Raw genomic sequence first — 133,993 nt, 5'->3', positions numbered from 1 at the left:
CAGCATATAGTTGCATTATAGGGAACTAACACCTGACCCTATGTTGTTGGATTTTCGTTGGTTTATTGATATCTGATTTGATGTTACATTGTTGAGGTTATTATTATCTGAGTCCGATTTATGTTTAAGTTGTTGATTATGAGTTGAGTTATGTTGCTAGTTATTTACCATGCCAGGTAATTAAATTCGAACAGCATGATTTTCTCTTTTATACATGGTAATTGCATGGAGTTAACCCTTTCTATTTGCTACTTGTTGTTGGGCGCTTAACGCTATTAGGCGATGGAGATCCTTCCGCCGAGGCATAGCTACTCGAGTTGGAGATCGAGTTGTAAGCGGTGGAGTAGAGGTATGAGAAGCAGCTTTGCTTCTCTTCTTGTGGATTATGTTGGAGTCTCTTTTACTTTATGAGAACTCTGTTATTAAAGTCTTGCTTCCGCCACTGTTAAAGTGCGCATGTTCATTCTGAACCTTACTTATGGTATTGTAAACTATTATTACTGTATATCGGGAAACAAGTTATCTAAATAAAGTTATGGTATGTTTCCAACCTTTTAGCCGAAGTGTTAGTTGTTTTACAGAAAAAAAATTCCCTTGGTTTTAGGGATTGCAGATTGGTCCTTAGACTTTGTTAGGTTACTAATGTGACTCCTCAGTTGAGAAATTGGGGTGTTACAATTGTGGTATCAGAGCTTTGGTCTAGAAAACCAGAGCTTTTGGGTAGAGTGCCTGCTTAAGATGTTTGAACTCTGAGACCGATTGATGGGGTGTCAATCGGAGGAAGAGTGTGCTTGATTACTGTTTATATAGATTATTTTTGAAGGTTATTCGTAAGTGAATAACCTTATGCTAGTTATTGTTAATTATACATTTGATATAAGTATATACATAGTTAGTTATTATAGAACTTTGTGTTGTTCTGGCATGAGTATCTGTTGTGGTCTTTGACTGTTCATGAGAACAGGAACAGGAGGTTTCCACAACCGATCGAGACTCCAAGGTTCAGACAGCATGAATCCGATGGAGCAAGCTATTGCTAATCTGACTGCCCTTATGGCACAACAAGTTACTAACACTGCTGCAAGGGAGGAAGCTGAAGCTCAACGTGCTGCTACTGCTGCTTTGGTGGCTGCACAAAACCAAGCTGAAGAGAATGCTCGCCGTGTTTCAGCGGGAGGAACGTGAATTAGCTGCTGCTCAGACCAGGGGTCTGAATGATTTCAAGCGTCAGGATCCGCCGAAGTTCTCTGGGGCCTTCGATCCGGAAGAAGCTGACTTATGGCTCCAAGAGTTGGAGAAGATCTTTACCTTCTTGCGTACAACTGCAGAGATGAAAGTTGATTATGCAACCTACCTGCTAACGGGTGAAGCTGAGTATTGGTGGCGTGGGGCTAGGGCTATGATGGAGGCTGACCATCAAGCCATCACTTGGGAGTGTTTCCGTGGAGCTTTCTTGGACAAGTACTTTCCTAGAAGTGCTAGAGCCGCTAAGGAAGCACAATTTCTGAGACTCCGTCAAGGAGGCATGACCGTTGCTGAGTATGCTGCAAAGTTGGAGTCGTTGGCTAAACACTTCCGTTACTTTAGAGGACAGATTGATGAAGGCTACATGTGTGAGCGATTCATTGAGGGGCTGTGTTATGAGCTGCAGAGGGCGGTGCAACCGCTAGGACTGAATCGCTACCAAGTGCTGGTGGAGAAGACCAAGGGGATTGAGGCCATTGATAATGCAAGGGGAAAATTCCAAGGTCTGAACAAGCCTTACCAAGGAAGTGGAGGTCCGGCTAGGACTAACCAAGGAAGAGGTGACAAGGGTAGGCATTTCCAGAAGAAGCCGTATGTTCGTCCTCAGGGTAGGGGGACAACTTCTGGGTCCTTTTATCCTACTGGTGGAAATGCAATTGCACTAAGAACCCCATCTGGGAATCGGGAGGATGTGACTTGCTTCAGGTGCAACAAAAAGGGGCACTATGCCAACCACTGTTCTGAGAGTCTTGCGGCGTGTTGGAACTGCAACAAGCCAGGCCACACTGCTGCAGAGTGCAGGATTCCTAAAGTTGAGGCTGCTGCAAATGTTGCTGGGGCTAGGAGGCCTACTGCTGGTGGAAGGGTCTACTCGATCAGTGGAACTGAAGCTGAGGAAGACGATGGTCTGATCCGCAGTACCTGCGAGATTGCGGGTAATTCCCTTATCGCGCTATTTGATTCTGGTGCTACGCATTCATTTATAGATATAGCTTGTGCGGCAAGGTTAAAGCTAGAAGTGTCAAAGCTACCGTTTGACTTGACAGTGTCTACCCCTGCATCTAAGAGTCTAGTAACTAACACTGCATGTCTGGAATGTCCTTGGATGTACCTAGATAAGAAGTTTGTAGCAAACTTAATCTGTTTACCTCTCTAGGGATTGGATGTGATCATAGGCATGGATTGGTTGTCCCACCATCATGTTCTTCTTGATTGCGCCAATAAGGTAGTTATCTTTCCCGATGCTGGACTCGCTGAGTTCCTGAACTCGTACTTTTCAAAGCTTTCTTTGAGGAAAGGAGCTTTGAGTTCTTTCATGTCTACAACCGTGGTGGAAGCTAAGGAGAATGGAGTACACGGAATTGCTGTTGTGCAAGATTTCGAGGATGTGTTCCCCGAAGACGTACCTGGAATACCTCCGGTCAGAGATATGGAGTTCACAATTGATATAGTCCCAGGCACTGGACCTATATCAATCGCACCGTATCGTATGGCACCGGCAGACTTGACTGAGCTGAAGAGTCAACTCGAAGATTTAACCAAGAAGGGGTTTATCCGACCTAGCGTTTCTCCGTGGGGAGCGCCAGTGCTGCTTGTGAAGAAGAAAGACGGAAGATCGCGACTTTGTGTGGATTATCGACAGTTGAACAAAGTCACGATAAAGAACCGTTATCCGTTGCCAAGGATTGACGATTTGATGGATCAGTTGAAGGGTGCTGCTATTTTCTCGAAGATTGACCTGAGATCGGGATATCACCAGATTAGAGTCAAGGATGAGGATATTCAAAAGACGGCGTTTAGGACACGCTATGGGCACTATGAGTACTTAGTGATGCCGTTTGGAGTTACGAATGCACCAGCTGTATTCATGGACTACATGAATGGGATCTTTCATCCATTCTTGGATCGCTTCGTTGTGGTGTTCATCGACGACATCTTGATCTACTCGAGGAATCGTGAAGAACACGAGGAACATCTACGTCAAGTATTACAAGTTCTTCGGGATAAGGTACTGTATGCTAACGCGGCAAAGTGTGAATTTTGGCTCGAAGAAGTAAAGTTTCTAGGCCATGTCATCTCAAAGGAGGGCATTGCTGTGGATCCCAGTAAAGTGGAAGCGGTACTTGCATGGGAGCGTCCTAAGACTGTGATAGATATAAGGAGTTTCATCGGTTTAGCTGGATATTACCGACGATTCATCGAAGGTTTTGCTAAGATTGCAGGACCATTGACGAAACTCACCCGGAAGAACCAACCTTTTGCTTGGACAGAGGATTGTGAACAGAGTTTCCAAGATATGAAGAAGCGTTTGATGACCGCGCCAGTTCTGACATTACCACAAGAGAAGGAACCCTACGAGGTTTACTGCGATGCTTCGTACCAAGGTTTGGGTTGTGTGTTGATGCAACACCGAAAGGCTGTGGCTTATTCTTCAAGGCAATTTAAGATACATGAACGGAACTATCCTACGCACGATTTGGAGTTAGCGGCTGTGGTATTTGCGCTCAAGATTTGGAGGCACTATCTTTATGGGAGCACTTTCACTGTTTTTAGTGATCATAAGAGCTTGAAGTACCTGTTCGATCAGAAGGATCTGAATATGAGACAAAGGCGTTGGGTGGAATTCATCAAGGACTATGATTTCACTTTGTTGTACCACCCAGGAAAAGCAAATGTTGTAGCAGACGCACTGAGTCGCCAGACAATTCATGTTTCATCGTTGATGATTAAGGAATTGGAACTTCTCGAGACTTTTCGCGACCTCAGTTTGGGTATGCAAGTGACACCTGGAAAATTGAGCTTTGGGATGGTGACGATCACTAGTGATTTTCTGAACGAGATCAAGGTGAAACAACTGTTAGATGAGGAGCTGATCGAGAAACGGAACTTGATCATTTTGGGAAAAGCGCCGGATTTTGAGGTAGGAACCGACAACATTCTGCGTTGCAAAGGACGTGTCTGCGTACCATTGGACATGGAGTTGAGAAGGATGATTCTTGACGAAGGTCACAAGAGCAGATTGAGTATTCATCCGGGATCGACAAAGATGTATCAAGATCTAAAGTTGAATTTTTGGTGGCCAGGAATGAAGAAGAATGTAGCAGAGTTTGTGGCGGCATGTCTGACATGTCAGAAGGCGAAGATAGAACATCAAAAGCCTGCGGGTATGTTACAGTCACTTGATGTGCCGGAGTGGAAGTGGGACAGTATCTCTATGGATTTCGTGGTAGCTTTGCCAGCTACTAGGAAGAGATTTGATTCCATTTGGGTCATTGTGGACCGTCTGACGAAGTCAGCACATTTCATACCGGTGAAGACCACGTTCAATGTGGAGGCACTTGCAAAAGTGTATGTCGCTGAGATTGTACGACTTCATGGAGTACCATCGAGTATTGTTTCTGACAGAGATCCGAAGTTTACTTCGCATTTCTGGAAGGCGTTGCACGAGGCGCTTGGGACGAAGTTGAGGTTGAGCTCTGCCTATCACCCTCAGACGGATGGACAGACAGAGAGGACAATACAGTCATTGGAAGACTTGCTGCGAGCCTGTGTTCTGGATAGTCAAGAAAGCTGGGATGAGCTGTTGCCGTTGATCGAGTTTACTTATAACAACAGTTTTCATGCTAGTATTGGAATGGCACCTTATGAGGCTTTGTATGGGAGGAGATGTAGAACTCCTTTATGTTGGTTTCAAGATGGCGAACATCTTCTCGTTGGACCTGAATTAGTACAACAAACTACTGAGAAAGTGAAGCAAATACAAGAGAAGATGAGGACGTCACATAGTCGACAGAAGAGTTATGCTGACACACGACGGAGAGAGTTAGAGTTTGAGGCGGGAGACCATGTGTTTCTTCGCGTGACACCAACTACCGGAGTGGGAAGAGCGATAAAGTCGAGGAAGCTGACACCGAAGTTCATTGGACCGTATCAGATTATCGAGCGAGTCGGTAAAGTAGCTTATCGGATTGCGTTGCCACCTTTTCTTTCCAAGATTCATGATGTGCTACACGTGTCACAATTGAGGAAGTATATTCCTGATCCCTCTCACATCATCAAGGAAGATGATATTCAGCTTAGAGACAACTTGTCTTTTGAAGTGGCACCAATGAGGATTGAGGAACGTAGGATCAAGCAGTTGAGGAACAAGCAGGTTCCTCTGGTAAAAGTGATTTGGAACCAAGTCACGGGCGATGCTACTTGGGAACTAGAAGAGAGGATGAAGGAACAGTATCCGGAACTCTTCACTGAGCCTTAAGTTTCGAGGACGAAACTTTCTTTTTGGGGGGTAGTATTGTAAGACCTGGATTTTCAGAACAAGCTAATTTCCGACTCACGCGTAGAATCAGTGTAAGCGTGACAGGAGTTTGATATTTGAGAAAGATTAATGAAGAAGAAAGTTCAGGAATTGCTTGAGGAATGTTGCGTAGTCATTTTAGGAATTAGAGCGAGTCGTCTGCACACCCGCCTTATGGCAAGCGTGTCCAGAATAGGCTAATTTCGCTTTAGAGCAACGTTTTAAGTGAGATTTCGAATCCTTGGAAAATTTAAAGATTTTCTTTATTTTTCCTTCGACCAGCGTTTCATTTCGGAACTCTAGACTGTACGCACGATAGTATTCACTTTTCGGAAGTCCGACGACGCTAATTTCCTTGCTTCGAAACCCTAGATTCGAGCGATGGATGAAGACTTTTTCTATTCGGGACTTCTAACGAAGTTTCCGTCTGCGTTGCCAGATTTGTTTCGACATTTCCAATTTTTCTTCAGAAGGAAGTTTTGTCGTCTGAGCATCATAGCAAAAAGTAGTTTAACGGGACAGATTAACTTACACCGCCTTTGGGATTTTAGATATCGTTTTTCCCAAATCATAGATAATTGTTTTGAGTTCTGGAATTCTGACGCCAGAATCTCTCTTAGAATTCCTCGGTGGACGTGCTGCAAAAATCGGAATCGCGAAATTTTCATTTTCCCGCGATTTCACCTGCCTATAAATAGCTCGAAAAAGCAAAATCTCTTCATTCTCACCCATTCAAGGCCGCGAGCAAGGAGAGAGGAGGAGAGGAGAAATTTTCGCGAAAACTTGACCAATCTTCGTGCAGTTCGTCCCTACTTCTAGGTATTGAGGTAACTAGCATGAATCCTACCTCTGTTTACTGTTTCTGTTGCGTTTCTGAAGTCGTTTCTGTGCTCACAGTTTTGAGCTTTTTCTAAAATTGTCCGATTTCTTTGATTTCTTGGTTGGGTTATGTTCCTTATGTTCCCATGAGTCTAAAACCTCTGTCAGTAATCGCCGATTGCGATTCAGTTGTCCAAGATCTGAAAAATTGATTCAAAACCCCATTAGTCGCACATTTCGAAACTTTATTGTCGAAAAGCTGTAATCTGACTTAGTGCCTTTAGGATTTGTTGTCACGGATGTCATGAGGATCAATGCTGTCAAATTTGTTTTCCGAACTGATAACTTTGAAGTTTTGAGCCTTTATTTTGGACCAAAATGCCCCTGGATAGTCGTATTTCGACCCGATTGTCCGAAAATTGTTCCGACAATTTCTTTGCCTTAGTTTTACCCTAAAACTACCTTGTGAATTGATTTAGATCGAAGAAAAAGTTCGAAAACCCTATTTTCCATAGTGGCCGAAACCTAATTGCTTGGGTACCGTGTCCAAAAATAATTTTTGGGTCTCTATGACCTGAGCCATTGCGTAGCTCTTTCAATTGTCGAAATTTTTGCGCCGGTTTCGTGTCATTCTGAGTTCTGTAGCTCGAGTTATGCTCGTTTTAGCGAACGAAGTCTCCGTTGTCAATTTGTGCCTAAATAGGAACTCTGAAGCTTTAGAGGCTTTCTTTACGATTTCGATTAGTATTAGTAGATCGTGTTGCTCATAGTGAAGCTTGTGTTGATGATTGTGTTTTCTTTGTTCTAGGTTCGCAATTTCCATGCCCAACTTCTACTCACGAAGGTAAGGGTAACTCGGTTTTAGAGCGTCTTTGAGTCTTGCATGCGTTTATCGCACTGCCTGTGTTTGAGATGAAGATGTTTATATTGATTGGCAGATGATTATGATTATTATGCTGAATTTGGAAAATGTTTTCTGAGAGGCTTCGGCCGTTTACTGGTTTCTGTCGTTACTGCTTCCTAGTGGATGGAACATGTGGTTACTTTGGATTGGTCCTTGGGTGGGCTTTGTTATTGTCTGACTTGGCATATAGGGCTTGAGTCAAGTGGCGATGAGGAGGTGTGTCCTATCATTGTCCCATCTTGCGAGGTGCTAAGTGGCGATCAGGAGGTGTGTCCTATGATTGTCCCGTCTTGTGTGACGTTAAGTGGCGATTAGGAGGTGTGTCCTATGATTGTCCCGTCATGTATGACGTTATAAGTGGCGATGAGGAGGTGTGTCCTATCATTGTCCCGTCTTGAGAGACGATATTGATCGATCCATTTTGTTAGCAGCATATAGTTGCATTATAGGGAACTAACACCTGACCCTATGTTGTTGGATTTTCGTATTGGTTTATTGATATCTGATTTGATGTTACATTGTTGAGGTTATTATTATCTGAGTCCGATTTATGTTTAAGTTGTTGATATATGAGTTGAGTTATGTTGCTAGTTATTTACCATGCCAGGTAATTAAATTCGAACAACATGATTTTTCTCTTTTATACATGGTAATTGCATGGAGTTAACCCTTTCTATTTGCTACTTGTTGTTTGGGCGCTTAACGCTATTAGGCGATGGAGATCCTTCCGCCGAGGCATAGCTACTCGAGTTGGAGATTGAGTTGTAAGCGGTGGAGTAGAGGTATGAGAAGCAGCTTTGCTTCTCTTCTTGTGGATTATGTTGGAGTCTCTTTTACTTTATGAGAACTCTGTTATTAAAGTCTTGCTTCCGCCACTGTTAAAGTGCGCATGTTCATTCTGAACCTTACTTATGGTATTGTAAACTATTATTACTGTATATCGGGAAACAAGTTATCTAAATAAAGTTATGGTATGTTTCCAACCTTTTAGCCGAAGTGTTTAGTTGTTTTACAGAAAAAAAATTCCCTTGGTTTTTAGGGATTGCAGATTGGTCCTTAGACTTTGTTAGGTTACTAATGTGACTCCTCAGTTGAGAAATTGGGGTGTTACAAAAAACATTCAGTAGATGCATCATCTACATTGTCAGCCGAAGCCTCAGAAAACGTTTTTCCAATCAAACACAAACAATTGCATAAACAGTAAACAATGTCGAAAGCATCGACCCTAATCATTAACTAAAGATTCAGTGAGAAGCCCTCACCTGGAGATTCTCCAGGATGATCCTCTAACACTTCTTCACAATCAAAGCCTTGCTCCTCTGGGAATTCCTCAAAATCACCTTTAGAGCAAAACCACAGAAATACTATCAGAATCTATCGGAAACTAAGCTATCAATGCTCACTAAGGTTACCCGAAGTAGTACATACTCCGAGGTACGATAATCTAGCGCGAAAGGACAAGTTTTCGGAAAAGGAAATTTTCCTCCTCCCCCCTTAAAGGGCTCAGCCACTTTTGGTAATTGTGGGGCTCGATTTTTCTTCGATCAAACTTGGTTCCTATGCTATCATTAGCCGTAACTAAGGGTATTCTGAACTCGGAAAAATTATCGGATCAAAAACTGTCGCAGGGGTATTTTGGTCATGATTTTTAACTTAGAATTTCAAAACTGAAATCCCAAAAAGCAAATTTGACAGGGACGTCACTAACGACGTTTATGACAACTAATCCTACTAGCACTAAGCTAAGGCGATAGTTTTCAGCCCAAAGGTTGAAGCTTTACTCCAAAAATGGGTATTTAAGGCATAAATTGATTCCGGCGGAAATCCGGCGACATAACGGAAAATCTAATCCGGCAGAAGTGATCTTGGGCATATAAGGAAGAGGTTTAGAATCAGAAATGAAATATTCAGGATAGTTTTGCAAAAACCTCAAAACTATCAGCTCAGAAAAGTCTATAGAAAAGCTATGGAAAAAGCGATTAGAGGTAAGGATTAGCGACTATACCTCGAAACCTTGAAGCAGCAACTGATTAATCAACGATCAAGCAAGAAATGAAGAAAATCTCTTCTCCTCCTCCTCCTCCAAAGCTCGTGGCCTCCTTGAGAGAAATGGGTAGTTTTTGTGTTTTTTTCTCATTTCTTGGCTATATATAGAGGTTGGCAAAACGCGGTAAAATGAAAGTTTCGCGAATCTGATTTTTCCGGCGTCATTCTCCGTGAATTCTAAGATATGTTTTGGCAAAAGAATTCCAAAACTAAAATGAGGTCTCCTTGTATTTTTAGCGACTAATGCAAAGTCGGTGTAAAACTATTTTACCCGATAAGTTGCTTTTTGCATCAGATGTCGGAATAGAAAACTTCCTTTCTGAAGAAAGATTGAAATCATCAAGAGAAATGGGTGGACGCGTGTAGAATCTTCATTTGATGCTCTGAATAGAAAAAGTCTTCATTGTCGGGTGATTCTAGGGTTTTGAAATACCAGGGTTTCGGTTTCGGCAAACTTCCGATGATTGGAATCGGACGTTCGTAGATCCTAGAGTTTCGCCTCGAAATGATTGTGGTATATGGAAAAAGAGAAGTTCTAACATTTCTCTGAAGATTTTTGGAATTAACTTCCATCGTGCCTAAAAGTGAAAACTAGCTATATACTAGGGTTTCTGACCTAGGTTTAAGCGTATAACGATCGTGCTATAACTTTTATCGACTTCGGTACGATCCTCAGACTTTTCCTGAACTTTCTCCTTCATATATTTATTTCGTTTGGTAAACTCTAGTTCAGGTTTCCCTTCACGATACATCAACCCTAATCGTGAATAGGATTTTTATTGCTCAAAATTGGAAGTGAAGTATATAACATAATTTTTATTGCTCAAAAAAAAATTTGAAATTTTTAAGTGGTAAATATATTTGTATCCCTACAAAATTTTGTAATTATTAGTTTTATTCCCTGTTAAAATTTTATTTGTTATTAATCATTATATGATAGTGATTGCGAGGAACTAAAATCACATGACATTTATCGTCAATCAAAGGTTGAGATGCAACAGTTGTGTTAGGATTATCAGACGTGTGAGTGAAGAAAAGCTAGTAGCATTATTCATGAAAATTTCACAAAATCAAATAAAAAAAGAAGATAAACTTTTAAGAAATTACAAAAGCAACTGAAGAAGATGAACTTCTAATAATTTATGAAGTCGAAGAATATATCAAGTAGAAGAAGTTGAAGAAAAGTGTTTGGAAAATAATATAATCCCATAAGATAGGAAATGATAGAATCTATCAAAATTGAATTGATCTGAATACAAATTTGACATAGTTTAAAAACAATGCTCTAATTAAGCATGTGCAATCAAAACAGAAAACGGTAAAACTAACTAACTCAAGCCTATCAAGTAACTAGCTTATGAAAACTACCTTCTACAGTATAATTGAACTGCAAACATCAGAGATTACAATAATAAAGAAGTAATCTATTAGCATCACTAACAGATTGCATTAAAGAAGTAATCTATATATCACTTTAAGTTAGGACTAAGATTATTTAAGAACATGTTGTATAAATTAGTTTAGTTTTTGTACAATTAAGACAAGGGACAGAGAAATAGCCGGACATCCGTACATGTACAATTTTGACTACAAGACAACCTTTGACTACTTTTAGGCCTACTTTTATTCAATTATTCAATTGCTGCAGTGCCGTGCTATGCCTGCAACTTTTGTTTTGCACTCATGCTGCTTCATCTAACGGTTAGGATTTGAAGATATAAAGATAATTAAAACATATCCGCAGGATATGATGCTGATTGCCGAATGGTGCTGGGTGATACCACTAATATGACAAATTATGTCACTATTATTTATTATTTTGAGTCGACTACTTTTTCTTTTATTTCTTTATGCCCATGTTTCTTCTTATCTTTTCCTTTTTCATTTTTCTCATTACATCACGCTCTCATTAGTCACATTTTCTTTCCTTTTTCAAAAGTTAAAGACTTAACCTCGTTTGGTTGGAGGGAGGGGAAAGAAAAGAGAAAGAAAAGTTAAAGACTAAACCTTAGTCAAAATTCACTCCTCGATTTTCGTGTTTTCTTTCCCTTTCTTTTCCCTCCCTCCAACCAAACATAGTTAGGTGATAGACATCCTTATAATTGTTCATTATCTATGTATTATTAGATTCATTTAAGCCCGTTGAGGGCACCAACCAAAAGGAAAATCCAAAAGAAAAACGTGTGCACACTAAAAACATCAACGATTAGCATGTTTGTATATTAGCATCTATTTGATCAAAATTAGTTCCAAAATCCATCGCTCACATGAGCTTCATTTTAGCTCCAAAAAAAATTGTATAGAAGGATGTGTAATGTGTATTGACTGTGTTCAAAAAAATATTCACTCACATCTCAATAAGTTTCACTTAGAGAAATATGAAAATAATGACAAGTCAAATGTGATATGTGACTTGATAAAAAAGAAAAAAATATAAAAAAAGTGAAATTATATGGAAAGTAAGTAGAATATATGAATGAATCATAGTTGATGAATCACGTTTTCACTTAGAAAAATTTCTAGGTTAAACCTTTTCTCATAGCTCGTGATCAAATTTAGTTAAGGATGTGTGCTTAAAATATGTGTCACAAATTAATTAGGCAAAGGGTCGCATGATTTAAACTCTCACATGATCAATATACGTTCAACATATGAGATTGTGACGGCTTTTGACCGCCTCAAATCAAGAAATTATAATAAAAAATGGAAGGAAAATGCATTTTGGGCGCTTGAGTTGGAGTTCTCAAGTTCCTCCTGGAAATATGTATATATTTTTTTTATAATTTTATAAATTGATGGGTCAAAAATAGTGATGTCCAAAGCACTAATCCAGTATTCAAAATCATTTTGGTTAGGCAAATGTAACCGGAGTTGGGTTTCCAATTTGCCCACACCCCATCTGGCTCAAAAGTTCATCCATCCAACGAAATCTGCTATAATGCATGGTGTCCACTCTAGCCCCCACCACTATCTATTATCTTTTATTTTCTTTGATATATTCCGTATCACGTTTATTTTTCATCACAAGAAAATCAACTAATCAAGGCAGAACAGAACCGGCCTCTATATAATTGTGTCTAAACAAGTGAGACAACCAACCAACCAATATTAAACTTTGAAGAAACAAGAAGAAGATGAAGGTTAAGAAGGGATGGCTAGCAGTTCAAGTAGGTTTGGAGGAAGAAGATCAGTGTTCTCCTCAAAGGTTGGAGATTCCAATTTGGTATCTTTATCATTCTCTTTTCAATTGTCTTTTGGACAGAGCTCGTGAGGTTTATGGCTACCACACCGAGGGACCCCTCAAGCTGCCATGTTCCCTTGATGACTTTCTTCATCTCCGCTGGCAAATTGAGAAAGAGTCCTCCAATTCCCATCACAACAACCACCATCAATTACTTCCTCACGCCTTGAATTTCCACTCTTGTTGACAAGAATCGTCTTCTCTTTTGTTGGTCTTTTTATAGAGGTCCTCTGCTTCTGTACCTTAGTATCTTTATGAAGTTGATAAATATATATTCCTGCTCTGCTTAGAGGAACAAATCTTCAAAGCAGAGTCAGAGAAGCTTAATTTTATGAAATCTAGTGTTGTGTGATTATGTGTTTTTATTCTGGCAAATGGGACGATTGGGATATGTTAGTCTATATCTACTTATGGTTAATACTACAATTTTGAATCTAATTGCATAAAGAGAAGATATTTTCTAAGGCAAGAGATAAAAGGTCGGGAGAGCCATTTAGTAGATAAAGTAAAATCGAAAATCAAATTCGTAGCATGTTTATACAGAAGTGATTGGAAGAAGAGTGAAGGAAACAACTTGGTTCAAATTGTATTAGGCCAATTCAAAATCACGTTCATAAAATTCAAAATCACACATACGAAATTCATAAGTTAAGGTTAAAATGATTATTGCTCAAACATTGTGATAATTTCAAAGATTGAGGCTAAGTTACTTTTGCATCAAGCCAATACAACGGTGTCTAGAATTAGGCAATTAGCCAAAGGAATACCCCATTTGAGGCAAGTTGCGCTCAAGGGCACTTCCTCACGACTCGGCAACACTCCCCACGATTATGGACAGTTAGTTACATGCGATGAGAATCATTAGCTATGTCCATAGTAGTTTCAAAAACACGACGAGCCGAATCAAGATTTTCTTGAAGATTTCGAAACTTCGTGCTCAATTCAGAGCTTCAAAGTTAAGCTAAGTGGATGACATATATGAGACCGTTATTTCAAGTTATTTCTATCCGTAGAATTATGATAGTAGTTATTTTGTGAATACTATACCATGAGTATGAAACTTTGAAAAAGGGTTGAACATCTACTGCTAACACTCTAAAATGCCTACGTTTATTGTGTTTACGACACACATCCACAAGGTCTCATTCCATTTTTTCAACTTATGTTTAACGAGAGCGTCTTGACTCCTATCTACTCCTACCACCAGAACTCCATCACCTTGAGCCAGAGCCCTATCCACTCAATATTACTCAACTTAGCCACCACCACCAGCTATGCAAGCTCAAATTCTATTGGTCCACCTAAGATGAGGTTAAATCACCTTGAGTGATTTGCACAATGATAAAACTTAGGTATTTTAGGTATTGTTTATGTTATTGACTAACATAATCGTGATAATTTAATTTTCTAAACTGCCATTCTTTCAATTCATGTGCCATATTTTAATTGGACTACAATAAAAACTGCAATATAGATCTCTACCTTAGTTTTGTTATTAGGCAACCCCTATTTTGACCTTAATGAAACTTTTTTAACTGCCTTGTTTTATGTGATTTTGCTAGTCCTATGTTGACACATTATAATGATAAATTTCCGTCTCAATAAAAATTATGTATTGTTAACAGGCCAATGGGCCATGAAACATTTCCCTTAACCCATTGCAAAACAGATCTGTAACATTCAGCCCACAATTCAAAAGCGGGTAAACCCACACTATCCCACGCGATGAACCGCCATTTCCCGAAGTCGATGATGCGAGTGAGAGCCTTCGTTTGCTTGGCTTTTTCTCTCTTCAACCTCTCAATCTCTTCATAACCTAACCTTACCGAAATTAGGTTTCAAAATCCCCTTTAGCTCTTGATAATTCATGGTTAACTGCTATTTTTTTCTAATTTATTCTATATGTTGTCCATATAATTAGCAATTTAGCAGGACTTATAGATGATGGGTTTGGGTTGTATGACTGTATATTAGTTCAAGAAAATAGATTGTAGAAACAATGATAAATTGAGCATCTATTCTGCACTCAAAATTTGCTTATAAGTTCTTAAATAAGCATTAGGCTATAAGAAAAATAACTAAGCAATAGCATGGTATCTGTATTTGATGTATTGATAGACTTTTTTGTACCATGGAGTGAGTGCACTCCAAGGGTTCCAGAGGATCTTGAGAGTCAAGATATGTAGGGTGGATCTATTGGCTTCAAGCTTCTGATTTGTGGTATTTGAATTCATTTATTTGTCTTCTGATTCTCTCTCTGCTCATTTCTTGGTTGTACCCTCTAGTGGGAGTTCTGCTTGTGTTGTTTCTTCAATAAAATTATTCAGAGCTTGTGGGAGATTAAAAAATGCAACAAACTATCCTTGATTAGTAAACTTTTGTACTCAGAAGTTGCATGTGGTGCCTTTTACACCTGTGTCCTGAAAATTAATTCATCAATCATCAGTTTCGGAACTTAATTTTGTACTGAATTTGTGATTATTATATTTTCATCCTAGTTAGTGTTTCCATTTAGATCCTAATGAGCTTTATACATTAATTTCAATTGAAAGTGGTGTGCTGCTTTGGTGTTGGGTATCAAGGTATTATCCTATAGGCTATGCTTCTAACTTGGTTACTTTTTCAATATGTCATATTTTTTTAGTGCATCTTCTTGCTGGTTTTTTTCTTTAAATCACTTTTTTCAGTTCATTAAATGTCACTCGTCTACCTGGAAAGCTTCATAGACCATTTCTTGAAGTCATATGTTTGTCAGGTCCTTTGCAGTTGAATTGTTGCAGACATGAATGTTAAGTAAATAAGTTTATAGAAAAAATGCTTTTGGATTGTTTATCAAGCTAATGGCTGAACATGCGTTGACGTAGAACTTACAGCCTGGGTGGAGCCTTGCATATTCAAACCATAGAAAGCTAAAAGCTGTCCTATAAAAAAGCACAAAAAATAAGACAGAAAGCTAGTATAAAGATAAGGTTTTGCATTATCAATTCATGGACCCTAGTTGCTTTAATATTTGTATTTGACTTTTCATTTCATGTAGCTTAAAGTTGAAGCAAATGAAGCTACATCCTCATAATGCCTAGCAAACAGTGAAAATTTGCATCTGAGTAAAGCCTGGGATACTTTGGTTCTATTTGTTGACTATTTAGCTACTGTGAATGATTGATTAAGTAGGGTAGCATAGTGCATTGCCTTGGAAATTTGCTCTACATTTTCGTCACCTGTACTATGTATCCAGTCTACAATTATGCCTGCAATTTTGTTTGTAATCCAGTTGTAATTTCAAAATGTCGATGGGACTGATGGCAGAGGTGAAAAACTTTTCTTGTTCCTGAATGATTTGTATTTTTTTGACCTTGTTCCTCGAGAAAAGTTAACCAGGTGGTTCTAGTAAATCATTGTAGGTGCAATTATGTGAAGTTATGAGCCTACACCTTGTTAATTGTCACCCTATTTGCTGATGTATCCTCTTATTTTATTTTATTTTCATTTACATGTTTGTGTAGGAATGAATATTCTCCTTGATGTTTGGTTTTGCAATAGGCAACAGAAGACCCTATCCATCAAGATGAAGCATGTAGATGTAGGAATGAATACCAAGTATTCAATGTGAAATTCCAGTTCATCTTTATGGTTTGACTAGCTAGAAGAAGGAGAGAAAAATTAATATGCATGACAGATTGACAGTGGCCAGTCAGAAATTAAACACATTTCGATCTTTGCCACTGGTATTTTTTCCGACAAGTCCTACTCGTCATTTAATTTTGTTTTCTCTTTAAAATAATCTGATCCCATCAATATCAAAATGACATTGCAGTGGTCCTGTAATTCTGCTTTTAGGACACATTAGTTAACCTCCTTTGTGAGTGTGTGCAATCACCAATTAATTGTCATTTAAAACATAAAGCTTGTATATGATGATTTGTATGTGAAATTGTTAAAGAAGTTTCACATTAAGTACTAGAGTTATGGCTGATAAAACAACAACACAATCTTCAATCCTAAACTAACTTTTGATGTAGAGTTAGGTCTTACATAAATTCTAATATGGTGTTATAGCTTATTCTAGATTTGTTTATTGGAGATCATTCATAAGTTATTCACATGTGTTCATTCTTGCTAATCCACGCATCATATCAGCTCTCGGTGTAAGAGTGTTTGTTAAGAAATCTCACATCAACTAGATATATGTCTGAATACACCTCTAAGCTAGCTTTTGATAGTTAAAATATTGCAAGTTCTGAGAGAAATAAACTCCTTTTGAAGCGCAAACATCTTTGGATTCCAGCGGTTGACATGCACAGATCTTGATATCAGTATATATAAAGTGGAAGGTAATAAATATCTGCGCTGATAAGTCAAAACATTGGGACATAACTTTCCTGTTGAGCTTATGTCTTGAGAATTGAGAGTTGAGACCCGACACACCCTCATTCAATCACTCACCCCCACCGTTTTAAAATCAACATGTTCGTTCCTTTTAGCTAACTTGAGCTTGTTTGGATCACATGTTAAAAACTCTGGAATCACTTTTTCACCTAACATCAAAACTTACTTGACTAGTTGACTTCCTAATGGTGTTTGGTCATGTGATAAGAAACTTCATAATCATTTTTAGAGCCACTAATACAAAGCCACTTAATTATATTTGTTTATTTACATGTAGTGTTAGGATTCTTTTCAGTAATTTAATTATAATTAGGAGTTATATGAATGTGTGTGCTGCTAGCGTAGGGACATGCAGGTGATACATATATTAGAGAAGGACCCGAGAAATGCGCAAACAGGGTGTTGTTGAAGATTACAGATACTACTACTGATAAGCATTATGATGACCCCATAATTGAAAAAAGGTGGTCCCTACTTAAACAAGAACCACAAATGGGGGTCCCACACGTGACCCTAGTCTTGAATTCAAACCACGTGCCCATGTCCCCTCAAGATGGGACCCCCACTCCGCCGTACCAATGAGCATTTAATGTTACCACATGCCGATGCCTGCAGCGTACCATGCTCGGAGAATCTCAGCCGTCGATTCCGCGCGCAGGGTTTGACTCTCTTCTCTTTTTAATATGACATTTTAATATGTCCCTTTTGGTTCTTAACACATTTTAAAAGCAATGGTTTATACATAAGGAGATAGTCATGATATTGTTACACTTTTGATATATTCGAACTAATTTTCTCTTCAATACTATTTTGATTTCACCAAATTTTTTTTATACTTCTTCATTTCTGATCACATTTAGCATTATATCTCTTTTTTTTTTTGATAGGCAGCATTATATCTCTTATAGATAACCTGAGATATAATGGAGCATGGGCTCCACGGCCCATTGTGAGAAAAGAATTAAAGTGAGACAAGAGATATAATATGCATGTGATATAATGAGAAAAAAAGAGATAGAAAAATAATAACGAAAGTGGAATATATAATAGAGAAAATTGGTATGCAACACTCTTTTTTGACATTTTCCTTTTTAACTTTCTATTTCATACCCTCTTTAAAATCTTCAATAATTATGTATGTTTTGATAGATGAGAGCTAGCAACACTCTTTTTGACACTCTTTTTTTAATATTCTCTTTTTTATTGATTAAAATTTATATAGGTTTAATCAAATTGGGAGTAATGGTTATGTAATTCAATGGGCCCTATTTAAATTGAGTGATAACAAATAAAGTGTTACTAATATTTTTTATTTTAATATTTAAATTGCACACTTTGATTTGATTGCAAAGAATAGTGTTTATTACCAAGAAAGAGCATCTTGTAGCACAAACAAATTGCTTCTTATAATTTACTTCCACCAATGAATTCAAGTAAGAGAACTTTGACACCACAATTTTTATTTAAAATTTCAAGACATTGGTATATGAGTTTGTCTCATTATATTATCACTTTTTAATTATTTGTAGCTTCAAAGTCACACTAAAATTCCTAGTAGATAACAATTCATGTATGAAAAATAAAAGAATAAAATGTTCAATAATAACCTCAGGTGTGCTTGTGAGCTGAATTTTATAAGAATAAAAGAGAAATAAGAGGTTTATGAGAAGCCGTCGCCTTATTTGAGAGTTTTTTAAGAATATTGTAATGGTTTGAAACTCCTCAAAATCCCTCCAAGACTCTTTTCTAGTTATTTTATAGAGTTGTCCTAAATTAGAAGTCTTGGTGTAATTTTAAGCTTTCAAATAAGGAGCTAGAAGACTTATCCTCCATTCCCCTCTACTTCCCTTACCCACCTTCTCATTCCCCTCTTAATCTTAAGCTATATATATATATATATATATATATATATATATATATATATATATTAGCTGGGAGGACAAAAGAAAAAAGAAGAAGAAAAGGGTTTCTTGTATATATTGTGTTGGTTCGAGTTGTCCATGTCAAGAGGAGTAAATGCGGGTGCTGCTATGTATGTCTGTACAGTTGTATCGATCATATTTATATGTTATTATAGGGTGAGGTGATGAGTGAGAGTGAGATGGTAGTAATGTGTTTGTTTGATGGTAGTAATGGTTTGTTTGTTATTGTGTATATATATATATATATATATGTTCCTCGTCAGTCGGGCTGTTTACAACACTCCCTTCTCCCGATCCTACGCTCCCGCTGACACAGACATGTCTGTTCTGTTCTGTTCTCCCTGCGTTCACTTCTGACCCTCCGATGCTTCCCTTCAACGGCCAGGATTCACTCATTCCCTATTCGCCGTCTTTCTCATGACGTCTTTCACGCAACACCCTCTTCACGCTCCCACCCTTACCCTATGCTGCACTCTAATTATTACCATATCATTTACCTTCCTTTCTTCTAATTATTGGTACCCAGTAGTGAGATATAACACACCAATCATGATCAAATGGTTTTAATTACTTTTTTTAATTAGTCACAAAAGATTTATGATACAAGTTTGCACAGCTTCAATTATATTTTCTCTTGTCATGTTTTGTTATCAACACCTTTTGCTAATTAATGATTGTCTTTTTCTAATATAACAACAGTCAAATCACTGTACATATATATGCTTGGTCTTTCTACGTAATTGAGATGTTATATATGAATTCTCAAAACCGTAGTCATGGCCAATCAGATTAATTAAGCACAAGATAATGGCCAGTACATACCTCTGTGAGAATTGAATGAGTTACCTGGACAGTTGGTGTACATAGTTACACTGATATAGTGATAGAGCATGGTGCGTTGGAATATGGTATGTTAATTTTTTAACCATATATAAAAAAAGAAAAATAATTTGTTCAACAATATTGGTTTGGTGGAGAGGATATGTGGAATTCAAATCCTCGCAGCATTTGTAGCTTCCGCAACCAATAAATCACTAATTTATTAATATTATTAATAACTAACATTTGCTTATAAAAAATTACCATAAATTTTTTAGTATAATAAATTATTTTATTTAAATTAATCATAACTATTCATTCATCTATAGTTGTGCAAGAATAAGTTGTGAACTTCTGTTGCACTACAGAGGATCATGATATATTTTTATTGGTTAAAGTTTAAGTACTTATAACTCTTTCTAAACCCTTTCCGCCACATAATTTTTATTGTTTAAAGTTTATGTGAATGTTGTTAAATTTCAAGTGGGATCCATCAAATTATGCAAGAACCATATAATGTGGGAGTGAGTTCAAAAGATTGCATGTGTTGATAGCAGTCATCTAGTAATTCCATATAGATCGATTTAAACCAATAATAAAGAAAGTGCTAAAAAATAATGTGAGTAAAAGTGTTCCTAATCTTTCTCTAAATTTCATACCCATTAATTAATTCCAATAATTGAAGCGCCAGGTGTAACAAAAGTCTGAGACTATTATGTGCAGCTCATGTAGGCTATCTAGGTAGGGAGGAAGAACTCTTTTGTATGTACACTAGCTATGGATACAGATGTTTACAGAAGTTTTTTTTATTGTCTCATGTGATATTTCATTTTTACAGTTATAAAATGAAATTAATGTATTAAAAACTGATCCTAATTAGTGTAGAAAATAAATGTACACTGGGTCTCTTGATAAGAAATTCTGAGGTTGAGGGGAAGTTGAAAATGAGAAAGAAAGGAAATGAGAGAATGTGATGGTGATATTGATATGATGCGGCCGTGCGGGTAAAGAGTATAGTACAGTAGAGAGAGGTAGGGGACGATGGATGATAACATAATAACATAACAAAAGGCTAAAAATAATAAGGCAATGATGAAAGAGAATCACATTAAAGGCAAACTTGTCTCGTGTCTTTCAACTTAATAGTCTTGTTCTTGTCTTATTCTGTGTCTTTGACTGGAGGCAATTCTTCGTAGCAGGTAACGGGTCGGTTGGTTCACCCACACCATCAAACCCATTAGCTGCACTGCATTCATCAACTATCAAATTAAATTCAAAAATAAAATAAACAACTCTTTTGGTAATTGGTAGTATATTTTATATTTTTATTATATATTCTTTTGTTAACTTGATGTGTTGTTTCTGAAATAAGTTTATAGCATAATTGGATTGGTAGTGGGAACAAAATTTAAATGAGGACAATACCATAAACAACTTTTTTTAAGTGTATGTTTATTTTGATGTTAGAGCTGCACAAACATGATTTCTTGCATGTTTATTTTGGCATTGTAATTAATATAAGCGTGATTTAACATATCTCAATGCATCAAATGAGAAGTTGGAATATCTCACATTAGTTGAACATGATCAGAAAATCACGATTTTAATGCATTAGTTTTTAACTTGATTTTTATCTTGAATTCACGTTGAATTCAACAAAAATTCAAATTAACACATTTATTTTAAGGTGCACTAATGAAAAAGATATAGTTTGTCAAATATTTGTACACATTAACTTTAACGAAAATTCAAACCTACATTAAATTACTTTTCATAAGTACTGCTCCAAGTGCAAAACCAAACATGATAGACTAAACCACTTATATCATATTTTGTCCTAGTAAGGTTTTAATGAGGCTTGTTCTCTAAGATTTTTCTTCAAGGAGAGGTGGGGGTATCTTAGTAGTAGATGGATCTTTGTCTACTATACTGTTAGTCATCGATTATTCCTCTTTTCTTTTGTCTCTCTCTTTGTATTGGGTTGAAGTACCCCTTGTACTTCATCTTAATATATTCTTTTTTGCCTTTCAAAAAAAAACTTATTGAAAAAGCTGTAAAACCTAGCTACTGTAATTTATCTTGTGCGCCCAGGCCTAATCTAAACAAATAACTACGCATTCAAAATGTTGAAAGATTTCCATATCTTTTAGTTTATATTAAATTGCTGTTGCTGTTGTTATCTTACAGCTCAGGTGTTTGCTTAAATGCCGTTTTGCAAAAGCTAATTTTGGAACATCTGAATGGGTACCTAAAAGCATCATTAACTAGTGTAGTGTGAGTGAGTCAGTGCTTACTTACTCTCTCTTTCTCTTTCTTTCTCTCTCTTTCTCTATTATATAAGAAGCTATGTGTGGGTTAGGGTTTGGAGAGGGAGGGGGCAAAGAGAGGGGTTTGGTATTGAGGGGAATGTTGGCTGGCTCGAGGCTTTTCAGTTTCACAAAGAAAGAAGCTAAGGTTCCTTCATTCCTTCACACTTGGAAGAACTATAAGGCTTCGGACCAGGCTTCATTCCCCTCAAAATTCCACAACTTGTTTGCCTCTTGTGCCTATGATGAAATCATCCTTGTCTTTCTCTGTAGTTAACTTCAAACAGATGGTGCTAGCTATTGTGTTGAGTCTTCTGCCTTTGCAAAAGTTAGGCTGAGAGGAACGTTGTCTGGCTCGAGGTGTCAATTCTTTTTCTTCTAGCCTTTCACTGAGAGAAGAATTGATTCATCCTCGGACCAGGCTTCATTCCCCCTAGCCAACTTTTGCTACTTCATTTCAATTTGCCTCTCATGGTCATCATCATCTTAACTTTTTGCTGGTAAGGCTTTCTGCTTCTTCATCTTTTTGTATGATCATAGCATGGAAGAAGGCTCCTTTTATGGTTTATTTTCAAGGTCAGAGTTTTCTGCTAAATATGATCACTAGCAATCTTGTTGTAGCTTAGTTTTTACTTTTTTATTACACATTGAACTTGTATGTGCTAACTAGCTTCTTCAAATTAGTTTCAAGCTATAAGAGTAGCAGTTAAATAAAATGATCTGTACTTGTTTGATGTTGAATCATCTTTTTAGCCTGTAAGTACCTGTTCAGATCATGTTAGTGTGCTCTTCAGTTTTTTTTTTGTTTTTTTCTCATTTGGAGCACTGGTTTAAGAATTAACATCCTCTGCATTTGCTTCCTTTTTTCCTCCTCTCTCTCTCACACAATACTCAGAGAGAAAGAGATAGACTCACACACAGAAAGACATTGCTTTCTGTTTCTCTTTCTCTCTCACACAGACATACAAACAATCATGAACTACCCATCTTCAAATCTCTCAAGTTTTCTGGTATATCAATTTTGGATTAATTGTACACAGAGGAGATACTATGAACATATCACTACTAATTTGAATCAATTCTGACATTAATAAGCCACTTACAAATGCTTATCCTCAAAATTATTTTCATTTTTAAATTAATTGTAAAAGTATTTTCAAATTTCAAATATGTTATTAGGCCATGAATCTCTCACCTTCACTAGTAATGTTTATTTCATGATGTGGACAAGAAAGCTGAAAGCATCAACAGTGAAAATCTATCATATCAGATTCTTATCTGCAGCTAGCTGCTATGCCTCACTCGTAGGTCTTTCTAGCGTTTCAAACTACAACATCCCTCATTCCTTTCAGCTTTTCTTCACAGTAACTAACCATGTTTCAAGCCGGTGAAATTTATTGGGAAGGAAAACTCACAAGTAACTGGAGAAAATAGGCATCATTTTCATGAATCTGAATCACTGTACTTCAGGTACATTAACAGTTACCCATTGAAGGAAGTAATAAATTTTGAACAGGTAATAAATCAGTTGTTATTATTATAATGTACATTCAGATTACATATATGTATACTATAATGCAGTGCTTTTACAATTGAATTGATTATATAGCTAAAATCAATTTTAGTAAGAAATTTGTGTAAGTAGGATGTTGTGCCAATCTTATTTCTGAGGAAAAAGAAACTGATTCTCACAATTAATTATGTTGAAAGCAGAAACTACTCTATTAAGGTTCTACCTGAATCGATTTTGTGTGTGAAATCTTCTCAAAAAAAGACTCAAGCATCAAGATTATCCATAATTGATTTTAAGGATTAATTTTGTGTTTTCCCAAGGAAACAAACACACTCTCAAATGTAGATGACGTGAGCTTTTGAAACATAAATGTACTGTTGAATTTATTAGTAGTAAGTTTGTTGTGTAGTGAAATGGCAGTGATGCATTACTTATTGGTAGCTAGTTGCTGAGGCATGCTGTATTGTGAAAGAAGATGAGATGACAGATAGAGATAAGAGATACTATTGTGCTGGAACAGTTAACGAGAAGAAGTGAGAATCAGGAGAAGCTATGGAAGGATTCTACATCTGTCTGTCACTACTCTTGTTCCTAGACAACAGATATGACCAGCAGCTTCCATAGCCATGACGAGCCAGATAGATAGATAGATAGATATTTATATCTGCTTCATGCACAAGCTGATGCAAACTAAACTTGGAAAAAAGCACTTCCCTTCTATTCTCTATATGAATGTTTAAGTGTAATGTATTTATGAAGCTTTTAAAGTTGTTGAAAATTCAGCAACCCTGTTTGGAAAAGCTGGGATCAGCAATGTTATCAGCTTCTTCCTCCTCCTGCTTTTCATGGGGAGAGAGAAAGAGAGAGTAAATGTAAGTATACAATACTAGTATCTGACGTTTCTTGGGAAATGAAGCTGAGAGAAAGACACAGCTACTAGGGGGATGGTTTCAATTTCATGACAAACTTGGTCTCTTTAAATTGATGACAGCTTCATCATGAATTTATTATCATTTCAGCTGCTCACTTCCACTGCCAGCCAACCAGGAATTAATTTCTCAAACCAATTATATATAGCATTTCCGCCAATTGCATGTCATCCATATCCATTTTTCAATTATTGTGAAATCACTTTAAGATGAAATGTTTAATGTTCGATTTCTTTATAAGAACATAGTAGTAATCATGTAGTGTAATTTCTTGCCATTAACCATAGCAGAATATCATGGTTACATAATGCTTAAAGGTAATGAAGATGATAATATGTGAACTACAGCAAAGTGTGCGCACACAATCAAGAAAAATGCAAATAAGGCAAAAGGTAATGCTATAATTAATTTAGCGTCGACATTAAGATTCACGTTAAATGACTTGAATCTCTCATAATAGAATAACCCCCCGCAACCTTATGACGTTTGATAATTGTTTCTCCCCATTATTTGTACATTTTTTTAAGTATTTTTCTCTCTTACTTTCACAAACTTCGTTCTTTCGACTATCTAATTTTCTCCCATTTAATTGGTTTTTCATAAACTCTTATTTAGTTACAAAATCACTAGTTACTCACTAACAAAACATGTAAATTGCGGCATTTTTTTTTGCAATTTACAGCGGGTTTAAAACCGTCCGCCATTATATACACACATTAATCAAAGTTTATGTTCACACTGCAATTGCTTTCGCCATTCACTATATAATGACGGTTTTTGGGAAACCGTTGTTACACCTACCATAATTAAGTATGTATAAAACTACAGGTTTAATCGCCGTAGTATGCAGTTTGTAATTTTCTCTGTTGTATAAAATTGCGGTTTAGCCGCTCTAATATCCAGTTTATAATTTCATGTCATATAATGACAGTTTTAGTCGCTGTATGCAGTTTTTAATTTGCAAGAGGTAGACAAGGACTAATAATGATTAAATAATTTTTTAAAGTCTAAAACTGGTAAGAAAATTACATTTTAATTTGGTGGATTTTTTAGTTGGCTAGCTACTTCAGCATGAATGAACAAACTTTGTTCTTAATGTTTGTATCTGATTGCGTCGTGGTAAAACTCTTTAGAATTTTATTTCCACCGATGTAAGTACCGTTAGACAACTCTTTTGGGTATAAATCCAAGTTCCATTGAAAAGAAAAAGTAAAAAAAGAAATGGGGTCATCCAATCCAATGGGTAAACTTGGGTTCATGTTTGTGTTGCAAACAAACCCTAAATATGTTTGGTCGTGCCAGTCGTGGTCAAATTAGTTGAAACCGCATGGCACAGATGGCTTAGATGCCATTGTTATCACTTATCAATTGCCTGATGTCTCAAACTAGGACAAGAAAAAAAAAGCCACCGTTGAAGAAATAAAAGGCATTGATATTGTTGACGAATTAATTATCTCCGAATAACCTAAACGCCAATAAATAAATCAAGATCATGGTTAGTGATTAATAATTTTAATTCTCTTCTACAAAGAAACAACGGCCTCCAATTTCAACATGCGTTGACAATAATCGTGACACAAACCTATCTAGAATGAATACTACTGGATAAAGAAACCTTGAAGGATTCTAGGGTATCATTGGACACCACGATTTGCCAAATGGAAAGGAATATACACTAATTAAGCAGATAAAAGTAAAGAATAAAGAGTGTTATACTAAAAACACAATAATTCACTAATACTACCTTTTCAAATTAGAAATTTGTTAACAAATACTAATGCTAATGAGTATTCTTTTCATCAATATCCTCTTTTTTTTTCTCCTAATCTTCTCGGTGAGGTGAAAGAACTAAAATTTCAAGAAAACATGTGGTACTGATCTTCCCACACTCCATATTTTATATCCACTTTTCACCTCTTTACTGTCCTCTCACATTTGGTTCTTCGTTTTATCTTCACACATTTATAAAGAATGTACATGGAGTTTCACCCACTCATCTACACACAGCAAAATGGAAACTTTGACTTGACCATGCCGCCTCGCAGCTTTCACTCTCTTACATTAGCTGCTTCGTGGAACTATATCCTTCTCTCTGATTTCTTTAGAATTACCACAAAAATGTCATATGAAAAAGGGTTAGAGGACAAAAACCCTAAGTAAGGGCAACTATTTATGCTGTGACTGAACTGAAAGATAGATCTCAAGAGAGTTGGATGGCCATGTCCTGTAGAAGAACTCTCTTCTGAGATGCGTTTATAATGCCCTTGCACTCGGCATCTAGTAATACCTCGGTCATTATAGCAGATGCTTGCCCTTTTGGTTCATCTTCAGAAGTCCTCCTCAACATGAATACCTGAAAACAGCAAAATAAGAACCCCTCCATAATATCGGCCACCATACAGAAGTGAAAGTTATTGTGTTTTCTTGTTGGATTCCCCTTTGAAAACCCTCCAAAAACATGGTTTTGGGGTTGTTCTCAGAATCCAACCTAGTGGATGTTTAATTTGATTTCACAATTTGCACATAATCAAAGACACATTTACTAAAAAGCTAAATTTATGTTTGGAAATTCTTCTACAATTGATTCTAAAGCAAGAATCAATTCTTGGGATAAGCTTTTGTGATAGCATGTTTGGATCAGAACAGCTTCACTTTCCTCATAATCAATTATGACGCGCAATAGCTACTCACTTAAGCTTTTCTCCCGTAATAAATGTCGGCTTCAAAATTAATTGTAGAAGTATTTCCAAACAAACACTAAGTAGCTTTCGGATTTCAGAATTGATTTGAAGAAATTAAAGTTGATCCAACCATAAATGATTCTAGAACATTTCACTGTGAAATTCAATCATGCTACAAATCAAGCCCCCCACCCGTGGAAGTTCATTATGGATCCGTAAGCATAAGGACATATGTGCGTAAAGATGTACCATGAGGAAATGCGGAATACAATTTACCACAAAAGTGTGGAAGCATGCCCTTACCTGCCCGCGATGAGTTATCTCTAAGTAGCCTGGTTGGAGGATAAATGGTTCCCCATCGATTTGAACTGGGAAAGGACTGGAAGAGTGTATCTTGATAATTTTACCTTGAGCTAGTCTTCTTGCTTGAGAAAGTCCAACCTATACGGTAAATCAAACATTACTATTTACTAATGTACCATGAACTTGCAAATTTATCTTTTACATTAACCCCTTCCAATACCTCTTGTACAATATCTGAAAAATAATTTCAACAGACAAAGGCATTAAATTTTAAAAAAGAAACTAGGTTGCCACTATAGTATGGAACTTTTTATTTACGTATATTAATAATAAATTAATTTTATACCAACATCAGTTCATATTTGAAATCATATACACTAAATGGACAAGTAAGACTTTCAAATGGAGAAAGATGCAAGACTAAAACATGTACCAGAACTTAAACTAATTACTTTATTGTTTTATTCATCGGTCATTGAGGCATGCTTATTCCAGAATGAAGAGAAATGGGCTGAATTATGCAGGTGTATAGGAGGAATGAGGGAGTTGGAGAAACTCAAGAGTCTGTCATCGAAACAGAGAAACATACAAAAGAAGAAATTGTTTCTTGTTAACAACCAAGACAGCAGTCGCCACATGAAAGGGGAATGAATTAGTGGAGCAATTTGTTCATTACCATGCGGAGGGAAAAATCTGAGGGAGAGGAGTGAGGAAGGTTTGGGCAAGATTCGAGTGAGGTAGAGATGTTTTGGGATCGGTGGGATATTCTAGGTGTTTGCAGAATTTCCACTGTTATTTCCTCTCTCTTCCAGCATTTTCTGTGATTTCAGTCTCTAATACAGGGCTTGGTCTCTAACACAGGGCTCGGTGGGATATTCTAAGGAGCTTAGTCTTGATTATTGCTACTTTAATTCCAAGTTCTATCAATTATCCATTTATCCAATGTAGAGTGAGCATATAAAAAGCTTGCACTGTTTTTACTTTTTAATGTTAAATGTTAAATTCAGTTTGGTGCTTTTGGTGTTCAAGTTACTTAGTTCAATGACTAATCTAAGTAAGTAATTATATCATTAAATATATAATGCATCATTCTAAGCTTAATGTAATCAGACCATTATTTTATAAACATATGATATATAATTTAGTTGATTTTGAGCCAGTAGAATAATTTAAATTAACAGTATCATTATGAAGACTTGATTCGATATTTCACAATTGTATAAGATTAAGTCTCATATACCTGAAGTTTTCCCAGATGCCATGCTCCACAAACACATACCACCTCAAGCATTTTATCATGCATGGATTGAAGACTAAAGTCGTCATCATGCTCATACTCGTTTTGCCAAAGATCTACACCACCCATATAGCTCCCAATATTAAGCACTATTAAGCCCTCTGAATCCTGAATGTGAAAGAAGAAATAATAAATAATGCTTTACACATAAAAAATTTAAGGTGATATTCATAACATATATTAGCAACTTGAATACAAAAACAATCATAAGTAATTAACCTTAGGAATCTCAATGTCTCTACCGTCAACTTCAAGCCATACTTGCCAAGGCAAGTCAGCACAAGCTCTGTCCATAATGTCTCTTGCTCCTTCTTTAGCATACCGTAATTTATTCAAAAACTGCCAATTAGAATAATCATCAGAGATAAATAAAGCCAAAAAAAAAATAAGAAGGCTTTTCACGGATTGCACAAGTTAAATTCCCTAGATAAGAGAACAACAAAAAATACATAAGGGCTCAAATGAGAAGTAGACACGTGTATACTTTATTAAAATGTCCAAAAACCATATTGCTGGTCATCCACTCATCATCACAGTGGTCTCTCTTGGTTGCCATTAAGAGGTATGATAAGAAACATTAAGAGAATCAGACTCAATAAGCTTCTTTCACAGTCAACTACAATCGGCACCTAATACCAATAAGGCCAATTTAGAATAAGCTTAGCCTTTTAGCATGTACCATCGGTATAATTTTTTATAAATATTGCCCTTCGTTTAAAATGGAAGTTTAAAGAATGTAAATTGAAAGACACCTAGACAATTGACACGGTTTAACATGAACAAATATCTTACAATAATAAAACATCAAAGAAGGGAGGATATCTACCTGACTATTGAACTTTTGAGGATTTATCTCTCTGGTAACATGAAATTCATATGCAACCTTTGCATCACATCCAATACCTGTTAAAGTAGGCTGCAGATGTAAATAATTCTTAAGAAACAATCCAATATAGTTTTTGTTTCAGGGAAAAGTACCTAGGTAGTTCATCATGGATTTAGTTTTCACTTCATAAGATTTTCCTTCAGAGTTTTCTTCTGCAATTTTAACTTCCCAGCGATCTAGCATAGTAACTGCTGCATTGCTAATGTCATGCAAAAGCATGGTCAACCCACCTTGTCCATCAAGGGCAGTGAAGCCTCTTCCCCAATTCAGTACCCTAGACAAATCATTTCCAGTGCCTAGAGGAAGGATTGCAACAGGCGGAGGTGACTCAAAATTGAATCTTTCTATAGCTTCAAGGACCCACGCAACGGTGCCATCCCCACCACATACCAACACTCTAAAATAGCGTACACTTTTGAACAATTCCAGCCCTACCTCAGGACCTTGAGAAGAACCCAATTCAAAGATCTACAGTAAATATCCAAAACCAGAAAATGTCTATTGAGACTACAATATGAAATGAAAATATTATCTATATCCAGACAAGTATAGCTAGTAGATAAAAAAAAGGAGAAATCATTTTTATCAACAATTATCTCTTAAAATAATTATTCAGTATAATTTAATAAAATATTGATACGTTGTATGATATATCATACAGATATCCACTAATAATAACAAAAGAATTTTAAGGGGGATTTTTTTTAAAGAAAGCACTATTTTGATGAGAACATTGAAAGATAACAGCAACAAAGCATATAGTGTTGAATTTATCATGTTGCATTGGTATTGAAAAAAGACAATTAGGCTTAATAATCTTAACTACAGTAGAAACTTGTGAACAGATTATGATAGCATACCCAACAAGTCTGTGAAAATCAGGAATTATATGGATCCAAGACATAGACACAAGGTAGTCAAGACTTCTTTATATCAATGCTTGTTGTATATTAAGCATTGACTTCTTTATATCATGCTTAATAATGCAATTAGAGCTTTTTTTTTCTTTCTCAAACACAAAGAAAAGGAAATTTCCACCTCATTAACCTATAGTGTAAAAAATTTATGCTTGAAGATCATGAATCCAGATTACATCATGTTCAGCTAACAGGTCAGAGGTCAAACATTATAGTAGAATAAAAATCTTATACTATAAGAAAGTTCACAAATAATAATAATTATTATGTTTGAAAATTTGAAGCAGGTAGACAAATATTAGCATGCTGTTCGATAACTTTTCGGCTTTACAGAATTTTAGTTGGAAATAAAAGAGTTAAAGTACAATTGTCTTCAACAAGAGTCATTATTCATCCGAAACAACTATTACACACAGATTTTTCATATTTCCCCATCTACAATAGATTCATGTCAGTATGAAGGATAGCAAAGGATAGAATCAAGTAACTTTTTATCTAATATCACAAAAATTAACTACTAATCAAACAAACTATTAAATCATATAATCCAATCTCACCCTGAATAAGATCTAAAAGATAAGTTCACAACATGGCTCATAATACATTCTATTACTGAGAAAATAGGCAAAAGCATTTTTATACAAGAGACAAAGTAATCACCTGAACAGGATTTAGTAGCATATTCAATCTCCTATGAAGTGAAGGCCCAAGCTGCCCACCACTCCGGGCATTGATGAAGACCAAAAGAGGCCTTGAATCTTGGGGCAAATCAACCAATGTGTATTTCTTGATTTCAGTAGGGGTAGAAGTTCCATTTCTTGACACTCCACCATTGTTGTTGTGGTCAGAGAGTTTCTCATCGCTGGATTTATTCCAATGGAGGCCATTCAACACCTGATCGAAAAATGTTGCATCAGTAACTGAGTTACGTCGCAACTTACCATTAGCATGGCAACTACCTCCATGTTTATTGCGATTACGCCGCTTTCTAATCTGACCACGAACAGAAGAGGTTATAATAGAACTCAGTCGCCCTCCTTTTAGATCTTCTTCAACTTCTTTGACACAAAGAGGAGAGAGGATAACTCGCCTCAAGGATCCCAAATCACAAAAATCACCAGACTCTGCAGTCAATTTGTTATGACATTTCACATGAATTAGCCGCTGACACCACCGACAATGCCATGTAGGAGAAGCTTTGACAAACGGGACACCACACGGCTCATCACAGTAAAAGCAAAAAGCAGACATCTCATGATTCTCATCCACATTAACCCATCTTTCCGACCAGTGATGTCGAACATGACTAAAACCAGCCTGAGCCACACATTTACAATCCTTCGACGCGAACTGCGAGCAAAGGAAATGAGCTGCAACACCACAAACCGAGCAACGATGGAGAGGAGTACGCGGTAACGCCGTCGTGCCTAAATTCTGAGACGGCCATAGCGAAGTCAAGCAGAAACAGCAAGTGGACGGCTGCTCCCTGTAAGTAAAATCCTCAACCCATAAATGCTCCGATAGAGGCACTCTAAACTTCTTCCAAACTTTCTTCTTCTCTCTGGCTGCAGCTTTAATCCAATTCAAATACGATCTCCGGTGCCACTTGAGAACAGCATATACAACCGCCACGAGTCCAAACGATCCGGTGATCAGCCATCCGAAAATCGACGCAACGGAAGCGTCAGGGCTGGTAACCCATCTCAGAATTGCAAACCCCAAATCCACCATCATGAAACTCATTCAATCAACCTGAGCATTTACAATTACAACGAAACATGAATCATTATCAATTTATCATCAAATACCACCATTGAACTGGCAAAGTAAAGCGAAAAATCAAAATGCATTTACTTCAATTCCATCAAATCAAATCAATTCGCTAATTCCTAATTCCTAAATCATATGATACCATATATAAATCAAAAAGCAAAAGGAAGAAGCGATTATTTCCGAAAAAACAAAGAATTGATAAAGTAGGTTGTTCCGAATTAGGAAATTGTGAAACCGAGAGAAACGCGTTAATTTGATAGTGATTTGAATGGAATCTGGAGATACGAGAGAGAGAGAGAGAGAGAGAGAGAGAGAGAAACATTGAATCTACGAATGACGATGAATGAGAATTTGAATCGATTGAGAAGAGAGGAAGAAGAAGAACCTGAATTGGGGGTTGCAGTGCAGAGAGGGAAAATTGGAATTGAAGCGCTTTAACAACAGAATCCAGTTAGATACAACCAAACCAAACCAAACATGAATACGATTCGTATACTATTTTATTTTATTATTATATTTTTACTTTTCATCGTTTGATTTTGATTTTGATTTTGATTTTTAATCAAAAAGTAACAGTACTATATGATATTAATACGTTATTATTATTATATAAATTTAAAAAGCGAAGAGATAGAATAGACAGAGTGGGAGACACGGAAGAAAGGCGGGATTTTCATTGCAGAGTACACGGCGTTTCTATTGGAATCACCGTAGGAATGGGAGTTGACGCATTTTCCGTCTCTTAATTACCGTTATATCCTTTCATTAATTTGTTATTTTTTTACATGAGAAAAAATAAATCAGAAACCAATTTTTTCATTTAATTACTTTTACTATTTTCATGAAATACTTTGTGTTTTAAAATTCATTTATTTAACAAAAATGGCATGTAGTAGAGAATTCTTTCGAGAGATAATCTACCCAATTATTTATACATTTTATTTGCTACCAAGTTTTTAGTTGTTCATCACAGCCACCGGTCAATTTGTGGCATCAAGGTCTACAACCAAGTTCTGCCGGTGTCGGGCCGCCACTAATGAATTTATTGCATCTTCCCCACTAATGAATTTGTTACGACTGCCGCAAGTCACTTTGTGGGGGTCATGCTTTTGACAAATTTCTGGCGGTTTAGGACCGCCACAAATAAATTTGTTGAATTTAACCGCCAGTATTTGCCATACATTTCTGGCGGTTTAGGATCGCCAGAAACGAATTATGTTTACCGCCGGTATTTGTATTCGATTTCTGGCGGCTTAGGACCGCCTGTATTGAATCACATTTAACTGCCAGTATATTTATACACTTTCTGGTGGCTTATAACCGCTAGTATTTATAATAAATTTCTAGCAGCTTAGGACCGCCACTAACTTATTTGCAACCCGTTTTTCGGGTTTTTCGGCCGCCATTACTGGTTTGTGGCATTCAAGAGTCAGTGTTTTCAAGCAATCAGAATTACCGGATATTAACTAAGAACTATGGAGATATGGTTACAGTCTTACAGATACAAAATCTTCACGACTTGAGAACTCTAGATCTTTCAAAACATGTCTTCTGCCTGTTTTAGTAAATTGCATATCAAAGTTTGCTTGATTCTCTGACTCTTGAATGGTGGCGGTCCCTTAACAAAAACTGAAAACATCTTCCACCACTGATGACTGATGTTTGCCTTGATTTAAGTTTTCAGTTTGTGTTAATCATTCTTTCACGAACCCTGGAGGCAATCTAACTCCCTCAGATGGCATGATTGTTTCTGTTTCTTCGTACAGAATTACAGAGGACTGAAATGTAGAGGATAGCAAGTTAAGGGACATACTGAAACTGCATATCCTATTCCCACTTATTATCATTAACAGCATACTGCATCACGTGAAGGGTAGTAGGATTTCTCGGGGATAAGATGTGGTAGCTTTGACTTTGTGATATGATTTCATTTTGTTTTATTAGTGATATTTGTCTTTCAAGAATCTATTGCGTCTTTGAACAGGTGGCAACAGTAGAGCTGCGAGACTGAGATGAGAATAAGATGTGGTAGCTTTGATCAAACCTTAACTCTAGCTCCAAGCTTCAAATTTGACATGAAGGCAGAGGAGACCTTGTGTAGTTGTGTTGTACAGTGCTAGAGGAGGAAGGTAAACTTGGGCACCAAAAGTTAACTTTTCACAAAAATGGGCAAGTCATTAACACTTCTACAAGGGTTGGTTGCCTATATTTCGTTTTGACAAGCACATCTACAATGTTCTGGAGATGAACAAAAATGACTGTGTGATAATTTGCCACATGGAACCAGGATTCACAATCTTCTTTTTTTTAACAAGATTCATAATCTTAAATGGTATCTGGAGAGGCCAACAAATGCTCACTCTCAAATAGGAAATCTTCCTAAAGAGAGTTGTTCACCATCTGAGATTTTACTGACGGAGGGAGATTCGAACCCTCAACTTATAATAGGGAGATGATAGTTGAACCCAAAACCTGAAAGACAGCTGTACGTATAAAACCATGTTGGCAAAGTTGCATTTGAGAATGTGTTGAAATGTCAAGAAATGAAGCTAGAGATGAAATAATTGTAGTGATGATGAATCTGAATCTGCGCGCAAATATCCCATATCCGGATTTGTTGTATTGAAATGAATTAAATATTAACAACATTTGAAAGTTCACTAAAATTGACAAAATAATCACTTATCATATATCTCATTATGTGAGATTAGCGTGTAATTATTGTGTGAATAAATTATTTTTTATTTATAAAACATGTTCATCATTAAATATGTGTCACAAATAGGAAAAAAATCAGGTTGTTGTAGCCTTGTAGGGAGTGAGCCGAGGAATTAGGTCAATTACCACAAAATTTGTATTAGGGTATCAGTAGATGAGAAGCAATTTGAGCTTACTCAAGCAGGGGTAGACCAACCTCATCCTCATGTGTTAGATTTATGCGCAGATTTAACCTGAGACTTAGCCACACTGCTGTAATATCCAAGAATAATTTAAGATAATTCAAGTACTTGAGTAGTATTGTGCTCAGATATGTTGTAGTTTTTCAAAGGACAATTTAGGATAATTCAAGTGCTCGAGTACTAATGTGCTCAAATATGTACACTACAACAAAAATGTCTTTTAACGACAATCAAATAGCGGCAATGACATTATTGCCGCTAATTTAATCACAAAATTAAAAAAAAAATTGTATTAAGAGGAAATTGGTCGGAAATAATTCGTCTATATCCGCAATTAGACATTAATGCCACTAAAGACCCACTCCCGCGACGACCCTGCACTCTTTCTTCTCCATCGTTTCTGTCTCGCACCCAAGTCACCAGCATCGCCTGAAACTCCTGAAGGTTCTCCGATGGACAAGGTGAGATCGCGTGAATGTAAACGACAAGATAGAGCGAGAGATCGCCACAGTCCGCCGATCACTGGTATTTCGTTCTTCGCCGGAGAACGACGAACACTCGCTCGGAGGAAACCACCACCGCCGACGAACGACAAGATCAGCGACTGCATCCGCAATTCCAGAGTCTTCTCCAAACCACCACCGCTGTCTCCACCTCTCCTCAAGGACACCACGACGTCGATCCGATGGCGCAACAACGAGTTGATCGGTTGCGGTGCCTTTGGTCAAGCCTTTGCTGACCCCCGATGCGTCGGCGAAGTGGTGTTCGCCGGAAAAAGCCATTGCGGCCATTTTTATTGCCGCTAAAAGAAATATTTATTGCCAGCAAAAAGCCTTTTTGTTGTAGTGGTAGTTGAATTCTCATAGGACAATTTTTTTTCTCCATCTCTCTGTAGTTGAAAAAAAAAGAACAATAACAGGTCCGTTATCCCACTCAAAAGTTACCCCCATTTCTAATTTTTATTCACCAATCTAAAAAATATATTGATCAATTTGAGAAAAAATGTCTTTCAAAACAAATTTGAGATGAAATCATCATATAATGATTTTTTTCACCATTAAATATAAGAGATAATAGTAGATACATTGTTACGTCTGTCAGTCTGTGTAATTCTTTTAATGAACTAGTGTTAATTACTTTAATGAATTGGTGCCGCAGACATTTAATATGAAAAATGTTAATTCTATGAAATAAGAATGAAAATAAAAGTTGCATAAGCAACTTCAAGCAACCATTTTTTTCCAAGAGTTTATGAATCTTCATGTCACGGCCATTTATATGGGAGAAGATATTATTTAGATAGTCAAAAGAAAGAAGTTTGTGAAACTGAGAGATAAAAATACTCGAAATAATGCAAAGATGATTATTTTAGATATGAGAAAAGGAAATGTGATTAAATAGAGGAAAATATTATTTCATATCCATTATTTCATATATTATCTAACACCGTTCAACAATCTTAAAACACCTTAAAGCTACCACCATGCATATTCCTTCCACCAGATATTTTTGAACTCATCATAAAAATAAACTCCATCTGGTCTAATACTCCGCAAGCATTTCGCTACACACTTTTGATTGTCCCTTTTGGCTTTAAAAATTTGAAAACTCTTGACTGAAGTGGTTGATCCAGAAATCCATCTTAAGTTGCACCAAAACAAAGTTGTGAGTGAAAAATTTTCTTTGAATGACCATTGCATGTAGTTCCCATTGGAAATCATACGGAGGCCAAGATCATCATTCTTTGAACGACAATGTATGAAGAGATTAACACCATCACCTAAATTATTTATAGCGCTCACAGTAGTTTTATGCCAAGGCCAAATATTACCTCCACCTTGTTGAGACTGAACAGGTACCGTGGACATATCTGTTGCTTGAACAAGTACTGTGGACACATCTACCGCGATAATCGCCAATACATAAAATATTGTAACCAGCACCTTCGACATAGTTTTAAGATACTTAGAAACTCACCTTTTCTATTTCACTATCCACACAAAAAGTTGCAATATATATAATAAAATTAGTTGAGTTTCAGATTAATAACAATATTAATGAGTCATTATAGACACTTTATATTATTATTTTATCATAAAAGAATTTAATTGTAACTTTTAATGTGTATAAATTAAAAATACTAATCTACTACATTAGTTACACTTTATATAATTAGTTATACTAACAATTAATTGCAAGGCATCAATATAAATATATAATAATTAATTATATAATATAGAAAGATTCATCAAAGATATTTTATATTAACAATTATATTAATTATTTATTATAAAACTTGTAATGTGTACAATACACTAATAAATCATATTAACTGCAATTTATTTTATTTCTTATATTAATAATTAATTGTATGACTTATAATAAATAAATATGTATATTAATGAGTCATTATAGATTAATTATTAATTTCCCATAAAAAAATTCAATTGTAAAACTTTTAATGCATATAACAGTACTAATCAAATATATTAATTAAAATTTTATAATTATTATGATAAACATTAATTGCATATTATGATATATTGTGATGTGTGTGTGTCAGTGTGTGTATGAAATTGGATTGAGTTTGAAATTATTAACAATATTAATGATTCATCAGAGAAGTTATATTATTAACTATATTGTAACAAAAAATAAATGTAACAACAAAAATATATTATTAACTATAAAGCTTTTAATGTGTATAATAATACTAATTAATTATATTGATTAATTTTTTTATTAGTTATATTAATTATTGGCTTGAGTTTTACATTAATAACAATATTATTGAGTCATTAAAGACACTCTATATTACTAATTATATTAAAAATTAATTGTAAAACTTTAAATATGTATAACAATACTAATTAACTATATTCGTTAACTATGAACAAGTGGATTAGTGGAGTGTGGTGATCGATATGATCATGGGTTTCAGCCTCATCCTTCAAAGGCCACAACAGCGGGATGACCGCGGTTTATGAACACCAGGATGAAAATGAAGAAAATGATGGGGTCAAAATAATTAATCATGTTTTTTTTTAATTAAAATAAATCAGAAGAAAATAGGTCCAACCATCAAAGTGGGTTGAACCGATCTTGTGCAAGGTTGCACAAGCAAAAACTTGTGCTTATTAGGCGTGCTTATTAGGCGAATCCTATTAGTTCATGTAAATTAGAAAGTCATAATGAGATTATCATGCTTCCATTGAAAATTTACACGAACTCCTTTTATAGAATACATATTATCTTGTGTAGTTCATCAATTATTATGATCATTAGGCTTCAAGAATCAAGACTGGTGTAAGTGATTTATGTTCGACCAGATACTTTCTTCGGTTTCCCTTCTCATTTTACAGGTTAATTTAAATTGAATTCAAGATAAATACAAAAATATTTAAAATCTGTGATGGAATGTGTCCTTTGCTAAATCTAGGGGAGGTCTCGGTTCATAATAAGGATCCATGTCATTGATAATCTGCTGAACCAGTAAAAGTTTTCATTTTTTTTTTGAACCTAGTAAAAGTTTTCATTTTAATTTAACTAAAATGTTATGAAATCAGGTTTATATCTTCAGTGCATAACACCTCAATCAAAACAGGGTAAATCAACTATATGCGAATTTGGCGGGTGAAGCCTCATCAGTCATCATCAAATCAAACAGGAAAAATGAAAAATCGCGAGTTTGAATGTAACTAACTACATATATATACGGCAAAAGGTTTTTGTTGAAAATATCAAAGGATGTATTAGTAATTTTCAATAACACAAGATTTCAGATGCTTGATATGCACACTACTTGACTGGGATTATAGCTGATTTTGGCTTAGGTTGTTGTTCTTCCTCACAGTGGAGGAAGAAGAAGATTCAGGAAGACACAATGGCAGAGACGGCGAGAGGGGTTCGGAGGAAAGTTATGGCAATGGGAGTGAAGAGTTGGATGGAAGTTTCGGATTCCGGCGACTCCGGCCTCCAGGACATTGACAAGCACTCGATCATGCGCCGGACTGGATTGCCGGCGCGCGATCTTAGGGTGCTTGATCCAATGCTCTCTCACCCTTCTTCTATTTTAGGGAGAGACAGAGCCATTGTTGTTAACTTGGAACACATCAAAGCCATCATCACTGCCAAACAAGCTCTCATGATCAACTCTTCTAACCCTTTTTTTCTTAGCTTCCTTCAAAATCTTCAAGGCCGCATTCTTTCTTCTACCAATGAAACTCCATCCCAGGTAAATCTGACTTTTTTTAGGATTCTTTTTCATACTGATTGCTCTAATCCCTCAGAATTAACCAATAAATAATTGCTTAGTGTAATGCACATGATATAGTGAATTTTGAAATTAACATTTAAGTGATTATCAAGTATATAGAGGGATCACTACAACTCTCTAAATTAGAGATTATTGAGGGCATGAAAGCTACGCATCATCACTCTCATGAATGCTACAAGCAAGGTCTAGCCCACTGCACACCTAGTAGATAGTCGGACTCCTTAAGCATCCCAAGGTTCGATCATTGAGCGGTGCGTGTGGAGAATGATTTGTTGGGAGATGTCTACCCACTTAATGTGATCTTAGAGTCGGGGGATTAGTCTCATGGCGGGTGGTGGTGAGAATATCTTGAGGAAACAAAAAAAAATCACTCTCATGAATGCTATTAGCTTACCATCTTAGCTTTGTAGAGAATCCTTTCATTTCATGCGGTTAGTGGCGACTGGCGAAACCATTAAGCCTAAAAGTTAAACTCTTAAATCTTAATCATGTCATTGATTCTTTAATGCTGATATGAGAAAACCCTCAAGCCTATATTTCATGAAAGAAAAGAACTTTAGCTTACAATTATCGTAAACTGATTTGCAATTATGGGAATGTATAAAAGCCTAGTGGGAATAGATCAATGCTCTCTTTATGTAAATCCAACTTTAATGGCTGACATTGTCAAGAGGAATTGCATGCTTTTTACTCTAAGCTTTGTTCTGCAGACTAGCAAAGACATGGATCCTTATTATGAAGGAAAACCTCCCATAGATGAGTCAGCATTGTTGAGCAGCCGTAATGATTCCCTGAACATTCCATTACAAGGGGTATTTGAGGATTCTGATACCTTCCAAGACATGCAAAAGATTGATGTAAAATGGAGTAAGGCTAAGACTGCAGAGGCTGGAAAATCAGTAGCATCAGCTCCAAAGCAACTACCTTTTGAGTTCAGAGCACTTGAGGCATGTATTGAATCTGCTTGCACGTGTCTTGAATTTGAGGTCTGTAATGTGATTTCTTTTGTTCATGTACCGAACTGCATTCATTGCATTTACTCTATATCAAATCAGGTTTATATCTTCAGTGTATAACACTTCAATCTAATTGTACAGCTGTTGCTGAATAAGACATTCCGATTAGTATTTACCAGTAACACTATAATAGTAGAATTTATTCCCATCATTCAAATAAAAACTATGCATGTTGACCAAAAAAAAAAAAAACTATGCATATCAAATTATTAACACAAAACATCATATTTACAATTTGAAGCAAATAGATATTGAGTCATGTCACCAAATTTGAATCATATTTGCTTCTTTTCTTTTAGCTTAAAGTTAGTGGAGGAATTTTTCTGAAGTTGCTAAGGAATTCATGCCCCATTTCCACTTAGTAATTTATGCTTAGAAGCTCTATGACTTCTCTCTATATCAGACTCGAACATTGGAGGAAGAAGCTTACCCAGCTTTGGATGAGTTGACCTCTCAAATTAGCTCACTCAATCTTGATCGAGTAAGACAGATAAAAAATCGTCTGGTTGCACTTTCTGGTCGTGTGCAGAAGGTAAATGTTTTTTCACTCAAACATTTGTCACTATGTGTGAAGATTCATGAATTTTACAACAAGAGTATTGGAAAGTTTATGAAGGGACTAAAGCTTATTGAACATGAAAATTTCTGCTAAACCCAGTTGCATGATTCAGGGGAAATAAACTATGTATGATTGTCTTTTTCGGTTTTTCCATGTTTTTAAAAGGTTCCATTTTCTGTTAGTTAATCTAGCACACTTGTGCATATTGGAATTAAGATTAAAAGCTTACAAAATTATCTCCAAGAAGTTGTTAGCTAATGGGATTTAAGGTGATTTGTTCCAAAAAATGACTAATACTAGTCTTGGACTCAACAGGTAGCAGATCAAATTGAACAATTGTTGGATGATGATAATGACATGGAAGAAATGTACTTGACACAAAAGCTTGATGCTCGTCAGCCATCATCAAAGGAAGACAATAGGTCACTTGAAGATGATGATGAAAGGTGCAAACTAGTAATGGTAGTATATTAACAGCTTTATTTTGAGAAGAAACAGTGAAATACTCCATTAAAAACAATAAAATGTTGTTGAATCAAATATATTGTTTCTTCTTAGAATTAACATTTTCCACACTAACATTTGCTTATTTTCCTGTAGTGATGATAGCAATTCCGCTAAAGACAAATATTATGGTTCTAAGCCAAATGTCGAGGAATTAGAGATGCTTCTTGAGGCTTATTTTGCACAGATAAATGGAGTCTCACAAAAATTATCCAGTGTATATTATTCAACTTTTAGAATAGAAATGTGACATTTTAATATTTATGATACTCATTTTTGTGTCTGTTTGTTTGTTACTTGTTTCAGTTGAGTGAGTACGTAGATGATACAGAGGACTATATCAACATAAACTTGGATGATAAGAGAAATCAACTTCTGCAGGTAGCAGTAATATTTAATACATTAAACATGATAATTAATGCTGGTATTGTGGTTGTAGGATTGTTTGGCATGAATATTCACATTGAACTCTTTGATGGTCAACCTCATCAATTTTGGTCAGCAACATTTGGTACATCTGGAGGTTGTATACTATTATTCCTTATTTCTGTTTGGTGGGGTAAGAAAAGATATTTGCTCTCTCAATAGAGGAATATCACTTGTAAATTTAGATGAATTTCATAATTTTTTCTATTAATTAGTTTGTTTTTTCTTTTACTTCTACAATTTATTTCCCCAAATGAGCAATCATCACAGTAAACAATAGGATTAAAATTGTAGCAATGGGGCACCTTTGATTTGTTACTGGAAATGTGGGGCATAATTGTGCTTGCGAAGATGTTGGTTACATGTTACACTTTGTTTGGTTGATGAGTGAAAGCGAGAAAAAAGTAAATGAGCAGGGAGAAAGAGAACTAGAACAATTATAGTGCATGCATAACAAAATCACTGCAACATCAGTCGAATCCTCTTTTATGTTAGGGGTGGTGTAGTACAGCAACACATGATAAAAAATGTGATTAAACATATATAAGAAAATGACATTTAATTAGGTAAACAGAAAAACCATTACATTTATTCATATAACATTGCAAGCAGTGCCTATAATTTATTTTTATTTTCTCTTTCGGCTAACAAATTAATAATGGTTTAAAGCTTTACCATGAGTATCTCTTCTCCCATGGATGACCACCTATGTACTGTAAGTAAAAATAGGCACCATCTGGTCTAATACTTCGCCGGCATTTCGATTTGCAGTCTACATCAATATCTTGGTGATAAACTTCAAAACTCTTTTTCACATCCTTTCATACAAAGTTGCACCAAAACAAAATAGTACCAATAAAGAGGGGAGAGAATGACCATTCTTGGTATTGTCCATTAGAAAGATAGTGCTCGCCAAGATCATCATCCTTTGAACGACAATAAACATAGAGAATAACACCATTGCCCAAATCATTTTGAACACGTATTGTTGTCTTAGGAAAGGACCAGTGCCTGTCACCACCATCTTGTTGACCCTGCACAGGTACTATCATCAACAAATTTGCTGTCAGGATCACCGACACGTAAAGTACTGTAACAAACAACTTCAACATGCTAGTAACTGATCTCCTAGCTATTTTCAGAATCTCCTGCACAGTGCACAGAGCCACATAAATGATAAATTTCAATTTATAAAAGCCTCCACCGAAAATGTTCCTTGAATGCATCCTTTGAATTTTGTGGCAAATCTACCCTATCTCCGATAACATTAAAATTTTCAAGAGTAATCCAAAATTCCACCTCTTGGGCAATAAATTAGAGCACCCCACCTTGCTGAACATGACTGTTGTTGTTTTCTTTGATATTTAATTAGTAACTCGTTCCTTTAGGCTAAGACATTTATAAAACATAAAATACACTTACCCCCTCAAGGTTTGCTAGAAAAACACTCCACCCCATTCTTATTCAAAATATACACTCCACCCCACTCATTTTATCATGTTAACTCCATCCAAAAGATGCTAACGGAATATTCCATTCAAATCAAAATTATTTAATGTAAACATATTTTTTCATTTCTTTTTTTTTTCTGGTTATTTTTTATTTTATTTTTTCCAAAAAAAAAAACCTCACTTTCAAATAAAAATCGTTTAACGTCAGTTCCATTTAAAAAAAAAACGTTAGTTTCAACAAAAAAGAATATCACATCACAGTTACTAGTAATACCCAGATTATAAAATTTTTTATAAATAGTGAATTATATAAAAATATTTCGAAATTAATTTCATACTAATTAAAATTTCACCAAATAAATACTAATTAAATTTCTTTTTCCTAGATTTATAAAAAAATGTTGCTTATGAATTCATTGAGTAATGTATGGATATTATTTAATAAAATTCTCTTATCATATATCAATAACATCCCTCATTTTCAATTACTAAAAGTAATATATACTTTAACATTTAACATGTTATAACCAACGCTATCCAAATTAATTAATTAATTAAAATAATAATATAACTTTATATTCTTTTATGGAGTGGAAGTTTAACGTACTTTTACCATAAGTTTTAATTTAAAACTATTTCATACATATTTATTCTTGAATTATTTTATAAAATGGTTACTTTATATACCAGCTCCAACAGTATGTAAGTATTGAGAATATTTGTTTGGTCAAATATTAGAAAGTGACGTTTTTTTCTAAAAAAAAAACAGAAAAAATAAGGAAAAATAAGTTTACATTAAATAATTTTGATTTGAATGGAATATTCCGTTAGCATCTTTTTGAATGAGGTTAACTTGATAAAATGAGTGGGGTGGAGTGTATATTTTGAATAAGAATGGGGTGAAGTGTTTTTCTAGCAAACCTTGAGGGGGGTAAGTGTATTTTACTCAACATAAAATTATACGTTAACGGTTTGAATTGACCCTATAATATAAAGCAAGCTAATGTAATTAGTTCGAATTATATGGTTAACTGGTTTACTCTTTATATTAAACACAAACTCACCAATTGCAATTAGCTAATTCAGTGCACGAATTTTTTTTCCAAACCTAACAAATAGGTAAGAGTAAACCAATATAATTATAGTTCTAATTACATTCTAATTCCCTTTTTTTCTAATTTGTTATGCTTTAAGTCAATATACCAAAACAATTTTAATATTCCACATGTATATGCAAAAACATAAAATACAAAAAAATTGAGCTAATTCCAAAATCAATCCTTTAAAATGATTTGATATCAATTTTTTATGACGTATTTGATATTATTTTGAACGTAAGATATTACTCCCTCCGTTCCTTTTTAAGTGTTGTCTTAGAATAATTTTTTTGTTCTTATTTAACTGTCATTTTAAATTTTTAAGGTTACAATTTGTCAATTATACTTACTTTTTCAATAACTCCACTTCACATTTTCTAAAAAATTCTCATTTTTCAATAACTATGAAGAGCTTTATGACTTTATGATTGAGAGAGAGTGGTAAATGGTTTAAATGTTTAATGATATGAGAGAGTGGAAAAAAAAAACTAACAATCTACTATCTTGATTGAAGTGTTTTATGATTGGGATGTGAGAGCATCTACATCCATCATACTCACTAAAATATCTACACATCATTTTTTCAATTTCCCATAATGCCACATCATCTACCCAATTTTACTAACTTTTTACTCCAACCCAACAACTCTTAAAAGTTTCAATAGTGGATCCCACCATCAACATCACATTTGTATATTTTATTATTTATCTCAATTTTAATTAATTGTAAGTGATTGTAATAAATACAAGCTCACCTTTCAAGTCTAGTGTGGAGTATCTATTCCCACATACTCATCTTTGCCATGTTGGAATTGAATATGTACTACAATGGTAATAGATACTCACTCATATGAGTATGTATTTAACATTAGATACTACCATTGGAGATGCTCTGAGAGGGTAGAATGAGAAAAGAACTCTAACAATCCACTATCTTGGTTTGAGAGCTTTATGCTAAAACGATACTTAAAAAGGAACGAAGGGAGTACATTATTTTTCTATGTTGTAATATAAAAAATAACCATAATCATTAAAAAAAAAGACTTTGTCAGCATACATCTTAATGGTAGAAAAGTCATAATTAACTGTTACTCCCTCCGTTCCAGAAAGTTTGCAGTTTAAGGTTGTGGCACAAAGAGTAAGAAAGCAATTATTGATAGCATAATTTGACTAGATTGCCCTTATTTAATTTTACTAGTATGATGTGCAACTATTAAATTATACTTAGATAGAGAAGAATGTAATTAATAGACAAGAGTTGTGGTTGGTTAATATGAAAAGTGATAAGTGAGATAAAATGTATTAAATGAGGATATAGAGGGAAAAAATTAGCAAAAAAATGCATTGGCTTTCTAAAACAACAAACATTTTGGAATATCGAAAGAACATCTAAAACAACAAATTTTCTGGAACAGAAGGAGTATTAATTATTCTAATGTCATTAAAACCATTAAATGTCAAATTAATACAGTAGTTAATTTTGAAAAAAGTCACAATTGACTTTTGTCAATTATTATAATTTCATTAATAACAATTAAATACAATATCAATAAATTAATTATTTTTGAAAATATGAAATTATTTTATATTAAAATATTAATATTTTATTTTATTTTATTATATAAAATTATTAATTTTAATATATTTATTAGAAAGTTATTAAGGATACATGCATATAGCACTTTAGGTGGAGGCTTTTAAATAGCAATTTACAATTGATGAAATTTAGTGTAGGGGTCGATGAAAATAGAAGAGTTTCACAAACATGTTGAAGGTGTTAATTACAGTTTTTTTGTTGGTGAGTATCATTGCACCAGATAAGTTTATAGTACCTGTGCAAAGTCAACAAAGTGATCGTGATAGTTGGCCCTGGAGAAAAACTGTGCGTGTTCAAAATGATTTAGGTAATGGTGTTACTCTCTATGTTCACTGTCGTTCAAAGGATGATGATCTTGGTGAACATTATCTTTCCAATGGACAATACCAAGAATGGTCCTTCGGTATTAGTTGGATTGGCTCTACTCTTTTTTGGTGCACCCTTGAATGGAATGGCGTGAGACATAATTTTGAGGCTTTTGATGTCGACAGAGATTATTTTATGTGTGGATCACAATGTTGGCGAAGTATTAAACCAGATGGAGCCTATTTTTACCTTGAGAGGAAAGGACATCGGTGGGTGAAGCAATACACATGGTGAAGCTCTGAGACATTATTAGCTTGAAGGAAAAATAATAGCAAAAACTAATAGCAATGCTATGGTATATCAATAAATGTATTACTTTATCTATTTACAAATAAGATGATATTTTCCAATGCCTGAACACATTTCTTTTTCCCACAATTATTCTCTCTTATGATTTTCATAAACTTCTTTCTGTCATTGTTAAATTTTTGAAATATATTATTTATTTTCTTAATTTACCCTTTGAAGTTTGAAGTATATCTCTATTTCTCCTTATTTATTGCTTTTATAAGGGCATTAGATGTAAAACATTAACCAGTTAATACTTCCTTAAAATTCTAAGTGGACAATTATTTTAAAACAAATGGAGCATAAATCTTAGTTTCACACAGTTTCTTTGTTATTGTGACTACTACAAATACTTCCTTTAGCGACGATAATATAGGGGCAACTGTGTTATTGCCTGCATTTTATGTCAAAAATTACGGATATCTTAGCAAGTGTTGATTTAATTAATAAGCTCATGTATATCGACCATTATTCTTCCTCTTCCTCCTCGCCCTCACTCTCTCTGCGACCTCTTTTCTTTTTTGGTTTCAGTTTTGCGTTTGATTATTCTTTCAGATTTAGTGTGGCATGCCTCTCTCAACTTCAGTGTTTTAGAAATCATTCACAATTGATATTGTCTGTCTCACTTTAAGAAATCCTCGGCTTTCTTGTTTGACAAAATGCTGAGATTTACATACCTTCCATGCTAATTTGTCAACTCTATGATCAAATCACTCATGATGGAATGAAAAACTTGTGTGCAGAAATCGTAGGGGAAGTATGGTTGTGCTGTGTAAGTTCTTATGAAACTGTTTCGTTTGTGGTTGTCTCTTCTTAACTGCATGATTTGTAACATACTTCATTTTATATGCTCAACAACTTACATGTAAATCTTCTGAGAAAAGAGATGAAATTTTTCATAAGCATATTATATAGTCCCATAACCATAAGCAAATCAAGTTATTGAAATATTGTTTTGATCTTGAGCTTTGCTAGTTCCTTGTGCTTCAAAACTTCAATAATTACAGTATTGGATAAAGTCCCCTGGTTTAATAACACCTAATTAAACCAAGTTCCTAAGTAGAAATATATAATGTAATTGATTTGTTGGATCAGTTAAGAGTAAGATAGTTTCCAACTTCCATATATTGTTCCTCAAACCAACTAACCAAGTTTCTAAATTTTTGTTATTTCTGATCATTGATCCTTAATTCCACCCTGGTATCAGCTATCTGCTCCCTGAGCATGTGGGATGTACACTCAGGATCACATATTGTGGACATTCTGATTTAAATGTTAAGCAGAAGCAGGGATTGTTTATTTCTTTTGTAGGTCTGGCTTATTATCAACCAAGTTTTAGCAGAACATTTTATTTTATGTACCTATTGGCTATAGTATATTCTTTCCTTTAATTTTCATGTTGGCTTTTGTTTTGTTCCTTGTTGTGCAAATGTGCATATTGGTTATATATCTCACCCTTCATATAATTTTTATTCCTTTTTCTTTTCATTGAAATGATTTTTTTGATTGATTACTTTATCTTGCTTCAGAGACAATACAAATCCTGACCTTCCTATTGCTCAATCAGCCGTGGATGGAAGCAAACAGGTTTTATTTTGACTATTAAGAGAATATCCAGGTTAGGTTCTTTGAAGAATTTTCCTCATTGCTTGGATACATTATGTTTGTACTGTTTAACGATATTTGTGCAAACTGGGTGGGTATCAATTGTTTTACATGTCTCTCAAACTTTAAACATTACATGTGGGGAAAGTTTTAAAATGTGCTTTTATGTGGCCTGGTTCTATGAAAATCAAGCACTTATGGTTTCAACTTCCAATTGGGTGAGGAAAATGGCAAGTGTTACTGCACAAATGTCCATTACTGAGATGGATGGATTTATATTTGATAGAAATATTGAAGAAAGATACTTCTAGCTGCATCTCTTGTTCTGTCGAATTTCCCTTTAGATTCTATAGATATGGTTGTTCTATGAAGGAATATGTGCTTGCTTCTTGCTGGGAGTCTCTTCAGTAGGGAATATACTTATATTTGATTGGTATAATAATGATAATTCCAGAGCAATATGCATGCACTTGTATGTCAGTGACCTAGCTTGTAAACATGGGGGATTTTTACTTTATCAATAGTTGGAACTTGTTTTGGTGTATACTATTAGTGTAAGCTTGAGAATTGAGATAATGACATCCCATGGCTTGCAGATACTCACACAGCTGTTGTGGCTAAGGAAGCCTTGGAAGGACACTGCATTTATGATGGAGGCTTTTGCAAGATTCACATCTCATATTCACATCACACAGATCTTAGTATAAAGGTAAACAACCAATTCTATGTATAGACTGAAGATTGGTCTTAGTATAAATGCTTGAAAGAGCATATGATTTGGAGATGTCTTAAACCAATATGATAAAACAATGGTCTAGCTGTTATATGAGCAAACAAAGCCAAAATCCTCTTTGTTCATTGATATACTTAGTCAAACATACCCAGATGTCTTCATTGAAACTTTTGCACCATCTCCATCTTATACTGATATTACATATTCTCCTATTAGAAAAGCTTCAGGAAAAGAGAGAAGCAGAAATACACAGAGAAAGAGAAACAGAGGAAAGCGAATAGGCATCCAAATAACTAAGTAAAAAACTCCTTCGGAGTTTTGATTTTTGGCAACTATGAAACCAATTTCTGCCTTTCTTACGTGATATAAAGACTATATATTTGTACTAAAAAACAATAAGAAATTAAGACCCCTTTATTGATAAAATATTGCATGTATCATAATCAAGGAACGATTACAAACAATGTAAGGTTTTAGGCCCATTGATATCGTTTCTCCCATGAGTTTGTGTATTCATGGAAAAAATAGCCTCCATCTGGTCTAATTTGGCGCAAGCAATTTGATGCACACACTCCCTGATCCAACTTGGGATCATAAGCAGTGAAGAGAGACCTTTTCAGAGCGTTGAATTTAATGGCACAATAATAAATCGATGTTGGATACCCAGTTGAACCACCAAACACCCATTCTAGTGATTGTTTATCGCCAAGGTGCTTTGTGCCAACATTTTCAGCTGATGATTGGCAATGGATTTCAACATCAAAACCTATCTGATTTTCAACACGCACGTATGTCTGGCCATCACCCTGCACAGGTTTTATGAACACATCTGTCCTAATGATCACCAACACAAAAAATACTATGCCTAACTTCAACATGTTTGTGATATACTAACAAACTCTCTCCTCTCTTATTTTGATCTCCTCTTATACTAATAAAAAAAATGAACTTAATGAAGGAAATAATCAATTCCGTTATGTTGACAAATCAATTCCATTATATTGCAAAATGTTTGCTTATAACAGTTCCTCTATTCACGTTGAAATTCATTGACTTTTAATTCCTATATCTCGTTGACACTGCCATAAAACCTCCATATTCCGCTCAGTCAGATTCAGTTTGACAATGGGTTTAAGTATTAGGTTGCATTTTTGGTCGCTGATATAATAGGATTGTGCTGAAGTGGTCCTACATGTCTAATACGAGCGCTTTTAGACGCAGATCTTTCTGCAGTGAGCAATTTTGGTCATTCCGTCAGTTTTTCTTCCAACTTTTAATGGACTTACTTATGTGACATTTCCATTAATTTGTGTAAAATTGACAACCTAAATAATAATTAATTAATATATTCCGTTAATGAATATGATAAAAATTTAGAAAAATAAATTTTTATTGAAGATAAAGGAGACAGTACATATGAGAGTTTTTTTTTAACCAAACATATTCATTAAGAAAAATCAAGCCAGCATCGAAGCCACAACATCTGCTTGCAAGAGGCTTAACGATCTCGGAAATCCCTCCTCCAACCAAACAACATCAGAAAGATTAGAGGTGTTTCGGGCCATCAAATCAGCACAAGAGTTCCCAAGTCTATGAACAAAAGAAATATCTAAACAATCAAAAAAAGAAAAGAAGCAAAACAGTCCTGAATGATAATAACTGCGAGATTAATCCCCTAAAATACATGCTTTGCGGATAATTTCATAATATTAGAGATGGTAAACGATTATTTAAAATTATATCAATTTTAAATACAAAATAAGCTTTGATAAGAATGAGAAAGTGGGCTTTTGATGTAGACTGTAGAGGTTCTTGCAATCCTCAATCCTCTCATTTTCTGCCAAGATTTCAAGCTCCAAAACCTAGTGATTGAAAGTGATCATTCCATTGTGGCTGACTGGGTTCGTAATGCCAATAATCGGCTATGGAAATCGCACAATCTTCTGAAATTGTATCAATTTCATTTTCTAAAAGGTACTTAATTTTATTGGAGAGTGACATATTATAGGGAAGTCAATCCTTTTGCAGATGCTTTGGCAAAACATGGTATTTTAGAAAAAATGACATTTGGGTTTATCTTGATAAGCCTTAAACTTTGTATGTTCCCTATTGTTATGGTGAGACTCCATGTCTTCCTTTTCAATTAGGAATGAAATTTCATTTATTCACAAAAAGTAGCGACTCCGAGGATCGGACATTTCTTAAATGAGTAACTCCAAGAAACATTTCCTGAATAAAATTAAACTCTTTTAGTGTATCTTGATGCAGCTACACACCCTATCCACCTTGCCACATTGGAGAACATATTTAAGAGAGTTCTGAGGAATAAAAGAAGTTTACAAAAGTGAGAAACAAATGCATATTTGAGCGAACATGATATATGTAATTGTTCTGAAGTAAAGGAGGATCTCTTTTTATTTATAAAATAATACATAACCATATAATGTGTACATGTATGATTATTGATTTATATAATTTTTGCACTGGAACATACGAAAATGTAAGCTTTTAAATAAAGGAAGCTAGGGTAGTACCCCATCACCATGGTCTCTTCTCCCAAGAGTTTTGCTTCTCATGGTAATACCAAACTCCATCAATTTTAATTTGACGCCAGCATTTTGATGTACAAACATTCTCATCCCTCTTGGCATCGTAAATTACAATGCCCCTTGTTATTGTTACAGTGTCCACCCATTGCACGACACAATGAAAAAGAGTTGTATCCCTAATGTTAACACGGAAGGTCCATTCAAAAAATTGATGATTTTCAAGATGATGTATGCCAAGATCAGTGTCACTTGATTGGCAATGGATATCTAAAGGAAGACCAAATAGTTCATTTTGAACACGCACTGTTGTCTGGGCGAGACTCCAGTCACCACTTTGTTGACCCTGCACAGATATCATCAACATCTTTACTGCAATAATCACCAATATACTCGATGCCTTCATCATGTTTAATTTGTGAGATGATAAACTGAGCTCTATCTTCTATTTTCCACCACCCTGCATAATTTATATAAGAGGCACCCATATGCAAAGAGCCTCCCATCATGCATATATATCTTGCATTTAATTCTATGAAATATATGATTCTGATAATTTATTGCAGAATATCATGTTGTAAAATCTGAAATAATATGGTAAACAATTGACTTTGGCTTTTTAATATTTTAAAAATTGACTTTGACTTAAGTGGCAAATGGAGGTGAATATGAAATCTTTAACATCTGAATGCGATGTGGGACACACATATCATAATTTTTTTAATTCTATTGAAGATGCATATATAATTTTCTATCCTAGAGAGATTCTTATAATTTTTTTTAATGCTATTCAATATGAGAATTTTTTTTTTGTCCTGCTTGATCATGTTTAGTAAAAAAGGCTAATGTTAGCTTTTTAAAAAGTGTATTTAATTAAATAGGTTGCCTCAAATAAATTAGTAACACTACTTAACTTGTAACTTAATCTATAACTTGTCTATATGACAATTGTTTCTTGATAAAAACAAACAAATCATATATGAGTTTGGTCAATACTTTTTAAAAAATAAAATGTGTATGGATATAAAGATAATGTTGAGAATCAACCCCTCTCAACATGAATACAATAATCAAGTTCAACAACTACAGTAAAAACCTTCCAAAACCCCCACAAGCAAACAATAAACCCACAACCCCTAATATCTACACTACTAGAAGAGGTCCCTATTCGAAATAGTGACAAGTTCAACCAAGGATGTATGCCCATTCCTAGAGCTCATGTTCAAACAGGGGCTTTATGCGCCCATTCCTCCCTCATTCAAAATATATGAATCTTCATTCTATAACGGAGGAAGATACATATTATTCATTTTTTTGAAAGAAATACATATTATTCAATATTCATAGAGTTGGAAGAAAGATTTCTTTTTTTCAAAAACAAAACACTTTATTTAATAGATAATAGGCATGAGACCAGAAGCTCATGGAAAGTAGTAAGAGAATAATTATGGGGGAAAATGTAATTAAACATTCAAAAATGTCATTTTATTAGCAAATTGATAAAATACTACATTTATTTAACATGACAATGCTATTAGCTTTTGTTATTATTTTCCCCCTCGATTGGCAAACTAATAGTTTTTTTTTTAACGTAAGCCATGGCTTTATTAAAAGGGTGGCATGGAAGCCAAAATGTCAGCCTGCAAAAAGCTTAAGAACCCCGAAGGGTCCTTCCTCAACCCAAACAATATCAAAGAGTGATAAGGCATTCTCAGCCATAAAATCCGCACAAGAGTTTCCCTCTCTACGGACAAAACAAGATCAACATGATCAAACAAATTAAACGGTCTAAAACAATCCTGAATAATAAAAAACAAATAAGAACTACCCTCTCGCTTTCGCCACGCTTGAAACAGTTGCAATGAATCTGTTTCAAATTGCACATTCCGAAAACCCAATTGAGATGCTAGCACCATCACCCACCTAAGACATAAAGCTTCTGCAATAGTTGTTGTCAATGCCACTGTTGGGAAAAAGGAAGTTGCCGCCATCACTTCACCATTCCTATCACGTGCCACCAAACCGAAACTGGCCAGCTTCTCTCTTCCAAGTGCAGTGCCCACGTTCACCTTTATCAAGCCAAGCAGAGGTCGCTTCTAGGTTGCATGGAGAGAAGGCTCGCGGGCTGGACAAGCAACCAGAGACAAAGGGAGGACATGAAGAGATAGCGCACGTCGGATAACCGTATAACGTGTACATGTATGATATAATTGAGCGGACATGATATGTAATTGTTCTGAAGTAAAGGAAGATCTCTTTTATTTATAAAATAATACATAACCGTATAACGTGTACATGTATGATTATTGATTTATATATTTTTTGCACTGGAACATACAAAAAAAGTAAGCTTTTAAATAAAGCAAGCTAGGGTAGCACCCCATCACCATGGTCTCTTCTCCCAAGAGTTTTGCTTCTCATGGTAATACCAAACTCCATCAATTTTAATTTGACGCCAACATTTTGATGTACAAACATTCTCATCCCTCTTGGCATCGTAAATTACAATGGGCCTTGTTATTGTTACAGTGTCCACCCACTGCACGACACAATGAAAAAGAGTTGTATCCCTAATGTTAACACGGAAGGACCATTCAAAAAATTGATGATTTTCAAGATGATGTATGCCAAGATCAGTGTCACTTGATTGACAATGGATATCTAAAGGAAGACCAAATAGTTCATTTTGAACACGCACTGTTGTCTGGGCGAGACTCCAGTCACCACTTTGTTGACCCTGCACAGATACCATCAACATCTTTACTGCAATAATCACCAATATACTCGATGCCTTCATCATGTTTAATTTGTGAGATGATAAACTGAGCTCTATCTTCTATTTTCCACCACCCTGCATAATTTATATAAGAGGCACCCATATGCACAAAAGAGTCTCACATCATGCATATATGTCTTGCATTTAATTGCTATGAAATATATGATTCTGATAATTTATAGCAGAATATCATGCTGTAAAATCTGAAGTAATATGGTAAACAATTGACTTTGGCTTCATCTGAATGTGATGTGGACACACATATCATAATTTTTTTAATTCTATTGAAGATGCAGATATAATTTTCTATCCTAGTTGAGAAATTCTCATAGTTTCTTTTAATGGTAATCAATATGAGAATATTGTTTTTTTGTCCTACTTGATCGTGGTTTATAACATGACCTAATCTCATTTGTTTAGTAAAAAGGCTAAACTTTGCGTTTTCTATCTTAGTGTTACTTTACATTCACAGTTTAATATCTGAATTTATTTATTTGTGTGAAGTCATATTCAGATTTACACTTTCATTTACTATTATATTAGTCCTTTTGGTATTTTATTCTAGTCTTAAAAAATGATTAACTTGTGTATGAGTACTGACTTTTGCATCAAAATTAATTTATTTAAAGGACTAATTAAACTCCTGAGCTTTTGCATTATTCTCGATTGTTGTTGTAAAGAGTAGTTTGTTTGATAGTCGTCGGTTATGAGCAGCAATTAAAGAGTGCTAATTTTTTTATTTTGTTACAAGAGGAAAAGTAACAACAAAACATAAAAACTAGCTAACAGTAAAGAGTGCTTATCTATAAGTATGTAACTAATTAATGGAGTTTAGTTAATTCATTTATCTCTGTAATTTGATGCTCATATTTGTATTATTACAGTAAGTGGAGTGCTATTGTTGGATTAATTGGGCCAAGAGGTTGAACATAGTAATTGGAGCTACAAAGGGCCTGCCATATTTTTTTACTGGATCATATATTCTTAGAGTGACCAATAACATATTGGTCTGAGTGGAAGGGGTTAGGATTCCTTAGTTATGTGCTCATGACTAATATCATGTATTAATAATTTGAAACTTATTTATTATTATAGTGTAGCCTTTTTTTTATTGGAAAATGATGTGGGGCACGAGGTGGGGTCTCGTGCACCATGCACGAGGCATTTTCTGGCGATTTTAAACCGCCAGAAATGTGTAACGCATGCAATTATTAAAGCACCGCATTTTAGTGGCGGTTTTAAACCGCCAGAAATACATTAAATTTGAATTTTTTTCCTGGCACCGCAACTTAGTGGCGGTTTAAAACCGCCACTAATTTCTCCTCGTGCACTCTCGAGCCTAAGACCTTCGTACCACATAGCACTGCTCTTTTTTATTCCCTAACTAGTATAAATCTCCACTCTAAGTGGTCATACCTAACTTTTTTGAAAGAAATCGCCACGACAATGGTGACACCTTATTTTTTGGACTTTCTTTCTTAGTGACGGTGAAAAATCCGTCACAAAATCCTGATATATAATAAGAAAGGAATTAGTGACGTAAGATGGAGAGAGAAGCTTTCCTTTGCAAAGCAACTAGTGACGGAACTATTTGCGATGAAATACTTCCGTCACAAAATCCTAGGGAATAATATTAAAACTTTTAGCAACGGGACTTCTACAGGGGACTTTCCGTCGCAAAATGAACTAGCGATGGAATATATTTTGTGACGGGAAGTTTCTCTCTCCATCATCCATCCCCTTTTATTTTTAAGATTTTGTGACGAACTTGTTTCCGTCACTAAGAAAGAAAGTCCAAAAGAAATAAGGTGTTACCATTGTTTGTAGCGATTTCTTAAAACAAAACAAAAAAGTAGATATCGCCACTTAGAGTGACAATTTATACTACTTAGGTAATTAAAAATAAAGCTACATTATAATGGTAAATAGGTTTCAAAAAGACACTACATTGGTAAACAAAAAAAGTCTCGTAACAGTGAAGGTAAGTCATCCAACTTCTTTTTGCAAGATAATCATGTATTATGTTACCTTCCCTGTATGTAAATATGCCTGATTTCTAACAACCATAAATGTTTATTAAAGTTACAATAAAATCTGAAGCCTGACAAAGATACAAACAACCAGAGGAGGTCTCACCTTGGCTGCTAAGAATTATATTGCCTAATAGGTCGTGTCACATTTTCACTAAATGTACCAGCAAAGCTGCAAGAAGGGGCAGGGGGATGGGATAAAAGAATATCAAAGAGTGATGATCACTTTTAGTTAAAGTAGAACAGAGGTATGGTACACCACACTTAATCGAGAAACAGGAGAACAAAATGCAGAATCTGGGGAAGAGATTTAGGGGAAGGGTGGAGAAATTTTTTGTATCGTGGTTAATGGTGGCTGCAGGATGGTGGTCAGGGAAGCTCTCCAAAAATAGCGGTGGGTTGGGTGGGAGGAGGAGAGGAAGAGGAAGAGGAAGAGGAAGAGGAAGAGGAAGAAGGGGAAATGAGAAAATGATTATGGCCATACACTAACACAAGTTCAGCAAGGTTGATTCTATTTTATTTTTATTTTTCTTTTTTTCTTTATGGTCTGTTTAGCTAAGAGGTTTTTTTATATAGGTAAATGTTAGTTGTTAATTGTTAGTAAATTAGTTCATTCACAAGAGTTTGAACTCCGGCGCGGCCCTTCACCCTGCAAATCCCTTAATTTTCCTTAGGTCACCAAGAAGAGGTGATCGCCGACCATAAACATAAACAAATTTCAAAATACGCTAAAAAAATGAAATACATTCAAAATACACATTCTCGTTCACCATTAAAATATATGAAACATTACAAGTATCATATACTAAGAAATTGGGTTATTCTTAGTTTATTTTATATTTCACTTATAACTTTTAGGCAAGCATTACCATGAGAACCTTTTCTCCCAGATTTGTTTGTACTGATGGAAAAAATAGGCTCCATCTGCCTTAATACTTCGCAAGCACTGTGATGCACACACTCGCTTATCCTTTTTACCCTCAAAAATTAAAATGTCCTTTGCCACGTTGTCCCATTGCAGAGTGCACTCAAATTTAGTAGTGCCCCAAAGGCTAACTTTGAAGGACCAAGAGAAGCTTTCTCCCTTACCTAAAGAATGTTCTCCAATATAATGTCATCATCTGATGACCAACAATGAGCCAAAAGTTTAGAATTCAACTCATTTTTTACCGTCACGGTGGTCCAAGGCGTTCTGCCCCAGCCGTCACCACCTTGTTGAGCCTGCACAGAGACTATGAACATGTTTGTTGCTGCAACAATCACCAATGTAGCAGCAACTGTAACCAAGGCCTTCAACATGTTTGAGAATTAAGAAATTAACCAAGCTCTTCTATATCTCCTATTTTCACCACCCACGTTCCACGAAACCTTAGTGTATTTAATTTATATAAAAGCCACCGCCAAAAAATCTCCATATATCATTCATAAATACTGAATTTAATTTTATGACATCACTTCGTACAAAACTTACTCATATCTTTGGAAGCTTTAGAATTTGCAAAAGGAATAGTTAAAAAGTTTCATCTACCAGACAGTTTAACTCTGATATTTGATTGTTTGTTTTGTTTAATATTTTATTGCAAAATAAGGAAAAGAAAGTGACTTTGACTTACTTTATTGAATATTTACCACGTACATATAATTTGTAATGGTTGAAATTGAAGTAGGACATTTAAATATCAATATTTTAATGTCATTCAAGATGTAGATAATGTTTTTATTCTTATTTTATTTTAATGTCATTCAAGATATAAATAATTTTTTAAATTTTTGAAATAGCTAAAATAATAAACTTTTATTAAACTCAACACAATCAAAGAATAAACTATAAACCATGGAGTTGTGACAAGTGTAACAACATCCATTTGCAAATATTCAATAAATCGTTTCATGTTTGCAAATATACGTACATAAATCCATTTATATGTGCTTTACACCATAAACCACATTGCTTTGCAAAAAAAAAAAAAAAAACGCCGACAATGATCTATTTTTTGGAACAATATTCTTTAAAACATTAAAAAAGAGACACTCACAAATGTGCAAAAAACAAAAAACACAAAACTCTAATTAATAAAAAAAATATAAAATATTTGTTCAAAAAATTTTAAACAAAAATTCAAAATTAAACTCCTCGAGCAAGGCACGGGTCATAATTAAACTAGTAAATTATAAACCATGGAGTTGTGACAAGTGTAACAACATCCGCTTTTAGAACATTATTCCTATCAATTTTCTAGCTTCTAATTTTAAATTTGAAATAAATTCATTCATTCAATTTATTTTAATTTTTGAGTAATTAATTGGTCTATTATTATTTTTTATAATGCTGATACGTATCAATATAAATATTTAAATTTTTACGCCCGACGTTCTTTGAGAGTGAGACTGTAGTGTCTCTACTCTCTTAATGACGCTATCTTCAATACTTTATTCACACACAAACTATGAGAGTAGGGTTCTCTAAGTCAAAATAGTTTTTAAAATTCAAATAGGCAGGCCGTGCAAAACAGAATAGCGGTTAAAGAAAACCTGGGAAGACGAGGGATGATACTAGAAGACCATGGTCTGTGCTCGTTATGTGGGATGGAGAGTGAATCTTCCTCACATCTTTTGTTGTCTTGTGACTTAGTTTGGAAGGCCTAGTCGTCTATTATGGATCGGGAGGGCATGCAATGGTGTTGTCCAGGTTCGGTGCGAGAGCTATTGGAGGAATGGCCCTATCTGTTTCATATTTCAGACCACATTTTATGGGAGCTAATCCCCTTTTCTCTATTGTGGGGTGTGGTTGGGTCGGAATGCGGTCATTTTTCAAAACAAGGATTATGATCCAGTAGAGATATGGGATATGCACATATTGCGCATCGTTTGGAGCAGATTTCTTTCTTCCATCTTTGCTGGTCTCGTTTTCTCTTGATTTGCTCTTGCTGGTTTGCACGCCTCTACTGTTATGTTGACTATATATTGATCTTGTCTTTACTAGTTAGTTTATGTACTAGTTAGATTTCTTCTAGTTCTACTACTCTACTATGTTTTTATTCTACTTATTTGCTATGTATTTTCCGCTGATGTTTAACTCACTTGAGAGTGTGTGTTCTCAAGATCACTTTTATTCTAATAAATTTTCATTTTCCAAAAAAAAAGGTTTAAATTTTATTAAAATTTAAAACAATTGAAATTTTTATTTTAATTGTGATTATTATTTTTAATATAAACTGATATTATTTTTATCATTTTAATTATTAGGAATATAGTTAATATAAAAATTTATTATTTAAATATAATAATTACACAAAACTACAAATTATTTGTAATTAAATTGATATTATTTAAAGAAGAAGAAACTGTGGAGAACTTGTTATTCGAGCAATTATATATTTATAGTTTCAAACGAACAATCTTGTTCGTTAGTAAAGTGTAACAGTGAATTAATGGACGGTGATGATGACAGAAAGGGAAATAGAAATAGGAAGAAAGGAAAAAGAAAAAGAGAAACATAAAAGAAAAGCCTCTGCCGATGTTGATTTAACCAATACTAATGTATAACGTCAATTTGGTTAATTCTATGTTTTATTACTATTTTTTTCTTATGATTCTTTTTGAAAGTAAAATGATTTTATATCATCATTAACAACTTTGAGGCAGGAACAAGAAAATATTTTTTCTCATTATTTGTTTCGCTAAGAAGTGCTTGACGACCATTATTCTAAAAAATTAACATACGATGAGAAAAAGAAATATGATCAAAATACACACAATTCTCCTTCACTACCAAAATATATAAAACACTACAAGTATCATATACTAAGGGAGTGAGTGATTTTTAGTTTATTTTATATTTTACTTCACAAGGCGAAAAATGACTTATAACTTTTAAGCAAGGCATTACCATGGGAACCTTTTCTCCCAAGTTTGTGTGTACTGATGGAAAAAATAGGCTCCATCTGCCTTAATACTTCGCAAGCACTGCGATGCACACACTCGCTTATCCTTTTTACCCTCATAAATTAAAATGTCCTTTGCCACGTTGTCCCATTTCAGAGTGCACTCAAACTTAGTAGTGCCCCAAAGGTTAAGTTTGAAGGACCAAGAAAAGCTTTCTCCCTTACCTAAAGAATGTTCTCCAATATCATCATCCGATGACCAGCAATGGGCCAAAAGTTTAGAATTCAACTCATTTTTAACAGTCACGGTGGTCCTAGGCGTGCTCCCCCAACCATCACCACCTTGTTGAGCCTGCACGGAGACTATGAACATGTTTGTTGCTGCAACAATCACCAATGTTGCAGCAACTGTAACCAAGGCCTTCAACATGTTTGAGAGTTAAGAAATTAACCAAGCTCTTCTATATCTCCTATTTTCACCACCCACGTTCCACGAAACCTTAGTGTAAATTGCAATTTATATAAAAGCCACCGCCAAAAAATCTACCATATATCATTCATAAATACTGAATTTAATTTTATGACATCACTTCGTACAAAACTTACTCATATCTTTGGAAGCTTTAGAATTTGCAAAAGGAATAGTCAAAAAGTTTCATCTACAAGGCAGATTGTTGTTTTGTATAATATTTTATTGTAAAATAAGGTAAAGAAAGTGACTTTGACTTGCTTTATTGAATATTACCACATGCATATAATTTATAATGTTGAAATTCATGTAGGACATTTAAATATCAATATTTTAATGTCATTCAAGATGTAAATATAGTTTTTATTCTTATTTTATTTATTTTATTGTCATTCAAGATATAAATAAATTTTTGAATTTTTGAAATAGCTAAAATAATAAAATTTTATTAAACTCAACACAATTAGAGAATAAACTATAAACCATGGAGTTGTGACTAACAACATTCTTCAATAGCTTTTTTAACATTATTCCTATCAATTTTCTAGCTTCTAATTCTAAATTTTAAATAAATCAATTTATTTATTTTATTTTAATTTTTTTAGTAAATTGGTCTATCATTATTTTTTATAATGCTGATACACATCAATATAAATAGTTAAATTTTTTACGCCACGCGACTACAGGCACTCTTTATATAAATTAATTAGAATATTCTTTGAGGGTGAAACTTTAGTGTCTCTACTACATTTCAATGACGCTATATATCTTCAATACTTTATTCACACACAAACTATGAGAGTAGGGTTCTCCTAAGTCAATTTTTTTTTAAAAAAGTTTAACATTTATTAAAATTCAAATTTAAAACATTTGAAATTTTTATTTTAATTGTGATTACTATTTTTAATATAAACTTATATTATTTTTATCATTTTAATTAATTATTAGGAATATAGTTAATATAAAAAATTATTATTTAAACATAATAATCACACAAAACTACAAATTATTTTTAATTAAATTTATGTTATTTAAAGCGAAAGAAGGAGAAGAAGAAACTGCGGAGAACTTGTTATATTATGCGAGCACCTATATATTTATAAGTTTCTTAAGGACAGTCTTGTTCGTTAGTAAAGTGTAATAGTGAATTAATGGATAGTGATTGGTGATGATGACAAAAAGAGAAATAGAAATAGGAAGAAAGGAAGAAAAAAGAGAAACATAAAAGAAAAGCCTCTGTCAACGGCAATTTAGCCAATACTAGGTAATGTATAACGTCAATTTGATTAATTCTATGTTTTATTACTATCTTTTTTTTCTAATGATTCTTTTTTAAAGTAAAATATTTTCATATCGTCATTGAAAACTTTGAGGCCCAAACAAGAAAATATATTTTCTTATGGTTAATTTGTTTCGCTAAAAAGTGCTTGACGACCATTATTATAACAAAATTACAATACGATGAGAAAAAGAAAAAAAGAAATACGATCAAAATACACACAATTCTCCTTCACTACCAAAATATATAAAACATTACAAGTATTATACACTAAGGGAGTGAGTGATTCTTAGTTTATTTTATATTTCACTTCACAAGGCGGAAAAAAACTTATAGCTTTTAGGCAAGGCATTACCATGCGATTCTTTTCTCCCATGTTTTTGTGTACTGATGGTAAAAATATGTTCCATCTGCTTTAATACTTCGCCAGCATTGCTCTATGCACAATTTTTCATCTGTTCTAGCTTTATAAATTACTATGTTCTGCTGCTTTATGTTCATGTTGGTCCATGTTAGTTCGCATCGAAATTGAGTAGTACGCCAAACGTTAAGTTTGAAGGACCAAGAAAATTTAGCTCCAAGGCCTAGCACATGCGTGCCAAGATCATCTTCCGAAGACCAACAATGGATGGTAAGATAGTCATGAAGATCATTTTGAATCCTCACGGTTGTCCTAGGGCCCCCCAAGTCACCACCACCTTGTTGAGCATGCACATGGACTATGAACATGTTTGTTGTTCCAATAATCACCAATACGATAGCAATTGTAACCAAGGTCTTCAACATGTCTGTGAGTTTAAAAACCAAGCTCTATCTATTATTTTCACCACCTCGTACCCTTCATGAAACCTCAACATAAATTGCAATTTATATGAAAGCCACCACCAAAAAAGTCTCCCAATTTTTTTCCAAGGGAATAGTCAAAAAGTTTCATGTTCTTGGCAGGTCAACTTTTCCTTACTATAAATATAATTACTATTATTTTTAATATTTGACTGTAGAATAAGGTAAAGATTTGACTTAGACTTACTTTAATGAATGATGAAAAATGGAGTCAACATGGAATCTTTAATCTATTCAAAAAAAAAACATGGAATCTTTAATAGTTAAAATTAGATATAATACTTGTGCAACGCCCGAGTTTATTTATAATATTTTTTAATATTATATAAAGTATTATAGTTTAAAAAATATTAAAATAGTATTTAATTATAAAATAAAATATCATAAAAATGATTGAGTTACGATATTTCCAATAAATAGTATTAAATTTCTGTTTGTGTAAATAATTAATAGTACTTAAATTTAATAATTGATATTTAATAATTTCTTATTTATAATGTAGAAATAAAAAGTGATTTGTGTTTGCAGTTGGTTGGGCAAAGGGGTATAAGCCACGGCCATGGAAGGGAATGCTAAAGCTGACGCACTAGCAAAGGAGGGGTTTCATGATAGATCATGTCTGATTGTTTAAGAATTTGCCAGGTTTGTAATTTTTTCTTTCAGAGAAGTTTTTTCTCTGTTTTCATAAATTAAGTGAATCTTTCATATTTTAAAAAAAATTAGCTTTTACATAAATATTAACAATTTAAGTAATTTATTTTTTAAAAAATAAGAAAAATCATTGATTTAATTTAAAATACTTTAAGTTAAGTAATACGTTTTTATCATCAAATATATTTTAATAGCAGCAATTCTTTTATACTTTTTACCACAAAAGTAATTTGTTTAAAGACGTGCTGATTTTCTATCATGCTGATTTAATGACGTGTCGTTCACACGTTAATTCTTGGTGACGTGTCGTTCTCACGTTAATTCTCATAAAAAAATTTCACGTGTCATTCTCAGGTTAATTCTCATAAAAAATACATTTTAAAATTTTAGATTTGATTGGGATTTAGGTTGTTTATTTCTTGATTTTATTTTAATTTATTTTTGATTTATTTTATGAGTATTAATTAATTTTTATGGTATTTTTATTGAATTTTCGGATTTTTAATTAATTCAGGATTTTATGAGTTGTTTATTGTGATTTGCTAGATTTTGATAGTTTTTATCTATATTTATTTAGTACCTTTTTTAAATTTTATATTTGATTAGAATTTAGGTTGTTTATTTCTTGATTTTATCTGTGGGTCTTTTATTTTATTTTTTATTTATTTTGATATTATTAATTAACTTTTAAGGTATTTTATTGAATTTTCGGAATTTTATTTAATTCATGATTTTATGAGTTTTTTTTTATTTGCTAGATTTTGGTATTTTTATCTATATCAATCTTTTTATCTAGGTTGGTACTACGATCTATGATAGAAAAACCGATGTATGAATTCTCATATTTTTGAATTAATTAATATGATATCTATTGAGTTTCTTTTTTTATCAGATATGTCATGTCCTTTTAATTGCCGTGAATGAGGAATAAATTGAATGAAGATGTAAGCTAACATAGAAATAGAAACCGTTTTGTGCTTTATGTTTTTGATATGTTATTTGAATTGTGAACGACACAGTGTAGGTATATATTTCACCTATTTTTTTTGTCAATTAGGTATTTCACTTTTTTTTATTTGAAAGAATTAGGTATTTCACCTTGGTGAGGAAGTAAAATAATATGGATCACAATTTCAAAAATTTCAAAAATAATAATCACCGTAAAAAAGAAAATATGAACCACTGCAAGATGAGATTAAATGTTTACCTTTTATTTTGTACAAGTTTGATTTTAGGATAGAATTAGGAAAATAATCTTTAAAAAATCAGTTAATTTGAAATTCTTTTAAATAATATTTTATTAATTATAGCATCGTATTGAATGTTGTTTTTAATAAAATATATACAAATTGAATAATTCTAAATAGTTAGTGTATATTTTTTTTTAAAAAAAATTGTATATTGGAAAACACAAAAAGTCATTTGAATTAATTTTTTTAATAGGTAACTGGATTTAAATTTAAGGCATTTCTAAAAAAAACACATGTTGACAAAAAATATGAAGAAAAATACATTAATTATCCAAAAGCTCGTAAGTAACAAAAAAAACATCAAGTTGTTCAGCCCGTGAAAAACACACCGCCAGTCCACTAGCACCTTTCATAAGTTCTAAACCCTAAAGTTACATATTCCCTTAAGAGTGTTAATTAATTATTATCGTATTTTTATTGAATTTTCGGATTTTTATTTAATTCAGGATTTTTATGAGTTTTTATTGTGATTTGCTAGATTTTTGTAGTTTTTATCTATCTTTAATTAGTACATTTTTAAATTTTAGATTTGATTAGGATTTAGGTTGTTTATTTCTTGATTTTATCTTGGGTCTTTTATTTTCTTTTTAATTTATTTTGAGAGTATTAATTAATTTTTATGGTGTCTTTATTGAATTTTCGGATTTTGATTTAATTTATGATTTTATAAGTTTTTATTGTGATTTTCTAGATTTTGATAGTTTTTATCTATCTTTAATTAGTACCTTTTTAAATTTTAGATTTGATTAGGATTTAGGTTGTTTATTTCTTGATTTTTTCTTAATTTGTCTTATTTTTATTTAATGTTAATTCCAGGAAAATGGAGTTGATCCGGTGCTGAGGATCCACAGAGCTACCATGGAAACGCAGAGATTTGATGGTTGCTAGGTGAATTTGGTAGAGTTTCTCATTAGCCGCGGACTAGAGCTTATAGGTTACTACCTATAAGGTTTGATGTACATTTATGGAGGGTGAAAGGATATTACTCCATCAAATCAGCCACTATTAATGTGATTGCAACCATTATTAATTTTAAAATCTTATTTTTAACTGTAGAGATTTCTCTATGTATATATAACGTGAGACTTTGTTTGATATAAAAACTATCATTGTAAAATCTTCTTTTTAATTTTAGAGATTTCTTTATGTATATGTAACGTGAGATTTTGTAAAACCCCAAGGATTTCTCTATACAGTTAACTTCTTTATTTCTCTGATAAATGAGAATCCATTTAGTTAGATGATTTGCATCTAAGGCTGCTCTGAAATCTAAAAGCTATTGTTATTTGTATGTTTTAATTTTAAACTACTATAATGATATCTACGTGAGATTTTGTTTTATATAAAAAGTATCATTATACTTTTTTTATACAATCATTATATTCTAAACTAATTAATTGATATTATTTTAATAGAAAAAATTTAATATAATTAACTTTTGTATTGTTTTCAAAAAATTTAGATTGTATATTTATATATGTATATAACTATAATAATTTGATAGTAAGAAAAGTACAAGGAATACAAAATATTAATACATATATACTATAAATTTATGACGTAAGTTTATTAGTGCTAACAAATTAGAGTTACGAGATGTCACGGGGAGGAACATGTTACATGATAAATGAAAATTTGTACGAGTTAAAAAAAAATTCATTTTTCTATAACTTAAGTGTATTTTTAATAATTTAAACAATAATTATATATTTATGTGTTGTTATATATCTAAAACACAAAAATATTACCTTTTATGCAACACGAGTATACATCTTCACAAACAAAATTCAGTTATACCTCACATATGCAAAACTTAAAGCTTTTGACTTATTAACTTCTGTGTTTTTCAAAATTTGTGCTCTTTAAATATCTACATCTTTATTATGATTGTTCTTACATTCTTAGCATTTTAAATATTTTATAATTTAAAATATTAATCGATGTATCAAATATAATAGACAAATTTGCCGTGCAACGTGCGGGTAAAAAAAACACTAGTTTAACATTGATTAAACCAATATTAATGTACAACGTGAGCGAGGTTGATTCTACTAATTTTATCTTTCTAATTATCTCCTTTCTCTCCTTTTCGACAGCCATTGTTCTAAACAAATCAAAACATGAAAAATACGGTCAAAATGTGTGGAATATTCTCTGCCAAATTATATAAAACAGAATCATATATATTAAGGAAGGAAGTGATTCTTAATTTATTTTATATATTTAACTTTACAAGGCGAAAATTAACTTCAAACTTTTGGGCAAGGCATTACCATGCGTATCTTTTCTCCCATTTCACTTCGTACTCATGGTAAAAATAAAGTCCATCTGATCTAATATGTCGAAGACACTTCTGTGCGCACAGGGGCTTATCATCCCTAGCCCGATAAATCAATACGGCCTTTTCTATGTTGTTCCATTTCAGAGTGCAATTAAACTTAGTAGTCTCCCAAAAGTTAACTTTGAAGGACCAAGAAAAATTTTGTCCGTCGCCTAAGTTATGTTGGCCAACATCATCTTCTGATGACCAACAATGGGCATTAACAAATTGACCAAGATGATTTTCAACCGTCACGGTTGTCGGAGGGGTTAAAATTGTCCCGTCACCACCACCTTGTTGAGTCTGCACGGGAATTATAAACATATTTACTGCTGCAAACATAGCAACTGTAACTAAGGCCTTCAACATGTTTGAGTTAAGAAACCAAGCTCTCCTATCTCCTCTTTTCACAACCCACATTCTATGAAACCTTGCAATTTATATAAAAGTCACGGCCAAAAAAAGTATACCATCATTCTTACCCTGAATTTAATTTTGTGATATCACTTCCTAAAAAACTTACCCATATTTGGCAGCTTTGCAATTTACCAAAGGAATGGTCAAAAAGTTTCATATTGATTGTTGTTTTGTTTAAGTTTAATATTTTCTTGTAAAATAAGGTAAAAGAATGTGACTTTGACTTAATTAAATTAATGAATAATGATGACATATGAAATCTTCAATATTTAAATGCCATTTATATAATATTTTTTATATTCTACTTGAGAGTTGAGACTTGTTTTTTCCAATACATAATTATCTTCCATTCAAATCAATCTAGGTCGATACAGAATGGAAGATTAAACAAAATCTGTTACTAACAGCGACGGATAGAGAGACAAATTTACAGTTTTGCAAACTAAATGTACTTTAAAAATTAGACACGGAAAATTAACCTCGCTAAAAGTCTGTCCTCTCTGGTTTTCATCTTTAGCTAGGAATTTGGCGATGGATTTTTTCCCTCGCTTATTTTTCATCACAAAATCCGCCGCTAACATAGAATGTGAAAGGATTTAGCGAGGGAATCGTTCCGTCACAAACTTGGGGAGGGATTTACCAAGGGCATATTACCGTTGCTAGCGCTTTTGTATTTGTTATCCTGTGTAATTTTGCTGGTCTTTCACTGTTTTTTCTTTGTATTTTCAAAAAAATAATACATCATTGTTATTAATAAAAAGTCATTTTTCCATTTCTCTCTTTATTATCTTAAGGTTTGTTTAGCTAAAAGGCGGGTGACAACCATTAGTCTAAACAAATCAAAATATGAGGAATGTTTATATAAAACATTACAAGTATCATATATACCAAGGGAGCAAGCGGTTCTTGGTTTATTTTATATTAATGATTTCACTTAACTTCAGATGGCGAAAATTGACTAGGGCTTTTTAGGCAATGCATTACCATGCATGGGTATTTTCTCTCCCATGACGAAGTGTACTGATGATAAAAATAGAGTCCATCTGGTTTGATATCTCGAACTCGAAGGCACTGCGTTGCGCACTCATGCTTATCCCTTTTAGCTTGGTAAATTGGTATGGTCTTTTCATTGCCATTCCATCTTAGAGTGCAGGCAAACTTAGTTGTACCCCAAAAATTAACTTTGAAGGTCCAAGAGATTTTTTGTCCATCGGCTAAATTGTGTTCGCCAATATCATCATCCGATGACCAACAATGTACAACAACATAATGACCACTGTAATTTTCAACGCTCACGGTTGTCTTAGGACGCCCCACGTCACCACCACCTTGTTGAGCATGCACTGCATGGACTATGAACATGTTTGCTGCTGCAACAATCACCAATATAGTAGCCAATGTAATTAAGGCCTTCAACATGTTTGTGAGTTAAAAATCAAGATCTGCTATTTCCTATTTTCACCAGCCACTTAATTTCCATGAAAGCAATTTATATAGAAGCGACCGCCAAAAAGTATACCAACATTCTTATCCTGAATTTAATTTTATGATATCACTTCGTACAAAACTTGCCCATCTTTGGCAGCTTTACAATAATTTGCCAAAGAAATGTCAAACAGTTTTCTACATGGCAGTTACTTTGAAATTTTGATTGTTGTTTTGTTTAATAATATTTTATTGTAAAATAAGGTAAAGAAAGTGACTTTGACTTACTTTATTGAATCATGATGACGCACATGAAATCTTCAATATTTTAAAGTCATTTAAGATACTGTTTAATATTCTACTTGAGAGTTGAAAACTTGAAACCTTAGTTCTCCTTGGGAAAAAATAATTTTTTGTGGGGGTAATATATAAGCATTTTCCATTGAACTCAATCTTGATAGAGCCAGAAATCAACATTCTATTATATTAGAGTATTCTTCTTAAAGAATTGATTGGATTGATATTTACTCTATCATGAAGTTATCTCTAATACTATTTGGTTTCTTTATGAGAGTGAGAAATCAACATTAAATTTAATGATAGTGCTTCGTTGGTATAATCTTTTTTAAAATGATGAATTATCAAATTAAGAAAAATTATTTTTAATTTAATTAAAATAAAATGAACATTAATACATTATAAAAGTGATATTCAGTTGTTTTACATCTGTGTAAAAATATTTTACACTAAGAGTGCACAATCATTAAACTCATCAACAACATTACCTATCCTTGACAATACTATAAACCAAAAGCTAAAAGGAAGAAAGTAATTGTAACAAGTGTCAAGACCTCATTCAATAGCTTCTTTCACATTATTCTTTTTAATATCTTTTAATTCAAAATAAATCAAATCATTGATTTTTGGTGAGTTTTTTTTTTATTTTGTCAATTATTTTGAAAGTGTGGAGAACTTGTTATGCGGAGGTTTATTTATAGGGATACGACGAACTTATCTGTTGGTAAAGTCATCGATTATTGTCAAATCATTGTTGGCGACAATACAAAAAGGAAAATAGAAATAGGAAGAAAGAAAGAAAAACAAAGAGAGCAATAAAAGTAAAGCCTTTGTTTATGATTCATTGTTGGGTTTATTTATAATCTATATTAGTGATATACTTGAAATGCATATTTTTTTTCCTCTCTAGGACTTTTTCTATTGGTATTTTTCTAGTGAAATTTTAATGAGGCACACTTTTTAGTAGGACTTTCTTAGAAGGGTGCTATGTTTGTAATTTTTGGACTACATTGCTCTCTCTTCCTCATGAGAGGTTTGTTCTCATGAGTATTCCTTTATCAATAAATCATTTATCTTTCGGAAAAAAAAACCAGTACTAATGTACAACGTCGTCAGCTAGGTTGATTCTGCTTTTATGTTTTTATTACTCTCTCTTTTTAATCTTGAGGTTTGTTTAGCTAAGAGGTGAGTGATAATTATTATTCTAAAAACAATTCAAATATGACAAATACGATCAAAATATGAGGAGTTCTATTTCACTGCCAAAATATATAAACCATTACAAATATCATAAATATATAAACCATTACAAATATCATATAATGAGGGAGTGAGTGATTCTTAGTTCACTTCACAAGACTAAAAATGACTTATAGTTATAACTTTTAGGCAAGACATTACCATCCGTATCTTTTCTCCCAAGACGCTTCGTACTGATGGTAAAAATATAGTCCATCTGGTCTTATATCTCGAAGGCACTGTGATGCACACCGGCTCTTATCCATTTTAGCCAGATAAATTGTTACAAATTTTTCGATGTTGTTCCATTTCAGAGTGCAAACAAACTTAGTAGTACCAAAATAGTTAACTTTGAAGGTCCATGAAAACTTTTGTCCATCGCCTAAGTTATGTTCGCCAATATCATCTTCTGATGACCAGCAATGTGCAGAAACAGAATGACCGCTGTAATTTTCAACGGTCACGGTTGTCTTAGGGCCAGCCAAGTCACCACCACCTTGTCGAGCATGCACAGGGACTGTGAACATGCTTGTTGCTGCAACAATCACCAATATAGTAGCAAATGTAACTAAGGCCTTCAACATGTTGGTGAGTTAAAAAAACCAAGATCTGCTATTTCCTGTTTTAACCACCCACTTTCCATGAAAGCAATTTATATAGAAGCCACCGCCAAAAAAGGGTGCATGCTCTGGTGCCCATAGTTATAAATGAGTGTATGTACAAGAGTGATGTGTACCACTAATATTAAGACATCTAATTTGATTTTACTTTGTTCTAATATATCCTTATTCTTTCATTAATCACGAAATAACCTCAATTTTATTTAGTTAACTCAATAATGACCTCCCTTTTTTTTTTCCAGTCATCAGATTGAAGTGTTCTTCTTCATCTTCATATTTGTTCCTCATGTTTTTTTTTGAACGTGTTCCTCATGTTATTCAAACACTAATTACCAGAGCCCAACGGCCAACACACTCAATCTAACGCAAAAAAGGGTCTTGCCCCTTATGAACAGTACGTGAGGATTTCAAACTTTGTGAAATCCCTAAATGTCTGCCCGGTGTTCTCAGCCATGGATCTCAAAGCTCGGTGGTAGATCTGGGGTTTCAAATTGAGGTACGCGGTGAGCACAAACGGATGAACTCAGGGGTGTGTGAAATCTATCATGGAACTTGCATCGTTCCCCTTTTGCTATCAACTCCACATGCCCTGTTCTTCTTAAGACGAACACAGATCTGTCCTAGAGTCTCTTTTCCGGTGAGACGAACACAGATCTGGCGATAACATCGCAATAGGTGGGTTCAACGAACACAGATATGTTCCTCTTACCCTTCTCTGTCGCCGGATCTTATGTTGTTTTCCCCCAATTTGGGTTAATTAGGGTTTCCAAGCTCCTCATTCATTCAAATTAAGAAAATAGGATTTTAGATTGTTTTACTTCAAAGCTCTTCTCCTTAAATGTGATTCGGATTCCAGATTATACAGACTTGCAGGTGCTTATCAAAAAAATATATAAACTTGCAAGTGTGAAGAGAGGTGAAGAAACTGGTGGGTTGGTCATGGGCTAACTAATAGTAATAATAATTTTCTGGGGTTGCTTTATAATTACAACAAGTTTATAACTTTAATTATTGAACAAAAAATATTTCCAGGTGTAAATATGCTACTGGTACATGTCATTCATGTATCATGCCCATAAAAAAATTCCTGTACCAGAGAAAACCCCCCAAAAAAGTATACCAACATTCTTATCCTGAATTTAATTTTATGATATCACTTCCTACAAAACTTGCCCATCTTTGGCAGCTTTACAATTTAATTTACCAAAGAAATGTCAAAAAGTTTTCTACATGACAGTTACTTTGAAATTTTGATTGTTGTTTTGTTTAATAATATTTTATTGTAAAATAAGGTAAAGAAAGTGACTTTGACTTACTTTATTGAATCATGATGACGTACATGATGAAATCTTCAATATTTTAATGTCATTTAAGATCCTGTTTTATATTCTACTTGAGAGTTGAACCTTAGTTCTCCTTGCGAAAAAATAATTTTAATATATACGTTTTTTCCAGTGAATTCAATCTTGATAGAGCCAGAAATCAACATTCTATTATATTAGAGTATTCTTCTTAAAGAATTGACTGGATTGATATTTACTCTATCATGAAATTATCTCTAATATTCTTGAGTGAGAAATCAATATTAAATTTAATGGTAGTGCTTTGTTAGTGTAATTTTTTTACATAAACGTTCAATGATGGATCACCAAATCACAAAACGTACTTTTAATTCAATTAAAATAAAATGAACGTTAGTACATTTAAAAACGTGATATTCAGTTGTTTGACATCTGTGTAGAAATATTTTAGTATTTTACCCTAGGAGTGATAATCATTAAGCTCATTAACATTACCTATTCTTTACAATATTATAAACCAAAAGCTAAAAGGAAGAAATTGTAATAAGTGATCACCACCTCATTCAATAGCTTCTTTCACATTATTATTTTTTATATTTTTAATTCAAAATAAATCAAATCATTACTTTTGGTGAGTTTTTTTTTTTTTGTCAATTATTTTGAAAGTGTGGAGAACTTGTTACGCGAAGGTTTATTACTTTATTTATAGGGATACGATGACCTTACCGTCGGTAAAGTCATCGATTACTGTGAAATTATTGTTGACGACAATACAAAAAGGAAAATAGAAATAAGAAGAAAGAAAAACAAAGAGAGCAGTGAAAGTAAAGCCTTCGTTTATGATTCATTGTTGGGTTTATAATCTATATTTTATTGATATACTCGAAAGTGCATATTCTTTTTCCTTTCTAGGTTTTTTCCATTGAATTTTTCTAGTGAAATTTTAATGAGGTACACTTTTTAGTAGGGCTTTCTTAGAGGGAGTGCTATGTTTGTAATTTTTGGGCTACACTGCTCTCTCTCTTTCTCATGAGAGGTTTATTCTCATGAGTATTCTTTTATCAACAAATCATTTATCTTTCGGGAAAAAAAAAAAACCCCAGTACTAATGTACAGCGCCAGCTAGGTTGATTCTGCTTTTATGTTTTTATTACTCTCTTTTTAATGTTGATCGGTTTGTTTGGCTAAGAGGTGAGTGATAATTATTATTCTAAAAACAAATCAAATATGACAAATACGATCAAAATATGTGGAGTTCTATTTCACTGCCAAAATATATAAACCATTACAAATATCATATAATGAGGGAGTGAGTGATTCTTAGTTCACTTCACAAGACTAAAAATGACTTATAGTTTTTAGGCAAGGCATTACCATCCGATTCTTTTCTCCCAAGACACATCGTACTGATGGTAAAAATAGAGTCCATCTGGTCTAATATCTCGGAGGCACTGCGTTGCACACAGGCTCTTATCCTTTTTAGCATGATAAATTGTTACAGTTTTTTCCATGTTGTTCCATTTCAGAGTGCAAACAAACTTTGTAGTACCAAAAATGTTAACTTTGAAGGACCACGAAAACTTTTGTCCATCGCCTAAGTTATGTTCGCCAACATCATCTTCCGATGACCAGCAATGTACAGAAACAGAATGACCAATGTAATTTTCAACACTCACTGTTGTCCTAGGGCCCCCCAAGTCACCACCACCTTGTTGAGCATGCACAGAGACTATGAACATGTTTGTTGCTGCAAAAATCGCCAATATAGCAACAACTGTAACTAAGGCCTTCAACATATTTGTTAGTTAAGAAATTAAACCAAGCTATTGTCTCTTATTTTCACCACCGTAACCACGTTGCATGAAACCCCAGTGTAATTTGCAATTTATATAGAAGCCATCTTTGGCAGCTTTAGAAATTAGCAAAGTAATAGTCAAAAAGTAATTGGATTTGACTGTTGTTTTGTTTAATATTTTATTGTAAAGAAAAGTGACTTTGACTTACTTTATTGGATAATGACCACCATGCAGTTAACCACATCCATGAAATCTTTAACGGTTGAATAAGAAATTTATATATATGAGATTAATTTCTATGCACCGACGGTGTAAAAAGTTTTACACCATCATTCAATCACAACCTTCCATTTCCTATTTTTAGATATTCTTAAATTCAAAATTAATTTTAAGCTAACAAAATGGAGGGATATGATTGAATGATGGTGTAAAACTTATTTACACCGTCGGTGCATAGAAATTAATCTATATATATATATATAAATAATTAATATTTTAATGTCATTTAAGATATAAATATTGTCTTTTTAAATTCTTTGAGACATTAGCTCTTCTTGCTAAAAATTTGTTGTTTAAATGATTTATGAGGATTACTTAGCTTACCTCATTTTAATGGATCAATTAGACTATTTATAAATAATTAATAAATAGAATATGAAAGTTTTAACTTATTTATCTTAAAGTTATTGATCCACCTAGAACAATGAGTGATTTAACCGAAACTTTACCTAGAAAAGAATTGTGTAATTAATATACGTATATTCCATTGAAGTCAATCTTAGTTGAGTCAGAAATCAACATTTTATATTAGAGAGTGAGTTATTAGGGGTGCACATGAGTACATTGTTCCAGCAAGTAGCTCCTAGTACCCAAAATCTCCCAAACAAAGAGTCCCGTCCAGGAGAAATTTATTATACACCTCTAAAAATTTGTGCATGGTTGCATATCTGCTTTTTGACCTGCAATAGAAGGTTTAGTAGGTAATTTGTATTTTTTTAAAATAAAAATATTTAATATATCATGATAGAATTAGGGAAATAGTTATTAAATGATAATAGTTAATGTTCATCATCATCTTCAGCCAAATTCCTCTGTTCCTCCTTCTCCACCCCTCCCACCCAGCCACCGTCCATCACCATCACCAGTATGCATGTGTTCTAGATTCAGCAGAAGAAAGAAGATGGAGGCGCAGCGACCACAGCGAAACCGCCGCCCCACCACCGCACGCGGTCATGGAGATGCGCTGGACCACCACGAAATCAGCCAATATTCATGCTAGAAACTCCAACCTCCATTCGACCTCCCAACACAAAATCCACCAGAACCACCAATAATCCACCAGAACCACCATATCTGAGGAGCTCCCAACGCAGTGGAGAGGGGTGCGGGAAGAGGAGAAATCGCGCTGGCGGCGGCTGAAGAAGCGTTTTCGAGAAGCCGATACAGAGAGAGAAAGAGAGTTGGAAACGAGGTCGTTTGATTCCGATAAACCCAGTCCAACAATCTTCACCTCCACATAACCCCAGATGCAGATCCAGATCCAGAAAGCTGTAAACTTTAGGGTTGCGATTTGGGTTTCTAGTAGTCCAAGGGAGGAAAGGATGGGAAGGGAAGTTCAGATCTTTCTCCTTCTGATTTCCATTCCATGGCGTGAGAGAAAGAAGAAATTGATGCTGGCCGGAGGTTTTAAAAAGAAGAAATCCTATAATCTAGTAGTTGTTTCTTCTCTTTACATAAATTAGGGTTTCTTTTTTCTTCTTTCTTCTGGGTTGGATTGATGCTGGCCGGAGGTTTGCAGAGAGTTGCAAAGGTTAAGAACATTTTGGTGATGGTGGAGTTTTTTCCAAACCCAGAAGAAAGATCCAAGCTTTTCTCAACCCCTGAAACAAAATATCCAAAGTTTTTATGTTTGCAGTAGATGAAGAAGAGAGGAAAGAGATTATTGGTTGGAGGTGGAGGAAATTTTTTATGTCATGGAGGTTTCAGAGAGATGGTGGCTGGGTCAAAATTTCAGAATTTTTTAAGAAAAAAATAATGAAAGATGAAAAGATTAAGGATTAATTTTATGATTAAAATATTTTTTCAGTTTTTATTTTTTATTTTTTAAAAATACTTAAAAACACAAAAAACCTGATGTACCATGTCAAAAGCCAAATATGTAACTCTACACAACTTTTTACATGACCATAATAAATTTTTCCCGGTCCAAGTCCTAAATCCCCAGTCCCACAACCCATTTGAAAACTGGCCCACCTCACTAACTTTTGCATTTTTATTAGTGGCAAGAGCAGATACTCTAGGAAATTTGGCAAATAAAGGGGTCAGCTCCACCCACGGGTCCTGCCATAATCAGATGAAATATCCTTGACCAACAGAGCATAGACAACTTTCGTTGAATCAGATAAAATATAGAATCAGCCATTGTAGTTCAGGAGTTATCAAGTCATTAGAATTTGTGATTGTGAGTTCTTGGTCGTGTCATGTAAGTAATTACCATGTAGATATTTGGTGTGCAAGGTTGGCTTTAATCACTTATCATTTGGGTTTTACAAAAAGAAACATTCGTTGAACGCTTTTGCAATAACAGTGTCCCCCAAAGGGTAGCTCGTTTGGTGAGCTAAGGTCACTTGGTGAGTTAAGGGAATGAAGGAATTGTAGGGTGAAGGGTCAGAGTTCAAATTTTGACGAATGAACTAATTTACTAACAATTAACAACTAACATTAGCTTATTAAAAAAAAACCACCTTGAATACGTCACGAAGGAGAGCGGAACAATGGTTAATATTCTGATCATTCCATTCATAGCTAGCCATGTTACCCTTCTCCAAAAAGCCTTCTTTTCTTCCAACTCAGAAATCCATTACCTAGGCCTCCTACTTGGGAACTTTTACAAATCTGTTCCTATGCAATCCATGAAACCCGGTGACCTCCATCCACCCGACTCCACAAGAAAGCCCTTATTAACTTCCCCATTTCCCCTATAACATCGACTGGGGCAAGGAACAGCGACATAATATTATTTGAAAGAAGTACTCTTAAATTTATTGATTCATTGGAAAAAAACTCAAATAATTAAATTAAATTAAATTAAATAATGATAAATAATTATTACTTTTGTCTTCATATCATGCCTATCTAACCTACTTTTACTTTTGAAGACATTGTAAAAAATGTATTATGATAAAAAAAAATTATATCTTCATGTTTCATTTGATTTGATGAAAATATTATAAGTTTTATAGATTTTAAATATTTTGTATACAGTTGTTGGTTAAAAATTAAATATTGTTGCAATGAATCTTATCTTTTATCTTATACTATATATTATTTTTTAAACTAAAAAATAGTATCTCCTATAGGTGTCACCCCCTCATGATTTACGTTTCTTGACTTTTTCTCTCTCTCACACTATTCTTAATTAGTAGGTAGATGATATCATATTTCACTAGTGTTTTTTTACCCGTGCGTTGCACGGGAAATATGTTTGTCGTATTTGATACGTCAGTCAATATGTTGTTTTTTAAAATATATTAAACAACAAATGAAATATAAGAATCTGAAATGCGTAGCAAATTCAACAAAAGGACTTGTCTTCTAAGGCTGATCCAGATCAACAGGAACTGGTTTGACATTCGTTGTGAACATGAAGACAATAGAACAAATCATAGATATAAGGAATTACCAATTTATTAAATAACAGATGAAATAGAAGAGTCTCAGCTGCTAAGCAAAGTGGTCAAAAAGTCTTAAATTGAAACCCTTGTTTACGAAATATCAAATACTGCAAAACATATAAGGGGATGATTTAATAGTGGTTAATAATCAGTAGTTGAGTTAATCTGCAGTGAACGCGATTATGCGCGTTAGTTTCCACTCATATGTTGTCAAAAATTTCTTGGTAGACAACAGATGAAATAGAAGAGTCTGAAATGCTGAGCAAAGTGGACCAAAATACTTCTCTATTAAGCCTGATTTACCCGTAAGTAACCAAAATGCACAAATCATAGATATAAAGAATTACCAACATGTTAAACAGCAGGTGAAATAGAAGAGTCTGAAATGCTAAGCAAAGTGATCTAAAAGTCTTAAATTGAAACCCTTGTTTGAAATTCGTGCGATTGTTTAACTAATAAAAAGATTGGTTAACGAAATCTCAAATACTGCAAAACATATAAGGGGATGGTTTAATGTTGGCTAATAAACAATAGCTGAATTAATCTACAGTGAGCGCGATTATGCGTGTTCGTTTCAACTCCTATGTTCTAAAAAACTTCTTGGTAGACAACATTGCGCGTGGAGTTTGAAGCTACCCCTTGCTCATCCACAATGAGCACCTTCAGTCCTTTTATATAGATTTGACCCTTGATAGAGTGACATACAGCTGTCCATGAGTGAACACATGCCTCAAAAGGTACAAACCCACATGTGAAAGGGACTGACCCTGACTCTTGTTTATAGTCATTGCGAACCATAAAGTCACAGGGAATTGCCTTGGAGATAATTTGAAGGGAAGACCAGAGTCAGAAGGTGTTAAGGTTATCCTTGGAATGTACTCTGTTTTGCCCAACTTGATTCCTGACAAAACAGTTGCAACAATTATATATTGAGTAAGATGAGTACCTCTCAATCGGGTTTCATTGCACAAACCAACTGCTTGGTCTATGTTTCGAAGAAGCATAATCAGAATTCCAACTTTCAATGTTAGTCTGTGGTTTGGAATTCCTGAGCACTGAACGTCGTTTAAAAACTCAGAGGTGAACCATTCTATGTCGACTTCAGAATCTTCATCTGATCTACATGGGGCTCGAGACCAGGAAGCTTTGACAGCATGTAGGTTTTGACTTGCTCGACACTCTTGAGGGTCGGGGCGAGAATCGCTCTTTCTTGGAAGTATGAATCATGTTCCAAGTTCGCCACTAAGTTCGGATAAGCAAAATTAACCAATTCAAGAAGAGGATCAGAACCTTGTCCAATCAATAAATCTGACAGAATCTCAATTGTGGTTTCAGCCTCGTCGATGGTTTTAACTGTTCTGTCGCCCTTAAGAATCCACTCTGCAAACTCTCTTATATCTGCAGCAGACGCAAATCAAATATATGAAGGAGTTTTCTTATAGATGAAGGAGTTTTCTTATCCCTCAACAAACCCAGAAATCTCAATAACAGGAAACTCAAGTGAGAAACATAGAGTACATAAATCAAATAAAAATTTAAATTTCACATAAAATTAAATAAAATAGGTTCACATAAAGGAGACTCACGTGATTAATACAATATCTCCAGTTTCAAAAGTCGAACCTCTTCAAAAATCCATCAATACTACTCGTCATGGGTACGATTTAGCTTAGTTGTAGAATCAGACATTCAAATAGTATAAGTTTTATTAGGGCTTGAAATATTGATCAAATGAAAGTTTCAATACATAAATTATTGACTCAACATTTAATAGAAACATAAAATTAACACACAAAAAAGGAACCATAATTTGTGCTATCACGTTCAAATAGTATAACCATAATTCATCATAGAAGCATGGAGAACCTTGGGCGACTTGAGACCTACAAAAGAGAAAACAAAAGAGCATATAAGAATCAGATTTGGAGAATAAAATAGACTTGGATGGATGAAAATCATTCTAACAAATATATCGAAAGCGGATGAGGAAAATAATCTAATTACTCAACAACATTTATGTCAAACACTTACACAATTATCAACTTATACAATTATCAGCACCACATGAAGCAAGTTGCATACTCGAGCGATCTTCCTCATTTTTCCTCCATGCCAACCGGTTCACAGCAGATGCATATAGGGGAGGAGATGGCTGATGTAGTATTAGTAAGGAGTAATCTAGGTAAATCTTAGATAATTAAGACAAATATTTTAAAATTTTATGAAAAAGTTTCTCAAATTTAAAATTACCTTTGAAAAATCGGTTTCAATATTTGTTATGGAAATAAATTTTAGGTGAAGAAAAAGTTTATTTTTAGTGTATTAATAAAATTTTATGTTATTTTTTATTGAATTTTCGGATTTTTATTTAATTAAGGATTTTATGAGTTTTTATTAGTTAATTTTTATTAAATTTTTAGTTTTTTTATTTAATCTAGGTAAATCTTAGATAGTTATGGCAAATCTTTTAAAATTTTATGAAAATTTTCTTAGATTTAAAATTACCTTTAAAAAATCGGTTTCAAGATTTGTTATGGAAATAATTTTAGGTGAAGAAAAAGTTTATTTTTAGAGTATTAATTAAATTTTATGATATTTTTATTAAATTTTCGAATTTTTATTTAATTCAGAATTTATCCTCTTTTCTGGAAGATTTGAGACAGATCAAATTTCCTAGAATCAATCTCATGATTATTTCCTCAATTTCCTTTTTTTTTATCTAATCTTCTGATTTTTTTTAATATTCGGATTTTATTAATTGTTGAATTTCGAAACTGTTTTTTATACGCTTTTGATTTTCTATAAAGAGGCTAAAATAATAATAATAATAATAATAATAATAATAATAAGTTAATAAATATAATCATAATAATTATCATTATCATATTAATAATAATGTCAGATTCCAAAAAAAATGTCTTGTTGTAAAAAAAAAATTAGGTGTTCACATTCATTAGTTAATTATATGCTCTAATTCAATCTAATATAATAATTTAACAAATCTAATTTAACAATATGACGTTTTATTTGGTTTCAAAAAAATTTGACGTTTTATTTGGAAGCTCCTTTTCAATTTTATATTTATATAATTATTAATGTTTCCCACCAATCTGTATCAATTTTTTTCTTGTTTATTTTATTATAAACATACAATTATAAGGTTATTATAACCCAACGTGATTTTCATATTTCCTGAAATTAACATTAAATAAATAATAAGATAAATTAAGATAAAATCAAAAATTAAACAACCTAAATCCTAATCAAATCTAAAATTTAAAAAGGTAATAAATAAAGATAGATAAAAACTACAAAAAACTAGCAAATCACAATAAAAGCTCATAACATCCTGAATTAATTAAAAATCCTAAAATTCAATAAAAAAACCATAAAAATTAATTAATACTTTAAAAATAAATAATAAGATAAATTAAGATAAAATCATGAAATAAACAACATAAATCCTAATCAAATCTAAAATTTAAAAAGGTACTAAATAAATATAGATAAAAACTATCAAAATCTAACAAATCACAATAAAAGCTCATAAAATCCTGAATTAATTAAAAATCCGAAAATTAAATAAAAACTAATTAATACTCTAAAAATAAATTAAGATAAAATCAAGAAATAAACAACCTAAATCCTAATCAAATCTAAAATTTAAAAATATATTTTTTGATGAGAATTAACCTGAGAATGACACGTGAATTTTTTTTATGAGAATTAACGTGAGAATGACACGTCACTGAGAATTAACGTGAGAATGACACGTCACTAAACCAGTCTGATAGGAGTTCTTCTTTTCTAATATATATATATATATATATATATATATATATATATTGATTGATATTGATATTAATTTTCTGATTTTTTTTGTAATTTCAAAAATTAATTTTTACCTCATAATTATTTCTGATTTTTCATATATAATTTACACTCATAATCAATAATGAAATTCAAAATTACTTTCTTAAATCATGGTATAAATTGATACAACAATTAAATAGTAGTTGATTGAAAGTGATTATTTCATTGTGGTTGGTTGGGTTCGTAATTGTGGTGGCCTTTCTTGGCCCTTGCTGTTTGGAATTGTTGCTTGGCAGATTTGGAAAGATAGGTGTGACCTGGTCTTTAACAACCATATCACTGTGCCAAGCAACTTGATCATTATAGCCACCAGTTTTGCAGCGGAAGTCACCCGATCCCTCTCTAAACCTCTGGAAGTGAACCAGCTCCACTGCAGGGAAATTCAGATTGGGTGGACCAAACCAGAACATGGAACTTGGAAGCTGAATACTGATGGATCAGTTCACCCCAATCATGGCAAGGCAGCGTGTGGAGGTCTCATTAGGGATTGGAATGGAACTGTTCTACAAGGCTTTAGTACCACCTTAGCCTTCTGTAACCCTCTTCGTGCGGAGCTCACTGGAATTCTTAAAGGATTGCAGATGGCCTACGCCCTCAATGCTAATCGCCTCCTGGTGGAAACAGATTCTAGTGATGCCTTCAAACTCATCACTCAATGCTGCTCCATGGACCACCCTTGTAGAGACCTTGTTAGGGAGATTGTTCATCTTGCTGATAGGAATTGGGAAGTCTGGTTTAGAGATACTTACAGAGAAGCAAACAAGAGTGCCAACTTTCTAGCCTCTTATGGTCATAAGGTTCAAGACCTTACTTTCAATGGGGACAACATACCTACTGGTCTCCTTGCTTTTGTTACTAATGATGTAATGGGAGTTTTAACTCCTAGACTAGTGTAGTTTCTTGTGTTTGTTCTGGGCTTTGCCCTCCAAATTATCAAAAAAAAAAAAAAAAACAAATCATGGAATCGCACAATCATCTAACTTGTATCAATTTCATTTCCTAAAAGGTATTTAATTGTACTGGTAATTGATTTGCAAATGTTTTGGCAAAACATGCATTCTAGAAAAAATGACCTTTGGGATAAGCCTAAACTTTGTAAATTCCCTATTGTAATGGTGAGACTGAGACTCCATGTCTATTTTTAATAGTATGAATGAAATTTCATTTATTCACAAAAGGATAGTAACAACTAAGGACAAAAGTGAGAAACAAACACATATTCGAGAGAACATGATATATATTTATTCTGAAGCAAAGGGAGATCTCTTTTATTTATAAAATATTACATAACCATAAAACATGTACATGTATAATTATTGATTATTTATATAATTTTTGCACTTGACCATACGAAAAATGTAAGTTTTAAACAAAGCGAGCTAGGGTAGCACCCCATAGATCACCATGGTATCCTCCCCCAAGAGTTTTTGCGTTGATTGTAAAAATCAACTCCTTCAGCTTTAATATTACGCCAGCATTGTGATGTACAAGTATCCTGATCTCTCTTGGCATCGTAAATTACAACATGCTTTGTTATCATTACATTGTTGACATACCATTGCACATCACAATGAAAAAGTGTAGTATCTCTGATGTTAACATGGAAGGAAAATTCAAAAGATACATGATATTGAAGATGATGAAAGTCAAGATCAGTGTCTCCTTATAGACAATGAATATCTAAAGGATGACCACCGAATATTTCATTTTGAACACGCACTGTTGTCTCGAGGGACTCCAGTCAACACCTTGTTGACCTTGCACAAATACCATCAACATCTTTGCTGCAATAATCACCAATATACCCAATGCCTTCATCATGTTTAATTTGTGTTGTGTGATGATAAACTCAGCTCTACCTTGCATAATTTATATAAGAGCCACCCATGTGCACAAAGAGTATCCAATCATGACATTTAATTGCTAGTATATGATTCTCATAATTTATTGCAAAATATCTGTTTAGTAAATAGAAAATTGTGGCCTTTAAAAACTTTGAAAATTGTGGATAAAATAGAAAATGACGACACGTGGCGGCAACTGGAGCCACCAATTCATATGCAGCAGAAAACTCTGTTTGATGAAGAAGAAGCTCTGTTTCATCTTCTCCAAACACACCACTCATACTCATGAACACTACCACATGCTGTAGAGCTTCTTCAACCACCAACCTTGGACTTGGACCCCACCACCTTGTTCCTCTGCGACTGCACTCCATTTCCAAACCACCATTTCTGTCTCTCACCCTCTTCTTCCCCTTCCACCATCACAAGACCACTCCTCTCTCCTCAACTCAGTTCAAACCCAGAACCCATTTTGGCAAAGAAGGGAACTTCACTGCACCACAAGAAGAAGAAGAAGAAGAAGGTGACCGCGAAGTCCACTGTGAGCTCCACGTGGTTTCTTGGAGGGAACGGACAGTCAAAGCAGAGATTTCCATCAATGCTGACATTCATTCCGTTTGGAAAGCTCTCACTGATTACGAGCACCTCGCTGATTTTATTCCAAATCTTGTGTGGAGGTAATGAAAGTTTTGATTTGGAAGCTATTTGTTTGTTTGTTTATGAGTGTTGTTTTGTTGTTAGTGGACGAATTCCTTGCCCACATCCGGGGCGGATATGGTTAGAGCAAAGAGGGTTTCAAAGGGCTATGTATTGGCATATAGAAGCTCGTGTTGTGTTGGATCTTCAAGAGATACTCAATTCTGTAAGCATTCTTAAACATTCCATGTTATTTTTCAATAGATTCTGTTTGTAACTGGGAAATGTACACCTAGGATTAGGAAGAATGGATTCATGGAACACTTATGCAATATACAACAAGTTTTAGTAATTATAGGGGAAGATGAAGATAGTTGCAGTATAACATATAAAATCAACATAAAGTTAAGAAGTTGTGATGCTTCTCATCTGTATAAATATAAATAAACTAGAAGTTAAATAAAGAAACTTGATGTGAGTTGGAACTTAATACTATTTAATTCTCTTATTGCTTCAGGTGTGGGATCGGGAACTTCGCTTTTCCATGGTAGATGGAGACTTTAAGAAGTTTGAGGGCAAATGGTCTGTAAAATCAGGAACAAGGTAGGATCTATACCTATGAGAGCCCTTGCTTACTACTATTTACTAAGTAACCTTGCATAGTGTAAAGAAACTATATTTTGATTTACTTGTGAACTCACTGAACAGTGTTACTCAAGGTTGCCTCATTCAAAACCAGCATGCTTATATGTATTACTCCATGCTAATTTAAAGTCAGAACCCTCTAAGTTCTGATGACTGAAGAGGTTCCAACTTTGACCTTTGTCTAGACATATTTATGTTATATATACCATAAGTTTGAATCTGTGGGACTCCCTTTTAGATTCAAGGAAGTTCATATATGACTCTGTTGAATAGTACCATATCAATGTGTTTTGAACTTGAATTTTTGAATTTGTTATTCTTTTGTATGGGCCAAAATGCGATTATATGAGAGGGAGTGAAAGAAACACTTAACTTAAAGCAAGTAATGATATCCATACTATATATTAATGAATTATGAACCAGATATGACAATGAAGCTTAGCTATCCCTTTTGTTTACTGTTTTCATTTTCCATTGCCACAGAACTTTTTGGATCTTCCAATTCTTTTTCTTGCAGGTCATCATCAACAATTTTATCTTATGAAGTTAATGTGATACCAAGATTCAATTTCCCAGCTATTTTCTTGGAAAGGATAATCAGATCTGATCTTCCTGTTAACCTCAGAGCCTTGGCATATAGAGTTGAAAGGAATATTACGGGGAATCAGAGACTTCCCCTGCAAGAAAATAACTTGCATAAAAATTCTATGGCTAATGCGCCACCTGTCGAAAAGATAAATGGTACTTTGTGTGAAAGTGATAAATTGCTACCTGGAGAGAACAAAGAAGGTTTGGCCAGCTCGATTTCTGGTTCCTTGCCCACAAGTTCCAGTGAGGTCAACAGCAATTGGGGTGTATTTGGAAAAGTTTGTAGACTTGACAGGCCTTGTGTGGTGGATGAAGTTCATCTCCGCAGATTTGATGGACTTTTGGTAACCTATCCTTTCTAAATTGTTAGGAGCTGGCTTTAATTCTGAGAATGAGCCATATTTGTTGTCAAAGTTACAAATAAAATTATATTCATGTGAAGGAAAATGGAGGTGTACATCGCTGTGTTGTTGCAAGCATAACAGTTAAAGCTCCTGTTCGTGATGTTTGGAATATTCTGTCTTCCTATGAGACTCTTCCTGAGTAAGTTATTTATCGTTCTTCTTTACACTAAGGAAAACAATGATGTGAAAGATTTCTAGATCTTATGTTCCAATTTTTTTTACTTGTTGCAGGATAGTTCCAAATTTAGCTATCAGTAAGGTTTTATCAAGAGATAATAATAAAGTCCGCATTCTTCAGGTAAGATTGCATGTTGAGCAGAGTCTACAGTGAGAGAAACATAGCTGTTAATATTTTTCCAGCCACTGTGTTATGCTTACCAACCATTGTTTTACCATCGCCATCCACCGTAAGCAAACTACCGAACCATTTACATGGCACAAATGCTAATATAAGAATGAATTTGCGATACAGTGTTATCCATAAATTATGTTATTGATGTAATTTCCTGGATGTATCAATGTGTAGGAAGGGTGTAAGGGCCTGCTTTACATGGTGCTTCATGCTCGGGTTGTGTTAGACTTGTGGGAGCACCTTGAACAAGAGATCAGTTTTGAACAGGTTGAAGGGGACTTTGACTCATTCCAGGGAAAATGGATTTTTGAACAACTAGGAAATCATCATACACTGCTGAAGTATTCTGTTGAGTCAAAAATGCGCAAAGATACTTTCCTTTCTGAAGCTATCATGGAAGAGGTGTCTCTACTTGTCTGATTTGGTTGATTATCAATTACATTGCTTTTAGTATTTAGCTTGATTATTTCCAAGAATTCAACACCCTACTTTTCATTGTTGTCCACCTAAGACAGCCTTTGCATAAAAACTGGAAAGGAGCTCTGTTATCTAACTCAATGCGCTTGGCCTATATCCATGTCTCTTTTTACATAAGAAAACTGTAAAAATCTGTTTACCTTTGTTTGTTTAGATACAGTCTTTTGAAGGTAAATTGATCCACTTAAATGCCGCTCCAAACAATACACACCCACACATATACACACACGCATACACATTGAGTATTTGAATGCCTGAAATATTGCCAGTTCTTCTACCTCAGGTCATTTATGAAGATCTCCCATCAAACTTGTGTGCAATAAGAGACTATGTTGAGAACAGGAAAGCGTCAAATTTTTCGGAAGTTTGTGAGCAGAATACAAAGTCAGAGCAACAAATTAATTCATCTGGCTCTGGAGATGAAGACAGCTGTGGTTCAGCTGACAACCTTTCAGATTGCGGTGGTCAAAGCAGCTCCTGTCAACAAAGGCCAAGAGTTCCAGGCTTACAGAGGGATATTGAAGTCCTAAAATCCGAACTCACGAAATTCATTGCTGAACATGGACAGGAAGGATTTATGCCAATGAGGAAGCAACTTCGTTTGCACAGTCGAGTGGATATTGAAAAGGCTATAACCCGCATGGGTGGATTCAGGAAGATCGCAACAATAATGGACCTCTCTCTGGCTTACAAACACCGCAAACCCAAAGGTTACTGGGACAATCTTGAAAATATGCAAGATGAGGTAGGCTGCAAAGTTCCATTCTTGATACCAGAATGATAAATGTTATGCATCTAGGAAAGATTATTTCATGACAAAGCCATTACGTTGTTTATAGTTTCAACAGAATATAATTCATTTCTTTATGCAGATAAGTAGATTTCAAAGAAGCTGGGGAATGGACCCTTCTTTTATGCCCAGTAGAAAGTCATTAGAGCGCGCAGGTAGGCTTTGATTTATTGCTTCACAACAAAATTTTAACTTCACTCTCTCTCAAGTCACTAATACAAATCCTTGTACAATTGACTCTAGCTCAATCATAATTGATTCTTGCTTTAGAATCAATTATGGGAAGAAGCTTCTGTGGGTTGCTTCTGGGTATCTCTAGGTTGATTCAAACATGCTATAAGAAAGATGGCGGAACCTGTAAATATTACACATCTAGGGCTTCTTCCCACTTCATTTTGAACTTAGGAGTGTGTGAATTTTCCCGCAGGGCGCTTCGATATAGCACGGGCACTGGAAAAGTGGGGTGGACTTCATGAGGTTTCTCGCCTTCTGTCCCTCAAAGTGAGGAGGAAACGAAGCAGACAACACAACCTTGTCAAGGACAAGAAAATTGATCCTATAGCAGAACCTGATGTAGATAGTGAGATCAAGGAACCATCTAGACCTTGTATTTCTCAAGATACACACAAGTGGCATACAAAACTGAAACAGTTGGACATAAATTGGATAGAGTAAAAACAGCATTGATGTACCGTATTGGTTTTATGTATATCCATGCATTGATAGTAACATAACTCCCAGCACTCAGATTTGCCCTGTTTTCCTGGTTTATGTATGATTGAGAATGTGTATGAGTGTCCAGCTAAGTAGTTAACTAATTAAAAATTTGCATCTTTGATCATGTAAGCACACAATAGACTAAAGAACTATAGATACAATATCATCATAATCAAAAGTAGAATACATTAATTGACATTCAGCGCCGTAAACACTTATCCTATACTTTCAAATTAAACAACAAGCTATGCAGCACCGTATATATCTTCCTTCTTGTCCACCTTGGCTTCAATTTAGAATTAGAACACCACAGAGGAAGAAGCACTCTCGTACTTAACCATATGATCTAGGGACATGTGACTTGGTTCCTCGCGGAAAGAAGGTAGCAGAGAGGTTAGTTTGATGTCGTAGATTCTGGAATCAGAGATGCCATCCCAAGAGTGAGAGGGCAAGGTGTGAGCATAGCCAAGGTGGTTGCCGCACCCACGGCAGAGGAGCTTGGTTCTCCTGCGCTGGAACAGACCCCATTGGCGGCGCTTGGAGCTGAAAAAGGGTATCCACGACCAGGGAAGTTGTTGGACCTGAGTGAACCTGCTCTCATCCAAAGAGAAGAAGGAGATGAGACCTTTCTTTATGGACTTTCCATATCCGGAATCAATGAGGGAGGTGTTGCGGTTGCTGGAATTCAAGTTTAGCTCATAACCACACGAGCCACAGCTGCAAGAGGAATAGATGGTAGTTTAGTTTGCATTTGAAAGCTCAAAAATTCAAAATCGAACAGTGAAGTGGACTGTGAACACACACACTCATGATACATAGTAAGTAGTACATGTAGAGGGAGAGTGAGAGAGATAGAGGACCTGTAATTTACATCTCTGATAAAGGAAGAGAGGTGAAGTTGTTGACATTGGGATGATCCCTCAAGCATGTCACTATAGGGGATCATCCTTCACTCCTTTGTATGTGCTAGGACTTGAGGTAGACAGAGAAAGAGAGTTTATAGTGAAGAAGAGCTTCAGAGACACATGGCCGGTGGCCCCATTTATCAGCTCATAACGGTAACAATAGAAAGCAACAAATTATAATCATTTTAATATGCATTGGACCGTCAAAAAAAAATGCATTGGAGTATTGGACTACTTTGGAGTTTGGAGGTGTCCACATTAGCCCAATGTTACAAGTTTCTATTACCATATTTCTCTTTCACCTCCAAGAATATATTTTGTCCCTTATATTTGGACAGTAGATTTTTTTTATTTTTTAGTTTCCCCACGGTTTTTTCAGTTGCAAATATTTCTTTTGAAAATATCATCCAATTTTGTTAAGAGTTGCGATGACACTAGAGAAGTCTGCAAGACAACCATCATCATCCTGTTCGAATCGCAGGAAAAATGTTAGTGGGAAACAAAATAGAGAAGATTGAGCAAGAGTTCATTTACCCCTTGGTAGCTTCAAGTTACATATCTATATCTACGGGTGTTTATATATTTAACAATAATATAATCAATTTATTGTAAATAATTCTAAAAATTAAGTTAAATGTACTTAGTTTCCGTGCTTATATGATTAAAATAACAAAAAAAAAATTGTTGCTAAAAATCTTTAGAAAAGAACACACCCTAACCCAACAGAACTCATTTTTAGCATTCAAGAAATCTCCGTAGATCATAATGCAAATAGCAACAAGAATTAAGCAACAGAATGTTGGATGAATAGTGTCACATTGATAGGGTAAAAATGAATTCAACCCAGGAAGAAAATCCTCCTCCCGTAGTCTGCAAACAGACCGTGCAACGTGCATACATGAAGGTAAATCAGGAAATGTGGGAGCAAAATTGCCTGAGCTGAAGCAAAAAATGCAGAACCTCGTAATATTTCTGAATATAGTATGCCAAGACATTACCTATACATATTCTCACCTAGAAGGAGAAGGGATCACTGATTACAATTACATCTGATGTAAAAAAATATAAGTAGTCATCTTAACTAATCACCTTCGCTTGTAGGGTCAAGATGAGAGAACCTTCCCATCATTCACCTATTTCAGCATCCATATTTCCTTCGTTGCAATAAATTAGCATTTGAAGGGCAATAGAGCTCTGGAACTCATACAGAGAAATTATTGCCTCTTTTTCCAAACTGCCAACACATTACTGTTTGGAGCGCTTTAAGTAGACTAATATACCGATGCTTGTTATAACAATAGCACTTGCAAAAATACCAGAGCGGAGAGACACAACACTAGTTTTCTGTCTATTGGCCGTAGCAGATTGCAGTGGTGTTGGTGTTGGCTTGGTTGAATTGCCAAACTCCAAATACAACTTTAAAGACTGAAATACAAAGATGTTTGTTTATATTAGAGTATATGAACCAAATAAAATAAGTAATCCCATAGAAGTCATTGGTAAAAGCAGATTCCTTCACCTTCACCCCTGCAGATCTAGTATAGTTGACAGCTGTAACAAGATCATTATCAGTTGCAAGAACAATTTTATCACCTTCATCATCCTCGTACTATAAAGGTGGGAAAAGTCAGTATGATTATAAAAACATAGTACTCTAAAAAAAAGGATAACTTGAACCAGCACAAAACCTACCAAAATAATAGGGCGTTCTCCGTTTTCTAAATTAACTCTCTGCATGACATTAGATACTAGCTCGTCTAGATTTTCAGTACCTACAAAAACAGTAACATTAACATATGTAAGTTCATATAAGAACCAAAGGGGGGTAGGGAAGAAGGTAATAACTACATAACCCAGGTTCAGATATGAATGCACATGATGATTGTGGCCAGCATACCAAACGACAAAAGGATATTTAGACTAAGTCCTCGCAATGCTTTCCCCAAGATAGTCACTTATGACTTACCACAGTTGAACCGGTGCACGCGACCATTGGGATCCTCAAATTTGAAGGCAAATGAATTTCCAAAACTGGCAGACCTTGTTGTATCTGCCCCATCTGATGTCATCAGCCCAGAAACTTCACTGCAATAAAACATTGTAGAGGCTGATTAACAAATCAGAACAAGGCAAAATTATGTTTAAACATCTGTACAACCCGGGTACCTATGCGTATCAGAATCTTCTGGTGGCTCTAGAGCAAAAGCTGAGTCCCAAAATTTTTGCATAATTGTATTTGCCATATCATTAACAGCTCCAGAGCTACTCTCAACCTACAGAGTAAATCTTGGCATCATAACTTGACATCTGAATAACAGCATCAACTTAACATTGATAGGTACATGATTCTTCAAACACAAGATAACAGACTTCAATGTTATTAAAAGTTGACCCCCCGGCCCAACAGTTATAAGATTATTATGATTAAGCAAGAAGGGGAAATAACAGGTGGATAGCTGAACTGATCCATTAAATCTCCAAGACTACGAAGGCTATGTTTCGATAATTTTGGGAGACATCGAGACAAAAATCAAGTCATGACCAATCATGTATGGAAATCTTCCAAATAAAGATGGACTATCAATACTGCTATTGCCTAAAAGGAAAAATGGTAGTATAGAGATAGGCGTATCTTCCATTTACAAAAGGATAAGAAGTAAAAACTGAGTAAGAATCTATATATTTCAGAAATTTTGAGGGATCCCTGCAGGAAGGGAGCTGAAAGCCTTAAACTGATGCATGATCCTTCCATATCACACGACTATCTCCTGAAACACAAATATACAAAACCCTACATGCAAACCTCGTAGCACACTAACCAAATCCCTCCATATTTCCAATTTTCAAGACCATATGCTATATAATTTATGTATCTCTAATATGAAACTTACCATGGAAATTGCAGCATGAGTTATCTGCAAAACATCCACACAAGCAGCAACATATCCATCTGGAGAAACAATAGTGATCAGCACAAGGACATAAGATTCAAGAAACTTCCGAAGAAATTCAGAAAGTAAAGATCACCTCTGTCTACCACTGGAAGATGTAAGAACTTTCCATCATGCATCATATGCAGTGCATCAAGTATTGTTGTGTCCAATGTTGCACATTCTGGATTTGGAGTCATTACCTAAGTGAGAAAGGGAAGAATCAAGAAGAAAAATACCATCAGTTCTCACTTCTCAATATCTAGCAAAAGAAAGAACCAAACTGAAGATATTCCATTTCACAGTGGCCTTCTTTCCGTCCACTTACATTACTTCAAAAAAATAAAAATCAAATAAGAACCTTTTCCACTAGAGTCAATTCAGGAGAAAGATTTTGAGCCACAACACGCATAAGTATGTCCTTTGAGCTGCATGAAAGATTTAGATAATGTTAGGCATCCTACAAGATTAAGGTATCAACTACGAAGGATGGGATAAGTGACAGGATTGGGGTGGACAACAAGGGAGATACGGTAATGATGGAAAAATCAACATGGGGGTACCAATGTAGTCTCCTATCCATGTGACAGGTTGAGAGGAAATCGGGAAGGGGACTGGGAAGAAGGTTAGGATGAAAAATGAGGAATAAATGAAAATGGAGAGGGCTAGAGAGGTAGGCATGGATTGGGCAAGGTTTTGGGGGGCCTTTGAGTAGGGAGGCTTAGAGACCCTCGAAGTTCTGTAGTGTCTTATTTTCTATTATCTGTTTTTTGTGAGTTGTGAGTGCTGAACCTACGGTTTTGATATCTGTAACTAGGAAGTAGCCCTGCTTTCTGTAATAAAATACCAGGTTCCTACCAGAGAACAATATATTGTGAAAAAAATGGTCCAAATCCCAATTTCAATATCATTTGAGTTTTATCTATAAGACAACATACAAATGTGTATGTTGCTCCTTATAATGACTTCTAAGAGAAGAGAATAAAGCCTGTGAAAGAAATCTTACGTGAGTATCCCCTGAATCTTGGTTCCTGACAGGGACACAATAACAGCTGAATTAACACGCAACTCCTGCATCTTTTTGGCAGCTACATAGACAGGATCTGCTGCTGATGCAATAGCAGCCCTAGAAACATAAAGCTACAGAACTTTGTAAAACAATTATATCTGATTATAGAAGCATCCTGTGGGAGTTCATATAAAAGCCAAGAAAATATCATGTGGAAATTACTTTGTATTGTCACCAATTATAGTTGACAGGGAAGGCTTGAACATGCGCTCTCTCAAGGTTTCTATCAAGGCATTTGGAGCTGATGAAGTTGGAGGTAATTGAAAAGAAAATTAGCATCATTATAATTATGAAAGAGAAAGATATGGCAATTTCCAGAACTTCAAGATATTAATAAAGCAAGAACTATGAAGTGTATGTAAAGATAATTCTTAACCAACCAGATGCATTGCTACCCCGCTGGCGTTCCGCCCCTTCAACTGCCGCAGCAATGGCACTTCCCTGCTCAGCAGCCTTCTCCATCCTAGTTATGGCATCATAGAGACATTTGGTAATATCTAGTATGGCAATTACTTCACCATTTTCCACAACAGGGAGGTGTCTGAATTTACCTGCCAGTTGAAAAAATAAATTATATATCACAATGGATCTCTTTCAATTAATATAAGAGGTAAGCACAAAGAGAATCTAATAGAAACATTTGCCCAATACATGCACCATCAGACACTAACTAGTTAAAGAACCCGAAATAGCAAGGGGAAGGTAGAAGGAACCGTATAACAAAGACGTAACACAATAAGGCCCTGGTTGTCAAAAACACCAGTGACTCATAGCTAAAATTTATAGATTGGGTAAAGGATTCATTGCAAATCAAACACCGTTCTTTCGTTTGGTGGAAGATAACATAGAATATGAAACAGAGGGAAAATTCAAACTTCAAAGAGTTAAAAATGAAAGGTTTTTTTTATGCAGCACATCCAATAAACTGATGTAAACCAAAATTGAAAACAGCATATACCACAGTGCACACCAAGAAAACTGCTATAACATGGATTTACAATCAAGATAACTGATAAATGAAAAAGTAAGCAACAAAGTGCACAATCAGAAAATGAATAAATTGCCATTTCATCCATTTAATTGAATAGTGTAAATAGTTACAAATTCACGGTGAAACATTATCACTTGTTGAGAAGTCCCACATTGACTATTGGATATGGCCTAATAAGTGTTTATAAATGGCAGAGCATCCCTCACGCCTAAGATAGTTTTTGGGTAGAGTTAGGCCTAACCCAAAATCTAAAATCACTTATCACATAATTCTAATGTCCTGAGAGATACCACAGTGAAGGAAAAAGAAGAAATTCTTAAGATCATTGGAGTGAACTAAAACCACCATTGATTCAATAACAGCTGACCTCCTGATATACTCTAAGGGCCGCGATGATGCATGTTAGGTTTGTGGATCAGATTCAACCCGGTGACCAATACTCAATCGGGAAGGACCTACATTTGGTAAGTTTTCTTGTTCATATCATTTGGTATCAAAGCCGGTGCGGGGGTTTGAATGCCAAGTTTGACGTGTTCCCAATTACATCAAGGTTCAAAGCAAACTATCTTTAAGGAGGGGAGGGAATGGCATGCCCAAAGGGTCACAATGGTACATGTTGGGCTTGTGGATCGGTTCAAGTTCAACCCTAACAGCTCAAGTTTTTGGCATAGTGGTAAACGTTCTAGTTCATGGTGCATTTCTCCTAAAACAAAGATCTTGACAATGAGATGCCAAATGATCATAATGTTATTCACTTTTTTTTATATTCAGCTAATATAATGCTTTGCTCCAAACAATAAATCTTGGAACGCACAAGACATTACTATATAAAACAAAAGACATGTCTTGGCAGCTCTTACAAGAAATCACTAATAAAAAAAATACGCTCTAACAGCAAAGAGCAAACAGTTTCTTCTCAGGATCTTTTCTGCGTGAAAGAAGATAAACTCGCTAAATAAGATAAGCATCAAAGCTCAGTAAACCCAACCCATACAAAGATCTCTTTTCAGCCCCTACATGCATTATTAAACTATCTAAATTACCGAACAACGCCTCACCAGTGCAACAGGACAAATAATTTCATTGCTAAATCAGGGGCTGTGACAGACCCTGGCATATGCTAATAATTTCATTGCAATAGTAAAAGACTATAGCTGATTATAATTGGATGAGATAACTTATTGTCACAAGTCACAACACACCTAAAATCCAATAATGACAAAGGCAATAAAAGTAGGAACAAAGCTAACCTTGGACCATCTTCTGAAGGGCTTCAATGGCTCGCGTATCTGATGCAACAAATATAGGATTCCGAGTCATTACTTTGGACACTATTGTCTGATCCGGCCGTAAACCCTCAGCTATGACTCTACAAGCAATGTCCTAAACACGAGACACAACAGCTTGTATTGTAAAAATTCACATGCTTACACACACTCTCGCTTAATGCTTACACACGCGAACACATAAATACAAAGTCACAAACCTTGTCAGTCATAATTCCAGAGAGTAAAGCATTAGAATCAGTCAACAAAACAGCATCAACACGTCGCGCTGCCATTCTTCGACACGCTTCAGAAACCGTCGTGGCGTCGGATATAGTAAGGGCTTTGGACAACCGAAGCTTCTTCACTGTCCTTTCTCCCCCATCAGACCTAAATCATTTCATCACCAATCACCATCAAATTAAAAAAATAAAATTACATAGCTAGCATCTAAATAAAACTAACTGAATAGAAATCAGAATATCAAATCAAATGAATTAATTAATTGTAGATAACAAAAAACCGAAATCTCATATAAACAACAACAATTCAACAAATAAATATATATATTGTGCAATGAAATTACAGCGAAATGTGACTTACTCAGCGGGAGGCGGAGAAGAAGGATTGCTGGAAGGTTCGCTGGAATATCCATTTTCGAATTTTTTGGACATCGCAGGAGGGCGCTTCTGGTTGCCACTGTTCCTTCTCGTTAGACCGTTCATTTTCAATCACAAAAACAGAGATAGCGAAAGAGAGAAAGAGAGGGAGAGAGGTTAGGGTTCTTCTTCTTCTTCTTCGGATTCCGATACCGGTACCGCCTCTGGTTCTCGTTCTCCTCCGCCACCAACCTCCCTCTGCAACTCTCTCTCTTCTTCGTCTTTCTGCGGCTGAAATTACATTTCTATTTTTCATTTTTCTTTCCTTATAGGTTTTTTTCTTTTTCTTTTTCACCCTAAAGTTCGCACCAAATTTTCAGTGTAAGTAAAAAATAAAGGAATAATTGGACATGATTTGATTTTTGTTTTAACTGTAAAAATAGAACAAAATTGGAAGTTGCGGTTGCTATGTGCCCATTTGGCAGGACCTATGCGGGAGTTGGGTTTGGAGCCCCACCCCTTAGGCTTTGCACCCCACTAAAATAGATACGGAATTTAAATTTCCGTATCAATACGGAAAATAAAATTTCGTATCTGTTTTAGTATATAATGAGTGGTTGAAAATGTGACACGCATGCTTAAATACAGTACGGAATTTTAAGTTCCGTATTCAATATGGAGAATACGGAACTTTAAATTCCGTATTTGATAAAGTGGGGTGCCAAGCCCCATAGGTGGGGTGCCAAACCCAACTCTCGACCTATGCCCACAACTCAACTGGGGGCGTGTTTTGGTTTTTTTAAGGAAATTAATTCTTTCTTAAATTGAAATTAGGGTTTTTTCTCAAGTCGCGTGTTTTAGACTTTTAAATTAAGAGTTTAATTGTCACGCAGTATAAAATAATTTTAGTGAAATTTAAGAGTTATGCAAATTGAGTTCATCGTTCTTAGTTGAAACTTGTGCATTGCATGATGGTCTAAAACTTGCTCGAGCATGGGGTCACAATTAATTTTTTTTGTGAATCGGTTTGTAGAGATTTGATCACGACCCTTAAAAATGTTGAGGGAACCCTCTCCCATGGAGATAATCAAGTGTTGACGAAGATTGTTGAGCTTCTCACGCGAAGATGGCAAGTGGAGTTTACTTGAATCAAACATGACAATAACCATGTGGCGGATTGACTTGCGTAAAAAGGAAGCTCACAACCCTCCGGTGGGAATTAGGATCGTGAATAGGTCGACGATGGAGCTTGGAGTGCTGGTCTTGAGAGACTACTAGATGGAGCTTGGAGTGCTGATATAGAGAGGAAAGCAAGCATCGAAGAGCTACTCTAATTTCCTTCCTTTAGATGCTACTCCAACAAGTGAGTGTTTCTCGGGTGAGGAGCACTAACGATCATTACTCTCGATTTTCATTTGATTTTTAATTTTTTTTCTAAAATATATCAATGGTTCAGATTGATTCGTGCATGATTTGTCTCTTGATTTGTGGTGCTGTGTAGCAATGCTCTCGTTTAGGGATTAAATTAGTTTAGCCAATTGAGATAATGTTATTATTGTAATGAAAGATAATTACACAGGTGAGGATTAAAACTTGGCTATTTTCTAAATGACATGATTGAAAGTTTTTTTTTTTTGAACTTGATATGATTGAAAGTTATTGTAATGTTATTCTTGGCTATTTTCTCTTGCATGAGTGTTTTTCTAATTTTTCTATATTAAGAAGTTAAAATCAAAACTCATATTTAGCAGAGAGAAAAACATAGTTAACTCTGAATTTTATGGATATTTAAATAATTGGGGAGGTGTGGTACACTGCATCTCGCATTCAATCTCAATTTATCAGAAGCCAAAACTACTATTTAGTCTCAATTCAAAGTACAACGGTTAGCAGTGCAAGCATGAGTTGATTCTCTAGTATGCTTAAATTACTTGAATACCTCTATATGACGACTTGATTTGCTAACCAAGGACTCGAGTTTGATTGTCTTTTTTTTTTTTTTGACAAATGAAAATTTTATTCATAATCAAAGTGCCATGGAGGCAGACAGGCAGTTACATCAGAATCAATCAAAGGAACACAATCCGGAGGAAGCTCCTCAATCCAAACATGGTTGGGATACCTTGAGGAGTTCTTAGCCAAGTGATCGGCTACAGAGTTACCGGATCGGCGAACAAACGACAAATTAAAACTACGAAAACTCAAAATCAAATCCTTACAATCTTTAAGAATAGAAATAAAATAAGAAGGTCCATGCAATGGTTTGTGCCATGCATCAAAAAGCTGGAGACAATCAGTCTCTAACACCACATCCATGAAGAACAAATCAGCTGCTATAGATAAACTCCAACGGAAAGCAAGCGCCTCAGTAATCAAGGAAGAGGAAGCGTCAACCGGATATGCCGTCGCTGCTGCCATCACAAGCCCCTCCTCATTCCGAGCAAGTAGCAACACACTCAAACCCTGTTGGACATCCCTTCTTCCAGGAACCGTCAAAACTAATGACATTCGTATGTTAAGAACATTATATTTTACATCATGATTGACACCTAAGTCAATGGGGAAAACTTCTAAGTTCTAACTAAATTTTTTTGTCATCGAGAATAATTGGCATAATACAAAATTCAATATAGACATGTGTACTCATCTCAATTATATTGATGCTTGCAGGAATAAATTGATTATATATTAGTTTAAAAAACTCCATACATCAATAATTGATCCGAAGAAATTCTAGTATCTGTTTTATGTACCATATTTTTATTTCTCGTTTTTTTTACTTCATCGGAAAATTATTGCACAATTATTTCTCTTTTCTACATTATGTGATAGTTTACTTTCATTACTTGTTGTTATTCACTTCTAGCTAGCAATATGAATATCTACCCATATTAAGTGTACCTAACATTTCTCAATCAGTTTTAACTCTTATATATCTACAGTAAAGAATATTTGTTGACAAGTACACAGCTCAAGACAATGTAGCAGTTGGAAAGCGGACACAAAAAGATATTTATCTAGGCAAAGATAAAAAGAAAGAAAACATTCAAATACAAATCAATTTAGAAATAAAGACAAAACATATGACATAACGTTGAAAATGGTTAACTAGCCAATTTACAAATAGTGATAGATTATCGGTTTAACTCTTACCTTACCATAAGTTAAGGATTCAAACCTTTGTCTCTGCTAAAATTTCATTTGGTGAACAAGACAAACTTCATTAAGAAAACTCTATACTTAAACTCAAGAGTTGAGTGTCTACTGTTGGTCTTTTTAACATGTCACTTAGACTCGTATCATTCTCATGTTTTCTCTTCATCCTACATACTGTTAAACTTGGTATGATAATTGATAGGTAGAGGACAAGAAGAACAACAGTAACTAATTAAGAAGAACAAATCGAATCAGATTTTATGTAGGGAAACCCCAGGACCAATAGGCGGGAATAACGCGGACTTCATTTCAAACAAAACAGCCTCCATTGTCAAATGTAATTATCTTCATCATCAGAAAAAAGATGAAGTGAGTAATTACTAATTAAAACCAGCATTACACTTTTTTAATTATTATTTTTTCTCTCCCTTCACATGGTCCTACGCTATCTCTCTCTGTCACTATTCATTTTGTTTCTATTTTATTTTCTGTTCTGTCACCAGAAAACGTGTCGGATAATATTTCAGTACAACCTCTGAATCTTCCGATGATGTTCCCCTGAAAAAATTCCCCTGACATTCCTCTCCGATCTCCGGAGCTTGTCGCCGGCACAAGGTAACAAATCCCACTCTTACCCCTGTCACTCTCACCCTGTACTTTTCACTCATTACCCTTTTCTTCAAGCAATCTCGTGAGTGAAACTCAATCTGGGTTCACGTTTTCCAGATACAACTTTCAATTTTTCATTGATTTGCGTCAATTTGGGAAGTCTTTGGTAGGTGGGTATGTGTCATGAGAGTTGTTAGATTTTTCAGTGTGGAGTAAAAGCCATTTCTTCAAGCTTCTATCAAATCCTCTTTCAAAGCTTTCATCTTATTCAATATTTTTTACTTGTGACTTGTGGTAGTGATCCTTTTCAAGCTTCCATTGAAAGCACTACCCTTTTATGGGAAGCTTCAATAAAAGGTAAAAAAATGGAGGTAGATGGGTTTGGATGGATGGGAAGTGAATTCTAAGCAAAGCTCATAACTAACCCACTTTATGTTTTTCATTTAAAATTTGATTCTGGTTTCAGTCTTATAATAATGTCCCTTCCTTTTTTGTTATGTTTCCCCTTTTTACATCTCTGATTTGTGTAGTACCAACCAATTCAGCATTGATTTATTGCAGTGTGGATTCTCAGATCGAGTTATGATGATGATGTTGTAGGTGAGTGAATGAGCTCACTGTGATGGACCGAAGGAGTTGGCTATGGCGGAGGAAATCATCTGAGAAAAGTCCCGGTGAGACGGAGAGTTCTGGATCAATGTCATCTCTCTCAGAAAGATTCTCTGATGATCAAACGGTATATATTTATCACTTATCGGTATTTCAATTGACTATGTTTTGATTGTTTTCCCCCCATTTTGATTGCATAGATTAATGTTCCCCTTTCTATCCATTGTTTTTTGGGGGAAGTTACTAGGGCTGTGGCCATTTTGTGAAGTGAAAATCACAGACTTTGTTGAAGGAGAGATGAAAAAAGAAAATGGAAGGTGAGAATGTGAGATGTGGCTTTAAAACTAGATGAGTAAAACAAAAAAAGAAATTGTACAATTTTGAACAGAGAGTCCCAGAGAGTCTGACATTATGAGAGGTCTAAATGTGGAAACAAGAAAAAGAGAGGTTATCATGTAATTGACATTTCAAAGGCTTGGTGGGACAATACTCAATAATGCAATTGCAAGAGATTGGACAACAACCCCTCCTTCTCGCTGCTGTATCTTGAGACAGTTTGTAATGTCTAGACAAGATGAGAAGTTGAAAACAATGGTTACTACTTCTTCTGCAGTTTTTACATGGACTTGTTCCTTTTCTTAGCATAAAGGATATTATCATTAATACAGTTCTATTGTATTGTGAGATCTATAGCTTGTTCAGATTATTGTAAAATTGGGGGGAAAATGAATCTGATTTGCCCCAATGTTGTGAAGGTATATTCAGCTCAAGCTACTCAATCACCGGAAGTCACGTCTAAGGCTGCATTAAATGAAGAAGAAGTTACTGATGTTAAGATTCTTACAGACAAATTAGCTGCTGCTCTGCTAAATATTAGTGCCAAAGAAGACTTGGTAAATCAGCATTCTAAAGTCGCTGAAGAAGCTGTCTCAGGTATGTAGGTCTCTTTTTTTGTTTTCTTTCACGAAGAAATGTGAGGTGCATTCAAATCATAACTTGAAATCCCCAAAAAGTGATGGTTTTAGGAGGATCACAAAGGAAAGTTCCCGGTTAAGAAATTCTTAACTTTTCTTAAAATGTTCTAAGCTCTTCTTTTTGGATCATATACTCAGATCATTCATTACATTTAAGGATTTACATTTCTTCAATTACTATATTGCTGCTTTTAAAGGATGAATATCTAAATCAAAGCTAATTTTGTCTGTATATGATCCATGGGTTCTTCTCATATTTGAACAATCTAGTAAAATGTGTTTTTTCCTGCTTGTCCATGGTGTATTTTTCTTACCTTGAGAAGCCACTACTATCATAACCCTCTGCTTTAAAGTATAACCCAAATTATTTGAAAAAAGTACCTGTTCTTTTTCTTGCCAGAAAACCTACGCCAATTGACTAAGACCTGTTTGAAAGAGCTTGAGTATATCTTATAACTAGGGGTGTCAAAGCGGGCTTGGCCCGCGGGCTCAACCCGCAAGCCCGCAAAAAAGGGGCGGGGCGGGCCACATAAAATGAGCTCGCGAACCATGCAACCCGCCCCGCCCCACCCCGCAAATATTGTGGGTCAACCCGCAGCGGGGCGGGCCAACCCGCGGTTTCCCTTTTTTTTTAAACTTCATAGTTAATTATGGTGCAAAAGGGCATTTATCTTTGAATACAGTTGAGGATCGTGGGATATGGATATGGCACAAGGTGAGTAGCAAATTTTTACAATTATTTACCCAATCATTTTAACAGAGCTGAAGTATGTTCATGCATTTGTATTTCCTTTATGCACTTTGAGACTCATGTAAAACCACATAAGGGACCGTTAATGCTATTGTCCTATGTTGCTTGCAAGTTTTGCTGCAACTTGCTATACAGATATAATTTACCATGCTTGACTATTCAAATATAATAGCAAGTTTTGTTTTTTTTTTTTAAATTGAAACAACTATGACAAAAAGAAGAAATCATCCATTGATATTTAAAACATTTCTCAAACACAGTATTTCTGCAAGACTAAAAAGCCAGCCAAATGGAAAGCAAAATGAGCGAAAAACAAATCGGAAAACTGCAAAATGGTAGTAGTTGAACACCTAGAATAGAGAGGTTCCTTTTCCCTTCTTGTCACCGCCAATCTCAAAGTGCTTGCACCTCTTGATAGCATGCTTTGTTACAGCTCATGTACGCAAGTTTTGTTATTGTGTTGTGTGCTAAAAAGAGATCACAGTGCAAGCTTTTGTTTTTATTTATTATTGGGTGATTTGGGTCGAATTTTGTTTTTTAGGAAAAAATAACCATTTTATTTATAAAAAAACTAATTTTCTCCTTTGTGCGGGCTAGCCCGCGAGCCCGCATACCCGCCATTACGCGGGGCGGGGTGAACTTTTCTAACCCGCGTCTCATGCGGGCTAGCCCGCCCCACCCCGCTTTTATGCGGGCTTAGTGCGGGGCGGGGCGGGGCGGGGCGGGTTGCCCGCTTTGACACCCCTACTTATAACATAAGTGCCAAGTGTAATGAGCTTATTGCCAATTGACTGCGCTAAGTGTTTGAGAGAGTTTATGTAAATAGATTATGACCTACCTATAAGCTGTTTTGAACTATTTTCATAAGCTACTTATATTAGCTTATGAAAAAACGCTTATTCCTTACCTATAACCTATCTCGGGCCTATTTCAATAAATTTCTCAAATTAGCTTATAAATAAACACATACACGAGAAGTGCTTGTTTCCGTAAGCGCTTAATCAAGTTGTTTAATGAAACGCATCCTAAAATACTTTTATATTGCCTTTTGGTTTTATTTAGGCTGGGAGAAGGCTGAAAATGAAGTGGTGTCTTTAAAACAACAACTTGATGCTTCAAGGCAGAAGAACTCAATTCTTGAAGACCGAGTTAGTCATCTTGATGGGGCACTCAAAGAGTGTATGAGGCAGCTTCGGCAAGCTAGAGAATCGCTAGACCAAAAGTTCCATGAAGCTGCTGCAAACAATTCTCATGACTGGGAATCCAAAAGATCTGAGCTTGAGGGCAAAGTTGCTGAGCTTGAGGCTCAACTTCAAGCATCAAAAGCAGATGCTTCTGCTGCATCAATTCGTTCTGATCTTCACCAGAAACTCGAGGCTGTGGAGAAAGAGAATTTGGGTCTGAAACTCGAGCTGCAATCGCGACTTGAGGAACTAGAGTTCAGGATTGTTGAAAGGGATTTGAGTGCCCAAGCTGCTGAAACGGCTAGCAAGCAGCATTTGGAGAGTGTCAAGAAGGTTGCTAAGCTTGAAGCTGAGTGCAGAAGACTGAAAGCAACGTCTCGTAAAACATTTTCTGTTAATGATCACAGGTCTTTGACTGTGTCTTCAGCTTATGTTGAGTCCTTCACAGATAGCATGTCAGATAGTAGAGAGATGGATGAATGCGAACCAAGCCATTCGGATTCATGGGAACTTGATCAATTTAAGAATGAAAAGGCTAGTGGAAAATTTCATATGGCCCCTTCAACCGAGATCAATCTCATGGATGATTTCCTTGAGATGGAAAGGCTTGCTTCATTGCCGGATTCAGGAAGTGGAAGCCGTTTTGTTGGGGAAGGAGCAGCATCAGATCAATCTAATGTTGGTCAAGATACAATGAAAGCTGAAGTGGAAGCTATGGTTCAGAAGAATGCTGAATTGGAGAAGAAGCTGGAGAACATGGAAGCAGATAAACTCGAGATGGAGATGATTTTTTCTGAGTGCCAAATGCAGCTTGAGACATCAGAGAATCAGATCAGGGCAGCAGAGTTGAAGGTAGCAGAGCTTCAAACTCAGTTATCTCTTGCAAACAAATCAAATCAAGAGCTATATGAAGAACTTAAAGAAACAAAAACGAATAGGGAGATGGTTGAGTCAAAACTCAAACTTACTCAAACTGATGTAGAAGAATTGATTTCACAAATCCATTCATTTGAGGAAGAGATTCAGAAGGAGCGAGCTTTATCTTCTGAGAATTTGATCAAGAGAAGGATGTTGGAGGATGATCTTGAGAAGGAAAGAACTTTGTCTGCTGAGAATTCGATCAAGAGCAGGAAGTTGGAGGACGAGCTTTCAAGAATGAAACATGAAGCTCAAGTTCAGCAAGAAACCAATACATTGTTAAAGGAAGGTGTTGATCAAGATTTGAAGTTAAAACAGGTTAGTTTGCCAATGCTTATTTGAAACTATATTTTTAAGCCTTCTTTACTGTATTTTTTGCATTGTAGAAACATGCTAGCTAACCTTGTGGCATTTTGTTATGATGAAAATTGTCAAGGGCAACATGCATAAGCATAACTCATCAATCTTCTTTATTTTAGTGAAACAATTCTATCTGTCTATGCTTAGATAAACCTTATAGTTTTTGTTTGGATACCAGTTGAGTGCGGTGAACATTTTGTTCTGTTTTTACCTCGAAGTGACTGCTAAAGTCTGTTTGCACTCGTGTCAGCAGATATCCAAGCATACCATATCATGTTTTATCAACCAACCAATAATTGTGATACTTATTTATTTATTTATTAAATGTCTTGCACCAACCATTCGCTTTTTTATTCATATAAAGAGCTTAACATGATCTTCTACTGCAGGAGAAGGAATTTGCATTGGCTTCTAGTAAATTTGCGGAGTGCCAGAAAACCATTGCATCTCTTGGAAAGCAGTTAAAGTCCCTTGCAACCTTGGAAGACTTTCTACTTGATTCAGACAAGCCTATGGAGTTAACTTGTGAAGCTACACTGCAGGGTCCTCAAAATGGTGGTGAACAATTGAAATCACATAATAATAGTGATTTGGGTTTGCCGAAAAGAGTTTCTGAACCCCCCATTTCTCAATTGAAAAGTCGTAACGGTTTTGGTAAGCTCGTCCCTAGAAGCAAGAGTGTAAGCAGGGGAGGCACTCACTGAAACATCATGTGAAAGGATGAGGTTGAGTTGTAAATTTGGTTTATTCATTCTTATCCGGCTGGATTCAACATGTATGAATCCTAAGTTGCGTAATTATATAAATAGCAATGCTTGTTAATGTAAAATTGTTCAAAGTAAAAATAGTAATAATAAAGTCCAATTTTTAAGAGCGTGGTTTCACCTTCGCAAGTGTTGGAATTGAAATAAAGCATTTGATTCTAATAATACTAGCGAAGTAACCCGTGCAATGCACGGGTGACTGTTGTCATATAAAATTTAAATTTTATGTAATATTATATTTTTGAAATTTTTTCTAATTTTAATTAAAAAATGTATAAATAGTTGTTAGAAATATATATTTTAAGTTTTTTTTTTCATATTATATATTCGTATTTTTAAAAAAAAATCTATTTTTTTTAAATAAAACATGTTAATGTTAATTGAGAAAAATTCTTTAGATGATAATTTTACGTAAGATATTTTAATTTAAATCGGATCAAAATGAAACTCAGAAACACGCGAAGTCGTTGGTTAGTTTTTACTCCCTTTGGGACGACCCCTCCTCGAGCCACCCATCGACACACTCCCTCCATGCTTCTTAGGAGGCCTCCCTCTCCTTTTATTAATAGGAGATGTCATTGTTTCCTTAATATCATGTATATTGTTCTCTCCCTCAAATGAATCATCCACATTAGTAAACACCATTAAAGCTTGGTTTTTGTCCCTTACAATTGGACTTTCATTAATCACAAACTCATCCCTCTCACTGTCTGAATGTGGCCACGAAACATCCCCATATTTATGCGTATTTGCCTCTGTTTCCTTCACAAACTCGTCCCTCTCACTCGTTGAAGATGATGCTTCACAGTGACTCAACGACAACACCTACACTATTACTATTACTACCACCTCCGTCTTCACCACCCTTTAACATCATTCTCATATTTATATTATCTATCATCATTCAACATTTTATGAAATATAAGATTATATTAATTTAAAGAGTAATGATATATGGATCGAAATTTTTATCCCACGAATGCAACGAATTGGTTAACAACCAATCATATTCATATGTTGAGGTTATGATTGAGACAAAACAGAAATCAAAACAGGAAATAAAAACATATTAAATAAAATGATATGTTATACACTGTATGACCAAACATTGTATAATATAAATTTTATATTAGGCCTAATACTGATAAGTTTGATACTATCATACATTATACTATCATGCTTTATATATTAAAACATATCAAACATATGTAAAAAATGTATGATAACACTCACATTCTTATATCTTCATTTTTTTATTAGCAAATGTTAGTTGTTAATTGTTAGTAAGTTAGTCCTTTCACCACGGTTTGAACTCTGACCCTTCATCCTTCAATACCCTTCATTTGGTGAGCTACCAATCCCACCCATTATTTTATCCTTCATGTTGCATTCAGGTTTGAAAATGTGTATATAGTGAAGAAAATATTATACGTTTGTTATATTTTAAATATTTTGTATAAATTTCTTTTAGAGTATGTTATTCTTTGAAAATATAATTACTTTTTTTTTCTAACTTACCATGAACATGGATTCTAAATTATTTAAACAAAAATTTAAGAATTTTAATTTATAAATCTAAAACAAACTAATTAATTGCAAAAAATAAATTAACAAATTTTATTTATTATTCTTTTGATTCAATTAAATAGTTAATAAAATTTTTCATTTTCTGGAAATTAATTTGGACGGATTGAAAATCAGTATGATTTTGAATTAATCCTTACTTTTTTTGGTACATTGCGTGAAAAGAAATGAAAACTAAGGTCTCACAGAGGGGACACCCATAACATCAGCCAACAACGACAAACTCATCTCTTCCAGAGAATGATCTAGAGCCACAAACTCATTATTCAAAAATAAGAAGAAAATTAGATCATAACCTTTTGGATTTTCCTATGTGTTAGCCTTGTAGTTTATTTTCCTTGTCTTTTAATTTTCCGGTGTACCCAAAAATATTCTTAAAAAAAATTAATTTTAAGTGTAAAAAAAATAAAAAAAGAGAGGATCGTGTTTTTTTTGTATTGGAAAATAAATGTGTTGGTTTTATCATACATGATCATATAAATTAATATACATGATTAATTGGAAAAATATACAATAGAATAACTATAAAAAATAAAAATTTACACTGTAGTTATTTAATAGAGTTTTAAAATTTCCTAATTATGCATGTCTTATTCACGCTGATTGTATTTGAATTTGGAAATGACTATGTGGTTATTATTGGTTTGAAGTTAAAATATCACATGTCTTCTTCTGTGAAATGATCGATCACCTCTTTTTTTGATTTGAAATGCTCCATTTGGTTATTTAATTGAAATTTAAAGTTTCCTAATTAAGCATGGTTTAATCATAGTTATTGGTTTGAATTGATTTCAAGAGTTATGCACCATTATTATACTTGACATTTTCCTAATTTTTTGAAATGATTTTGGTATGACATGTTCGACTCATTAATTTTTTTATTGTCATCATTATTATTTTTTAACTTCAAAATTCATTTTCTTAAAAATAGTAATGATGAGTGCGAAAATAGGAAATATTTATTTGTTTTACAAAAATTTTAAAAATTCCAAAATTAAAAAAATAGTAATGCTGAAAATTGAAAAAAAAAAAAAAAAAAGAAATCAAATGTATTTTTGAAAAATCGAAATTTTAAAAATTAATACTGTAAAATAAAAAAATCTAATATTCATTTTTAATCTAAATAACTTTTATTATTAATTATTAGTATTTAATATATTAATAATTAAAACTCATGATAATTTTCAAAATTTTAAAAATAATATTTTGAAATAGACAATTAAGTGAATTAAATAGGATATGAGATAATCATGTTGAAACAAAGAAATCAAATGTATTTTTGAAAAATCAAATTTTAAAAAATTAATACTGTAAAATAAAAAATCTAATATTCATTTTTAATCTAAATAATTTTTATTATTAATTATTAGTATTTAATATATAAATAATTAAAACTCATGATAATTTTCGAAATTTTAAAAATAATATTTTGAAATAGACAATTAAGTGAATTAAATAGGATATGAGATAATCATGTTGAAACAAAAAATGTTGGATTTTTTTTTGTTTTGGAGGGAAAATGAATTACTTATGAGGGGACATGTGGCATAGATCTTCTAGAAGAAAACCTTATTTTCATATATATATATATAGATAGCAATAACACTAATAATAATATATATATTTTGATTCAAAATGTTTGGTGAATGTGCATTTCCTTAAGAGATTTCGCCTAGACTTCTGGCCCGGGTTCGATCCCCTCTAAGGTAAAATATAATACATTTGTGGTTAGGGACATCACTACCGTATCCCGAGCCAGATTACTCACGTTGAGCCCTTTTCCCCCGTGGTGACTGGTGGACTTCTCTTATTTTTGAATAAACTCTCATGTGACTATTACTTTTAAGTTTGAACTCGTTCCCCTTTTTTGTCTTTGGCTCTTCGATCGTACCTTTGGTAACCACCGCCTACCAGGGACGATGGAGGAAAAATTCATTTTATCAATCCAAGCAGATATATTGAAGGATTTTCATCTTTCCCCTTCATGATTTTAAAAAGGGGTGAAACAATATATGATGGTGAATAAAAAACGGATGAATAAGTAATTAATAGGATCATGAAATAGGAGCTTCATAACCGAACCAAACCAATTAAAACCGCTCAAATCGATCAAAAAAACCAAAAACTGAAAAAATTGAAAACTGCAAAAACGAATATTTTGCTAATGGATCGGATTGGTTTTCAGTTCCAATGTTCTAAATCGAACCGATCCAAACCAAACCGAAAGTAATTATTTATTTAAATTTTGACATACATAATTACCCATTTAACCAAACTTATAATATTTTATTCCATGTATACCCAAGCCTTTACGATAATGTGTTTAACATTTTCCAAGTTAGGAGACATATGTCTTCTTTTCATTCAACGAAAGTGAAACATATCACTGCGTACATAATTCATTTCTTACAGTATTGATGTTAGTGTTAAGCATGATATCTTGTCTCTGTAACTTTTACAGTGCTTCTTGTTTTATGATTTTATTTTCTATTTCGTTATGTATTTCAAGATTTTTAGTTTCTTTGAAAAACCGAAATCCAATCCAATCCAAACTGATAAAAATTAAATCAGATTTGAAACTAAAAAAGATTGGGTGATTAAATTATAAAACCGAAACGATCGGATCATATAATTTTTTCCTTTAAAACCAAATCGCAATCACCCCTACCATGAAACATGAAATAAATCATTTTACACAACAAATAAAAATGAGTGAATAAGAGGATAATGTAACCAATAATAAACTTATAATATTGCGAATTTGCGATCATATAGTGGTGGTCTGGTGGAGAAGAATTATAAAATAAAAAATGGAAATAAAACTCTGAAAACAATAAATCAAAATAAGATAAACACAATGCCACAAAGAACGTGTGAAAGAGAATGTTATAGATTAAAGAAGTAATGTGAGAAATGTCTCAAAAGAGAAAATGAATTCTCTAACCAATGCACATGTATAGCAAAATTAATTATTTTTGCATTAAGATAAAATTAAAGCATTACCTTGCACATGATTGATAAATTATTTTTCTCTATAGTTGTTTCAAATGAAAGAAAAATTGAAGGTGAAAGTTCCTTAACATGAAATTGAATAAAGAATTGAGAAACAGAAAAATGAAAGGGAGGAAAGAGAGGAGTATGAAAAATATGGAAGAAAGTTGAAAATACTTACCATGGAGTAGACGAACGGAGAAAAAACAGGATGAGTTTTTTTCATAAGAAATTCCAAAGATAGGAGGAAGAAATATAAGATGAATAGGAAATGGAGGAAAATGAAAGTCCTTGCCTTGTTTTCAAGGAGGTATGCACAAAATGATGCTGAAATATTTTGATTTATTAATGCTTAATTTTTTCCTAAAATAAAATATTCATTATCGGTCAATGAAAAATTAATCATAAATTAAACATATCAGCAAAATTATTTGTATTAATGTTCTAAGGATTCATTAATTAAATTATATCAATTTAATTTCGAAAATGTGGAATATTTCATTTTGAAAATTCAATTCTTTAATTAATCTTGTCTAATTTAATTAAATTTTTTCGTTATTTCTTACAAATTATTTCATTGTTCCAATAAATTATCAATTCTTGAGCATCAAGGTTTTTAAAAATTTAATTTCAAAAGATAATTAATTAAACTCATTAATTTTAGGAATTAATTAGAGCCATTAATTTCAATTATAAGAAATAAAAATTGTAGGATCTAAAATAGGAATATTTGTTCAATTGCAAAATTTTCGAAAAAATCAAAATAAAAATAAATGATGCTGAAAATTTTAAAAAATATATTTATTTTAGTTTCAAAAATTTATTTGCTCATCACACTCACTTTAGTACTTTACAACTAATCTAGTAATAATTAGATTTTAAACAATTACTACAGTAAAGGAAATTGGAATTTCAAAAAAAATTAATTTATCTTTTAAAGTCATTTTAACCATAATATTACAGAAAAACAAATAAATGAATTTTAGAAAAATAAAAATTAAAAGATCCAATATTTTTTTCTATTTGAAATAATTACGAATATTTATTATAATTATTTATCATATTATTAATTAAAATAAAATGATTCGAAGTATTTTTATGAATCGTATATATCTTAAAAAAGAATTTAAGGGAAAATAAAAATTGAATTTTTTAATCAGAATTGATTATTTTCAAAAAGTTTAAATCTAATAATGAATTTTTAATAATGGATGAAATGAAATAGTTTAGAGATGTTCATGTATTGTATAATGTTTTCGAAAATATGGAGGGGCAGAAAATAATATTATTTGGAATTTATATCCTTACTTTGATAGTTTTAATAAGTATTACTTATGTTTTATTCTTAAAAAATATTCTACCTATATTAAACTTAGAAATTAATGTGACAAAAAAAAGTGGAAATATATATTTTTATTTTGGAAGGAAAATGAATTACTTAAGAGGAGACATGTGGCATAGGTCTTCTAGAGGAAAACCTTCTTTTCATATATAGATATATATATATATATATATATATATATTGAAAAATTAAAATAATATTTACGTTGAAAATTAAATTAAAAAGGATTTAAATTAATTTTATTTTCTGATTTTTTATTATTTTTGTTCTATTTTCGAATTCAATTTTTTTTATTATATTAGATATATTTTCAAATAAAATTCCTAGTAAAGGTTACATAAAAAATTGAAATTAAAAATCAATATTATATATTGAAAATATGTACTTTCGTAACACATGAAAAATTAAAATAATAATTACGTTGAAAATTAAATTAAATAGTATTTTTTTCCGATTTGTGATTATTTTTGTTTTATGTTCGAATTTAATTTTTTTCTTATCATATTTGATATGTTTTCAAATATAATTCGAAGTAAAGATTATATAAAAAATCGAAATTAAATATTAAAAAAATTAAAAAATTAATTGCTGTGATAATTAAATTAAAAAGGATTTAAAATATTTTTGAACTTTTAAATAAAGTTTACATAAAAATTGGAATTACATTAAATGATATTAAATAGTGTGAGTCATGATAGTGTGTTGTGACAAAAAAGTAGTATGAGTTTTTTTTTTTTGGAGGGAAAATGGATGAATATGGAGGTGCCATGTGTTAGACCTTCTAGAATAAAACCTTATTTTCATATATATATATATAGATCGATTCAATAAGACAGGTGATATATTGTATCCGAAATTCAAGGGGAAATTATTTGTACTTTTGTACCTTTTAGTGCTCATGCTTGCTTTGAAAAGTCATCGAGATTGGTTGTTTATGGAAACTTTTGCAGCATACGATACTCATGTCCCTCAATCATTGTCTTAATCAGTTATGAACAGAATCACAAACAAATGAATAAAAATCGTGTGTTATGAGCAGTAAAAGGAGAAAAAAACAAATGGGGTGAGAGAGGCTCGAACTCTCGACCTCAGGATTACTCTCAAGCTATGAGACCTACGCGCTAGCCAACTGCGCCACCACCCCTTGATGCTTTTCTTGTTAGGCCAAACGTTTATTAACTATAATATAAAAATAATTAAGTTGTTAACCACTAGAAGAAAACCAAGAAATAGTACCACAAGTAGAATTAAATTATAGAAGATTCCTTTTAAAATTAAACAATTTATTGAATTAAATATGATTGTATTTATGTACTATAATTGAAATATCATTGGACCTGATTAAAAAAAATGACTTGTTTACACCTATTCCACCTAATTGAGAGATGTGACATAATAGAGGCAATTGAAAAATATAATGTGTGGTGTGATAAAAAAAGTTATAAAAAAATGGCTTAAAAGGTCCAAAGGTCCCTGAGATTACAAAGGGAATCAAATTCAGGACCTAGAAAATTATTTCATCAAATTGGGTCCTTAATTTTTTTTTTTATTTCAATTAAGGTCAAATGTTGACACAGCTCAATTTTGTCCTAGTCACCTTTACCATGTGGCTTTTTTATTAATTTTTTTAATTAGAAAAATTAATTAAAAATTATTTTAAAAATCCAACTCAATTATATAAGCAGAAAAAAATTAAAAAACTTAATAAAATCTCTAATGTAAATAAATCCCTGAACAAAATTCAAATTAAACATATAATATTCATCACTCTTCTTCAACCATTGCCTCTCCATGGAATCATGACTGCTCCTTCCTCTTAGGTTATTGGGTCCTGCTTAGATCTGGGTTATTGGGTCCTGTTTGGATCTGGGTTATTGGGTCCTTCACTACAACCCACCCACACCGCCACCGCAAACCATCCTTCTCCTTCTCCTTCAATTCACTGCAACCTACTCCCACCTCCACCTCCACCTCCACCGCAAACCACCATCCTCCTTCTCCTTCTCCTTCTCCTTCACTACAACCCACCACCATCACCACCGCAAACCACCCTTCTCCTTCCCCTCCTCCCCACCGATCACCACACCTCCACTTTGCTCATGCAGATCTGAAAATTCCTCATTTAAGCATCAACGATTCAATTTCATATTATGGATCTAGAGGTTTATACATGTGTGGGTAGTGGGGTGCTAAAGGTTCCTTCCTTTAATCTTTTCACTCTCTTTTATGTAAAGCTTGCATTTTGAGTCATACGTTGTGGTGGTTGGCTTTGGCTTTGTAAGTTCACTGGGCACCGGTTTCTGATTCTAATGGAAATGATTTCTTCAAATTGGTTGAAGGTTCTGAAACAGATGGTTCTTTAAATGGGTTGGTGTCTTGTTTAGACAAAGTGGCTCTTAAAGAATGAGATCTGGTTATGTAAAATGGATAAAGATTCAAACTGGAATGTTGAAGAGAGCGGTGCACTGGTGGTCGAAGAGGAGAAGAAGGAGAAATTTGGTTATCTGGATTTGATTTATGTTTAGATTAGGATTTTATTAAAAAAAAAATTATGCTTATGTAACTGACTTGGAATTAAAATTTTATTTTTAGTTAATTTTTCTAATTAAAAATAAATAAAAAAGCCACGTGGTAAAGGTGACTAGGACAAAATTGAGCTCTGACACACTTTGGCCTTAATTGAATTAAAAAAAAAATTATAGGGACTCAATTTGATGCAAAATTTTTCTAGGTTCTGAATTTGATTCTCTTTGTAATCTCAGGGCATTTGGACTCTTTAAGCTAAAAAAAATAAGTAAAAATAAAATGGAAAAAAATGAAGTGTGAACATATTTAGTTATTATTGCAAATTGCTCTGGTATACCATTTTATTTTAGAATTTACTTCTTAGTAAATCAATAAAGTGTGTATGAATGCTTATAAAAAAAAAAAAAGTGTGTATGAATGAATATAAGGCTCCACTCCAGCTTCAAAGTCTATCTACAACCCTCAAAAGTCTCCACGTCTGCGTCATGCCTAGATGGAAGGGAACATTTATCACATGCAAAGCTTGCCGCATGTATATCACTATAGCACTTAGAGCATCTACATCCATCATACTCACTAAAATATCTACACATTATTTTTTCAATTTTCTATAATGCCAAATTATCTATTCCATTTTACTAACTTTTTACTCCAACTCAATAACTCTTAAAAGTTTCTATAGTGGATCTCACCATCAACATCACATTTGTATATTTTATTATTTATCTCTATTTTAATTAATTGTAAGTGCTTGTAATAAATACAAGCTCACCTTTCAAGTCTAGTGTGGAGTATCTATTCTTTGCCATGTTGGAATTGAATATGTACTCCAATGGTAATAGATACTTATATGAGTATGTATTTAACATTAGATACTACCATTGGAGATGCTCTTAGGTGTTGATTCTATCATATCAAACAATGATTATTATTTAGTACATGGATTTGAAAGTTCTAATGATTACAACATAGAAATAGCTAGCCGAATGGTGATTGCTGATTAGTCCATTGTGGAATTGAAAAAAAACATTAGTAATTACTGTTTGTCCAACAATATCAAAAGCAGAAACACCAAACTAAAATAAACATCATTTAGTGTATGTTCTATTAAAAAAAAACATCATTTAGTGTATGTTTGGTTATGTCCCCGAAAGATAGTTCAAGTAGTAAGAGATTGAGACATAAAAATTGAGTGAAATGAAGAGTGAATGGTCTCATGTATGTTTGGTTTAATGTTAGGAACAACATAAACATAATTTTACACATCTTAAGTTACTAATGAGAAACTAAAGTTTAGGACACATTGACTTAAACATAAATTGAAGAAACTAATTAAATATTAACACATTGATTTAAATTCACATTAAATTTAATGGAAATCTAAATCCACACTAAATTAGAAAACATGCAAAGATGCTGCTGGCTCCTGCTCCAACCCCACACACGTGAGTGATGAGCTGCAAGTCACAAGAACTAGTTTGCACGTTTCAATGAGCTCTTGTTTTGGACAGAACATCTAATGAACAAAAGGGCCACACTCTCTAGAAACTCAGCAATTTGGGACAGTCTCATTGAGAACTTTTTAAGTAACAAGTGAAAATGATTATCACATTGAAAATGAATTGACTATAAAGCAATCGAGATATAAAAAAAGACTTAGACATAACGTATTAAAATTTAGGTTTAATCTTTCATCTACTATTCTACTATAACTTACGTGTGAGATTGGTTCCGAATAATCTTTTCGAGCAAATTTACTCCCTTTACTTTTTTAGGCTACACTCCCTCTACTTTTTTTGATAGTTACAGTTAAATCCTTTCATTAATTAATTTAATTATTGTTCTTCTTAATTTCTTATTTAAATTTAAAATTTACACCACATAATAAATTCAAAAAATTCCGAAATTATTTTATAAAACACACATTTTTATCTGAATAAATATTTTCAAATTTTAATTTATTTTAAACAAGAGTAAGTTTTATCATATTTTCTCTCTCTGTAAAATAAGAAAAAAAACTATATTTTTAACCAATAAAACTCAAAATAATTAAAATAGTTATTAATCTCCGTATTCACGAAATAGAGCCTAGCTATTTGTAATTATTTTCATTTATCAAAATATATTCACCAAATAATATAATCCAAACAAATACTTTCTGTAAGGAAAATATGTATGCATTTCACATACTATGCAATGATTAAGGAAATAATTTTTACTTTCACCAAAGGTCCAGAATCCACCATATATATATATAAATATAATATATCATGCAAATATATATATTGATTTCATCATCCCACGTGATCACACAATAAAGAAATTAATTCCAAATCAACTAGCAATACAATTTAAGAAATATTAAGTAATATTATAAGTTCAAAAAAGATTTCAAAAAAAAAAAGTTCAAAAAAAGTAATATTATAAAAAAAGGGGTCTTACAAATATAACAATTGTGTTTTGTTTAACAACAAACATTTCATGAGTGTACAAAATAGCATGATAATTTTTTTTTTGAAAGACATGATAGTAAAATATAAATAGGTATAAAATATGAGCAATTCTATTCACCATGTTGAAATTTGTTCGTCCATGTTTTTCACCCGTTAAAAAAGGACATATTTGATCTAATATTATTTAAAATGTGATATTTTTTTATTAGAATTAATTATTGATAATTTTTCTACTATGATGAATTATATATAAAAAATTCACTTTGTAATTTAAAATAAATATTATTTTACTCAAACCTATCATATTAATATATAAATATTATTCTACTCAAACCTATCATATTAATATAACACATTTTTATTTTTATTTTTATTGATTTAATTTTTTTTTATTTTTCAATAACTGTTCTCCGACCTATGTGTATTTTTTTTTAGAAGATTGTGTTTTTGTTTAAACCTAATACTAGGAGAAAATTTCAAGAAATGCACTGAGATGAAGAAATTGAAAAATTGCAACGAAAGAAATCGGGATATTAGGGTTGAAAATTTCGAGGAAAATTACCCAGAAATGCACACAGAAATTTAGATGAAGAAGAAAAAATGCCACGAAATGGTACCAGAAATGCAAGTATGTTACCTGAATCAAGATCGCAACCGAACCCAACCAAAGCTTCCTATAGCTTCCCAAGGAAGGAAAGAAAAGACAGATGAAATTTTTGCCTTGAACAAAGAACTGCAGAACGATATATATACTTGTCGGTGTCGACGTCGGAATACATGATGTTCTTCGCAAGAAGGATTTGAAGGGACTAACTCAGGTACAAACAATGGGAGTATTGTGTTGCATGTTCATGGTTTAGAACGGGAGTGTGTGTTGTTTGTTGAGACTTGAGAGTGTGTTGTTTATATAATTCCAAAGCGTTGGGCTGAACCTAAGCCAGACATTGGGCTTCAAATTTTTTTTTGTTACAATTGAATATATTAATTTTTTTTTAGAAACTAACAATATATTAGTTAATAACTAGTTGTGTTCAAAAAAAAAAAACTAGTTGAAAAACCCGTGCAATGCACGGGTGACTTGATTATATTATGTTTTTGTAACTTTTCATAATTTTTTCGATGAGTTACTTTTTAAATTTTTTTTTTTGAAAGCAAAAGGATAATTATATATAAATATAGAAAGTGTTGAGAAAAAAAGTTTATAATGTATTAATATCTAATGACACTATCAGGTTTGATAGATGCATGTATTATGAACCTAGGCACTTAAATTAGGCTCTGAGCGAAAAAAAAAACCACTTCTTTCTAATTCTTCATTCTTTATTTAATATTTTTATATTTTTTTCACCTTGAAATCAAATGTAATATAGAAAAATCAAAACAAATTTATATTATTTCGTGAAAATATAGGTAAAAAAAGTGTAATTAATTAATTATATTACTATTTGTTGCCTGATTTAATTATTTTTACGAATTCATATGTTATTGATTTTTTGTTTTGTACGGAATTGGGATGATATGGGGGTGCATAGTTCAATAGAGTACTGTATTAAAACCAACCTAAAACAAAACAAACCAAACCAAACGTAAATTAAATATGTCTTTGTACTACCCAATCATGTAATCATTTTCTTAAAAACAAATGGTAAAAAGTAGAAGAATAGTACACGTTGGGTTCACCTTGAGAAAATTGGGTAAGAGACAAAGAACATGAGAAGCATGGTAATTTTTTTTTTATGTCCTTTAAAATATAAACCATAGTTGTAGCATAATAATTTTAGTTTCCTAAATGCCATATATTGTAACACTCACAATCAAGAGACACACAAAAAGCAAGAGGAAAGGAGCGATATCCACCGTGTAACCCAATTAATTATTTTCCTCCATCAATCAGCAAGAAAGAATAAGTAAACCCAAATGAGGAGGACAATTTCTTCTATAAACATATTACAGAAAGGGAAATTTTTCCTTATGTGATTCATTTGTAAAGAGCCGATTAGATCCTCAGAACTCGACATGCATGCTGCTAAGTGCAAGGGTGCGATGCCTCCAGGGCCCTCAAGATATACTAATTAGTCAAGAATTATAATAGCTCACCCATTTCATGCTATTATAAAATGAAATCAAATGCCCTGGAGAAATTATTTTATTTTTTTAGGAACTAACTTCAGGTTTATTACTCTAGTACAATCTGATTCTGTTTTTTTTTTTGAAAAGTTAATGCATGTTTTAATCTATATCTTGCATCCAATAACAATTAACCTCGTTTAATTATGATCAGAAAAATAAAGATAGCATAGTCGTCGTTCTTGATATATAGAAAAGAGAGGTAGATTGAAAACAGCCAAAATAATAAAATATAATTAAGATTTAGAATTTAAAAATGAAGACCAAAATTTAAAATTATCCCTTACAAACTAAATAACAAAATATGAAAGCAAAAATAGATTATGTCTTCGGTCACAATTAATCAAAGCAAACTGCTGAAATAAAAATCGGTTCAAAAGAGCGATATTTTCTCATCCATCTTTAATCTTGTTCTTCTTGCTTAATCATTTTTGGAACCTTGTTTGCAGACATCTGAGTATCGTCACAAACATCAACTGTGACCTTTGCTTTTACACCAACTGTCCTGCTAGTTGAAGGTGGAGTTCTAACAAATGATGAGTCTCCACTTTGTTTAATTTGGGTGAATTGGTAACCTAGTGATCATAATGTTAAGATAAAGACACAATTAATATTTTAATAATGTAATACATAAACAGGTAAAATAATTCTCAATAGTAAACGTATTGTATATGTTAGTGGTGTCTTACCTTGGTTGTGTCATTTCTTTCATGATCATCATCCAATATTTCATAAGAACCACTTTGGAAAGGGCACTATAAAAATAACAAAAGAGATATTTATAAATCAGTTTTTATTTATTTGAAATTAAAAAAATTATGTTGTAAATAACAAAATGGATAACCTCTTCTATCTTGTATTTATTCAAAAAGGACTTTATGAGCGCATCATCTGTAACCAGCCGATTTACTTGTATGTTTGTCTACTCCATGTAATTGAAGAATTGTATCATGACTTGGACCTTGAATACAAAAGCCTTTTCTTTGAACAAATCAAGTTCTTGAGGATACATCTCGTCAATGTTAACTTGATGAGCAAAGAAGTTGGTAAATTTATGTAATTGCATAAGTAAAAGAAGTAATTTGAATGAGATTACCCTTTCAGCATATGAATTGTGAAGTTCAGGCGCACCTTTTTTCAAAAAATTTGTAGCCTAACGGTAAAAAACGGTGAATGTTGTAGAATCAGTTCCATCAGCTACCACTAATTGAATGTTGTACCTAGTAGATTTTTATTTCGTAAGTTCATTAAAATTTAAAATAAACAAAGCTATTGGTTAATTTAATATATGCGTGCATAAGTTTCAAAGATACACCTAAATGTAGCATTGTGGTAACCCTTATTGCATTTTCTCCAAAAATATCTCCCATCTTGATCCTTCACTCCAGCTAAGCAATTCCTCATTGGACACGCACGATATGACCAATTTGTTTTTAAATCAATGTCCTTCACAATTCCGTAGGTCACAAAATAACCATCATGAAGAGAATATTATGAAGATCATTAAGAAGAAATTCGAAATTATTTATTTGTAAAAGAGAAATTACTTTGCACATACCTCATTGCTGTTTTTTAACTTTGCAATTGTCTTGTAAACTGATTCATTCAACACATCATTGCTCAATGAGTACATTGACGCCCCGGGTATTGTGGTAGAATTTTCATTAGAATTTTTCATCAGATACCTGTTTACATGAACGTGTAGACGATAAAGCAATCTCATTTACAACATTTAAATTTATAACTCAAAATTTTGCTATTTAATTTAAATAGATACCTTCTCTTAAGTTCTTGAGCTGCAGGAATATCTAAATTCATCAACAGTTTAGAGTTGTAGTTTGCATTCGATACTCCCATCTTACCTGCACGTTTCAAAGGTTTAAATATATTTGCAAGATTTTTTTTCTTTTTTTCAAAACAAATAGTTCAGTAAGCGCATGAGTAATTATATGTAGTCAGGTTGTTTAGGATCTTTAGCGTTGGGGACCCTCCATAGACGTATTATTCTGACAACTATCTTCCAAGCATTCTCGTTGGAGGTAACCTTGATTCTAGAGATAGATTCGACCTTAGAATTCATGGTGTGTTAGCTATGAAGTCACTAACAATGTGAATGAAAAATATGATATTTTAGTCTGAGAAACGTAGTATAAATAGTCGTGATTGATAAGTAGAGTTACTAACAATATTTTTAAAAAGAAATTTAATCAATTAGATTTTTTTTTGCATTAAAATATTGAACGTTCCAAACCATATTTAAACAAATCAAAATCAAAATATTTCATTTGATTTGTTTTAGGTGGGTAGTGGGTTTTATATTTACGGATGATCTTTTTTCAAACAACAGTTTTAAATTATTATTTTTTTTAATCTTTATTTTGTTTTAGATGGGCAGTGAGTTTTATATTTTGTTACAAAATCTTTAATTTTTTTTTTCAAATATGTATACGATGGTCTTTTAAAAAAAACAGTTTTTAATCTTTATTTTGTTTTTTTTTTGCACGGATCTCTTTTTTTTTTTAAAAAAAAAATACATATAAAATATGTACTTACTTTAAGAAAAAATATTTATTTTTTTAATGCAGATTCAATATATTGAACGGATTTGTAAAAATAAAAAATTTATTTATTTTTTTAATGCATATTTAACATTGAAAAACAAAATTTGTATATTTTTTATTGGGATGATATGAGAGCGACACGTGACAAAACCTTCTAAAAAAAAGGCTAAAATGCACTTTTGGCCCCTGATGTTTTAAGTTTGTGCAAATTTTGCCCCTACTCTATTTTTGTCGACGTTTCTACCCCTCATGTTTTCAAACAGTGCACCGTCTCCCCCTCCGTCAGTCAGGCTTTCTCAGCAGAGGTTCCTGAGTGGATTGGAGAGATGAAGAGGAGCATATGAAGTTGATGATGTTCAAGGAAATGATATAAATTAAATTTGCTTGATGTATATATCAATTATGTATGTAACTGAACTGATTAAATGCATATTTTGCTACTTACATGTCTTGAGTTTGAATTTTCCATGCCCCTTTTTCCAATTTCACTTGTAATTTCCACGTGGCAAGTCCAAAAAATATATAAAAAAAAAAGCCAAATCAGCTCATTCTGTTAGTTTTTTAACGTCTGACTGACGGAGGAGTGGACGGTGCACTGTTTGAAAACATGAGGGGTAGAAACATCAACAAATATAGAGTAAGGGCAGAATTTGCACAAACTTGAAACATCAGGGGACAAAAGCGCTTTTTAGCAACAAAAAAAAACTTTCCTTTAGTATATTATATAGATAGATTAAATACTATTCTACCTAGGTAATGACAAGATATTATTGTATTCTCTATTGGTAATTTATCCGTCCATCACACTACATCAGGCTTATGTTTTTTTTTTGAAATATTTGGTAAACCTTAATAAATGTTCCGGTTTTCTATAGATTTAATTATTATTAATTAAAGCTATTGCATATTCCAAGGAGAAAAGGAAAAGTTGTAAACCGTTGGAACCGGATAACAGCTGGTTTTACCAGCAGCTCATTAATGACTGAGAATGTTGTTTTTGAGAATGATTAAGAACCAAAAATTAGTCTAGTGATTCAACAAGTTTGATGCTAAAGAGCACATATACTAGTGATCCGTAATCACAAAATTTCTAATCAAATTTATTGAAAATTGGTTGTTATTTAAATACTTTGGAATTATATATAATTTAGAGTAAAATACACTTACCCCCCTCAAGGTTTGTTAGAAAAACACTCCACCCCATTCTTATTTAAAATATATACTCCACCCCACTCATTTTATCAAGTTAACCTCATTTAAAAAGATGCTAACGGAATATTCCATTCAAATCAAAATTATTTAATGTAAACTTATTTTTCCTTTTTTTGTCTGGTTATTTTTTTTTTAGAAAAAGACGTCACTTTCTAATATTTGACCAAACAAATATTCTCAATGCTTATATACTGTTGGAGCTGGTATATAAAGTAACCATTTTATAAAATAATTCAAGAATAAATATGTATGAAATAGTTTTAAATTAAAACTTATGGTAAAAGTACGTTAAACTTTCACTCCATAAAAGAATATAAAGTTATATTATTATTTTAATTAATTAATTAATTTGGATAATATGATCGCGTTGGTTATAACATGTTAAATGTTAAAGTATATATTACTTTTAGTAATTGAAAATGAGGGATGTTATTGATATATGATAAGAGAATTTTATTAAATAATATCCATACATTACTCAATGAATTCATAAGCAACATTTTTTTATAAATCTAGGAAAAAGAAATTTAATTAGTATTTATTTGGTGAAATTTTAATTAGTATGAAATTAATTTCGAAATATTTTTATATAATTCACTTTTTTCACCGCCACTAGAGGTTGCAAAGCTCTCATCTTGCAAGGTCTTTTGTTCAAAGATGACTAACAATGGTTCTCCCTAGAAGAGGCAAGGGTGAAAATAGAATTGTGAAGATGGAAGAATGGGTGTGGCCAAGAAGAGGAAGGGGGAAGAAGGAGAAAAATGGTAGTGAACCAGAGTGGAAGCGCGGTTGGAGTCTGGAGAAGGAGAGCAAGAGAAAGACAAGGAAAAATTTATTTGAAGAAGGTAAAGTGATGAATGGTGACCGGTGAGGGAGTATTTGATTTTTTTATTATTACCTCTTTATTTCTTTGTCAAGCACGTGATGAAAGGCTACTTACTTAGGCTAGTATGGCAGAAAAGAAAAGCTTTGTTACAGAAAAAGTTGTAGGCTTTAGTCTCATCACACACTGATGAGTAGTCACAGGCACAGCCTAGTGTGACAGTGCTAGTTGGCTCATCACGTGAAAAAAAATAATTAATTTTAATACCTTGGGTCGGTTCGGGTTCCGATTGATTGAGTCTTGCCCACCCGAAACCGACCGGTTGCAACCGTTTCTAGCTGTTTCTACACACCGAAATCTGACCCGACCTGCCCGCAATGATGAAAAATAATTCGGTTTCATCGAGTATGGGTCGGTTCAGATATTTTTGCTCAGCCCTATTATATATTAGTTTATATATTATAATTGAATTCCTTTGCATACCAACGGTTCTATGGTGTAGTGGTTAGCACTCTGGACTTTGAATCCAGCGACCTGGGTTCGACTCCCGGTAGGACCTTTTTTTAATTTTCTCAAACTCTGCAATCAGTGATATTGGTGCTAGCCTATTTTATCTCTTTCCAAAATTCATGCTTTTGAATGATATGCCTAAAAAAATTTGTGCAAGCTGTCCTAACAAATAATAAGAGAAACAAGAAAAAAGTAAATAAAGAAGAGGATTCCCAATATTAAGATCAAACAAGACAACATAGCTTTGTTTTTTCTTGAAAAAAAAGAAATGCTACTCCTGCTGCATGCTTCCTTCTCATCATATATCTGAGTCTTTTTAATCTTTTCTTAGCAGATCATAAAATATTACTGGCTTTCTGTATTCTGTCAAGCAAATGGCCTGAGATCATAACAACACCAAGTCACCAATTTGTTAGTACATAGTATAAAAAAACTCCATTTTCTTTAGGGGGAAAAAATATAACAATTGTTACATATACTATGAACCATAGTCCATACTCCATAGCATATGTCATATATTTTATATGGATACTAGTGGCTACACTTTTAGTTATTGAGCTCAGAATTTAATTACCTGCATTGCAAATGCCAAGTGGAGCAGTGTTGCTTCAGCCCAAGGCCTTCCTATAAACTGGAGACCAATTGGCAAACCCATTTTATCATATCCAACCTGTGATGAAGGATTATGTAGTTATATATCATAGAATCTAGTGGGGCGGTACTACAATTGATTCTAAAGAAGAATATAGTGCATGTTTCTGAAATCTCTCTACAATTGATTCTGAAGCCAGGATCAATTTTTACAGAGAAGACGGTCTATGAGTAGCTTTTGAATTCTGTAATTGATTCTGAGGACAGATAAGCTAATCAAAACATAATAATCATACCGGAACAGTCACCGCAGGAAGTCCTAGGAAGTTTCCTGATATGGAATACCGAATAAGTGCAGCTGAAGTGGTAGAAGCAAACGGATCAGATTATGATATACTTAGTGCCATTACAAATATAAATTTCAACTATACCTCCATTGACATAATCTAGTTCACCAGTCTTCTGTGCATCATCTTGAATTGGGTATGCAGTCACACTGTTATAAATATTAGGCACATTTGTTACTCAAGAAAATTGCTAAAATTTAAGAAAGCAAGTGATACTGTTATAAGTTTGAGAAAACTGAGACCAACCCTGTTGTTGGTGACACTATGACATCTGCCTCAGCAAATATTTTGTTGTGAAACTGTAACTGGCGATTCCTGTTCATAATTTAACAACCTCGTATCAGGATAAAATTCTACAAAACTGTGATACGAGGGTAAATGCTTTAGTGCATGTTTAGAAATCATTCTACAATTGATTTTGAAATCCAAATCAATTATGGATAGAAACTTATGTGAGTAGCTTCTAAGTGTCAGAATTGATTATGAGAAAAGAGAAGTAGATTCAAACATGCGTTTAGTCAAATTGGGAGGCAAAGATCTATACTAATTACTAAGTACTAACAATATGCTAGTTTCTCAGGATGCATCAAGTGAGAGGAATACTTTGGTATGATACTAAATTATAAATGGTCTTTGTTTTCTAATACTGTGTTTTCATTTTACTAACCTTCACTGCCTCAATTTCTCAGCCTAATTTTTCATGTCACTTCTTCACTTATTAAGAAAACTAGGCCATAACTCACCTAATTTTCTGAGCTTTAATATACTCCATGCTGCTGAAAGCACCATAGATGTTAAGTCCTACCCTTACATCCCATCCAGATTCTGCAAGATGTCTTCAGTAATAATCTTTTAATGTCAATAATCATAACTCCCCTGAATCTAGATGTCAACAAGGAAGAAAGTCAAGGGTCTAAGATGGCATACTTATCTCGAAAAGAGTCAAGTGAAGTATAACACTCTGATGCAATTGTTATATAATGTGCCAGCCGCATCACTTCTATTTCTGGTATAGTGACATCTACAGTCTTGTTTTTTTAAAATGAAGTAGCCATGTTAGTAAGTAATCACTTCTTTGTTCTCAATGAAGGGTTCATTGATTGAAGTAAGAGAAGCTGTTTAGGGATTTCTTCCAAATTCACATCAAATAGTCAAACAACCTAATAGCATGTCTATTAGCTTATTTTTTCAGAAACAACTCTGGTTCTACTCATAGAAGCTTTTTCGCAGAATTGATTTTGACTTTAGAATTAAATGTAGAAGAATTTTCAAGCATGCACTAAGATTGGTTAATCATGATAATTAAATCAATGTTCTGAAGCTTTTATTTTTGGATGAAATTTTGTAGTACCTTCCAACCATAATGGTGCTGGAGCTTGCTCAAAGCATGGGAACAGCATGTTCTGACCTCATCACTGCAGTCATCAAACCACTAATTGATGGAATTAGTGGTTAAAGGACATAAATGATGTTAGAACAACCTGCTTTTTTAATATACTTATGATTGAATAATATATATTGAAGACCAGGAAATGTGATTCTGACCTTCCCATATTTTGCTAACCTGATGTCAGATATGGACTTTGTCAATGGAAGCAAGGGAAGATTTATCTTGGTCTAAAGTTTTGCACAAAACGAATACAGAAGTTTAAAGGAATTAGAAGCTTTAGAAATATAATAGAAAATCATTAATTTATCTTCATCTTCACCCAACAGCTTAAGCTTATCAGATAGTTAGTTCTTTACATATAGTTTCAATGCTTCTATGGCCAAGTGGTTTGGAGTTCAATCATTGTTACCCTCATTCCTCTAAAAACAGTTGAATTTCAGCACAAGTTAGGGGGCCATGTGCTTTGTCCACGCTTCAAGCCCAATAGACTCTTGTGTGACAGAGCGTGTTAGAAATGTTGATCAGTCCATTCATGTATTTTCACCAAATAGCTTAAACTTTTGGAATAAGTGGTTCATGACAAGAAGCAGGTTGAATTCAGACCATTTTATTGAACTTCATTCTCAGTGTGATATTTGAAACATGGAAAGAAATCATTTATTAATTTAATCAATATCAAAATTATTTGGAATTTGGGGAGACAAATTTCTTACATGCACACTAGAGGGTTGATGGGATGGAATTTCACCACTGATAGCTGCATAACTGTAAATATGAAACATCAGAAGCTTTAAAACCAATCTTAGAACTTTCCTTGAAGAACAAATATCATAGAAAGGATTACTAACGTGATCAATGCATCCTCAACAGTGTCTGCCAGTATTCCCACCATCCCAACGGTCCAGTTTAGAGGAAGAACTCTGAAGATGGCAGAAGAGCATTCTTCTAAATCATTCCAATCCTCCAAAAAATATTCAAAGATTAAAACATGACAGAACAAAATTGAATACTCACCCAGAATGAGGTACACGATTAAAAGTTGGTTTCAGACCAACGACACCACAAAGAGCTGCAGGCATCCTCACTGAGCCTGAAATGGTAAGCAAATAAAATATTAAGGCTTGTTTGGAAGAACTTATTTGAGTTTATCCCATAACATAAGTGCTAATGAAAGTGTTTGGAAAAACTTATGTAAACAGCTTACGACCTGCATATAAGTTGTTTTGAGCTTACTTTCAGAAGCAATTAGGTTATGAATAAGCGCTTATAATTACCTATAAGTCTATAACATATATTGAGCTTATGTTAATAAGCTTCTCAAATTAGATTATGAATAAGCGTTTATATTTACCTATAACATATATTGAGTTTATGTCAATAAGCTTCTCAAATTAGCTTATGAATAAGTGTTTATGACTACATAAGCGATTAATTAAGCTGTTAACCAAACACATCGCCAGCTTGGTTGTCGATATGTAGATTTGTAGACCTTATCTAGTAAATTCATATCACTTTCACTAAAACATGAATATGTGAAATTCTTATAACTAAAAGCAATAATGAATGAGAGTTTGCTGATCTTTCATATTTTCTAATTATAGGAGCACAAAAAAAGAAGTAAAATACCTCCCCCATCAACACCAAGAGCTACAGGACACAACCCTGCAGACACCACAGCAGCAGATCCACTTGAAGAACCTCCTGCAATCCTATTGGTATCATATGGGTTTCTAGCAGCCCTGTGGAAGTATATAAACAGACACATGATCATGTCACCAACTAATTCAATGCGAATTCATTAATGTATTACTCAGAAGACAATAATGATGTAACTGCTTGAATATAAGTTGTCTAAACATATAAGTTTCTTACCCATAATGTGGGTTGATGCCGCTAGTTCCGGCCCCGAGTTCATGCATGTTAGTCTTCCCAACAAGTATGGCACCACATAATCTTAGACGCTTAACGCAGCAAGCATCATCTGTACAAGGCCTTTGGTCGTGGAGCCACTTTGTACCTCCTAGAGGACACAACTTTTAGATACTTCAATAAGTAACGAAGCCAGCAGATTAACACATTGCACTACCTGTAGTTGGATATGGTAAACAATCTATTTCATCCTTGATAGCAACAAGAACTCCATCTAGTACTGATATAGGTTCCCCTTCAAACACAACATGCACCAAATGAGTATCTGAAGAGGGTTGAGCACACACTACACTAAATCCTCATCTTAAAGATCCATGGTTTAGGAAGATAAGTTTTATCATTTTGAATTGACACTTGAATTGCTGAAAGTACCTCTCTGATGCCGAAGAGTTGATTCATGTGCTTGTCTTAGTATATCCTCAGCAGTGTAGTTAATGAAGAATCCCATTTGGAGTGAAGGTTTTGAAGATTCATCAACAGCAGCTATAAATCTTTCAGCAACCTGTGCATATGAAAAAGAAAGATAATGAATGGAAAAGTACATCAAAATTAAGAGCAACTAGAAATATGAAGGGCTTGTGGCTGTAATACTCATATTGTCATACTGATAACTAGCATCAAAATGAGTTAATGACCCTTCACAAGTAGATTCATTCAATGTTAAAGTTTGAACAGAAAAACTTCAGGCAAAGCTTGAATTGATGAGTTAACTCAAGAATGATAGAATATCTTAGAGATGAAATACCAGGTTTGGTGTTATATCTCCTGAGCTGTAGGCTCTGGAATAGTCCATTATGGTCCAGCGACAAAATGAAGGTCTTGTTCCATTATGTGCTGTTTCTGAAGATGTAGGTAAGCAATCTATTGCAAGATGAATTTTCTCTGGTGGAGTCAAAGCAGAATCTAAGCATTTGACTTCTTTTTCTTTGTGGTCTGCAAGAATAAACTGAAATCACCTACCCATTCTGAATTATAAAAAAATAAAAAATCAACTAGGGATACTATTAGAATTTGGGAGACCTAACTATCCCAAAAACTAGCTCAAGGGTGGGGATTGCTCTACCCTAAAACACTTTTTCAACCATATCTCTAGTCAATGTGTGACTTCTTAAGACACCTCAGGACTGGACATTTGGAGCGTCAAATTTACATGAAAAAACATCTGCTGGTGACCCATATAAGGGTGGTATCCAATAAACGGGTCTATGATAGGCTCTTATACCATATTAGAATTTGAGAGTCCTAACTCTTCCCCCTAAAGCAAGTCTAAGAGGTGAGGATTGCCTCTCATATATTAGGGTTATCTCGGTCATATCTTTAGTCAAAGTGAGATTTCTCAATAGATATCATAGATAATTAGGTGCATGTTTGGAAATGCTTCAATGATTGATTTCAAAGTCAGAATTAATTTTGGGGAGAAGTAGCTTCTACATTTCAGCAATGATTTTGAGAAAAGAGAAACTAATTCAGACAAACATAGCTATTTTATTTCATAAAAGATATATACTCATCCAATTCACAATGAACTCGGATTTTTCACAAGTGCAAGTACTCTGCTATCAAAATAATATCCATTTTCATAATATCACGTAGTAAATCTCTCAGTTCTGTGCATCATTGAATGCAAAGAAAATAACTAACCTTCAAAATGATGTAAGGGAACATAGAGGGGTGGCTCTTCCAGTTCTGCATTTGTAATAAGCTGCATAAATAAATAAAAGTTTGCTAAGAGAGATGAAAATTTAAATTTGACTGGCCTCTCAAAGCTCAATAAGGAATGGAGAAATATATGAAAAGTGATATAAAACATCGAGGATGATTTATTCTTCTAGAATTAGGACAAATTTTCTTGAAAGCTAAAAATGAACCAAGAGCATACCTTGTGAATAAGATTGTTTCCCTTCAATATATACAAAAGCAAGCCTCCAAATATTCTTGATTCCAAGAACCAAGTGAAAATCTTGACCAAAATCCCAGTCATGCGCGGGGCTTTACTTGAAAAGATGATGATCACAAACCATTAAGACTTACTTGCAACCAAAGATTTGATATAAACATTCAACTCTGAAGATAAATTAATTCATAACTGGAGTATATTTTATTGTGAACTAAGATCTTGATTGGATGCAAACAAAAGATAACTTATTAGAGCTCATCTAGTGCTTAAACTCCAATAAGTGTTATTTGGTCTGTATCCAAACAGACTCTATCACATAGCATACTCATAACCTTCAGTGACACAGTAACTCCTCTGCTTCTGGCCGGAGTGTTGTAAATATTAGAATTCAGAAAGTGAAAATATCCTAGGAAGCTTTCCATGAAAAAAATCATCCCAAGAAAATGGTAACACTTTCATGTCTTGTACCAAATTTCAGAGGTAAAAAAACAGCAAGAACAAAAGACAATGGATTATGAACCTTTGACATTGGCTTGGAGATAGAATTCACTGCTATCTGGGCCTAAATTGACTTCATTCACAGGCTTGTAAACTACACTCTCACTTTTGAACAACCCCATTAGTCTAAGAAAGTTTCTCTTCGGAAGATGGACAAGAAAGCTTGAGATTATCACATATTATAGGAAGTGTAGGCGGAGATAGCTAGAGGAACAAAATAGCCACATATTAATTTTCATAGTGATGGGTTCTGACATGACAGCTAGATCAAAACATGTCATTTTCATTAATAGAAGGCTTAATCCAGTTTTTGGTCCCTATCCTTTGTCATAAATATGACTTTAGTCCCTCGCCGGAGCAAAGGTGGGGATTGGTTCCCAGTTTTTTGCAAAATAGTTGGCTTTGGTCCTTCCGGCCGGTTGGGTCAACGCCGGAGCTCCGCCGGCTGATGTGGCCCTTGCCACGTCAATTAATGAGCCTCGTTGGATTTTTTTTTCCGTTTTCATTTAAAAAAAATTAAGAAATTCAGATTAATCACCATCATTCAATCTTCATCTTCATCTTCCTCAACTTCATCTTTTCTTTCTTTCAGGAACCCAGAACAACATTAATTCTCAATCCCTAATTAACAAAATCTAATCCCTATTAACAATTCCCTAATTACTAAATCTGAACCTGACAAAATCCCTGAGAACTCTTAGCATCCCGTTTTCCTGAAGCATCCGATTATAGAACTTTTGCAGACCATTGAAATCATTCCACATCTTTGCGCTCTTAAAACCAGCTAAAATAGGCTGATAAGTCTCTCCATCAAGATAAAACCCTTATGTCTTCATCATCCTCATAGTAACCCAAAATTGCTTCATCGTCTCCTTATTCACCAAGATCCTAGCAATTAGACTATACATAGTAGAACTTGGCCTGAACCATTTTTGTTTTCATCATTCTCATCTTGTTCATATGTATTTTCTCACAACAAACTGACAAAGAAATGAAAAAATCCAGAAAACCTCCGTTTCTAGATCCAGGACACGCCAAAATACAGATCCAGGACCAAGAAATGCAAAAAAACCCAAAATCAACAACCCAGAAAACTCACCACCACCCCCAAAATGCAGATCTGAGGAAGAAGCCACCACCTCTCAATCACCAACAATCCCCATAGAACCCCAAAACCCTATCCCAGATCTGGTCTACAGTGGCATATAGAACCTCCATCGCTCCACCACGAGACCACCCAGGAGGAGAGAAAGGGATCGACTGTGTGGGGGTTGGAAGGTTGAGGGTGGTGAGTGATGACGGCGGTTCGGTTGGTGTGGTGGTGGCAGAGAAAAGATCGAGGGGGGGGGGGGTTGGGTTGGGTTTGGAGAGACCCAAGCTGTAATCTGATTTGCCATATCCCATATGAGTATTTTTTTTCCCCGATTCAACAAGCTAGACAAACTCCTTGGATTCTCTATCTTCCTTTCCAGATTAAGTTAAATTCCTCCTTTCCAGATTTTTTGGTTTTTATTTTTAAGAATTTTAAATAATTTCATTTTTTAAATTAATTATATTTTTAAAAAAAATCCACCAACGCTAATTAAATGATGTGGCAATGCCACGTGAGCTTCCCGGAGCTCCGGCGTTGACCCAACCTGCCGGAAGGACCAAAGCCAACTATTTTGCAAAAAACTGAGGACCAATCCCCACCTTTGCTCCGGCGAGGGACTAAAGTCATATTTATGACAAAGGATAGGGACCAAAAACTGGATTAAGCCTTAATAGAATATAGTTTGAATGAGAAAAACTAAGAGGTGAAACATTATATTCCTCCTGCAATTCCTATATCCACTGATACACTCACTTTCCAAAATGTTTCTTTACTTCTTTTGGCAGCATGCTGAAAATGCCACCGATCCAATTGCTTTGTACTTCTTGCTCTCTAGTCTCCACAATCACAAGGTTTGTTTTGTTTCTAATCTTACCTTTTTTTATTGGTTTTGTCTTTGCATGGTGATATAAGTTACATTAATTTACTGTATTAAATTGCTAATGGTCCATGTGCACTTCAAAAGGTTGTTTGAATATGATGTTGCTTCAGTAATAGTATTTGATGAGGTTCCCTTATGATAAAGTAGAGCCTTTCATCTTGTATGGTCCAGCAATTTCGGCCATTAATGAAAAAGCTCATTGGAACTACTTTGAGTTCTGGAAACATCTCCTAAGATGTGTCAATGAAGCAATTAATGGAAGATGTTCAACTTGTAGAGTCCATGGATATTAATTTATCAAATTTCATTCTCTTATTAATATCTAATCTGTTTGTCACCTGTGACTGAATTTGTTTGAATTTGATTTGATTGTTATACACAGCATCTCTAGGAAATTCTAGATATGAAAGTGCACCTAAATATGCAGTCAAATCAGCATTGAGGTCATGTACTAGCAAATGGTTTTGGTAAGTTACCCGTGCAAGCCTCAAGGTTAGGAGAGAAATTATACCAGGTCAAATGTATTTGATGATAAAGTTCACAATCTGTGACTTTTTCTGCAGTAGGTACATCGTACACCAAACCAGTTGGAAGTAAGTTACTCACTCATAAATCATAATAATTAGGTTAAGATATCAGAGAGAAAATTTATCTCAAGCCCGTGAAAAGACTCACAAGGTTCATCTCAGTACATGAAAGATTCTACTTTGTTTAACACAAGTATCCTCCACCGAAGGTAAATTCAGAAACATCCACATTTTGGTCAAGCTAATTATCTCAGTGAGAGTTTATATATTGGTACTTATAAGAAATTGATACTCAAAAAGTAATAAAAAATGCTTATATCTTAAAATCTAATAGTATGTTTGAATCAACTTCTATTTTTCATCCGACGGACTTTGCCTTTACCTTTAGTGTCAATTATAGAACCTTTTCCAAACATGTACTGATTCGGTTTGGATATAAATGATTGAAAAAGAAGTTTTAGGTATGATATTAGGCTTATTGTTTGGTCATGCATACAATGATGTGAGTTCCCTCTAACTCAAGTTAGGAGTATTTTCATTTTGATGTAATGCCCAACTAACCTACAACACGGCAGTTGAGAAAGAAAATAAGAATCAAAAAAGGAAAAATGAAAAGCCTAGAGGAAATTATGAGGACGATAAGCGTGGGGTAAAAAAAGCAAGCAAGTGATAACTTGTGCTTTGCAAGTTGGAATTAGTCAAATGAAGAGTGAAGACTAAAATTGCCCTCACACGAAATTTTAGTTTTAAGTATTAGATACGAAACCACGCAATTTCTTATAAATGAAAAACAAATATGGTTATAAATTACTTTTCTCCAGCCAGAAAGCAATTAAGTATTGGAACGTCTAGAGGGACCTTGTCTTGGTTCATGAATGACTTGGTGTTTTTCCCATATTGTATTGCATTTTTTGTGTGTTCCATGAGAGACAATCTTATCTGTAAGATTACTGAATCCTTGAATGTTATTGATGAATGGTGCCCTATTTATACAATGCATGGTTGACTAAATACATAAATGTTAGACCTAATTACAGAGTAATTACAGGGAATCAAATAGGAATAATCAACATATTCCTATTCTATCACACCCCCGCAGTCGAAGCGGGAGGTTCACTGACGCTGAGACTGGAGCGAAAATCATCAAAGAGAACTCGAGGAAGGCCTTTAGTGAAGATGTCCGCAATCTGGTGACGAGAAGGAACATGAAGGATGCGTGCCTGACCACGTGCGACCTTCTCTCGAACAAAGTGAATGTCCATCTCAATGTGTTTAGTGCGCTGATGCTGGACAGGATTGCCGGAGAGGTAGATGGCACTAACATTATCACAATAGACCAAAGTAGCCTGAGAAATAGGAAAGTGCAGCTCTAAAAGCAGGTTG

General features: G+C 33.9%; 10 protein-coding genes and 2 non-coding genes across 15 annotated transcripts; 4 read left to right on the top strand and 8 right to left on the bottom strand.

Moving 5' to 3' along the window:
- Positions 1-26,157: 26,157 nt before the first annotated feature.
- LOC130711659 (diacylglycerol kinase 2) lies at positions 26,158-32,790 on the bottom strand. The gene is made up of 8 exons (XM_057561366.1): positions 32,670-32,790; positions 31,172-32,263; positions 29,687-30,062; positions 29,535-29,611; positions 28,928-29,047; positions 28,652-28,816; positions 27,412-27,549; positions 26,158-26,780 (listed from the first exon to the last, which is right to left on the bottom strand). Exons 2-8 carry the CDS (start codon positions 32,252-32,254, stop codon positions 26,628-26,630), a joined length of 2,112 nt encoding a protein of 703 aa, XP_057417349.1. The 5' UTR covers positions 32,255-32,263; positions 32,670-32,790; the 3' UTR covers positions 26,158-26,627.
- Positions 32,791-36,575: 3,785 nt separating this feature from the next.
- On the bottom strand, positions 36,576-37,162 carry LOC130710420 (self-incompatibility protein S1-like). The gene has a single exon (XM_057559692.1). It carries the CDS (start codon positions 37,134-37,136, stop codon positions 36,660-36,662), a length of 477 nt encoding a protein of 158 aa, XP_057415675.1. The 5' UTR covers positions 37,137-37,162; the 3' UTR covers positions 36,576-36,659.
- A 1,905-nt stretch (positions 37,163-39,067) lies between these two features.
- On the top strand, positions 39,068-42,127 carry LOC130713423 (magnesium transporter MRS2-F-like). The gene is made up of 6 exons (XM_057563190.1): positions 39,068-39,418; positions 40,333-40,446; positions 40,880-41,008; positions 41,351-41,481; positions 41,636-41,756; positions 41,846-42,127. Exons 1-6 carry the CDS (start codon positions 39,068-39,070, stop codon positions 42,125-42,127), a joined length of 1,128 nt encoding a protein of 375 aa, XP_057419173.1.
- A 28,559-nt stretch (positions 42,128-70,686) lies between these two features.
- LOC130713422 (self-incompatibility protein S1-like) lies at positions 70,687-71,112 on the bottom strand. Its single transcript, XM_057563189.1, has one exon. It carries the CDS (start codon positions 71,110-71,112, stop codon positions 70,687-70,689), a length of 426 nt encoding a protein of 141 aa, XP_057419172.1.
- A 2,707-nt stretch (positions 71,113-73,819) lies between these two features.
- Positions 73,820-74,245, bottom strand: LOC130713421 (S-protein homolog 5-like). The gene has a single exon (XM_057563188.1). It carries the CDS (start codon positions 74,243-74,245, stop codon positions 73,820-73,822), a length of 426 nt encoding a protein of 141 aa, XP_057419171.1.
- A 9,592-nt stretch (positions 74,246-83,837) lies between these two features.
- Positions 83,838-88,257, top strand: LOC130714102 (uncharacterized). 2 transcript variants are annotated; one of them, XM_057563988.1, is made up of 10 exons: positions 83,838-84,313; positions 84,378-84,498; positions 84,790-84,875; positions 85,435-85,849; positions 85,948-86,048; positions 86,141-86,207; positions 86,436-86,663; positions 87,022-87,483; positions 87,611-87,683; positions 87,772-87,949. In XM_057563988.1, the coding sequence occupies exons 1-10, from the start codon at positions 83,922-83,924 to the stop codon at positions 87,780-87,782; spliced, it is 1,956 nt and encodes a 651-aa protein (XP_057419971.1). In that variant the 5' UTR covers positions 83,838-83,921; the 3' UTR covers positions 87,783-87,949. The 2 variants fall into 2 exon arrangements, with proteins under 2 accessions (XP_057419971.1, XP_057419970.1); XM_057563987.1 differs by lacking the exon at positions 87,772-87,949 and adding an exon at positions 87,956-88,257 and having other exon boundaries at positions 83,842-84,313.
- A 125-nt stretch (positions 88,258-88,382) lies between these two features.
- Positions 88,383-89,265, bottom strand: LOC130714104 (uncharacterized protein At4g08330, chloroplastic-like). The gene is made up of 2 exons (XM_057563990.1): positions 89,106-89,265; positions 88,383-88,962 (listed from the first exon to the last, which is right to left on the bottom strand). Exons 1-2 carry the CDS (start codon positions 89,189-89,191, stop codon positions 88,545-88,547), a joined length of 504 nt encoding a protein of 167 aa, XP_057419973.1. The 5' UTR covers positions 89,192-89,265; the 3' UTR covers positions 88,383-88,544.
- Positions 89,266-89,949: 684 nt separating this feature from the next.
- LOC130714103 (CBS domain-containing protein CBSCBSPB3-like) lies at positions 89,950-96,317 on the bottom strand. The gene is made up of 14 exons (XM_057563989.1): positions 96,009-96,317; positions 95,627-95,795; positions 95,391-95,523; positions 93,530-93,700; positions 93,312-93,390; positions 93,087-93,206; positions 92,442-92,508; positions 92,178-92,283; positions 92,042-92,100; positions 91,317-91,423; positions 91,117-91,235; positions 90,843-90,922; positions 90,670-90,759; positions 89,950-90,575 (listed from the first exon to the last, which is right to left on the bottom strand). The coding sequence occupies exons 1-14, from the start codon at positions 96,128-96,130 to the stop codon at positions 90,396-90,398; spliced, it is 1,602 nt and encodes a 533-aa protein (XP_057419972.1). The 5' UTR covers positions 96,131-96,317; the 3' UTR covers positions 89,950-90,395.
- A 3,298-nt stretch (positions 96,318-99,615) lies between these two features.
- On the top strand, positions 99,616-105,436 carry LOC130711166 (filament-like plant protein 3). 2 transcript variants are annotated; one of them, XM_057560663.1, is made up of 5 exons: positions 99,616-99,775; positions 100,331-100,505; positions 101,134-101,311; positions 103,166-104,523; positions 104,955-105,436. In XM_057560663.1, the coding sequence occupies exons 2-5, from the start codon at positions 100,392-100,394 to the stop codon at positions 105,267-105,269; spliced, it is 1,965 nt and encodes a 654-aa protein (XP_057416646.1). In that variant the 5' UTR covers positions 99,616-99,775; positions 100,331-100,391; the 3' UTR covers positions 105,270-105,436. The 2 variants fall into 2 exon arrangements, with proteins under 2 accessions (XP_057416646.1, XP_057416647.1); XM_057560664.1 differs by having other exon boundaries at positions 99,625-99,775; positions 100,370-100,505.
- A 6,869-nt stretch (positions 105,437-112,305) lies between these two features.
- TRNAM-CAU (transfer RNA methionine (anticodon CAU)) lies at positions 112,306-112,390 on the bottom strand. The gene is given in 2 exon segments: positions 112,306-112,341; positions 112,353-112,390. It is a non-coding gene; the product is annotated as a tRNA-Met (tRNA).
- Positions 112,391-123,435: 11,045 nt separating this feature from the next.
- Positions 123,436-123,507, top strand: TRNAQ-UUG (transfer RNA glutamine (anticodon UUG)). Its single transcript has one exon. It is a non-coding gene; the product is annotated as a tRNA-Gln (tRNA).
- Positions 123,508-123,621: 114 nt separating this feature from the next.
- LOC130711214 (fatty acid amide hydrolase-like) lies at positions 123,622-130,305 on the bottom strand. Of its 2 annotated transcripts, none has more exons than XM_057560735.1 (20): positions 130,133-130,305; positions 129,595-129,704; positions 129,357-129,417; positions 128,461-128,648; positions 128,088-128,217; positions 127,873-127,980; positions 127,659-127,806; positions 127,413-127,525; positions 126,801-126,876; positions 126,635-126,706; positions 126,500-126,551; positions 125,942-126,013; positions 125,748-125,828; positions 125,324-125,424; positions 125,140-125,232; positions 124,643-124,711; positions 124,481-124,545; positions 124,346-124,407; positions 124,033-124,128; positions 123,622-123,837 (listed from the first exon to the last, which is right to left on the bottom strand). In XM_057560735.1, the coding sequence occupies exons 1-20, from the start codon at positions 130,230-130,232 to the stop codon at positions 123,775-123,777; spliced, it is 1,860 nt and encodes a 619-aa protein (XP_057416718.1). In that variant the 5' UTR covers positions 130,233-130,305; the 3' UTR covers positions 123,622-123,774. The 2 variants fall into 2 exon arrangements, with proteins under 2 accessions (XP_057416718.1, XP_057416719.1); XM_057560736.1 differs by having other exon boundaries at positions 127,873-127,950; positions 130,133-130,304.
- Positions 130,306-133,993: the final 3,688 nt, after the last annotated feature.

This window comes from Lotus japonicus, chromosome 4 (assembly GCF_012489685.1).
Source record: "Lotus japonicus ecotype B-129 chromosome 4, LjGifu_v1.2".
In the NCBI taxonomy this organism is placed as follows: domain Eukaryota; kingdom Viridiplantae; phylum Streptophyta; class Magnoliopsida; order Fabales; family Fabaceae; genus Lotus; species Lotus japonicus.
This window is presented reverse-complemented; position numbering and strand designations above follow the sequence as displayed.

Bases quoted from the DNA above. Each gene is read 5' to 3' on its own strand.
- LOC130711659 (XM_057561366.1), bottom strand. From the start codon at position 32,254: ATGAGTTTCATGATGGTGGATTTGGGGTTTGCAATTCTGAGATGGGTT. The intron at 30,063-31,171 runs GTGATTACTTTG...TATTTACTGTAG, and splicing joins TGCTACTAAATCCTGTTCAG to ATCTTTGAATTGGGTTCTTC. The intron at 26,781-27,411 runs GTAAGGGCATGC...TGCTGTTTTCAG, and splicing joins AGATAACTCATCGCGGGCAG to GTATTCATGTTGAGGAGGAC.
- LOC130710420 (XM_057559692.1), bottom strand. From the start codon at position 37,136: ATGTCGAAGGTGCTGGTTACAATATTTTATGTATTGGCGATTATCGCG.
- LOC130713423 (XM_057563190.1), top strand. From the start codon at position 39,068: ATGGCAGAGACGGCGAGAGGGGTTCGGAGGAAAGTTATGGCAATGGGA. The intron at 39,419-40,332 runs GTAAATCTGACT...AAATGGAGTAAG, and splicing joins CCAATGAAACTCCATCCCAG to GCTAAGACTGCAGAGGCTGG. The intron at 41,482-41,635 runs GTGCAAACTAGT...ATTTTCCTGTAG, and splicing joins CTTGAAGATGATGATGAAAG to TGATGATAGCAATTCCGCTA.
- LOC130713422 (XM_057563189.1), bottom strand. From the start codon at position 71,112: ATGTTGAAGGCCTTAGTTACATTTGCTACTATATTGGTGATTGTTGCA.
- LOC130713421 (XM_057563188.1), bottom strand. From the start codon at position 74,245: ATGTTGAAGGCCTTAGTTACAGTTGTTGCTATATTGGCGATTTTTGCA.
- LOC130714102 (XM_057563987.1), top strand. From the start codon at position 83,922: ATGAACACTACCACATGCTGTAGAGCTTCTTCAACCACCAACCTTGGA. The intron at 84,499-84,789 runs GTAAGCATTCTT...TTATTGCTTCAG, and splicing joins TTCAAGAGATACTCAATTCT to GTGTGGGATCGGGAACTTCG. The intron at 87,484-87,610 runs GTAGGCTGCAAA...TTCTTTATGCAG, and splicing joins TTGAAAATATGCAAGATGAG to ATAAGTAGATTTCAAAGAAG.
- LOC130714104 (XM_057563990.1), bottom strand. From the start codon at position 89,191: ATGATCCCCTATAGTGACATGCTTGAGGGATCATCCCAATGTCAACAA. The intron at 88,963-89,105 runs GTCCTCTATCTC...TTCCTCTTGCAG, and splicing joins ATCAGAGATGTAAATTACAG to CTGTGGCTCGTGTGGTTATG.
- LOC130714103 (XM_057563989.1), bottom strand. From the start codon at position 96,130: ATGAACGGTCTAACGAGAAGGAACAGTGGCAACCAGAAGCGCCCTCCT. The intron at 92,101-92,177 runs GTGATCTTTACT...TTGTTTCTCCAG, and splicing joins TCTTCCAGTGGTAGACAGAG to ATGGATATGTTGCTGCTTGT. The intron at 91,424-92,041 runs GTAAGTTTCATA...TTTACTCTGTAG, and splicing joins CTCATGCTGCAATTTCCATG to GTTGAGAGTAGCTCTGGAGC.
- LOC130711166 (XM_057560663.1), top strand. From the start codon at position 100,392: ATGGACCGAAGGAGTTGGCTATGGCGGAGGAAATCATCTGAGAAAAGT. The intron at 101,312-103,165 runs GTATGTAGGTCT...GGTTTTATTTAG, and splicing joins CGCTGAAGAAGCTGTCTCAG to GCTGGGAGAAGGCTGAAAAT. The intron at 104,524-104,954 runs GTTAGTTTGCCA...CTTCTACTGCAG, and splicing joins AAGATTTGAAGTTAAAACAG to GAGAAGGAATTTGCATTGGC.
- LOC130711214 (XM_057560735.1), bottom strand. From the start codon at position 130,232: ATGGGGTTGTTCAAAAGTGAGAGTGTAGTTTACAAGCCTGTGAATGAA. The intron at 128,649-129,356 runs GTTAGTTATTTT...TTATTCTTGCAG, and splicing joins TCCCTTACATCATTTTGAAG to ACCACAAAGAAAAAGAAGTC. The intron at 126,552-126,634 runs GTTAGTAATCCT...TCATATTTACAG, and splicing joins GTTGAGGATGCATTGATCAC to TTATGCAGCTATCAGTGGTG.